The sequence below is a fragment of the Platichthys flesus genome, chromosome 18 (genome assembly GCF_949316205.1).
Source record: "Platichthys flesus chromosome 18, fPlaFle2.1, whole genome shotgun sequence".
NCBI lineage: Eukaryota > Metazoa > Chordata > Actinopteri > Pleuronectiformes > Pleuronectidae > Platichthys > Platichthys flesus.
In genome coordinates, this window is record NC_084962.1 from 19,482,653 (window position 1) to 19,620,605 (window position 137,953).

At 43.9% G+C, this 137,953-nt stretch overlaps 14 protein-coding genes across 23 annotated transcripts in view; 7 read left to right on the forward strand and 7 right to left on the reverse strand.

The window, feature by feature from the left end:
• The first annotated feature begins 6,667 nt into the window (after positions 1 to 6,667).
• On the forward strand, positions 6,668 to 14,130 carry vgll2a (vestigial-like family member 2a). 2 transcript variants are annotated; one of them, XM_062410783.1, is made up of 4 exons: positions 6,668 to 6,910; positions 8,398 to 8,644; positions 9,795 to 10,253; positions 11,261 to 14,130. In XM_062410783.1, the coding sequence occupies exons 1-4, from the start codon at positions 6,833 to 6,835 to the stop codon at positions 11,302 to 11,304; spliced, it is 828 nt and encodes a 275-aa protein (XP_062266767.1). In that variant the 5' UTR covers positions 6,668 to 6,832; the 3' UTR covers positions 11,305 to 14,130. The 2 variants fall into 2 exon arrangements, with proteins under 2 accessions (XP_062266767.1, XP_062266769.1); XM_062410785.1 differs by having other exon boundaries at positions 11,491 to 14,130.
• A 12,200-nt stretch (positions 14,131 to 26,330) lies between these two features.
• Positions 26,331 to 35,811, forward strand: plg (plasminogen). Of its 2 annotated transcripts, XM_062411424.1 has the most exons (19): positions 26,331 to 26,489; positions 27,389 to 27,524; positions 27,628 to 27,734; positions 28,023 to 28,137; positions 28,266 to 28,405; positions 28,623 to 28,743; positions 28,865 to 28,983; positions 29,239 to 29,401; positions 29,492 to 29,610; positions 30,010 to 30,169; positions 30,949 to 31,148; positions 31,242 to 31,390; positions 31,488 to 31,581; positions 31,821 to 31,935; positions 32,029 to 32,103; positions 32,241 to 32,381; positions 34,460 to 34,566; positions 34,758 to 34,903; positions 35,412 to 35,811. In XM_062411424.1, exons 1-19 carry the CDS (start codon positions 26,414 to 26,416, stop codon positions 35,571 to 35,573), a joined length of 2,445 nt encoding a protein of 814 aa, XP_062267408.1. In that variant the 5' UTR covers positions 26,331 to 26,413; the 3' UTR covers positions 35,574 to 35,811. The 2 variants fall into 2 exon arrangements, with proteins under 2 accessions (XP_062267408.1, XP_062267407.1); XM_062411423.1 differs by having other exon boundaries at positions 30,949 to 31,390.
• LOC133973512 (solute carrier family 22 member 2-like) lies at positions 35,809 to 40,511 on the reverse strand. Its single transcript, XM_062411426.1, has 12 exons — positions 40,038 to 40,511; positions 39,513 to 39,560; positions 39,332 to 39,435; positions 39,016 to 39,170; positions 38,619 to 38,787; positions 37,925 to 38,039; positions 37,748 to 37,848; positions 37,461 to 37,675; positions 36,957 to 37,065; positions 36,774 to 36,886; positions 36,509 to 36,608; positions 35,809 to 36,020 (listed from the first exon to the last, which is right to left on the reverse strand). The coding sequence occupies exons 1-12, from the start codon at positions 40,389 to 40,391 to the stop codon at positions 35,933 to 35,935; spliced, it is 1,671 nt and encodes a 556-aa protein (XP_062267410.1). The 5' UTR covers positions 40,392 to 40,511; the 3' UTR covers positions 35,809 to 35,932.
• A 1,574-nt stretch (positions 40,512 to 42,085) lies between these two features.
• LOC133973511 (solute carrier family 22 member 2-like) lies at positions 42,086 to 46,368 on the reverse strand. Its single transcript, XM_062411425.1, has 11 exons — positions 45,674 to 46,368; positions 45,445 to 45,548; positions 45,184 to 45,338; positions 44,926 to 45,094; positions 44,111 to 44,225; positions 43,746 to 43,846; positions 43,433 to 43,647; positions 43,253 to 43,361; positions 43,052 to 43,164; positions 42,621 to 42,720; positions 42,086 to 42,336 (listed from the first exon to the last, which is right to left on the reverse strand). The coding sequence occupies exons 1-11, from the start codon at positions 46,073 to 46,075 to the stop codon at positions 42,243 to 42,245; spliced, it is 1,677 nt and encodes a 558-aa protein (XP_062267409.1). The 5' UTR covers positions 46,076 to 46,368; the 3' UTR covers positions 42,086 to 42,242.
• Positions 46,369 to 47,732: 1,364 nt separating this feature from the next.
• Positions 47,733 to 74,233, reverse strand: igf2r (insulin-like growth factor 2 receptor). 2 transcript variants are annotated; one of them, XM_062410723.1, is made up of 51 exons: positions 74,002 to 74,233; positions 72,051 to 72,190; positions 67,568 to 67,686; positions 66,964 to 67,062; positions 66,348 to 66,480; positions 65,884 to 65,995; positions 65,673 to 65,781; positions 65,443 to 65,602; positions 64,220 to 64,409; positions 63,767 to 63,870; positions 63,411 to 63,575; positions 62,992 to 63,135; positions 62,594 to 62,749; positions 62,318 to 62,455; positions 62,032 to 62,179; positions 61,696 to 61,864; positions 61,479 to 61,594; positions 61,235 to 61,385; positions 60,944 to 61,120; positions 60,741 to 60,836; positions 60,510 to 60,611; positions 60,235 to 60,397; positions 59,953 to 60,129; positions 59,601 to 59,747; positions 59,333 to 59,511; positions 59,097 to 59,184; positions 58,708 to 58,917; positions 58,478 to 58,608; positions 58,173 to 58,276; positions 57,554 to 57,687; positions 57,092 to 57,288; positions 56,860 to 56,986; positions 56,546 to 56,677; positions 55,904 to 56,063; positions 55,646 to 55,754; positions 55,320 to 55,401; positions 55,104 to 55,237; positions 54,850 to 54,999; positions 54,621 to 54,776; positions 54,289 to 54,499; positions 53,641 to 53,793; positions 53,041 to 53,275; positions 52,789 to 52,925; positions 52,559 to 52,676; positions 51,975 to 52,121; positions 51,677 to 51,861; positions 51,393 to 51,579; positions 51,169 to 51,306; positions 51,023 to 51,092; positions 50,677 to 50,949; positions 47,733 to 50,587 (listed from the first exon to the last, which is right to left on the reverse strand). In XM_062410723.1, exons 1-51 carry the CDS (start codon positions 74,154 to 74,156, stop codon positions 50,429 to 50,431), a joined length of 7,476 nt encoding a protein of 2,491 aa, XP_062266707.1. In that variant the 5' UTR covers positions 74,157 to 74,233; the 3' UTR covers positions 47,733 to 50,428. The 2 variants fall into 2 exon arrangements, with proteins under 2 accessions (XP_062266707.1, XP_062266708.1); XM_062410724.1 differs by lacking the exon at positions 53,641 to 53,793.
• A 905-nt stretch (positions 74,234 to 75,138) lies between these two features.
• On the forward strand, positions 75,139 to 77,621 carry LOC133973780 (hatching enzyme 1.2-like). Its single transcript, XM_062411829.1, has 12 exons — positions 75,139 to 75,287; positions 75,359 to 75,403; positions 75,671 to 75,733; positions 75,817 to 75,867; positions 75,945 to 76,007; positions 76,102 to 76,148; positions 76,312 to 76,381; positions 76,485 to 76,599; positions 76,849 to 77,021; positions 77,133 to 77,214; positions 77,306 to 77,427; positions 77,539 to 77,621. The coding sequence occupies exons 1-12, from the start codon at positions 75,185 to 75,187 to the stop codon at positions 77,559 to 77,561; spliced, it is 957 nt and encodes a 318-aa protein (XP_062267813.1). The 5' UTR covers positions 75,139 to 75,184; the 3' UTR covers positions 77,562 to 77,621.
• A 754-nt stretch (positions 77,622 to 78,375) lies between these two features.
• ttll2 (tubulin tyrosine ligase-like family, member 2) lies at positions 78,376 to 80,837 on the forward strand. Its single transcript, XM_062412082.1, has 3 exons — positions 78,376 to 78,591; positions 79,047 to 80,248; positions 80,511 to 80,837. Exons 1-3 carry the CDS (start codon positions 78,376 to 78,378, stop codon positions 80,815 to 80,817), a joined length of 1,725 nt encoding a protein of 574 aa, XP_062268066.1. The 3' UTR covers positions 80,818 to 80,837.
• A 135-nt stretch (positions 80,838 to 80,972) lies between these two features.
• si:ch211-140l13.3 (centromere protein J) lies at positions 80,973 to 87,389 on the reverse strand. 4 transcript variants are annotated; one of them, XM_062412083.1, is made up of 7 exons: positions 87,140 to 87,389; positions 86,522 to 86,612; positions 84,260 to 84,427; positions 82,156 to 82,275; positions 81,975 to 82,074; positions 81,738 to 81,858; positions 80,978 to 81,540 (listed from the first exon to the last, which is right to left on the reverse strand). In XM_062412083.1, exons 1-7 carry the CDS (start codon positions 87,196 to 87,198, stop codon positions 81,363 to 81,365), a joined length of 837 nt encoding a protein of 278 aa, XP_062268067.1. In that variant the 5' UTR covers positions 87,199 to 87,389; the 3' UTR covers positions 80,978 to 81,362. The 4 variants fall into 4 exon arrangements, 3 of the variants coding, with proteins under 3 accessions (XP_062268069.1, XP_062268067.1, XP_062268068.1); XM_062412084.1 differs by having other exon boundaries at positions 81,990 to 82,074; positions 87,140 to 87,388; XR_009924628.1 differs by having other exon boundaries at positions 81,413 to 81,540; positions 81,642 to 81,858; positions 87,140 to 87,239.
• Positions 87,141 to 89,307, reverse strand: LOC133973997 (DNA ligase 1-like). 2 transcript variants are annotated; one of them, XR_009924629.1, is made up of 4 exons: positions 88,978 to 89,307; positions 88,283 to 88,750; positions 87,796 to 88,170; positions 87,141 to 87,224 (listed from the first exon to the last, which is right to left on the reverse strand). XR_009924629.1 is itself a non-coding variant. In XM_062412086.1 (3 exons), the coding sequence occupies exons 1-3, from the start codon at positions 89,029 to 89,031 to the stop codon at positions 87,877 to 87,879; spliced, it is 816 nt and encodes a 271-aa protein (XP_062268070.1). In that variant the 5' UTR covers positions 89,032 to 89,307; the 3' UTR covers positions 87,677 to 87,876. The 2 variants fall into 2 exon arrangements, 1 of the variants encoding a protein (XP_062268070.1); XM_062412086.1 differs by lacking the exon at positions 87,141 to 87,224 and having other exon boundaries at positions 87,677 to 88,170.
• Positions 89,308 to 93,016: 3,709 nt separating this feature from the next.
• Positions 93,017 to 96,878, forward strand: gpr31 (G protein-coupled receptor 31). The gene is made up of 2 exons (XM_062412091.1): positions 93,017 to 94,390; positions 95,574 to 96,878. Exons 1-2 carry the CDS (start codon positions 93,860 to 93,862, stop codon positions 96,033 to 96,035), a joined length of 993 nt encoding a protein of 330 aa, XP_062268075.1. The 5' UTR covers positions 93,017 to 93,859; the 3' UTR covers positions 96,036 to 96,878.
• A 3,948-nt stretch (positions 96,879 to 100,826) lies between these two features.
• LOC133973999 (resuscitation-promoting factor RpfA-like) lies at positions 100,827 to 109,255 on the reverse strand. The gene is made up of 4 exons (XM_062412088.1): positions 108,976 to 109,255; positions 108,406 to 108,496; positions 101,275 to 101,345; positions 100,827 to 101,083 (listed from the first exon to the last, which is right to left on the reverse strand). The coding sequence occupies exons 1-4, from the start codon at positions 109,231 to 109,233 to the stop codon at positions 100,955 to 100,957; spliced, it is 549 nt and encodes a 182-aa protein (XP_062268072.1). The 5' UTR covers positions 109,234 to 109,255; the 3' UTR covers positions 100,827 to 100,954.
• On the forward strand, positions 104,092 to 107,503 carry LOC133973998 (12-(S)-hydroxy-5,8,10,14-eicosatetraenoic acid receptor-like). Its single transcript, XM_062412087.1, has 3 exons — positions 104,092 to 104,326; positions 105,497 to 105,875; positions 106,411 to 107,503. The coding sequence occupies exons 1-3, from the start codon at positions 104,190 to 104,192 to the stop codon at positions 106,921 to 106,923; spliced, it is 1,029 nt and encodes a 342-aa protein (XP_062268071.1). The 5' UTR covers positions 104,092 to 104,189; the 3' UTR covers positions 106,924 to 107,503.
• A 3,005-nt stretch (positions 109,256 to 112,260) lies between the features above and the next one.
• LOC133973089 (uncharacterized) lies at positions 112,261 to 116,092 on the forward strand. 2 transcript variants are annotated; one of them, XM_062410733.1, is made up of 6 exons: positions 112,261 to 112,837; positions 113,409 to 113,744; positions 113,844 to 114,113; positions 114,190 to 114,234; positions 114,572 to 114,657; positions 115,140 to 116,092. In XM_062410733.1, exons 1-6 carry the CDS (start codon positions 112,654 to 112,656, stop codon positions 115,251 to 115,253), a joined length of 1,035 nt encoding a protein of 344 aa, XP_062266717.1. In that variant the 5' UTR covers positions 112,261 to 112,653; the 3' UTR covers positions 115,254 to 116,092. The 2 variants fall into 2 exon arrangements, with proteins under 2 accessions (XP_062266717.1, XP_062266718.1); XM_062410734.1 differs by having other exon boundaries at positions 114,193 to 114,234.
• A 6,516-nt stretch (positions 116,093 to 122,608) lies between these two features.
• The window catches only part of msraa (methionine sulfoxide reductase Aa), a 20,669-nt gene continuing 5,324 nt past the window's right edge, over positions 122,609 to 137,953 (reverse strand). For both annotated transcript variants that reach the window (XM_062411625.1, XM_062411626.1), the window contains exons 2-6: positions 132,957 to 133,025; positions 132,339 to 132,458; positions 130,527 to 130,631; positions 129,786 to 129,892; positions 122,609 to 123,602 (exon numbers count right to left, since the gene is read on the reverse strand). In XM_062411625.1, coding sequence (XP_062267609.1) covers positions 123,432 to 123,602; positions 129,786 to 129,892; positions 130,527 to 130,631; positions 132,339 to 132,458; positions 132,957 to 133,025 — 572 coding nt within the window. In that variant the 3' untranslated portion in view covers positions 122,609 to 123,431. The remainder of the gene's footprint in view (positions 123,603 to 129,785; positions 129,893 to 130,526; positions 130,632 to 132,338; positions 132,459 to 132,956; positions 133,026 to 137,953) is intronic.

Consider the following 137,953-nt stretch of genomic DNA (forward strand, 5'->3'; position numbering starts at 1 on the left):
TCAAGTTGAAGCAGAGTAACACAATCCTCTGCTAACTCTTCACAAATGCGTGTTTCTTATGTTGATATGGACGTATTCATTATTGAAAACATATTTCTCCCCATTAGTGGTTAAAGCCGGCATCCTATACCTGGATCGTCCCTTTATGTGACGCAGCCGTGTGCAATTATCTAAAGCTCCTGTCTTTTCATGTGCTCGTCCTCACAGCCTTGTGTCAGGGAGCTCTTTTTATTGCCTGTAATGGTTTCTATGAAGGCATTCACACACAAAAGCTGTTTTCCTCTATAAGTTTCTTCAAAGTTTTGTCGAGCGTTAGCGGCACCGAGCTGGAACGACATAAAGAGGAGAGAGAGAGAGAGAGAGAGCGACAGAGCGTGAGATGTGAATGTTAAAAGGACAAGGAGAAACAAAGAGCGGAGGAATTAGGCAGAGAAAGAAAGACGCTCTTCAGTCACAATCCTCTCAGGTATGTCTGTCGTTGTCTGTGATACTGCTGCTAATGGCTTCACAACACACCAGGTTTTCACAGAGACAGTTTAAAGAGGCGAGAGTTGAGCAGAGAGCAAGGACAGCCGCCGCCGAGGCAGCTCTCGCTTCTTCAAACCCGTCAGGAACTTCTTCACTTACGTCTTCCAGTGGTTTCAGGAATATTTTCATATTTTGTATTGAATCGTTTAGGCCCTGGGGTTATTGATGTGAACATCACATAAAACAAAACTATTTCATCCTAATTCACAGATTCAGTGACGACATGAAGTCGATTCAACAAAAGCTTTGTCTGCGTTTGTCCTCTCTAACAAACGTCTACAACATAAAGCTTTATTATTTTTATTTCCTTTGTCTAAATCAACAGTTTTGAAAGAGGTTTTTTTAAATATCTTTGTATTTGTATTGAGAAGAAACAAAAGTCAAATCACTTTTTAAATTGTAAATACTTGTGTGTACATGTACCTTAACATTTTACTTGTGCTGAGACATCATTTAGTTCACATTTCACCATTTTATATTAGAAGTAACTATAAGGAGAAAATACCATTAAATGTCAAATGAATACTATTTGCATAAGTTTAGTGAAAGCATGCACGTATTTAACGATATGGAGGCAATTAACCAATCAACTCCACAATGTCTTTGAGTCTGTATCTTTGGTGATCTTAAGAGTAAAAGTACTTTGCTTTGTTTCCGTAATACTTTCTAACAAAACTGAATTACTGGGCTTTTACTTTGAAAAAGGAAGGAACGTGGGTCTGAATATTGTGACGGTTGTTTCACAGACGTCTAGAACAAAATAAATAGAAACAAATTCAGTTTCTTTTTTATGAGAAACATGAACTATAAACCTGTCACTGCAAATAAACCAGGTAGGATGAACACAAAGTTTCTGAACTTCATTCTCTGCACACGACGTCCAACACAAAAATCAATAAAAAGTGCCAGTTTAGAACGGACACTGCACTAGTTTAACTAATCAATGTGGAGTTCACTGATTTACAATAAAAAAAAAATAGATTTTCTGTGTTTGGAATCAAATCCTTGTTACTAAACGGTTTAATTAAGCTGATTAATCCCAAACAAAAAGTTATTTATACATTATATTTATATGTAAAAGCCTGATTTGAAGTTTTGTGTATGAGAGGGATGTTAAAACACTCTGCACCAACTGCGTTTGTCTTAAATATATATTCCTGCTCGTGGATTTCTGTCCCCGCGACAAACAAAAGTCTGATCCCGTCAAAAAGCCGTCCCTGAACCCTCAAGGTTTCCTGCTGGAAGGTCACAGCAGAAGATACTAAACCACCGCAAAATGAATACAAAAATAAATGGATATTCAGACACGCTTTCAAAAACACTGCCCTTGCTTCACCTGGTGTAATAATGAATTTGAATGAATTCAAAATTAAACGCTTGTAAATTGTAAAAAGGTGAAAAAAAATGTTCCCTCTTGATTCTGTCCGATCTTTTGTCCGTTTTCCAAAATGAAAAATTCTCTTTGGCCGCTTTGTAAATGTTTTTACAAAGCGGCGAGGGGGTTGTTTCAAAATAAAGCAAATCAGACATTTTAATCAACGAAACATTTCATTTTACTTTTGATCAGTTAAATGTGAATCTGAATTGATTAAAGTGGCTTTTTTGGATCTTTGTGCTCCGACTTTTCTTTGAATTGAGTGAAATTACAATTTCTGACACAAAATAACAAAAGTGAAAACAGAAAACGAGAAGAGGCGGGGATTATAAAAACTTTGAGACTGTCATTTGTTCACATGAGCATTAAAGATATGATTTTATTATATATATTTTATATCATCCCTTTCTTTATTTTCTATATCTATCTGTTCCTCTATTTCCTTTTGTGCTTCACTCCTCTTTCTTATCCTCCTCCTTTTGTGTTCATTGATTTTGTTTTTCTTCGGTCCATTTTGTGCTCACGGTCTTTCTTATATTCTTTCTCTTCTTTATTTTGTGTTCTCGGTTTTGTTCTTCTTCGCTCACATTCCAGCTTCTTTTTGCTACTTTGCTCTTGTTAATGTGTTTTTTATTCTTCTATTCTTCAGACTCCTTCTCATGTTATTGTCATTATGTTCCTTCTTCGACTTGTTTATCGTCTTCTTCCCATCAAGTTCTCCCCACAATGTTTTCAGTGATTCTGTTTTCAAGGTGCAGCTCTGTTGTGGATCGCTCTCTGCAGGGGGGGGGGGGGGTGTCAGGGAGGGAGTCACATGACCATGCAAAACAAAGAAGGGACAAGCTCAGACAATCACACACACACACACACAAACACACACAGACACACAGACACCATAATCTGAGATGAGAAAACGCCAATATATCTCAACACAGAAAACTGTTATTTAAACTGTAATTTAAAACCTTGTATATTTCCTGCTTATTTAAACTGGAAGAGAAACACACAAGTTCATGCACACATACAGTTTACACACAGTGTGTATAATGCACACAGGCAACAGGTATGACACACACACACACACACACACACACACACACACACACGCCGTGCTGTCCTTGGTGGGGACACTGGTGGAGCAGTATTAAATGGAGGGTCACGGTCGGATCTTCCTCGGCGAGCGGCTGAACAAAACGAGCGCACTCCTCCAGCGTGAAGGTAAAGTAAGTGTTGAAGGATGAAAAGGCTGCACTCTGACAAACACACACACACCTGCTCAGCCCACACGTGTACAGTACATACAGTTTGTACAGTCCACACAATCCACACAATCCAAGATGGTCTTTATATTTACATGTGAGACGCTAAATAACATCCTAAGTCAAATATTAGTGGATTTAAAAATGTACAAATGAAGACACTTTATTCTCATAATATTGTGACTTTGGTTTGTAGTATTACTTCATTCTAGTAGTATTAAAACTTCACTCTCATAATATGACTTTGTTCTTGTTATATTTGATTTTTAAGACTTTATTCTTGTCATATTCCAAATCCATTCTCTTAATATAATGACATCTTTGTTGTTACAACTTCATGCAATATTATGACTTTCTTCTTAACCACCATTTTCTTCTCTCGATATTTTGACTTAATATGATTTTTTTTCTCTACATTACAATTTTAACTTAGTTATATAACGTCTTTATATTTTCATAAAATAACAAATGTATCTCTTTATATTACGACTCTCTCCTCAATTTCGTCTTTTCTTGTAATATTAAAAACATTATTCTGGTAATCGTCCTCATATGGTCAAACAAAACAAGATGTCCGAAAATATAACATCTGTGCTACAGGAGTTTATATTCTGCAGCTGAATAAAATAACTAAAGACAGTGAAGTATTTAAATTAAAGACACTAGGACTTCTTGTTGTGTATCGGAGGCTCACACGACTGCGGTTGGACAGAATAAACTCTTTGTCCTTCAGAAATCTGGGGTCAAGGTCAAACTCATGGTGGAACATTGGGAATGATGAAATATCTAAACGTTAACGTCCAGAACAAAAGTCAAATTCACTGCAGCTCCTTTCCTTCTTGTGGTGAGGAAAATGAAACTGTACTCTGTCTTTCTCTGGGTAGAAATAACACGAGGATCAGCCACAAGCATGTGTCTGTGTGTGTGTGTGTGTGTGAGTGTGTGAGTGTGTGTTTGCACATTTGTTTTAGCTTCCAATCCCAGGCCAGAGTCAGTTTTCAAGTCAAACTCGAGCTGTTAATTGTGTGCTAAAGAGCAGTTATGCATGCAAGTGTGTGTGTGTGTGTGTGTGTGTGTGTTTGTGTTTGTGTGTGTGTGTAAGGCGGGGCATGCTTGCAGTCATGTATGGTATGTGAACGGCCATGAGCGAGGTCAATGTAAGTGTGTGTGTAAGACGTGTTTCTAAATTTGAACCATAAAAGATCTAAAATTAGCAGTGAAATGATTTTGTGTTTTTTCTCCACGTTCCTCTGTCGCCGCCGGCCTCGGCTCCTCGACTCGGATGCTTCTTTCAGAAACTGGATCACGTGTCCGAGCTTTTCTTTCCAAACGGAAGCTTAAGATTTCCCTCAACGACTAAACTGAGGCAAATCTCAGGTAAAGTTAACGCATCAGAAACTGTTCTTGAGACAAACAAATATTAGACTTGCTTTAACATTCCATGTTCTCAATTATCGGGTCTTAAATTGTGATTAGTACACAACCTCCTCAGCAGAGGGCAACTTCTGGTGGCTCCGAAGTGACGACATCTGCAGTTCATGGTGATCGAGCTGGACTTGACTTGGACCCCCCCCCCCCCCCCCCTCTGAATCACTTCCCGCTCCCTTGTTTTTCTTCCCACTACAATTAAAATTTCGAACGAAATCACAGAAAACCTGATTCTATCTCCGGAGTCCATCAAACCGGTGAGTGAAGGCCGGGAGGCGGGGGGGGGGGGGGGGGGGGGGTTGCCAAACATTCCTGATTGCAAATTCCCGGTTGAACCTTGGAGGGTTGGCTGGTTCCCATTCAGCGACCTCAATGGGAGATATTCTGGGTTTTAATAGTGAACAGGTGTTCTGGTTTAGTTGTTGGTGGTGTTGTTGGGGGGGGGGGGGGGGGGGGGCCTAAGTGACGACACTCAATTTGTGTGAAGTGGAAAAACCATTGTGATAACATAACGGTTTTATTATGTACAAATTATAGAGTGTATATAAAGATCTCTACGAAAGTGAAGCCAAAGCATCTCGATCGCCCCCTGGTGGCTGGGGGCAGTGCAGGTCAAGAACCCTGCCTTCTCCATGTTAGCAGATGGGACATGGATCAAACTAAAGAGTCGATTGACATGTTGAAATACACACAAGATGATTGACAGCTGACACTGATATGTGATTGGTCGGGAAAATATGCAGTAATTATATTAATATTTACAATGATCCAATCCAATCAAAACATATTGATATAAAGTCAAGTAGAAAGAATCATGACTATTAAAAAAAAGACTCAAGTATTAAAACAGTTTAATCAATTTACTTTAATATCAGCTACAAATATTAAAGTGCACAGTAGCAGTTGTGTGTTTAATATAAAACATAACTACTAAAAGGTATCAGGTGTGTGTTCAGTGTGTGTTCAATGTGTGTGTACTTAGTGATGATCTCCATCAGAGCAGCTGAGTTCAGACCTGGAGAATGTAACGCCGCTAATTGAATGAGTAAACAAATCAAACGGACCAATGAGTGGAATGTGATGCTGTGAATTCCCACAATCCCTCGGTGGCCTCCCAAATTCTGGGAGGGGGTCAGAGGTCAAATAGTTTTCTCCCAGTTTGATGCCGTTACAAGAGGTCAGGGGTCAATTCGCCCAACAATCAGCGAGCTACAGTAGAGGAGCAGGTTGGTGAAGGTTTAAAATGATCAGCAGCTGAAACCTCTGATCCATTAAAGTGAATCACGATGACCTCTGACCCTGAGCTTGTGTCTAATGAAATGATCCCTCTAACAACCTATGTCTCATTTTAATTATATAAAACATATTTGCATGAGCTGTTTGTCAGTGAAAAGCATTAGAAGAAGAAAATATGACACTGCTTCTGAAGTTGGGATTCTCAAGCCCCAATAAATGTTGCAGTCGCACTTTTCCAAGTTTCAAAATAAAGTTAGAGTTCAAAGTAAAATAACTACAATGGCATTTATTGAACATGTGAATTCTGCCAAGGCCAAACAACCCTACACATGATTGTTTAGTTGTTGCAGTAGAAATATAAAAGATAAGAATAATTGTATTTGTCATAAAACACTAAATAAAGTGAAAGAATATGTGGATCGTTCTCTAAATCCATCTTTCCAGGAAAAAATTCTCAAGTTATGGAATCCATGAATAAACTGAAACTATCGGTGAATCGATAAAGACGCAATCTGGAAAATGAACGATATCTCAACTGGAATTAAAATATACTGTTAACGATTTATCTGACTGATTTAAAATGAAATGACTGAAAAGTATACGTGGATGACAGGTTGATTAAACTTGTGGGTCATCCAATTAAAAACAGGATACAGAAGAAATTTGGCTTCTGATGTTTGCAGATATTTGAATTTGTCCATTAAGGCAGAGGTTGAGCTCGGCCTGTGATTGGCTGGGGTGTGGCAGTAACAAGGGGAGTGAGGGGGGGGGGGAGGAGGAGGAGGAGGAGGCTGGAGGGGATCCCTCCGTTGCGCACGGCCTCAGTCCAGTGCGTAAAGAGCGCAGCGCGGCACAGCACAGACAGTCTCTCCAAGTCCGTGTGTGTGTGTCAGTGTGTGTCCGTGTGAGTGCGTGTGTCCTCCTCCGCCCGGATTAGCGCTTCCTCTCAGTCCGAGCTGACCCGCTCTCTCAATGAAGCTTGGTTCTTCTCCGTGATTTCTTCGCCATGAGCTGCTTGGATGTGATGTACCAAGTGTTTGGACCTCAGCCTTACTTCAGCTCCTACAGCCCCTATCACCACCAGGTAAGGATCCTCCACCGGGTTTTAAACCAGCCCGTGTACGGAGACTTTATATCGGGTTCAGTGAGAAGGAGACTTTAAGATTTAGGTTGTTAAATAATGGTAATTTAGATCTGATGCGTAATCTGCACGAGGAGGAGTACGCAGCGGTTTTTGAAGCTGTGGATCATTTATTTTAATTTGTTTAAACCCTTCAGGCTTTAAAGCAACTTTGCCATCTGTTTGTCCCGAAAAGTATAAAGTTGATCTGCACTTACAAACCTTAAACATTTTTAATTCATGGAGTGTGTGTGCGCAGCTAGCAGAGAAGAACCCCCCCCCCCCCTCCCCCCTACTTGTCACTGCGTAAAGATTTTATCACGAACACGAACAACTTTATTTTGGGCTTTGTATAAATACTGAACTAATTTCAGCTTCAGTGGACAAAGAAATGTTTGTTTCTCAAATCTATGAGTGGATTTCAGAAAAGCAAATAATAAATGTTTATTACTTATCAGGAAAACCATCATAGTTTATGTAAAATCTGATTAAATACATAATCTCTGAATTAATAATTAGTCCAACAACAATTATTAATCCTGCTAAAGTTTAATTTCCTTCTTTAATTATACAATGTTGAACTCAACCTGTATTTTTTAATTTTAATTTGATCGCATCTCAATCCCAGTATAAATATACTAATATAGCTGCCAAATATTAAGACCTTCTGATTTCCCAGTGTAATGTGTCAGTGTGTGAGCAGACCTTGTGTGTGTCTCTCTGTGTGTGTCAGTGGCTGCAGGTTTGTGTGTGTGAGGCCTTTTCCGACCTGTTAAAGAGCCTTTTCTCTCTGTTAAAGCCTCTCAGTCAACATGCAGGCATTTTTCACATAGTGCCACATCTCACTTTGTCACCTGAACAGCCGGAGGATCCGTCCACTCGCTGCACTGCAGCTCTACAACCAGCGGCCTCACTATCTATCAGTTCTACATCTGTGTGGCTTGTTTCATGCATTTGTTTTATAGACATAATATATTTATTTAAAGTCTTAACGTCTCAAAGTAATCACACGTAGAGTTTAAACACAACCTTGATTTTATCAGTAATTAAAACCAATTTAGTTGTGTGTTTTTCCCTCGTGTGTGCGACTGTTGTCAGGTTATTATTCTTGAAAATGGCTTCACTTGTTAGTTTACATGTGTGTGTGTGACACAGTGATAAATTAACAAGGAGGTTGAAGTATTAGATGTAGTAGTCTCTCATCAATATAACATAATATTATAAATACACACACCTTTGTGTTAATACATCACACTTGTGTAATTTTGCATTCAAAACACGTGTTGTGTCTTTAGCAGTAAATCCCAGTGAGTCCTGAGGTTCAAAGGTCAAACGCCAAATATAAATATGTGTTCAAACACCTGAAACTGATCATTTATAGATTGGATTTAGTTTCTGAAGTTGTGCGTCTGAACATTATAAATCTGTGTGTCCTCCCCCCCCATCCCCAGAAGCTGGCCTTGTATTCCAAAATGCAAGACCCCCAGGACAGCAGCAGCCGGCTCGGCCCCCTGGGGCCCCCGGCCATCAAGGAGGAGGACAAGGAGCTGCCGCCGGGGGCCGAGTACCTGAGCTCCCGCTGCGTCCTCTTCACGTACTTCCAGGGCGACATCAGCGCGGTGGTGGACGAGCACTTCAGCCGAGCACTCAGCCAGGCGACCGCGTACCCTGCCTCCAGCAGCCACAAGACCGTAAGAGGTGTGTGTGTGTGTGTGTGTGTGTGTGTGTGTGTGTGTGTGTGTGTGTGTGTGTTTTCTACGTACATGTGTGGAACTGCCGGAGAAACAAATCATGTGCTTCCACGCATTTATGTCTGGTGTTTGTGGCTTTAATAGTTTTTAGATTTAATAGATTTTCATACACAAACATAATTTCCCTAGATTCAGTAACTTTGTCTCTAAAAGAATCTCATGCAAAGATAAAGACTTTAAAAAAATTAGAATTTCTTAAACTGCAACGACTGACGATGGATTAATTTCCAGAATTCAGTCAAAACCAGGATTTGAGAATCTCAAGATCTGGTTGTTTAACGTCTTAATTCAAATTGATGAATAATGAAGGTCACATTACATTGGTGCAAACATTATTAATATCTATTTATCAGCTGGTATGATGCAGAACTGTGACTGTCTGATTTTAATTTATTGAGTGAGCACTAAAAGAGAAAAGAGCAGAAGTGTATTAAGTTTCATTCAGTTTTTCCAGGAACCTTGATTTTTTGTATTTTTGAGTCAAATGAAAAAAACGCAAACAAATTATAAATATAAATTATAATGAACATGTTGAGACTGTAATATTTCGAAAGTACAATTAATATATAAATATAATAAGAATCCCTCAGATTATCAGTTTAAAGTGTTTTAAACTCCACCCCCCTTGTGTAAACTAGGACTTTTTAACTATGGGACATTGTCAAGTGGTTCACAAGGTTTTTAGTTAATAATTTCTTACATGAGAGTTAATGTGGAGTTAAAAAGAAGCAAATTCTTGAGTCTATCAAGTGTCCCTGTGCACGTCATCCTCCTTCAGCTTCTAAAACACGTCCTCAGCATTGTTTTGAGTATTTTTCATATCTATTCAACCTCCAATTTACTTTTTCATTTTCTTTCATAAAGTGACTCAATCAAGTGTTTTTATAATCTGAATGTTTTCAGGTTCATTTGAATTAGTTTTGCACAAATAGAGAAAATAAGACATTTAGAATTTAGATGTTCCTGTCAAACCTTTAACTTCCTCTTTTAAACTTCATTGTGCTGCAATAAGTTACTTAAAGTAATAGTTACTATTTAGGGCGAGTAAACAAACTTACTCTGGAGATTGAAGGTGCGTTTGATTTGTGTTTCGTCAGATTCGTTCCCGATGAGCCAGCGAAGTTTCCCCCCGTCTTTCTGGAACAGCTCGTACCAGCCGTCCCTCTCCGCTCCCCACACAGAGCTCTCCTTCCCCGGGGACCCGTACGCCTCCGCCTCCCTGCACAGCCACCTCCACCAGCCCAGCCCCGAAGCCTGGCACCCGTCCCACCACCACCATCACCACCACCACCCGTACTCGCTAGGGGGCGCTATAAGCACCCAGGGCTCGGCGTACCCACGTCACGAGATGTACGGCGCGGCGTTCGACCCGCGGTACGGCTCGCTGCTGGTGCCGTCGGTGAGGCCGCACCACCGGCTGACGCCCGGCAGCTCGGTGTCCGGGCCCAACGCCTCGCCCTGCGACCTCGGGGGGAAGGGCGAGTCGGGGGCGGGCTCGACCTGGAGCGGCGCCTTCACCGGAGCCGGAGCAGAAATCGGACTCAACATGGACACAGGTATCGTCCATTTCTCTGGTCACCATTTTGTTTCTAAAGACTAAGATCACAGATTCTTTGATTCAAGACGGACACGCCCACAGATGTACAGAGTCAAGGACAATAAAAAAAAATAATAAATCACATTTAAAGATGTCATCATTCAAAGTGTTCACCTCGAATCAAACACCACAGAGTTTAGCCGATTCATTTTAAATTGTTTGAACTGAGAGCCAATCAGGAATAAACTCAAAAGTTAAAACACACATATTTAATACTTAGTCGTAGTACTGCAGTAGATTTACTCTTCATTGGGCCTCAGAGCTGATCCACAATTTAAATACTGAGAGCTGTCTTTAAAAAACCTGAGGGAAATATTAGAAACAACAAAAAACACATCAGTTCTCTAACATGGTGTTTTGCTCCATAAAGTTTTTACCGTCCACGTAGACAATCAGACTTCATCGATTCAGCTGCAGAGCTTTTATATGTAAATCCTGCAAACCAACAAACAGACGTAGTTTATAACCAAAACCAAAAAGGATCAACGCTAGTTTTGGTAAATGTTTGTTTCCGATGGATCTTCTCCATGTTGACGAACTGAAACTCTTATTTTGAAGTTGAATTCGCCGCCGATCGTCTAAAACTAATGAAAACATGTTGTAGTGTTTGACCGGAGTGAGAAACTTAAAGCATCAGATTAAGTTTAGTTTGTGTGTGAGAACTTCAGCTTCAGCGTTAAAGGGTCAGAATTGAATAAAAGATAAACGTCTCTGCCTCAGATCAACTCACCACAAGTGGTTTGAACCAACAACCTGCCTGTCAATCAATCAGCACCTTAACACCGGCTGTCAACTGGCTTCTCTCTGGTTTCATCTCCACCGCCTTGAGCGTTTCCTCCTGCTTTTGTCACCACGACGTTTGTGCTCCTCTCGCTAATCTTCCTATTCTTGCCTCCTCCTCCTCCTCTTCCTCTTCCTCCATCTCCTCCTCTTCTTCTCTTCCTCCTTCCTTTCCTTCTCCCTCAGGTCTACAGGGGCAGGATAAGAGCAAGGACTTGTATTGGTTTTAGAGACTGATGATTCCCTGCCTGCTCTTCACTCCCCCACCCCCCCCTGCACTCCCACCCTCCTCCCCTCCTTCAGCTGTAGCCCCCCCCCCTCCAGTCCTGCTCTCCTCCTCTGTTGCTCTGCTGATGACTGACGAGAGAAAGTGACGGCACGTTTCTATGCTGTAACGGCTTCTGGTCTCCTTGCAGCTCGGTGTCTCGGCGGACTGTGGCCCTGCTGAGCTGAGCGCCGACACCGTGGATACAAAACTAAACAAACTGAAGAGGAGCGAGTGCATCCGATCTTTATTTGACGGACGTGGACAAAGACGAGTTTCTTTGTGCTCCTGCAAACAGGCAGAGACAACATTCCTAGAAGTGGGAAAAAAAAGGTCTTGGGACAGACGGACAGAGACACATGTGTCGTCCAACTCCAAAGACGAGCGCTCGGAGGACTTGGCAGGACTTGCCTCACTGGGGCAACTGGGCCGCAGACACTGGGAGTGTGTTATGGCTGCAGGAAAAAAGGGCCACGTCGGGTTTGAGGAGGCCACGCAGACGCTGAAGGTTTTCACAGGGTTTCTGTTCGATGTCAACGCAGATACCGCCCCCCCCCCCCCCCCCGTCATTTTGTCAGAAGTCAAACAGGTTTTCAAATTACGTCCAGAAGGTTTTTACCTCGTATTTCAGCTGTCGATGCCACACCATGTTGAAAGTTGTGAAAAAGGTCCTTGTACGTACGGTTGCCTCTCGATGAAACGCACAAATGGAGCTGGTTGAGCTGAAGCTGCTTTAAAAGATTAAAAAAAACAATAGTGTGTCACTCGTTAGAGCTCAACCCTCCGGCCAGGCCCAACAGTCATCTCACAAAACCACGTTTTAACCCACAAGAGCAGGTTTTTATTAAGGTCCTCACCACTTTTTGACTAATCTTGCTGAAAACCAAAAAACCCAACAAGTACACGCACTAGCGCAGCACTTACAGCTTCACCGAGGGCCCGACACTTTCCTTATGGCCCGTTCAAATTCTCTACACGTCAATAAGAGGACTCACGATTGGTCGATTTGGACCCTTTTTGTATCCAGATGAAAAAGGACCATTTAAAGGGCGTCCATGTTGAGCTTCATGAGTTTCTGGTAAAATGGGTCGAACTGAGTGAACGGAGCCTTTAACCTGCCGCTGATAAGAGGATGGATTCACACATAACCACATCCAACACAACTTCCAACACAACTTCCACCACAACCACCACAACCACCACATCCAACACAACTCCCACCACAACCACCACATCTCAGGGTCCGGACTGTGTGACCCTCTTTGTTCTGGACACTTATGAGACATTTCATGGTGAAGGCAGATATTTAAAAAATGTGTCAACACAAAGAAACATAAAACTCACACCAACGAGAGAGAGAGAGAGAGAGAGAGAGAGAGAGAGAAAGAGAGAGAGAGAGGGGAGGGGTCCCTCTGTCTATTTGAAGCCACTTGACTCTTTCTCGCCTGCTCCCCTGCAGCTGTCAACGACAACTGCTCCTCAACACAAACACACATACACACACACACACACACACACACACACACACACACACACACACACACACACACACACACACACACACTGCAGTGTTCAAGCCAGGCCTATGAACTTAATAAAGGGAACATTTAGAGAGCGAGGTGGATCCTGCTCCACTGGGACAACTGGTGTGATATAAGTGAAGGGAGCAGAGGACACACACACACACGCACACACACACACACACACACACACACACACACACACACACACATACACGCACACCTGTCAAACAGTAATGTGTATGTATACGCAGGCATGTGTCTATTTCTATACTATACAAGGACCAGATTCGTTTTATTGTTTTTATTTTTAAGATTTGAATTAAGGTTCAGATTAATATTAATATTCAAGATGATAATGTTTCAGTCAGATTCGGCTCTTTAACATCCGCTGTCGCTCAAAAACACACAAGAGAAATTTCACTCACTCATATTTGTCCGTTAAATATTATTCTCATTAAGATCCATGAATTATTCTCTGAGAAATGAATGAAAATGTTGGAAAATGTCTGATCTCGAAATATTGAAAATAGATTCCTGGATCCACATCAAAGTTCCCCGACCCCTAACGCATCAAGCGTCCTGGGAATTGGTTGAGTAATTTTTCATAATATGAACATGTGTCAATACACAATAATTATACAATAATAATAATACGTTTGGGTTTAAACAGCAGGAAATCAATACAGCCAATGTCCTTATAAGTGTAGTAAAGCATTCATTCAAGTGTGTGTGTGTCTGTTTTGTGTAGGTTCTGTAAATCTGCCGTCCCAGCATTCAGCAGTGTTCTCTGTGGATATTTGAATACTGAAGTTTTGTTTCTGTCCCTCTGGCTCCGGTGTAAACTTCTTTCCTGTGTTTTGCTGTAAAAGCCTGAAGCTGTGGAGGAGACTCGGCGGCTCAGCCTCTTCACTCTGAGAGCAAAGATTCATAAAAAGAATCAAATGTGCATCTATGAAATGTCAGAAGTTCACAGCCCAGGTTCCCTGCTGAGTAAATAAAGCTCTGTTTGGATGTGGTGATGCCTCGCTCCCGTTTCACACTCAGGTTTGATCATTTGTTTATTTGACAGGAAACTCACAAACAAAACGTCTTTAAACAGCTTCTCCAGCTCGTAGCGTCTGATCTGGACTTTTGGGGACTGATGCTAATATTAGGGATAAATCAGATATTATTCCTAAATGTGGAAATGTAACTGAGGTTTGATATTTCACAGTTTGACAATAAACGTTGTTGTAAATAAGTTTAAATAAAAGAAAACACAAACACAAGCAAGTATCCAGAGCTTGACTTGAGACAGTGAACTTGTTTTTACATTCAAATTAATTCTTGCAGTGTCGATTAGTCTAAAGTAAAAGTTTTCATATCAGTGTTTGAAGATAATAGGTCAGATTAATGGGTCAGGCTCTAGTTACTGGTTACCAGTCGAGTGCAGTTACTGACATTATGGAGTAAAACACTTCAATATAATGACTGATAAATATATTTGCGATTCCCTAGATGTCTTATTCCATTTCTGTAAATGTTATCATAACTAACTACTAAAGGCAACTTCAGCTGTGTCTCTATATAAGTGTTTTATTTTTTATCTCTACAGTCAGGCTTTTAAAACCGAACCAAAAGCAACACTTTCATACATTTCTGTTGAATGCTTCACTCAAGTTATTGTTGATCATGTTATTAAACTATATAAGTTTCAAGGCCCCAAACAGAAGTTGATGTATGTGATTGATTCAGCATCAGCAGGATTAGAGACTAAAGCTGTTTTAACTTCCTGTTGTCTGTGGACGTCCTCTCACCGGACGAGCTCCCTCTCGTCAGGGGACTGGAACCCAACCTGAAACACTGGGAACCTGTTCTCATCGTCTCCCGCTGACACACAGACGGACGCTGTCCAACAAAGGACTTGTCGATTCCTGCCACATGTTCCGTTTCTCAGAGGCTGCGTGACACGTGTGAATTGGTCTCAGCTCAGACAGCTGTAGATTCAGATCAGCTTCTGACGGGGGTGCTGACGGACAAAGGGAGGGTGGAGAGGTGCTGCTGTCCGTCTCCCTCTTTCAGGCCGAGGAGGAGGACGGACATGAAATGCGTCTCTTCACAAAGACTCGAGAGTTAATTCAGTTGTGTGCGGCAGAATGGGAGAGTGTGGAGCGGCCGCTAATTGTCTGAAACACACAGGGACTCAGGTTAAGGACGAGAGCTGCTCTTTAATTGGAAAACGCAGAAGAGGAGGGGGAGGGGGGGGGGCATTGATTTATTCCATTCAATTAATAATAAAACTGTTCATACTGTTAAAGCTGTTAGAACCTTAATACTGTTCAGACTGTTGCTACTGGATCACACGGCTGAATCACAGGTCTTTTAACGTTTTTACTTTTACATCCTACGATCAACTGATTTACCTCTTTTACACCAAATGAACAGATGAATGTTCTTTTAAAATGCAGGTAAACACGCTAAAGAAAAGATGATTGACTCCTTTCTAGAGTTTGATTTTCCAGGCCATGTGCCGGACACCGAGTCGCTCTCCTCAGCCGGGTTTCATGTTTCCATCACTTCCGATCAGAGCCGATAATAAACCTGTGTTTAGAGGCATTTGACCCGGGAGTGAAAACTGATTGAGCTCAGTCCTGTTGCAGGAAGAAGCCAAATCATAGAGTGTGTTTTTTAACCCGTGGGGAAATGGTGTAAAGTCTTGAACAATGATGGAGATGTTTGTTTGTTTGTTTGTTTGTTTGTTTATCGGCAGGATTACACAAAAACAACTAAACAGATTTAATAGAAACTTTGTGGAAAGAGGCAAGAAAAGAAGTCAATACATTTGACATGGATCTGGACAAACAGGAGGATGTAAGAATCATTCATCTCTTTCTTTAACGTTGTGTGATTGGACTTTCATTTATCATATTCATCATTAATCTAATTTCCAGTTCAAAGCCTTTATCTGTCGATTACCTGACGACCTGATGGGTTCCAAATATTCACGAAACTCCCAAAGCAACATCTGTCTGTCTGTCTGTCTGTCTGTCTGTCTGTCTGTCTGTCTGTCTGTCTGTCTGTCTGTCTGTCTGTCTGTGATACGTTCGATATTGTTAAACTCTCACTTCAAGCTGCCGACACCTCCGAGGGAATCAGGATCTGATGGACGAGCTGTTTGACAACATGAGCTACATCATATTAGTTTGTAGGAATCTTGCTAATAAACATGACACCTGACTCCAGCTTCGGTGCAGTATTCAAATCCATCCATCACTAGGTGACATGTGAAACTGACGATAATCACTGACCCTGCAGCTCGGACGGTTCTAGCTCCTTTCAGCTCGTTGTTTTGGTTTTTACGCCACATTTACTACGTGAGTCAGTTTCTCCTCCTTCATGGGACGTGTTTTCAGAAGCTGTTGCCCCCCCCCCCCCCCCCCCAACTCGTCTCCTCTGCTCGACGTGTTCAGACGTGTCCGAGTCCCCCCCCCCCCCCCGAGGCCGAGAGTCAACTCAACAAACGTCAAATTACAACGATGACAAAACTTCTCCGGCCAGTTTGTTTGAAGGTTCAGAAATCCACCAATGAACATGAAACATGGTTATTTACAGAGAGAAGACATTATTAAATCAATTAAACCAATCTGTGAGAGAGGATATTTTATACATAAAGTTAATCTGGTGTCACTGTGAAATCTCGAGGACTGTAAAAAGTTTTACTCTTTAACTCCACTCAACTTTCTTTTGATTGTCGAAGGACGAATCTTGAGTTCTGAATCTTTATGAAAATGTTTGTAAATCCTGCAGAAGTAAAACTTTCAATCCACTTGTGGTTTTAACTCGTTCTACTCGATGCAGCTACTCAACCGCCTCACATTCATTTCATCTCAACGTTAATTATTCAGCATCTTTTCAAGGTGAAGGACGAGCAGGCTCCATCCCTCCTTCCCTCCATCCCTCCATCCCTCCGTCTATGATCTCTGCAGTCGGGGCAGATCACAGCTAAGTGAGGCTCTCGGGTTTCTCCTCCCTTGATGGCTGTTTACAGGAGAGACGGAGCGGAACAGCCCTTTAACAAAGCGGAGTGAATCCCAGCGCGGTGTTCTGCAGCATTCCCCACATTTCTACCACAGCTCCCGTGGAAAGAAGAAAGAGAGGAGGGAGCGATGGAGGTGGAGAGAGGAGGAAAAGGAGGAGAGGAGGAAAACGTGAGATGTTCGGTGAAAAGATGCAAACACTGAGATGTTCAGTCCACGTGTCACAACGTGGGCGCTCAGGTGGAACTTGACTCAGGTACTTCTACTTCGAGGTTAAGGTACTTGTAAAATGAGAGTTTTTTCCATTTTTACTCTTTAACCATTTCCACTATAATTTTATGATAAAGTTAGTTAAAGCATATAAGTTTTATTCATAGATAACAAAAGCAGGATTCTATAAAGAAATAAATATAAGATTATGGATGTTTTGAATAATATTTTATTGAATAGAGAAGGGGAAGGGAAAATGGAATCAGACGTTTTCAGAGTAATGACACATATTACAAACCTCAGTGTGACTGATGGAATTCAACCAAGCCACAAAAGCAATACTGGGATTTTCTTGAGTTTCATTGATTTTTCCATATGAAATAATTGGAGCCTTTTTATAAAAAACATCACCTGGAATCCAGAGAGAAATTTCAACAACGCCGCTCAGCTTAAATCCAACGATATTAGTTTGAGTCGTTCCGATGTTTGAATGCTCACATGCTGGAATCTCATTAAACTGAACCAAGCGTCAGTGACTTTCACTTTCTGCCTTTCAGTTTGTTTTAGTCTCAAAACGTCCGACAACACAAACGCTCCACGAACCCAGTGACCGGTTCCATTCGGGGGGGAAACGCGTTGAAAGAGCTGATCTACTTGTCAGAACCCACAGAGATCCAGATGTGCAGGTGCAGAGTCGGGTGGAAACACAGCTGTGGTTCTGTCGGGGGCCAGAAGCTGTCGGCCGGGGGTTCGAACCCTCTGACTGAGGGCTGTTTACCTCCTGACGTACGTGAGGACAAGTGGAAACTGGGACTTTGGCTTCATTTCAGTTTTATAATGTAAATAAAGGATTTACATTACATGTCTTTGTTATTATTATCAACTTTTGTATTTGTACAGACCATATTCACAAATCACAATTTGTCTCATAGTTCTTAACAAGTGGAGAAATCCTCAGACAAAACAAGGTGTGAAACTGATCTAAATGATTTTTGTGTGACTTATTTTACTGCATGTTGTGTTGTTTTTAAATCCTTTACCACTTGTAGGCTCATGTTAGATTCCTGCCGGACAGAAGCTGAGATAGAAAAGAAGAAATATTACAGGAACCAACCTGACCTGAGACGAGGATGAAGATCAGGGATGCAGACGAACGTGTGGAGATCTGGTTCTGTGGGGTCTTGATGGGACTTGATGGGTCTTGATGGGATTTGATGGGACTTGATGGGTCTTGATGGGATTTGATGGGACTTGATGGGTCTTGATGGGACTGAGGGGTTTTCCTGAATCTGAAGAGGAGTAGGAAAATACAATAACTGCTACTTGAAATGATCAAATCTAAGAAACCATCAATCCAAAGCAATTTCATCCAAAGCAATTTCATCTTTAGACGTTTAAACATTTAAAGACCTTCTGACTGTGAGAGAACCATCTGCTTTGTTTGGTCCTCAGACGTTCATCAGGTCAAACCCACAGGAATCAGAAAGTCTGCAGGAACTTTTCTCGATTCCTTCACTGAGCGTCAGACACTAGAGAAACACACAACGTCTCTGTGAGTTCCTCTGAACATGAAAGCAGCCGCCCTGCTCTCCTCCCGCTCAGCTGTCCGTGAGTTTCTCCGAGGCAGTGAAAGCTCGGCCTGAACCTCTGCCAGCGACACATGCACGAGTCTTATCTGGGCCGAGAGATGGATCCCATCAATTGCTGTGATTTTATTTTTAAGAAGACAGACGCCGGGTGCTGCCACGACCAGAATACACCAAGACAAACTGTGGAGTCCACTGCTGCTCCGAGGAATGTGTGTGTGTGTGTGTGTGTGTTAGTGTGTGTGTGTATATGTGAGGGTGAGTGTGTGTGTGAGGATCTACACAGTCTTCCACAATAGTCGGATTAAGTATCACCTCTTTTAAATGTCAACAGCGCCTGTCACACACACACACAGATACACACACACACACACACACACACTCACATATACTCACACACACACACCTCCGGACTACTGGGAGGTAACGCTAAACAAACACAGACTTACCTGGACAGGTAACCTGAGAGCAGATCCACCTTGAACCCCCTCTGCTCCATAACCCCTGCACCACCAGCCCACTTCCTGCCTGAGTCTCACGAGCATTAGTGAGCGCTGCCGGGCCTCAGGCTGTGTGTGTGAGTGTGTGTGTGTGTGTGTGTGTGTGTGCATGTGTGTGTGTGTGTGTGTGTGTGTGTCCTTAATGGATCTGGGGACCAAGCAGGTAGAGAATAGGAGGAGAGAGGCAACAGGAGGATGAAGAGTGATTGGTGAGGTGTGAAGACGAGCAAATCTGGTCGGACAGGTGATCTATGGCCACAGTGAAAAGAGGAGGAGAGAATAAAAGACGGGGTTTAAAGAAGGGATTTGAACTGATAGGAGGGCAGCCGTCGCCTAAAGGTTAAAGATCAGAGGATCTTAGGCTCAAATCCCACAAATCCCTCAAACAGCGGAGGAGGTTTGAGTCGGGAGTTGAAACGTTTAGTCTTTAAATAAACTGCAGCTGTGGATATGACAGACTTTAATTCAGAAATGATAAAAGACGTCTGATGAATCTGGATATTCGATTTAATATTTAAAAAAACAACTTGAGTTTCAAGCACAAGAAGAAAAGCAAAACTGCTGCAGATAAAAGAAAAATAGTAATTTGTAAAAGGATAAAAGTGGAATAAATGCTTCAGTTAGTCTGTCCCATCTCAAAGGATCGTGTAATATGTTATAGTATATTTTATCTTCGCTTATCGTATCATATCTTATTGGATCAGATCTTAGCTCATCTTGTATTTTGGTATCTTATCTTAACTCATCTAACGGTCATGCTTTGAGGAAACACCACTTCAAGCTCAGCCCAGTGTTTGTTACAGATCACAAGCTCAACTTCTCTGTGACAGGGAAACAGTGTCATGTACATTATTATTATTATTGTTATTATTATTATGAATACACACAGTGTTACATACGGGAGCTTTTGTGGTTTGTGGAAACTTTCTGTGGCTCCTCGTTACCGTGACAAAACAAACTGAGAGTCGAGGTAACCTGACTCCACCTGTCTGAAAACACTGCAACAGTCTGTGTGTGTCTGTGTGTGTGTTGTGTGTGTGTTGTCTCTGTGTGTTGCACAAGCATGTTTAAGGGTAGTGTAACCATGATCGTATCAGTGGTCAAAGAAGTAGAAATGTCGCGAACAACTTTTGTAAAAATAGTTTATAGTAGCAGTTGAAAGTTTTCTAAACTGTAAATACACATGTGAAGTATCAGTACTAGATACTCATGTGTTTAAGTACCAGTGCTGCAGGGTCACGTCATCCTCAACTCATATTCAAATAAATAAAAACCTGAAACTTCACAGCTGATGCTTTTATAGTTTGAGACATTACGACAGTTGTTTTCACCACGTGAGTCCGAGCGCTGAGCACCAACCGCTCGGCCTCCGTCCCGACCTGAGGCCTGAAGTGGCTGCAGGTTCTGTGTGTGTGTGTGTGTGTGTGTGTGTGTGTGTGTGGGAGAACAGGTGGACATAGTTTCTGTCAAACACACAGAGATTGATGGAGCGGGTTAGAGCGCCGGCCGAGGGGATTCTCTTACAGTAATGGCAGAGACGGAGACAGCTGGGCTCAGCACATTGGACTCTGTTGTGTGCATGTGTGTGTACGTATGTGCATATTTGTGCAGCTCATGTGTTTGTCCTCATCGTGTATTGTGTTGCCGCTGAAACAACAAGAAGATACGAGGCCACGAAGAGACGAGAGACAGCTCAAGTGTGAAAAGGTTATTTTGGGGATTTTATTTTATTTAAAAAGTGTTTTCTTTTTTAGAAAGTATTATCCATATTGATTTTTTTCTTCAATTTATATTTTTAATATATTTTATTACTGCATTACAGCCAGTTCCTAAGGAAAAAACAAAAACACATTCAATGAAATGTTTACAAATATTAAATCTACTCTGTAGATTAAGCCACGCACGTTGTTATATTTAATTTATTTCCAGTGGTGGGAAGTAGCGAAGTAGAAATACTTCGTTACTGTACTTAAGTAGATTTTTCACATATCTGTACTTTACTTGAGTATTGATTTTTCCTGATGACTTTTTACTTTTACTCACTACATTTGAACACAAATTTCGGTACATTCTACTTCGTATATATAAAGAAGTGCAAATAGGGTATTGTTAAAAATATATTCTTACTGCTTGTATAACAGAGCAGGTCAAGGATCTCCGGGAGAAGACAAACACATTTGAGGAGTAACCGAATATACTCGAGGCGTTTAAGCTGGGCCTTCGACAGGCCCGACCTTTGGGCTGACCTTTTTGTCGGTCTGTTTCTGTATCTGTCTTACCTGCCTGCCTACCTGATAGAACCTTGCAGTCCCTTTGTACTCAGGATCTTTGGTTGTATCTGAACTGACCAGCCTGTCAGCACTCTCGGTTTTGTGGCCAATTTAGGTTTTGAACATTTCCTTCGTAAACACCTGATTGTGTAAATAAAATTCCATACATGCACTTATCTCCCTACGTTTGTGTTCTTGCACACTAAGTCCTGCCTCGTTCCACTGAACATATCAGAATATGGATTGAATTTTCTAAAGGCTTGTCCGAGTAAATTCCGAAGCTGTGGAACCTACGTGTGAATCATTTAAGAACAGAAAGTCACAGGTAAAACATTTCCATTGTTTCTTCTCTGTACTAGTGCTGTTCAGGCTGTTAACAAAAGAGAAACTATCTTATTCCGTGTGCTAGAACTTGTTTCCCTTTGTTGAGTTATCATAAGGGGCATTGTGTATCATTCCTGCTACTGATGAAACCTCCATTGTTTAGTGATATTTACAGAATTACACTTTGTAAATATCTAAATGACATTTAGTGGTTATACTGTGGTCTATTAGTGTTCTTAGGTAGACACAAGAGGCACTTGAAGTTCAGATGCACTAGTCCATTACTATTTGAACCTCAGCATCTGGGGAATATACATATAATATACATTATATGTATATTGTTGTTATAATTTCAGTTTAAATAAATCCTGAAGAGAACAATTTGGGGTTGTTTTGTGTCTGTGTAGGCCTACTATAAAAAGCACTTTGCATTTTAAATTGTTGTACTTGTACTTTTACTTTTGATATTTGAGTACATTTCAACACCAGATACTTTTGATACTTAAGTCGATTTAATATGAGCTACTTTAAGACTTTTACTCAAGTCAGTCTCTGACGGTTGACTTATACTTTGACCGGAGTCACTTCCAGATAAGATATCTGTACTTTTACTCAAGTATGGCTTTCAAGTACTTTATACACCACTGTTTATTTCACTCTAATCACTTTTCTTATTATTTTTCCTTCTGCAGTAATGTGATGTCTTTGGCGAACTCTAGTGGCCGTTAGTGGAAATGTTTCACATGAACCGTCTTTTTAGAAAACAGTGAAGTCCAAATGAAAGGTAGATAACAGAAATTATATTTTCACAACTTAAGATATTGAATTTGATTTGGTATTGGGTGATTTCTGTTGTTTTTATTTTCTATTAATAGAAACACATTCTGGAGATGTGACTGAGGTGAGGGAGGAAGTCAGGTGACAGGAAGTCCACAGAGGGAGCAGGTGGAGGAGGAGTCACTGTTTTTGTTTTTAAAGTTTGACCTCAGAGTTAAAACTGTGATGTCAAAACTCCATTCTACTCAACAAAATACCTATTCTAACCCAAACCATGACACACAGACGTGGAGATGATGTCACTTCCTGTCATCACAGATTTATCCAGATGTTAAAGAAGCTTCTGACGGCCGAAACTCCAACAACCTCCAACGTGGACAAAGAAGTTTCTGCAACAAGCTCTCGTTCCCCAAATGTTTCCATTCTCAGTCAAGAGGTGCCACTCGCACACAAGCGTCGCACACAAGAGTCGCACACAATGCTGCTCACATGATTAGCCTTTCAATCCACTCGTCCCACTTCTTCTAACCGGTGGACAAAGCTGAGGAGCCGTGAACCAGATGTGGGTCGTGCGCAGGTTTTCCTTCTACTTCTCACGTCCAAGGTGCAACAGCTGTAAAAAAAAAACAGAGTACACAAAGCAGAACACACCGGTGTGTAGTTCGAGAGGAGGATGTTTAATCACACATCCTTCAGAAGCACAGAGCCGCACAATGCTCCAGTCAAGGCCAAGTCGCTTAAGCGTTTTTTTAATCAAAGGAAAAATTCACTCAATTTAAGCAACAATGGCTTTTTCTTCCTCTTATTATATTTTGCAGAGTTTATGACAGTCACCTCTACTGTGCCGTCGCTCTGTGTCCCTCTGCCGGGACCTTCTGTCCAATGGGCTGTGATTGAAGACACACAAAGAGACGAGGTTCTGAAGGAGCACGGACGGAGGTTTGTCTGATCCATAAAATACAAAAGTATGACCATGATACGTTTCTGGGGAGAGAAGAGGAAAGTTCCTGTTCTTATTATTATTTTAGAATCTTTTATTGGGTTTATTTCATGTGGCAGATTGAGCTCGTCAAACTGAAGCGTAGAGAAGGAGGAAGATAAATGACATATAAATCAAACAAATCATTTGGAGAAAAAGAAAAACTATTGTCAATTCACAGAAATTATGACTTTCACACGACGCATCAGTCGTTTATAACTTTTCAGCTAAAACAAAACGAGTTGTGAAGGCCGTAAATAATACAATTTATAAATGTTAAGGTTACAAATTAAACTCCATCCACCTTGTAATTGTGTCTATTAACTCATATCATCATATTTTCATTATAGAAATACATATTAAACATTTATAAAGATATTTACTCTCAATGTGAGAATTTGTTTTAACTTGATCACAACCTTAAGTTCAGTTATATTTTGTCAGCTCTGGCGATGAGACTCTTTAAATTTGAATTTCGTTTTATTTTTTGTTTTAATTGATTATTAGTAAAGTCTTATTGTGATTTCAGAAGATATTTATCAGCTTTAATCAGCAGATTTTTGCTTTAATTTCAAGGTTTTCCTAAATAGGTTTGATTCAGCTCAGCTATAGGCTATATACAATTTTTCAACCTGTATAAATAGATTTGTATGTTCTGCCAATAACACATTATTATACACATTATGTTTTGTAGCTGCCTCTTGCAGATGATCTGGACAGAAGACGCAGAGCAAGAGCTTCTTCAATCTTCTGCATTTTACTATCACAAGTTTTTGCATCTTTTAAAACATCAGTCACAGAAGATACGAGTAAATAAAAAGGAATAAATGATAACTAAACACAGAATAACACGTCCAGCTGTGATACTGAATATCGTGAGCGACAGGAATGATTCTTTTCAGCAAATAAAAAGGAGCCAACATGAAACCCTGAGTGATGCAGCTGCAGAGAGCAGCCATTCTTCCCGTTTGGGGGAGAAAGGGACATTTCTAAACTGAGGTCTGACGGTGGGATATTGATTGAGCAGCGAACCTTGGACGGCTCGGAGCCTACACCTCTCGCTCGCCTCCTCTCCCTCAAGTATTGTTGTGGTCCCACTTTATGGAGGAGGCCGACCTTCAACTCGCCAGAACACAGAGCAAAACCAAAACACTTAGTCTCCCGGTGAAACAATCGGACGGTTATTATAGCCGGAAATTCACCGGAGCCTCACTGACGGACAAAAAAAGACTAATTATTTCTCAAAACGTCCATCTGCTCTTATTTAGAAAAAGGACAAGGAGACGCAAAGTACAAAATATTACTTAAAAAAGGTTATTTAAGCTGAAGGGTCCGTTTCTGAAGGATTCTCCCTCCCGTTGAATCAGAGTTCAAAGACCCTCCTGAAGCAAACAGTGGATCTGCAGAGAGAGGCTCCGGGGCAGGGACGCACTCCAGCTCACACAAACACAGAAAACTAATTCTGTTGCTCCAGGTTCTCTGTGAAATACAGCTGCAACATATATAAGTAGTCACGTGGAGTCAGATGTATTTATATAGATATTAAATATATAGATATAGATATGTTAAAATCAGAGGGAGAGAAAGACACATAAGATTGATGAAGTCAAAAGCTTGGTCCCCGTTTGTTTATAGACGAGATTGAGGGGATTGAAGTGAGTTGTTGTGAGTATACACACACACACACACACACACACACACACACACACTGAAACACAAAACTATATACTACTGATAAAATACTGTTCAAGACACTATTAGAGCAAATCCTGAATTCAAACTGTTACACAAGTAAAAGTATAAAAGTCAGTAGATTAACTTTTCAAATTTTTGCTTAAATCCTTTTTCAGACAAAGTGTTGACATTTTGTTCATTAACAGATTTTATAAAAGGAGAGAAGAAGTGTATTTATTTTTAAACTAGACTAAATTAAATAATTATACAAATCAGAGTTTTCTTTATACCTATAACACATCTGGAACAACCTTTTAATTTACTCTCCAGATGTCTTTGGATGTTATTCGGGACATAAATCCTCATTTCTTATCTTCTTCATACACTTTTAAAAACAGAAAGATGATGTTATGATCCCCTTAGTTGTACAGAATGTAAGTATTTGTATCTTTTGAACACATTAAACCGAACGTTGGTTCTTCTGTCCTACGAGACGGAGCCGTCTGAACTCAGCTGTTCTGTAATCAGCTGTTTGCTGTGTGCTGCAGAGGACGTGTGTCCCTTTAGCTGAAGATTAACTTTAAGTATTGATCTCATCTCATCCAGATCAGGGGGTTTGAAAAAGCCAGAGGGCCGCCCGTCGCACAACGCTTGGAAAAAGGCAACATCTGGATTTCTGTGCTATCACGAATCTGAAATTTTAAAGACATAACACACAACTGAACATCTGTCCTGAAGTGATTATTAGTGTCTTTCCTGAGGCGACTAAATATCAGAACTTTGCCTTTTATCAAGTCAAACTTATTTAGTCTGTTCAATGTGTACACCCCCAGCCAAGTGAAAACCAGGTCTGAACTACATCATGACATTACAACAGATACGTGTTTTAATGTGCCGCTTTTTAACACAACACAGGGACATTTACACAAAATGGCGACCGACGTACAACAGGGGACATGGCGATAAGAAATCACAAATTCTTCTTAATCTACTGTAACTTCAAAAGAACGGTTTTCAAGGAATCATTGTGGATTTCCAGAACTTTCCAGAGCGGACGACACACTGTGATTTTGCAGGGTAACACTTTGTCAATTTTGACCTGTTGATCTGTCGCCGTCCTTGTTCCGGTCAATGATTGACTAACGGCTGAGTTGTCCTGGTTGTCGACCCAACGCACCCAAAGGAGCGCATCAATATAACCGGAGTGAGTCGACTATGAGCTGCTGGTTTCGGGGTCGCACCATGGACCTGTACACAGCAGCTCTCCTCCTGGGAGCCCTGACCTGCACCGGTAAGAAACAAACTATTACAACTATGAATCAGGGAAATATTGAAAAAGAATTGTGATGGAGAGTGATTTGCTTCACGGGGGGAAATCACCTCATCGGATCAAATGTTTAACTGTCAATCAACATTAAGAGAGAGATTTGTTTTGTTCTTAGAAACAGATCTAAGAAAAGCCAATTGAAGTGGAAACACAAACATAGTTTATCTGATATTAATGATTCCGTGGATAATATCTCAAATATCACATTTAATTACATGTGAGTCATTAGGACAATATGAAAGGTTCTGAATTGCTTTTCCTCCCTTTTTCCTGACTGAGAGGAAAAATAATATGATTTAATGTTTTGTTTGGATACATATAATTCAAATTGTCCTTCAGATGAATTTAGTTTGGTTTGAATCTAATGTTATGAAAAACAAATTTGAAGACTAAATACTAAAAGGAACAGGCTGAGCCAACGGTGGCTCTTCTAATTCACTTCTACAAAATTAAATAAAAACTACAAACATAGAAGACACAGCAATAACAGCTGGTCACGCAATTAACCCTTTGGTGTCCGAGTGTTGGGGTTAAAGTTTCCACCTGATAATCTAACTTGTTGTCTGATTATATCAACTAAGGTGTCCCCCAGGGTTCAATCTTAGGTCCTACAATTTTTGTTAATACTCTCAAACAACCACAAACCTCAAATCTGTCCCAAAGACTCAATTTAAATAACTATGAGGTTCTTTTTAACACTTTATTATTTAGTGATCTAATTAAAAAAAGTTCCCTTGTAGCTTTGTTCTCATCTTGTTTATCAACATTTTGCTTCACTCATTAAATTATGAAACCAGAGTTAGGGGCTGAGTCCGAATGTAGCTTATGTTTTATTGACATTGAAATGTTTATTCTGATTCTAGTGAGCGGTACAGACGTCAGAGGCTACGCCAAAACCGAAGGGGCGTGGATCCTCTCGCTGAACAAGCGTCAGTACACGTTGAGCTCTGCTGCTGAATGTGCCACCAAATGTGACAGTGAAACCACTTTCACCTGCAAGCAAGTTCACACACACACACACACACACACTGTGTATTAGACCTTCACCAGCTGAGCTGGACTCAAGCCTCAGCATCTCAACCCGACTCTGTGTCTCTCACAGGGCGTTCATGTACGTTGAGAAGGATCAGGAGTGTTGGACGGCCACGGAGAACTCCAAATCAGAGACGATCCTGCGTCGACCCAGTGCAGCTTTATATGAAAAACAAGGCAAGACTTGATGTTGTCTCCTCATCACACTGTGGTTAATGTTTAGACTGTTTTTGCGTGATCAGCGATGTTTGGACTGTGTCTGCAAACACAGTGGAGAGGAGGTTAAACAGCCCGAGTTGCATCACTGGACGGAACAGTCTGATGAGCTTGATTAGCCGATCAATATTTACAGCAGTGAGCAGAACAACAATCGTTCCACCTTATTAGCAGTTACATTTCAATCAGGGGTCAGATGTGATGTTGATTGTGTCTTGTGTTGTGCTCTTGTTTTCTCTTCTTGTGTAGAATACCTCCAGGAGTGTGTACATGGACTGGGAACAGATTACAGAGGAACAAAGTCCAGAACAAAGTCGGGAAAGACGTGTCAGAGATGGAAAGCGAAGTTCCCACACGTGCCGAAGTATGAATCCACATGTTTTGTATGAATCCACATGTTTTGTATGAATCCACATGTTTTATACGTATTCACATGTTCTATCATTTCACATCACGTCATCCTGTCGTTTGATATCTCTCCTCTGTTCTCAGCATGACACCAGAGACTCACCCCCTGGCAGACCTGGACTCTAACTTCTGCAGAAACCCTGATGGAGACAGCGGGGGGCCCTGGTGTTACACCACCGACTCCAGAACCCGGTGGGAGCACTGCAACGTAGCCAGCTGCACCGGTGAGATCCATCTGTCGGTGATATTGTTATTAATATTAACACTTGGACCCAGTAGCCTGCCAACTACCAACAGTCCCCTAATGGAACCACATCTAAAGTCACTGGATTGGTTCATATCGGACCTCCAGGTCTCTTTTGCCTCCATGGACATTCGAGCCGCCCGTGTAGTGTGACATGTGTTTGTGTTTGTGTGTGTGTGTGTGTGTGTGTCCTACAGAGGAGTGTATTCACTGCAGTGGTGAGGACTACAGAGGAAAAATCTCCACCACTCAAAGCGGCTTCGCTTGCCAACGCTGGGATTCCCAGAAACCTCACAACCACGGTTACATCCCCAGCGCGTACGACCACACAAACCGCACCTGAATTTACAAATCTACCATTAGCAGGATTTACTGGAGTCAATACACACACATGAGATTTGCTAAAGCGAACACACAGTCCTATGTATCCTTTCTCTAGTCTCCCAGAAAAGTATCTTGAAGAGAATTACTGCAGAAACCCTGATGGAGACCCCCGACCCTGGTGCTTCACCACCAGCTCAACCAAGAGATGGGACATCTGCTCCATTCCCCGCTGCGGTAAGTCTTCCTCTGTTTTTAAAAAAACGCTATTAAAAGTATAAAATCACGATAATACCGACAACAGGTATAAACATTCAGCACAGAATCAATTTACAGGAAAAACCAGAGTAAATTTATCCAGAGAATCATGATGTGGAAACTTGTGTTTACTATTACTAGTGTTTTACAATTAATCAAATAACAGATATGAAAATTGATGATGAAAGTAATGATTCTTATTCCTCACCAAGCCGTCTCGTCCTCTGTCCTCAGCCTCCGAGCCGCCCACCATCGTCCCGGAGCTGACCTGTGCCACCGGCGAGGGCCTGGCCTACCGAGGCACCGTGGCCGTGACCGAGTCCGGCAAAACCTGCCAGAGCTGGTCGGCTCAGACGCCGCAGAGACACAACCGCACCCCGGACAATTACCCCTGCAAGTACGAGCTCACATTAACAACACAACAACAACACCACAAATTAGTTCATGTTCTACCTGGTGACGGCGTGATTACGTGTTTATTTGCTAGAGGCCTCGATGGAAACTACTGTCGTAATCCTGACAATGAGAGGATGCCCTGGTGCTACACCACCGACGCCGAGACGCGCTGGGAGTACTGCAGGGTGCCGAGCTGTGGAGCCGGAACAGGTACCAGACGCCCGGGGTGTGATGGACTCACAGCTGCAGCAGCTTCAGAGGAAAACTGACTAACAAATCACAGTCGTTAGTTGGTATGATTATGTAGAAGGTCAAATGTAAAGCAGTGGTTCTCAGTCTAGGGGTGAAGATTATTTCTGGGGGTTCAAGGGATGATTTCAATAAATCAATTATTATTAAGAGAACAATCAAACATTAAATATTTTAGTTACTAGAGATTTAAAATAGAGCCTTTCAAAAAGATTATATCTAAGTACTGTTTTAGATAGTGGTGACAGTTTGTAGATAGATGCATTTTGGAAAAGATCAAGACAAAGGAGTTTGAAATAATGAGTTAAACTGTTCAAACTGAATTTACCTCAGTATAGACTGTATTCTCGTGTCCCTCAGACGAGGCCATGGCCCCCCCGGAGGAGGACGACTGTTACGTGGGCGATGGGACGAGTTACCGTGGAATCACGTCAGAGACCATCAGCGGAAAGAAATGTCAAAGCTGGAGCTCCATGACTCCTCACAGCCACAAGAAGACTCCACAGGAGTACCCCGCGGCGTGAGTCCGTCCATTACCTCCAGTGAAGCTCAGAGAACGTTGTCAAGTACCGTTCATATAAAGACTAAAGCAGAGATGACATGAGTTCAGGGGTTTGGCCACAAGCTGACTCACCTGTCTCTGCGTGTGGTTCATTTCAAACTGGTATCGAATTCAGAGGTTGAACTGTAAATGGCTCAGGTTTGATTTCCCAGCGGAATGTGTCCGAGAAGTCACATTGAATAAAAGCAAATGAATCTCACGCTGGAGGAGCCAAAGTGGCTGAGACCCACAGCGAGCTACATGTAACTGGCGTGTTGGGTTGTCACATACATGATGAATGATGTGTGAGGATTAGCCAACGAACACTGGACCAGTTCTGACCCAGAGCCAATCACAGCTGCTGCTGACTGGAGCGTATTCTGAACCCAAACAGTCTGCACATTGAACGGCTGTAGGACTGCATTCATGAAAACAAACCACTTCATAGTCTATTTTATTAAAACCTTAGCACAACAGCCGTATTGCTAGTTGGAATGAGAATTCCATTAGTGTTTTATATATATATAATATCGTAGATTGAGATCAATATGGTATATTTGGCCAGACTTTTCTCTTAAAATCTATATCTGTTGAAAATTGGCAGAATTTGCTCAAACAGCGTCGACTTCTCCGGCTACTTTCAAAGTCAAAGGCCAATCCTGCCCCCTGGTGGTAATTTCAGTTTGCCTCTATAGGACTTAAATACAAAGGCTGCTGGTACCTGCTGCTCTGATGTTCCAGAGTTTCTCTTTTCACAGGGACCTCAGGAGGAATCTGTGCAGGAACCCAGAAGGAGACCGAGCTCCTTGGTGTTACACCATGGACCCTAGTGTCCGTTGGGAGTATTGCAACTTGGAAAAATGTAGCGCCATCGTTCCAGGACCACCAGGACCACCCCCACCCAAACCCACCGTACCCCAGATCCCTTCCACCGTCACCCAGGCCCCAGCAGCGACAGGTCGGTCAACCCGTCTGTCAGAGTTTGAGATTGTTTGTAATTTTTTTGAATCCTTTATTCACCCCCTGGCTTCTCTTTGTGTATCTATGTCAGACTGTAAGATTGGAAATGGAGGAACATACCAAGGTCCAACCTCCATAACCATCCTGGGTGTGACTTGCCAGGCCTGGAGCGCTCAGAGTCCTCACCAGCACAGCAGCTTCACCCCAGTGTCCCACCCCACCAAGGGCCTGGAGGGAAATGTAAGTGAGCTGCACTCAGACCTGTCGACATCTCGATATTGAAATTAATGTTGACCGCTGGCGAAGTCGTGAATATCTCCTTGTTTGTCACCGGCAGAGCTGCAGAAATCCAGACAACGACGTGAACGGGCCGTGGTGCTACACCACCGACAGAAACAAGAAGTGGGACTACTGTCAGATCCCTGACTGTGGTACGTGAACATTATCAGAACCACAGTGGTAAGTTTAGAATGACGTGGAGGTCTGTGACCTATACTGCAGCTGAACACCAGGGGGCGATCCAGATGGTTTGCCTTCACTTTTGTTTAGCTAGTTAGTTGAAGCCCTGGCCTGGCTACCAGACATTTTGATTTCTGCCTCAACCCTCTGGTCAAACTTAACCAGATCCTTCCAACCTATGGTAAAGTTTAAATAATGATCTTCTTGGCAGTTGGACTGGAATGCGGTTCACCAGTCACCAAACCCAGGCGCTGTTTCGGACGTATTGTCGGCGGCTGCGTTTCCAAACCTCACTCGTGGCCGTGGCAGATCAGCCTCAGGACCAGGTGAGCACGCCAACACTAAATCATTATTCACAAAAACATGATGTAATTATACCGTCCAGCTTGTATCCTTAATGGTTTGTCTCTTTCCACCAGTGCGGGATTTCATTTCTGTGGAGGAACTCTGATTCACCGTCAGTGGGTCCTCACGGCTGCCCACTGCCTGGAGAGGTCAGGGACACTCAGACACATCTGAACACAAAATCCTACAGTTAAACAGCCACTGGTTAACTGGTGTGTGTGTGTGTGTGTGTGTGTGTGTGTGTGTGTGTGTGTGTGTGTGTGTTGGTAAATGTGATGAACCGTAGGTCCAAGCGGCCTCAAGCGTACCTGATTGTCATGGGAGTCCACACTGAGCGAGCCAATGAGCCGTCCAAACAGGAGCGCAGGCTGGTGAAACTGGTGATGGGACCGAACGGAGCCGACATCGCTCTGCTCAAACTGGAGAGGTGAACATGGGACGGATCCTTGAACCACCACAGATACACTGACACTACAACTATTACTCATTTACTGCTGCTGCATATACAGATACAGCACAGCTAATGCTTTAGTCACTTTTGGGGATTATATATGCAAATTTAGGCCTGAAAACACAGTCTGTAAATAAAGATGGAGGCACCTCCTGGATCAGAATCAGAATTTGTTTTGGTAAAGAAGGTGCATACATTGAACAAAGAACATAAAAACACAATAAGTACTTCACATTAGAAAGAAATAACTATACATAAAACTAACAAAACAAAATAAATGCAAAAACAAGACAGAACATTGCGCACCAAATCACCGAAGCAGCCTTACGCGGCGCCATCTTAGATCTTAACTAGAATATTCCTCCTGCCGAGAAATTTCGAAATGGGTGCCTAGAATTTGCCGGTTCCGGACTAAATCTTTTTTTTTGGGGGGGAAGAGAGACAGACTGTGTCAATTTGAGAGAGGGAGAGGGAGACACAGAGAGAGAAAACCAGAGTAGAGAGAGAGACCCAGAGAGAGAGAGAGAGAGAGAGAGAGAGATAGACTGGCTGGTATAAAAGAGAGATAGAGAGAGACAGACTGGCTGCTTTAAGAGAGAGAGACAGACCCATATATATATAGAGAGAGAGGGAGAGAGAGAGAGAGACTTGATCAGTAGGTGGCTCTATCAGTAACACTGCATACACACTCATAGGTCTCTTCAGGTCAGGAATCTGATGAAGTGTGTGTGATTTGGGACCAATTGCTAAAACTTCATTTTCACCTTGACCACTAGGTGGCACTATCCCTATCAATGAATACACCCTCATATATCTGTTCAGGTCTGGCATCTGATGACGTGTGTCAAATTTGGGGCAGATTGCGCACACTTCATTTTCAGACCGACCACTAGGTGGTGCTATCACTATTAGTGTGCATGCAGTAATGGTCTTGACTTCATAAGGTGTTGACTCTGATCATGTCACAGAATTTTGGGGTCGATTGCTAAAACTTAATTTTCAGAAACCGACCACTAGGTGGCGCTATCACTATCACTTCATTCACACTAAAACAGGAATGGGATGAAGAGCCAATCATATCGTAGCTCAAATCATTGAGGGTTGTATATTTAAAAAGTTCAATAGTCCCCTTCTGAAAGACAATGATAGACCTGCCCTCACCTGGACTTGATCTCTCCACCTCTGGGTCACTGCCCCTCCGCTAGTTTATAAATAGATCTCACTGTCTCCTTTCCCCCCTCTGGCCCCCCTCCTCAGCGTGTGTGACTTCACTAACGACGCACCTGTGACACTAATTCAAAATCTGTAACTCCTGTCCGTGAAATGAAAACACCGTGGAAATCACAAGGCTTGGACGAACAAGTACATATCTATATTATATTTTAGAGTCAAAAAATGAGGCTGTAAGAGCAGTTTAGAAACGTACTTCTCATTTCATGAATTCTCCTCCGAGAATCATCATTAGTTTTAATTGAAGAGACATTTTTTCACGCTCTAGCACCGACATCAATCAAATACTTGAGAGTTTTGAGAGTGACATGTCTGCGAAGGAGACAATCTCACCACCTCAAATATCTAAAAATCATGTCTGAGGACCTCCGTTTGGGGATTTGAGAGTGGGAATAGTAATATGTAGTGCATGGCGTTGCGCCATGCAATGCACTGCCTAGTGGTGCCTGCACCCATAATAAGGATGGAGCTATGCCACCAATCAAGAAGCACAGTATTAGTCCTCAGCTGTCAATCAGTCTTTGAGAAAAATGTATTTGACGTGTGTTCCAGCTCTTTAGTTTGGCTCATGACCCATCTGCTAACATGGAGGAGGCAGCACTTATAACCGATACAGCAGCCAGCCACCAGGGGGCGATTGAAATGGTTCCTTTGGGGAGCTGTTATTTAAATCACTGTGAATAAAACCTCTTGGTATTTTTGGTTCGTTCAAACTCAACAGTCCGTTTGAGGACGTCAGCTCGAGCTCCTGATGTGTGTGTAACAGATTAACCAGGATCTAAAATGCTCTCCACTCTTTATTGATGGTGATGTTGTGTTTTCAGTCCGGCTCTGATAAACGACAAAGTCCTGCCGGCGTGTCTCCCAGACAAAGATTACATCGTCCCCAGTGGAACCGAGTGCTACGTCACTGGTTGGGGTGAGACTCAAGGTACAGTACGTGTTTGTGCTGATGTCTTTGTGGGGACCTGGTTCATTGTTACACACTACGAGGTCTTTTGAAAAGTGAGGACGTTTTGGTTTTCACTTCTTAAAAACATTACATTAGAGCCTTTTCCAGGTAATTTATTGATTTTGTTTTGGACCCTGATGGTGGATAACAGCAGGAAGTGTGTGTTGCAGGCACTGGGGGTGATGGCATCCTGAAGGAAACTGGTTTCCCTGTGATCGAGAACAAGGTCTGTAACCGTCCGTCCTACCTGAACGGACGAGTCAAAGAACACGAGATGTGCGCCGGAAACATCGAGGGAGGGCACGACAGCTGCCAGGTACCAAACCAGAAACACTTAGAAAACTACACAAGCATCACATTGTGACGCTATAACACTTTATTCTACTGGTCTGTACTTTTTTAACCAGCATTTCCCCTTGAAATATAAATGAATAACTCATAATTCCTTCGAAAAAGGGAAAGAAGGAAGGGAAATATTACAGAATTACAGACCAGTAAATTAAAATGGTCAAATTAAAAGTAAAAGCATTAGAGAATTGTTTTCTCATGGTTGGGAGAGTTGAGTTTCTCTATAAATCTAAGGTCTCTCTCTTTTGTAAAGCGCTTTGAGATGATGTATGTTTTGAACCGTCCATGACCTCATCCAAACTGTGATTTCAGACAATTCAGATAAAAAAAACTAGATCTGTTATTTTAGGTATCAGTAGGTTTTTACCAAACACCAAAAGTCACTTGATTTGAAACTGTCCTTCCTGCTTGGACAGTGTTTCCTTCCTGTCTGAGTGAAGTTGAAACCATCGTCATGTGTGTGTTTGTCTCCGCAGGGCGACAGCGGTGGCCCCCTGGTGTGTACCGCTCAGAACAAGTACATCCTGCAGGGCGTCACTTCCTGGGGTCTGGGATGCGCCAACGCCATGAAACCCGGCGTCTACGCCCGAGTCTCCAAATTCAAGGACTGGATCGAGGCAACCATCAAAGCCGGTTAAATCAAAAACAAAACTTTCCACCCAAACAGCTTCAAACACGTCACAGACAGGGGTTGATTTTAGATTTTAGATTTTTGAAGATGTGCTGACGTGTCTGTTTGGTATTTTCTGATGTTAACAAAGTGTCACTGGAGCTGAAGTGAAATTAAACCGAAGCACAATAAGCAAAGTTCTGGTATTGAAAAGTAAATATGTGTTTTCTGTAAGAGCTGAAAAATAAAACTTGATACAAAGGAAATGTGGAAGTCATACTTTATAGAAATTGTATAAAAAACTATTTCCTTGATTTCATCAACATGTCAACATGTTGTTGCAAAAGCAAAATGAACATACACACACATACACAAAATCAAACACAATCACACACTTGTTGTTTCCTTGTTGCTCGTCAGGTCGACTTTTAAAAGTGTCTTTGTTTGTTGGTTCTCCAGCGGATTCTCCTTCCTCCTGGAAACAGAAAACAAATGTATTTTATTGGTCGTAGATAAAAACACTTTCTTCATTCATTCCTATAAACAGCATCAAGAGTTAACATTTGATGGAAGTCTTGTCTAAAGTGCTCTGAAAGATACATGGGAATAAAACAACACAGAAACAACCTCCATTAAAACCAGTTAAATCAGGACATTTATTACAATGGTTCATTTTATTGATTGAACCATTGTTCAATCAATGGTTCAATCAATAAAAAGTCTCTTTTACTTATAAATCATTAACAATCAAATTACAAATTAGATTTAATTTATTTTACTAAAAAATCTGTCTTCTTATTTTGATTTGATTTTATTTGGACATGGACATGACAATGTCATTGGACGAACCAGATGCATTGTTTACAGTGTATTAGCATAAATTAGCAACAATTTCAAAGCACTTATTCTTTAATTGAGTAATCATAAGAAGAAATAATTTAGTGTGATTCATTTCCTTCTCACCTGTGAGGAAACTCGATGTCCTCGATGGTCTCCGGCAGAGGAACTCCTCTGGTTTCTGGAAGCAGTAGAACCAAACCTCCAGCCATGAACGCCACGGCTCCTGAGAAACATCACAGAGATTTAAAACTGAATCAAACTTCCAGCTTCACTGCTCAGTTCGTTAAAATCTGAGCAGATCAAAATTATTTTAAATCACAGTGTGGTTCTGCGACCGATCGTTCATCTTTCTCCTGTGAAATTCAAATCTTCTAAAAGAACAAGCTACCGAAGATGATGAGTGGCAGCTCCAGCCAGATGACGGCCAGCCTGTAGAGCAGGAACGGAGCCACGATGCCTCCGATGTCACACAGCGAGGAACAGACCGACACTCCCAGGTTCCTGCACACAGATCAATAACCTTCAGCCTCATCATCAGCCTGAGGAGCAGAGACGATGGAGTCGACCTCACCTGACGAATGTCGGGTAGAGCTCGGTGTTCACAAACACGACCATCTCAAAGGCCATGGTGATACCGAGCCGCCCGACGCAGGCCACCGCCGTCTTCAACCAGAACATGTCTGACCCCACAGGGACACAAGAGCAGGTGCATTTCAAACATGAGAGAGAACCTGTGGAAGCTTCAGCCTTCATAAAAACTCAAAAGGTTTAGTTTGTCCAGTCTGGGCTACTGTAAGCGAAAACATGGCCGCCTCTGTAGAGAGGAGCCGCTCCTGATGTAAATATAAGGTATTTAATATAAAGTATATAAAAATATAAAGGGTCATTTGAAGGTAGAGAAAACAAACATTTGTACAATTTAGATGATTAAACATTCGGGAAAACATCTCTAGGATTATTTTATATTCAGTTTCTGCCGATACGACCTTTCACCTGAATCTCACACAATGAACCTTTAAGTTTCCTCCGTTGGAAGCAAGAAAAGGACAAAACAGAATCCAAGAGTTTTTCTCACGGTCGGGAATAAAAGCCGTGATAAAGCAAGAGGCTCCGGCCACGATGTTGGCGGCGGCGAAGGGGAGACGCCTGCCGACGCTTTCGATGGTGAAGAGGATGAGGAAGGCGGCGGGGAACTCCACCAGTCCAGAGATGAGGAAGTCAACGTAGACGTTTCCTCCGGCGATCCCCACCCGCATGATGAGGCCCTGGTACACCACAGCACTGGTGAACCTGCAGAGGGTCAATGAGACTCAGCATCTCCTGGGTCCAGGTGAAGAATCGTGATTTTACCGGACGCCTCACCAGTTGAACATGAGGATGAAGGTGTGTTTCCTCATGTTCGGGGTTCTGACCAGGTCCAGCAGCGAGGCGGAGGAGGAGTCGCCCTCATCACTAGACAGCGTCTGGAACAAGAAGCCGTGTGTGAAACAGTGAAGTAGAATCTGGACATTAATCTGAAGAGCTGCTCGATGGATCCACCTCGAAGGTCTTGGTGAGTTTCCTCTTGTTCTCCTTGGCCATGGCCTCGGTGATCTCCAGGGCTCTGGAGGACTTGTTCTGGGAGACGAGCCACCGCGGAGACTCTGGGATGAACCTGAACCACAGAGAGAACCTCTCTCACCAACACATCTGCTGCTGAACGAAACTTAACTAAACTCTTTCTTTACTTTTTATTAGTAATAACATTTAGGTGATTTTATAAAATCGCTTCCAGCAGAGGGGAGACAGGAGGTTATGTTTTCACCTCCTGACTGTGAGTTTGTAGGTTTGATTATTATACAGATTTAAATGAACAGTAAGTGAAGAATGAGACATGAAAGAAAGAAAAAATATAATATAAATTATAAATATCACTTTCTTTAATATTGCGATAAAGGCTTGACAATTTCTCTCAAAAATGAATTGATCTATTTAGGGAACTGATATTGTGTTCCCTAAAGTGTTTGAAATTTGATGGAATAATATATTTAATGAACAACTGGTGATGAAGATGATGCTCTTCATTAATAAGAAGATTTTTTTAATGGAATCGTCCTTAAAACACAGACAAGGGGCCGACCAATGACCGCAACCAAATTTATGAGATTGTAAACACTTAAAATATGAACAATAAGATCATCCAACTCCCTCTGAAACACACAAAACGACCACATGCAAACATAAAGCTTGTCACCAGTAGTAGGACACGAAGAAGATGTAAGGGGCGGAGAAGACGACCTGCAGCCAGCGCCAGTCGGTGATGACGTAGGCGAGCAGTGAGAGGAGGAGGTTGCCGATGCTGAAGAACATCTGGAACAGGATCCCCACCGTCCGCCGGTGCTCCACCCCCACGATCTCCGTCACTGACGGAGAAGACGAGTGTATCATCACTAAACTGAGTCAAAGTCTCATTTGGACGAGAGAGAAAACACCTTGGAAATGTTTGTTCCAGGACGGAGCACAAAGTTCATCCTGGGTTGTGAGAAGCAGAAACCTTAACCCCATGTCACTGATCAACCAACCCATCAATATGTTACTGTTGAGAAGATTTAACTCGTTTAACTTGAATATTTAATTGGAGAGAGTCTTACGCAGCACGTAGCACGTCATCCAGCCGCCTTTGACTGCAAAGCCGAAGATGGTCCTGAACACCAGGATGGAGATGTAGTTGGGCGCCACAGCCAGCAGGAGCCCGGAGATGGCGTTCAGGATGTTAGACACGAGGAAACTGATCCTTCTGCCAAACCTGCGGACGGAGAGACAACATGTAACGTTCCTGGAGAAAGTTCTTCAGATTGACACGTGGCTCTAGATTGAGAAACTATGCTCGGCCCCTGTTGATGAATCAGGGGAGGATACATCTGATCCGACATGGTAGCGGTGTCTGTGGGACGGTCGGGACCTCACCTGTCAGCAAAGTACCCAAAAGCGAAGCTGCCCACGAGGAAGCCCGCGTTGAGAGTGGCCTGGTACATGTCCACCAGCCAGGCGTTCTCACACACCAGGTCAAACTGGGACCAAGAGGGAAGAAGATTTATATGTGATCACGTCTGAGACAGTTTTGTAGTGAATTGAAACCCCCTCTCACCTCTGTGACGAAGGATTTCCTGCCTTCATACTGATACTCCCAGGAATCCTGAAAGACACGGATCCAACATCGTGATCAGAACAAATGGAAACATCTTGAAATTCTGTGCACACCACTTCCTAGAGAGAGGGCGACTGTATGTCACCTCGTGAAAGCTCTGTTGTCATCGAGGGCTTTAAAAACTTTAGGGTCACAGGAGGAGACGTTACGTGAAATACAATAACAACTTAACACCTGAAACAAACTAGTCAATATCATTATCCTAAATCTGCCTGATTTGTTTAATCAAATTTCACAAATCATTCCCTGGGAAATCATTACAACCTGTAAATACTTCAGAAAATGAAAAGACACTTCCTGATCTGGATCTGCACCAAGATCTGAATTCTCCCACCCTGAGCCAAACAAGTCTTTTCTCCAAGTCTTAATGCAGTGCAGATGTTTTTGTGTAATCTTGCTTAAAGACAAACACACATGTGTACACACAACTTCTTGGTGAGGCAGAAACAACCTGAGAGCTCTCACCTTGCACGTGGTCACAGGCACCCCCCCGAGGTCCAGCTCCTGAGAGTCGCAGGTGAGGGAGGTGCTGTTCCAGTCCAGCTCGTACTGCTCACAGCTGCTGGGCTGCACGCCTCCGGAGCTGTTGACCTGAGGCAGCGTCAGCCGGCGACTGTGCGCCAGGCTCCAGCCGCACTCCTGCCTCCTCTCCACCGCCGCAGAGTCCCGGCACCAGTGATCGGGGGTGAAGCCCTGGAAAACGATGCCCACGTAGACGCCTGAAAAAGGCAGCGACAGCAAACAGAGCAGAGCAAAGATTCTCTTCTGGCAGCGGCCGAACGTGCCGGCCTCCTCCAGCAGGTCATCGAAGGTCGTCATTGCTCTGGTCCAACTCTCGGACTCAATGCTTCGGGGGGAAGATTTGTTTTCAGCTCATGGCTCCCTCCTGCTGTGGAGACTTTGAAGGCGTTCACTCTGCGTGTCTCTGACGGGGATCGATCTTTGAGCCAAGCTGCGCTGGAGCCAAACAGAGAATGGCTGAATTATTATGTAATCAGTGAGTGAACCTGAACTGGGCTCAGGCCAAAACAAATTCTCCTTAGTATGCCTGAAGTGTGTGGCCGTGGTTACACAACTTCATTAATGCGTAATCACAAAGACGCTGTTGAATGTCAAACAGCTGCAGAATTGAACTCAGGTTAACTCTGCATCGGACGAGACACCGAACATGAAACCTGTGAAATCAGACTCACAAGCAGTTTCACAACCTCAGACAGTTCTACACACGATCCGGACAACAAAGTGTCCGATAACTGAAGCTGGACCAACACTCAGTGGAGTTTACCTCTCCACTCAAGCCCAGCTCTCCTCTTAAAGGGGAAATCAGCTATTTGTTATCCTTGGCCCTGAATAAATAAACAATAGTGTGTCAATAATTGCTTCACTGAACCTCTTGGAATCTGTCCAGTGGATTGTTTTCACCAGCTGCCACAACACGACAGAATGGAATCCTGTGGGGAAACTGCGACCGTCCATCACATGTCCACTAAAGATGCTTTTATTCCCACCAGAGAGAGAGAGAATTGTTTCTCTGGGTCTTTGGCGGCGACATCACACACGAGTCTCTCTCTCAGGTCTCGTGAAAGTTGGACCTTTGCAGGAACATGGAAACATGAGAATTAGGATTTGAAATAATAGTTTAAATTTGAATCTGTTTCCCTGCAGAGTATAATGGGGAGGGATGCTTCAAACTGAAGAGTCAATGAGGAAAGGACAGATGCAACAAGCACGGGGGGGGGGGTGGTGTGGGGGGGCGAGCGGGCAGCTCCACAGTTGAGAAGGAGACTATTTGTTGATGTGTGATGTTGTCAGAATATTAGCAAAGACCCTGGATGTTAATATCAGCTTTTTATTAGCGTAAAATTTGACAGTTCATGGACTGTCGCAGTTGCCCCATTAGATAACATTGTGACCACTGTTGTTGTGTCAGGGCTCCAGTGGAGGTGATCTACTGAGACGGTTCCTAAAGTTTTGAAAGATTAATTTACTCCCATTTATAAATACAGGGCCCGGGTTGAAAAAAAAAAAAAAACTTTAAGTTACATTAAACCACAGCATAAAGCCCCAATAGGCTTTTTATTGCATCTAGTTTAATGTTTGTTTGTGTGTGTGTGTGTGTGTGTGTGTGTGAAAAATGTGTGTTTGAAGGAAGCATTACTCTCCAGTTTAGCTCCAGAGTATTACGTTTTAAAGTAGGTAATTAAGTTGTGAAGTCAGAAAATGATCTCATGCATGTGTTTTTTGTGGGATCTATAAAGAGCTATAGAAAATACCAAAACATTAAATAGATAAAATAATAACTTGGCTTTTATTGTGAAGCCCTCACCTAAATCACAATGCATTTCTCATTAATCAATCGGTCACAGAAATTGTTTTTATTATCAAAACCAAGTTTAGTTGATTTGTAAGTAGAGCTCGTTACAGTGGTAACCAGGATGGAAAACCAATCAGCTCGGGTCACATGTTCATAAAAAGACGAATCTTTATGAAAACACAACAACTGACCGTTTAAATAAAAATGCACATTTTATTGATCAGACATCACACACAGACACACAGTCACAGACAAACATGATAAATAAATACTCTGGTCTCAGACAGAGGTCAGACTGAGGTCACATAGAGGTCAGACAGAGGTCACGCAGAGGTCAGTCAGAGGTCAGTCAGAGGTCAGACAGTCGCCGGCTCTTTGTTGGAGGACACATCGTCGCTGGGCAGCAGGTTGTCCAGCTGTTGGTTCTTCAGTGAAAGTTTCTCCTTCATTCTGAACAAAAACAAAACGATGACATCAACATCATGTTCGGACGAGACAGAGAGAACGTCTAGAACCTCACTGGTGGTAGAACATCTAGATCTGATCCAACTGCTCAGCTGTGAGATAATAACACAATAATCCTACTCAAGTGCTTCAGTTCAGATGTGAGAAGACAGGTGTACCTAATAAAGTGACCAGTTTACATACTAATCATACACATACGGGCAAATGACACTTCTATTGTGTAATACTTTGTGTTTTTTTATCGTGTGTGTTCAGACGTGGATTCTCACTTGTGGGGGAACTCGATGTCGTCGATGGTGTCGGGCAGTGGGACGCCTCTGGTCTCCGGCAGCAGCAGAACCAAACCTCCAGCCACGAACGCCAGAGACCCTGAACAACACAACACAACCAATATTACATATTTACCTTTATTAATGATTATGTTCTTCTCAAATCTATCATTGTTACATCTTGTGTTTAACTTTCAATTCACTATCCCCTCGAAAAAGTGGGTTTTTCAATATTAATAAAGAAGTTTTTAGAAGATTTGCATGAAACTGCATCAATCAACAGTTTCAAAACCTCCATATTCTTTGACTCTGAACTTATATGATCCTCACGCACATCGACTACAGGTCAAGAGAATAAAAGCATCGGTCGCTCGGTGGCCTGATGATTCCAGACGTCTACAGAACATCTTCACACTAACGTCAGCACCCACCGAAGATGATGAGTGGCAGCTCCAGCCAGATGACGGCCAGCCTGTAGAGCAGGAACGGAGCCACGATGCCTCCGATGTCACACAGCGTGGAACAGACCGACACGCCCAGGTTCCTGCAGGCAACACAACCACGGTTTCATATGTTTATATATATATAAAGACAATATGCACTTCACACATACAGTGCAGAACGGATCCCACCTGACGAACGTCGGGTAGAGCTCGGTGTTCACGAACACGACCATCTCAAAGGCCATGGTGATACCGAGCCGCCCGACGCAGGCCACCGCCGTCTTGAACCAGAACATACCTGTAAGAACATGACTGTTTAATATGATGGTCATGTCACTTCCTGTCTGTGGAACCCGTCCTCGTACTCACTGTCAGGGATCATGGCCGTGATGAAGCAGGCGGCGCCGGCCACGATGTTGGCGGCGGCGAAGGGAAGACGTCGGCCGATCCGCTCGATGGTGAAGAGGATGAGGAAGGCGGCGGGAAACTCCAACAGGCCCGAGATGAGGAAGTCGATGTAGACGTTTCCTCCCAGAATCCCCAGCCTCATGATCAGACCCTGGTAGACCACGGCACTGGTGAACCTGGGGGGGGAGCGGGGGGGGGGGGGGGGGGGGGGGGTTATCTCCTGTGATCGAGTTTGGAAACACAGATATAATAATCTGAATGAATTTAAACTCACCAGTTGAAGCTGAGGATGAAAGTGTGCTTCCTCATGTTGGGAGTTCTGATCAGGTCCATGAAGGAGGCGGAGCTGGAGGCGGCGTTGTCGTCCGTCAGAGTCTGAAGAAACATACATCTTTATTTATTATTTATTATTTATTCCTCCTGTTCGCTTTATTCAGTTTTTTACAATTTAACTGTATAAAGTGATTGATGTCTCTACTGCACCTTGAAGGATGTGATTATATATAAACAACAATCAAATATAACATGAGGGGAAATTAACATAAGAATCGACTTCATATAAACAAAATATTAAAATGCTGAAAGAAAAAGATAAAGTGGAGAGAAATGAAAGTTATGATAAAATAACGCAGCCGTTACCTCGATGTTCTTGGACAGAGTTCTCTTGTTTTCTTTGGCCATGTCCTCAGTGATCTTCACGGCTTCGGACCTCTTGTTCTGAGACAGAAGCCAGCGTGGAGACTCGGGGACGAACCTGAGAGACAAGAACATTCATGAAGAACTTCAAACAGACGGGTTTATTGGTTTATTTAAAACAGGCTGAGTAAATATACAGATTAAACTACATGTTGTTCATCTGTGTATATGAAACAAAACCACAAGAATGTTTCATAAACACACGTGGAGGACAGAGATGTGTGATTATCAGACCTTCACATGTCCCACTGTCTTTTTTAATAACTGACTAAACGTAGCTGTAACTTTTTCCTCTTTTCTCCTCCATGTTAATTTATGGGACATACAGGTGTGGCCTAGGGGGTAGAGCTGTCGTCCTCCAACAAGAAGGTTGGAGGTTCAATCCCCACTCTTCCCCATCTGCATGTCGAGGTGTCCTTGGGCAAGATTCTGAATCCCTAAATAGCCCCTAATAGATGTTGAATGCACTAATTGTAAGTCGCTTTGGATAGATTCTTGCTGTTTATTTGTTTATGTTTCACTTAAGTTTGGTTTTGATTGGTTATTCAAAAACATAACAACAGGGGCTGGACATCATGACTGACAGCTGAGACTGACTCAGGATTGGTTGGTTGATAACCAGCGTGACCTCGAATGATTTGTCAGATGCTGGCGACTGTATTTGGAATATGTGTTTGGCTTTTTGAAGAAGTAAAGAGCATTGAACGTTGGCTCCTGTTGAAAGGACAAAGGACAGGAGTCCGAGTGGTGAACCTCACCAGTAGTAGGACAGGAAGAAGATGTAGGGGACGGTGATGACGACCTGCAGCCAGCGCCAGTCGGTGATGAAGTAGGCGAGCAGTGGGAGGAGGAGGATGCCGACGCTGAAGAACATCTGGTACAGGACTCCCACCGTCCGTCTCTGCTCCACTCCCACGAGCTCCGTGACTGAGGACAAAGACGAGGGACACGTGTCACACATTGAATCGTGCATCAGGAGGAGAGACGGACAACAGAGATGTCCACGTTGCTCTTACTCAGCACGTATCCCACCACCCAGCCTCCTTTCACCCCGAACCCGTAGAGCGTTCTGAAAACCAGCAGAGACACGTAGTTCGGGGCCACGGCCACCAGGATCCCCGTGATCGCGTTGAACAGGTTGGACATGAGGAAGCTCAACTTCCGGCCAAACCTGGAGACAGAGACACAAAGAGACATCAGTGAGTTTAATGTGTCGCAGCAACGATCCAGAACATTTAGGTTTAACTGACTCACGAACCAACCAATCGCAGACCTACCTGTCAGCCAGGTAACCAATAGCAATGCTTCCAATCAGGAAGCCGATGTTGAGCGTGGCCTGGTACATGTCCACCAACCAGCTGTCTGCACACACCAGGTCAAACTGGGACACACACACACAAAGTTAGTTTTGTTTGAATCCTGGTTTTTCTTCAGGATCTCAACGTAACCTTTGTAAAATAAGATGAATGGAGTTAAAGGAAAAGTTCAGCAGGTCAGGAGACGCACCTCAGTGACGAAGGACTGTCGTCCCTCGTAGTCGTACTCCCACCCGTCTCTGCAAGCAGTTCTGGGAGTTCTGCCGAGGTCCAGCTCCTGAGAGTCGCAGGTGAGGGAGGTGCTGTTCCAGTCCAGCTCGTACTGCTCACAGCTGCTGGGCTGCACGCCTCCGGAGCCGTTGACCTGAGGCAGCGTCAGCTCGCGACTGTGAGCCAGGCTCCAGCCACAGGCCTGCCTCGTCTCCACCACCGCTGAGTCCCGGCACCAGTGATCGGGGGTGTAGCCCTGGAACACAATGCCCACGTACACACCGGCCCACGGCATGGACACCAGGCACAGCAGGGCGAAGATGCGCTTCTGACAGCGGCCGAATTTGCCAACTTCTTCCAGGATGTCGTCAAAAGTGGTCATGGCTGCAGATGTGTTGTCTTTCCCCTGAAAAGAAATCTGCTAAGATCCAAACTGAGCTCCTTCTTCTCTGAGGCGCCTGCAGCTTATCTGAGAGTGGACAGGAATCTGAGCCTCCTCATTGTTCTGGAGGTTTTAATCAGGATGAGCAGGAGCAAAGGTCCCAGGACAGACGTAGCTCCAGTGGAGTTGAGCATTACATCATGTTCGTCATCACTTCTTCGGAGTGCGTGTGTCATTTGAACCATTGACTAGCCGGGAGTTTATTAACGTAAACACAGAGACGGGAACACGTGGACCTGCCTGGGCTGCCCGTTAAGCTTCTGTGAATCAGTGAGACACAAAAAACAAGATGCACTTCTTTAAAGGGCTGCTCCACCTGAAGCTCGGGGAAGTTCTCAGTAAGTTGAAGGGACATTGGTTGGTTAATTTATAAAAACAAGTTATTAGTATAAGACAAGTCGAGGTCTGAAGTCCTTTGAGACGAGTCCAAGTCAAGAGTGAAATGAGTGGGATCAAAGTCCGGGGGGGGACTTTGAAACCGGTTCTAATCAAGTCTCACGTTATCAGAGCCAAGTGTACATCAAGTCTTCTGTTATTGACGTTCTCTTAGAACAGGGGTTCTCAAACTTTTGCAAGCTGGGCCCCCCCAAAGCTGGTTAGGGGTAGTTGGGGCCCCCCCGCCCCTCTTTTATGAATCAGAAACTTGTCCATAGTTGTGTTTGTTTGCTGATACAGTGTTTGTGATGTTAATAAAATTCTTATTACAACGTTGTGGTCTTGTGAGTGTGTTTGTATGTGTGGCTGCGAGCGACTTGCACACGAATAATGAATAAGACTGTGCTAGGCAATGGTTCCTAACAAAACGCACAGTACACAATGTAGACAGGGACAGCACAGATAGTGTTCAAGTGCTGGTGTTTTATTTGTTGCAACACGGTGGAGGATGAAGATGTAAAGGTCGGTGTGAAGGAGAAAAGGGCTAGCTGCAGTTAGAAGAAGTTAGCTAGCTGAAAGGCTAGCTCTTAGGGCTACGAGCCACTGCAAGTGCAGGAAGGTTTTACTAAGGAAATTAAAAAGACTGTTGATCTGTTGACACAAGAACAATCGCACAAACTCTGCAGGATGTCGTATCAGTGAGGGGGGGGGGGGGGGGGGGGCTGACCAGGCCTGCAGTTACTTTTATACTTGAAAACGAACAAGCAACTCGCGTTCAAATGATAACACTCATCTTTTGATTGGTGGATCAGGAACAAAACAGTATCTGATTGGTTTGTGTCAGTCCAGCTCCTTGCATTTCACCACTGAGGGAGCTTCACTAACCACTGACAGGTCGTCAGTCGTTTTCTTTTTGTCTGTGACACTGTGCCCCCCCTGGAGAGTGTCCGCCCCCCCCCACTTTGAGAACCACTGTCCTGGAGGAGTCCAAGTCGAGTCTGGAGGTTTGTGATGTTCCAATAATTAGAATTCTAGGTGAGTTCTCAAGTTGTTGAAGTCTGACGTCGTTCAAGACTTAAGAAGTCCTCAGAGTCGAGTCCAGGTCAATTTAAATAAACTCCAGTCTGAAGTCGTTAGATGAACAAAGTCTCATTTGATTTCAGTTCAAGTCTATTCACTTCATTTTCACATATTTTACACAGTAAATCAACCACAACAGGAATAAACAGCAGATCTCTTATTTATTCAAATAATGCAATATTTTTTTACATCTACACTTTTTAAATAGGAAAACGGGCAAAGAGCTGAAAAACAAAACAAAAAACATACGAGACAACAGAACTTACAGCGAAACAAAACAGAACAAGAATCTCCCGTCGTCCAGAATCATCACAGAAAAGATCTCGTGGGCTTTTTTTTAGTTTGTTGTTAGTTTTCCAAAACAAAACAAAAGGTCTCTGCTGGAGTGACGATCAGAGAACAAGCACAACAACGTCTGTTCACATCTTCACGAGAGGAGAAGACTTCACTTATCAGAGGATGAGGAGTGCTACCACGTCTCCTCAGGAGAGATGAGTCACAAAGTGGAAAACACCGGCACCACATCGTGAAGTTGAATAAATACAAATGTTTAAAACAATAACGTCTGAGAGCAACAGGCTCAATTTCATTTTCAACTGTTTGCTCGACAATCATATTTAGGTTCTGGTTGTTTTTGGCTTTTGGAAATCGTACCCGTGGAACACTTAATAACTTCAGATCAGAGGAAAAATCATTCGACTGATCCGGACGATTATTAACAGAAAACATGACGAGTGAGATTTTAGAACGAGATATGAAAAAACAAAGATTTATTTCATAACGTGATCGTGAATCATCGGTGACTTCCTGCAGCAGAGGGACTGAAACATGAAGATTTTAGATTTGTGTTTTTTTAAATTTCACTCTTATGGCACAACCCAAACTCATCCTTATAAAATACTGATGTTAATAATGCTAAAGCCTTTTTTTTTATTATTCTGTCAGAGTTTTTGGACATTTTACAAAAATGGGTTTAACAAATTTGCGTATAAAGCTTTAGAAATACCCTGAATGGTGATTGATTAGATGTTTTAGAGATGACATCACATGTCTGTTAATAACTTGAGCTTCTGTGGATTGAAAACTGAGATTTGACCTCATGCCCTTCGTACCATCGCACATTTCATCCTCATCTACACAACCTATTTCACAGAGTTTGTGTGAATTCAAATTGTAAGTCTGTGATTCCACCTGATGAAAACCACAAGTGGGACGGCTCCAGAGATTCTGTGCTTACACCAAACACTGGAAATAAAGATGGAGGATATGACGGCTCCACAAAGTGAAGCCCCAGCGTCCTGATGTCCCCCTGGTGGCCTATTCCCAGTCCATGGTTTATACTGTGCAGGTTCACTCCTCCTCTTCACTATAAGGACACACTGCAGTTAGTGTGGGATTTAGGAATCAATGAAATAACTAAACCTGAATAGCTGAGCCCTGGATCCTTTGAGGAAACATAAGTTCTGATATAATTAAGCAGAAATGTGTTAAATGTATATGTCTGGATATATTTATGTTCTTCATTTTGTGTTATCATTTCATGCATTTGGCAAAACAAAGGGCAGATTTCAGCACATAACTTGGTTAAACCGAGTTCAAACCTCACGTTTGACACGTCCACCATCACAGACCTGGATATGGAAACTGAGCCGTTCGTGTACGAGCGCGCAAGCGGACTGTGGCTGAAGGAATATGGCTTTAGCAGGAGTTCAGAAAACCAACACAAGCTAAACTAACATCTCACGTTTCACTTTCAACCCTTCCACCGTCCGTCCATTCACACTTAAGGCCGTCGCTAGTTCCACACAGAACAGAGACACCGACAGAAAATCAGCTCCGACACTTAAATAATCATAACAACAAACGTTTGAGACTTTCACCGGTGAGGAGAAAACAAAATCCACATTATTATTCAACATTATCGTCTTATGTACAACGTCTCACAAATCAATCTGTCGCTGGAGATGATTCACTGATGAGGATGCAAAAGTAAATTCATCATTGAGGAAGGCATCACGCTTTCTTTTCACGGGGGAAAGAAAGAGAAAAAGATATCTGCTCTTATAGCAACTGTAAACAGCGAGAAAGACTCATTCCCTTTAGAGACGAGGACACGAGGAGACAAGGACACGAGGAGACAAGGACACAAGGACACGGCTCCTCGGCCTCCGTCCTGAAGCCTGAATCCTGCTGTTTGCTTCGATCGCCGTTTGACTTTAGTTTCCCTGTTTCACCGCAGATTCCCACGACAGATTATTTTACGGCCACGAGAGAAGAAACATCGGAGATTTAGAGAATAAAGTTGAAATATAAGCTTCACATTCAGAATTTCCTCTCAACTACAACGTTATCCTCAATATCTCGTCTTATTCTTCTCCTCATAAGGCCCCAAATTCCCCAAAGGTCATTAAAAACCCAAACTGTGAATCACCCCCTCAAAGTTGTAAATGTATTGTCGCCAACACTAATATAGAAGTATATTTAATATAATTTAATCTTCACTTGAATCTTTTCCCTGACGTGTCTCTCTGCAGAGTCAATACATTTTAAAAAGGTGTTGTTTGTGCCCTGGGTTGATCTGATGACTTGGCTGCAGTGAAGGAAGTGAAAAGACACTTTAAATAATCAGCTCTCAATAAATAAGGAACCGTGAGCGAATGGGTGGACGGGCTGTGGACTGAGGAGTAGAGGAAAGGTGCAGTCCAAAACAAAAACAACTGATTTCAAGATGTTGTGGGTTTTTCACTGTTGTGTTGCTGTGATGGAGACATTCACTGAGAGAGAAGAGTTCAGACAGGACGGAGGGGGAGGGACAGAGCGGGGGGGGGGGGAGTGACATCACACCCTGAGGAGGTCCTCGTCGCTGTCGTCCTCGTCCCGCTTCACGTTGGACGCCGTGCTGTGGTCGTGGCTGCGGCCCGAGGGGCGTGGCTTGTTGCTCTTCCTCTTCCGGTCCGACTCGTCCAGGAGTCCCACCAGGTCCTCGTCACTCTCCTCCTGCAGACAGGAAGGAGACAGTTGTTAATCCGGCGCCTCCGCTCCTCACCGTGAGAATCTGGATTGACAGCTGCAGTGACCGAACTCACCTGAAGGAAGATGCTGCGGTGAGCCGCAGAGTTCTTGGCCTTCATCACCTGCACCCCCGGGACGCTGAGCACCTCGTCCTCGCTGTCGTCCTCCTGCTCGTCCAGCGTGAAGGAGCGGAGGGCGTCCGTGTTCACCGGCTTGGTCCTGATGTGACCGTTACCCTGGTGACTCCTGCCCCGGTGGGACGACGAGGACGAGGACGTGGGGGGGGCGTCCAGCTCCTCCATCAGCCACTCCATCTCCTCCTCGCCCCCCTCGTCCTCGATGTTGACCTGAGGACGTGAGGGGAGTTAGCACGAGCTCTGAATCCCCCCGCGGTCCAGGAGGAAGCTCGTGTTTTCTTACCTTTGAATATTTGTACGCGACCTGGTTTCCTCTCCTGCAGCAGCCGGACACCTTCTGGATCACCAGCTCCCTGCGAGAAGGAAACAAGGAGGTCAGGCGTCTGTGGGAGCGAGGGACACTCAGTCACATGATGCTCCTGTCGTCACCTTCTCTCTCTCTTGTGCAGCAGGAGCCCGAGCAGACAGACGGACACGCCCACCAGCAGGAGGCTCAGCAGCGGCCCCAGGGCCTGGCTCCGCCTGGACACGGCTCTGGACGGCAGCGCGGCCACAGCCGTGTCCAGGCTGCGGAAACGTTTCAGTTAGTTAACGAGGTCTGGAGTAAAATCCAACTTGTAGAAGGTGTGTGATGAGTAGAGAAGTGGACTCACGTCAGACCACACACTGACTCCGTGTGCCACACAAACAGATACTGGCATTCGGCCGTCTCCAGCACGAACTCCGGGATCCCCACGCCTGCCGCCGGCTTACAGTAGAACATGATGGTGGAGGACACCATCTTGGTTTTCTCGTGGCCACACGCCGACTCCGAGGGAACCATCACGTCCAGGTTTCCTCCTGATGGCACCAGATGGAAATGTTAATTATTTGTTACGTTCCTGCAGCTGTGGAGAAATGGATCCACGAGGGGAAACCAGACAAAGCTCAGAATTACCTTGGATGTAGTACTTGGCTTTGCTGGAGGAGCCGATCCTGCGACTGTAGGCTGTGTTGAGCTTCAACTGGCAGATGTTGGCGCCCAGGCAGCTGCCCAGTGAGTTGTTGGTGATGCCGGACAGCTGGATGTGGTAGATGTATCGGTCGCCGTTGGGACGGATGTCTCCAGACGCCTGGTGCTGGCTAAGAGGAAGACGAGGGTGACGAGAATTACATGGTGTACGTTCACCAATCCCACAGTAGAATATTCCCCCTGCCCAGTATGAAACCAACAATGACCCAGTATGAGCACATACCTGAAGTAGAGGGATCCCAGGCTGAGACTGGCCCCGGTGTCAGGAACCTGTATCGTCCCGTTCACCACCTCCACCTCATGCTGCGTCACCGCACACGCCGAGCGAGTCTCCCAGCCAAACACAAACTCACAGGACGCCTCGTCCACACTGGACACACACACAGACACACACAGACACACACAGACACACACAGACACACACAGAGGGACGGGAGATTTAACATGTAAGACTCACTATATTTTAAAATGAGATATATTGAACTTCTCATTCACTCTTAGGTTGTTTGAATTTGAAAAACTCACTTCTATGAATAACGACAACTGAGGAATGAGGAAAGTTTTTGCTTAAATTAAACTTTAACCTAAGAACGTGAACTTTAGAGTCAAACAGCGTTAACTGTGAGTTAGAAGAGCAGAAGCAAAGAGTCAATGAATGTTGTAATGTTGCGTCATCACATAAACTGTAGTCATTAAGAAACCAAAAATCAAATACTGGAGGTAAATGAAACGTCCAGTTTGAGCGTGTGGAGAAGTGATCATCTAACTGGCTTCACTGGTGTGTGTCTGTGTGTGTGTGTGTGTTACCTGATGAGTGCTGGGTGTCCCACAGTGGAGCCACAGCTCAGCTGGATCACAGTCTTCGCCTGCACGCCGTTATTACAGACACGGTCTCCTGCTGAGTAACTGACGGAGATCTTTCCATCTGCAGAGAGAGGAACCATGTGTCAGACGTGATCACGACCTTTGACCCGCTCTAGTGGAAACATCACATACGAGTGCAGCTCCATTGAAGAGCATCTGAATCTACAACCCACCAGAGTAGCTCATCTTCTGGGTGTAAACTCGACCCAGGGTCTGAGTCAGTCCTGCTGCCGTGAGTCGACACACGGTCGCTCCATCTGGACAAGCTGGTAATCCATCGTGGATCCCCTGGCACAGGTTGATGTTATACCTGAGGACAGTCGTATTTAAAACAGTCAGGATTCAGGAAATAGAAACAAGGTTCTCTGGGTACACCAGGTTCTTCCGACAGTCCCAAGAAATATGGAAAACATATCTGGACTCACGAATCTCCCTTGTGGCTGAACTTCCACGGCTTGGTGAGGGAGGACAGGGCTCGCAGGTCAAAGGTCTGATGCTGGCTGACCAGCTTGCACTCCATCTTCCTCGGGGGACACACCGCGTTGGTCTTCCACTGGAAGGTGACGGAGCAACCGGCCGTCTCTGAGACCAGCTGGGGAGAGCCGTGGCCCGCCGACTGGTCACAGGTGAACAAGATGGACGACTGACGCTTAGCCGAGGCTGGAAGAAAGAGAGAGAGGAGGGAAACATAAGAAATCACTTTAAAACTATAAGGAAGAAATTCAAAACTTACACTCTTACTTAGAACAAGTTAATTATCAAAAGATGGAAGATACGAGTGAGGGAACCTTGAAGGCAACAGAAGGATGAACTGAAGATGGAATATTTGCCGTCTAAAGCTCCAAAGTGTTGGTTTTGCCCCTAAACACTAATTCATATTTCATATTTAGCTTTCATCACATCAAATTAGAGTCATTTCATTCTCCCTGCCTGCTCCACACTCCAGCTTCAGTCCTACATGTGTTAAAAGTGAAGTTTTGGAACCTCATGCGAGTGAATGCCTGGTTCTGTCTCCTCTCTGTCACCTGCAGTGCAGAAGCCCCACTTCCTGTCCGTGTCATAGTTGGCGGTGGAGGCGCACCACTTCCTGCCGTCTGTCCTCCCGTCATTGGTGCACTCTGTGTACGACTTCTTCATGTGGATGAAGGGGAACACACACACCTCACCCTCACTGGTCACTACAACACACAGACACTCGTTTATTCGTTTGGTTGCTTCACACAAATCAAGATCTTATGAGGTGAGGGCGCCTCATTGAAATATTAGATATATTTATATTAATTTACAAATATCAGTGCAAAGAATCAATACATCAGCCATGACACTATGATTCATTACAGGAAGTATTCAAACAGGAAGTGGGCTCCGCTCTCTGCACATGTGACATCGATCATCCAGGTTCATTTGTGTTAATCTGCTTTAAACGCTCCTGTTGATTATCAGGAACAAGAACAAAGCTCAAATTTAAAAGTATTTTTATTGACCTGCACAATTAATCTAAATCTAATCTGAAGTGTTACCTTTTAAATCAGCTTGAGTCTTATGAATCTGTTAATGCTGTTAAAAGCATTATTTTACTTTATCTAAGTTTTTAACAAACTCTTTACGCTTGTGAGACGTTGGAGATGATTAGAAGCCTCTTGAGGTGATTGCAGTGAGTTGAACAGACTCACATGGCGGGCAGGCATCTCCTCCTCCGTACTGCATCAGCACCGCCTGCTCCTCGTGCTTGTAGTCCATGGTCATGGCCTTGCTGATTCCGAACGACGAGGCCAGCGTGTCCGAGCCGGAGCCGGTCACGCGGCAGACCGCGCTGCTCTTACAGGCCGGCTCCGCCACCGAGCCACAGACGCTGACGTGGTAGATGCTGGAAGGTCCTGGCACCTAGAACACAAGGACTTAGCTTCACTGGTTTGCTCAACAGGTGGTGGGAGAGACAGGCCACTGGGGGAAATGACCTGACAAGAACTCAAAGTCACTGGAACGTCATTTTGGTGGAGCTCACCTGGACTTCAGCAGAAAGGCCCGAAAGGTCAAAGGTGAACTGGAGCTGGGAGTCGGTGAGCTGGCAGCCGCTGGTGTGGGTGGCGTCTGGACAGACCACAGGCGTCGCCCACGTAAACAGATAGACGCACTCTAGCTTGAGCATCCGTGGAGAGCCCTGGACACAGAACAAAGGTCAGTGACCTCCTCCAGAATCAGAAGAACATGTTAGCTGCTCTCATAAGACTGACCAGGTCCAGGCCTCTCTGGCAGGTGAAGATGATGGTTGAAGAGTAGTTCTGTGACGGGTCCTCTGCACACCTGGTGGAGCTGTAGTAGGTGATGTTCACGTCCCCTGTGACGCTGTCGATCTCAGGGCCTTTGGTCATTCGCCCGATATCCTTGAAGAGACAGAGAAAGATGAGACACCGAGAGATGAGCTGGAAACAGAACCACGTCTTCTGACATTTTCTGTTTTATGACAACATCTGATAGTGGGCCTCACCATCGGTGGTCCGTCATCCGGATCCACACAGACGGCAGACCCAGGAGGACAGGTGACGCCGGGGATTGGGTTCAGAGGCACGCAGACATTGATGTAAAAGTCTGAAGCTCCATTCTTTTGACTCTCCGCCTCATCTGAGAGGAAGAAACAGAAACAGAGCGTCAGTAAATCCTCCGTTGGTCTAATGAGGTAAAGGTTAAACCTGTGCTCACTGACCTGTGGCTGTGTAATATCCATTGACGTGGATCAGAGGAGTCAGATCTATCAGAGCGGAGCCGTTCTGCACCGAACACGTCACCTGAGAGAAAGAAAAGAATCAGACCGAGGATCAGGACACGATGAACACTAACAGCTGTTGTGCCTCTGAAATCCAAAAGTAAACAAGCTTTGAAGAATCACAGGAGTCAGAGACAATCCCACACGTCTACTTCACTTCTTTTTTTTACCCTATTTCCAACTTGAATGTTTGGAATTAATCTTAAATCCACAACTAAGGGAGTGTTAATAACATCTGTATGACAAACACACACACACACACTTACAGGCTGTTCACAGATCAGCGGCGTGTGGAAGGAGAAGATGTGTGTGCAGGTCTCGGCATCGGAGTCGATGAGGACCGGCTCTTCTGAGGCTGAGCCCATGTTCGGTGGTCTACGGAGACACAATACTCATTATTTAGTTCAGTGTCAACATGAGAGATAAATCACAGCAGCTTTGGAACAATGTAAAAATCAGAATTAATGCAAACAGTGATGACAGAGTGAAAAGAGAAAGCCCAGCTGAGGACGAGGAGGACGAACCTGCAGATGAAGTGGATGATGCTGCTGTGTTTGAGTTCGGGGTTTGCCGGGCACGGACTTCCTCCTTCATACGTCAGCTCCACGACGTGATCCCTGTACGACAGCTTCCTGCTCACCTGACCGCCGCTCACCGCTGTGCTGGTGTCCTTGATGCACACGGCTGCAAACACAACACACACACAGATAACTACACAATGTCGAGGTGTACAAGTCCTTGTTTCTATAGAAGCCATAACATTTTGCAGTGGAACCAGATCAGAGGGCGGATGAATGAATTCATGGATCTTGATGCTTGATGGAAACATTTACACGACTGATATCTATGAATGTGTGTGTAGTTATGGTACATGAACAACTCATTAATATCTGGCATGTGCATCCCATAATATTTCTAGATGTGCATTAATTCATGAACATTCCCATCGTTGGTTATTCAGCCCTATTGTGCAGCCTGGGCTTTCGGCTGCTGCTCAGTGAACCGTGCATCATCTACTGCACCTCCTGGTAGAAGAGGAGTCAATCATTTGAGGAGCACCGAGTTTGAAGAACAGACGTGACGCACAGACCTCAGTGACATAACTCATCCAAGTGTGTGAGTGAGACCAAACAGTAACCAGGAGAGAAACCGATGGAGGTACAAACCGGTTTCGGGGCTGCAGCCGGCGTTGGCCATGTTTCCACAGATATTCATGCGGATTATCTTTTTTTGATCCTTGGGATCGTAGACCGTGTAGCCGCCGTCCTTCGTCAGGGCGCTCAGGTCAAACAGATGACCTGAGGGGAGACAGGTTCAAATTTGAGGGTCAAAAAAAAAAAAAAAAGAACTCCCTGCACATTTTAACTCATTTTTTTTACAGTTTCCAGTGTCAAAAAACTGTAAATGATCAAGATATACTATTAAACAGGTGTAGGTGTTTATAATGTGTAAGAAGGGGATCATCTGTTGAGTGTCTGACCTGTCGCTGGGTTGGTGACCTTGCAGTCGTCGTGTTCACTGCTGTTGAGAGGGCAGGCAGCAGCTGTCAGCCACAGGAAGGTGTAAACACAGTCCTCAAGGGCAGAGATCATCGTGGGCCGGGAGTCCTGGGGGGTAGAAACACACATTTAGATTAACACATTCTATTTGTGCCATAAAAACAGGCTCCAACCCCATTAAGACAGCGGAGACGTGCACAGAGTTTCCCTCACCACTCGGTCTTTGTCGCACTTGAAGCGGACGATGCTCGTCCTGTTGCGCTGTCCGTCGGGACAGATCTGTCCACTGCTGTACTTCAGCTTCAGGACGTTTCCGTCCAACGTGGGACCGGACTCCACCTGCCCCAGACTCACATACTCCTCTCCCACCTTCATGCAGGACGCTGCACTGGAGGGACACTTCCAGGAACCTGGTGCGAGGTGAGCGGAGGGTGAAAGTGGATGAAAGTGGATTGATTTTCTAGAGTTTAACTTGTTGCTATTGAACCACAGCAAAGCTAATGAAGCAATGCCACTTCCGAGAACTTTTCACAATAAAAGCATTGTGCCGGTGTAAAGCTTTTAATGTGGAGATGTGGTAAAATGTCATGTCATCATGGCAGCTACAGCAGACCAAACGTTAACCATATTAAAATCTGATTAGATGCTACTGTTTACTGAATGAAGAGCACAGACCTCCCTGCTGTGTCAGCGTCCTGCAGACGTTGATGTAGAAGCGATTCCTCGTGTCCACAGACGAGGACTCGACCTCCCAGTTCCCAGAGTCCAAGGCCAGAGGTGAAAGGTCGTAGGAGTGGCCCTGACCGTCGCTGAGCACAGAGCAGACAACAGACTTTAAAATCTCCGTCACACACACACGCTCAAGGTTTAAACACATTTCAGAACCTGAGGGATGAGCGTCAGCCTTTACAGCAATTCAATAGTTTTACAGAATTGTTGCCACAATAAGGAAAACTTTGTTCCAATAATAGTTAAACTGGGTTATGTTACTTTAAATATTGTAGATAATAAATGCTATTTGCAATTTACTAGTTTAAACTGTCTGACATGAAGCTATGTGAGTGTAAAGTGAACAGGTACATATAAGAAATAAATACTCCTAGAAAAAGGGAGGGAGGAGGAGGAGTAAGGAGGTGGAGGAGTAAGGAGGAGTAAGGAGGTGGAGGAGTAAGGAGGTGGAGGAGTAAGGAGGAGTAAGGAGGAGTAAGGAGGAGTAAGGAGGTGGAGGAGTAAGGAGGTGGAGGAGTAAGGAGGTGGAGGAGTAAGGAGGAGTAAGGAGGTGGAGGATTGTTACTTGTAGGAGCAGCTGGTGGTTTTGAATGGGACGCAGGCCAGAGCGGTGGGCCAGCTGAACAGGTAGGTGCATTCTGGAGTCTCCTTGATGAACTGTGGCACTCCCTGGACACGTGAAACACACACAGACACACAAACACACAATAAGGCGACTTTTTGATTAACAAGCAGGGAGGCATTTCTGTATTTTAAAGAAAGACACTCTTATATCAGTATCTCATGCATCAGCAGATGTTTACCTCCTCTCAGGGGGTTGTGTGTTTTGTCTGTTATGCATTTGTCTGTTTGAGTTTGTGTCAAACTCACCGGATGTCTGTTGGGGTGGCAGGAGAAGTAAATCTCTGTGGATCTTTGGTAAATCTTATGACAGGTGTCTCCGTTGGTGTAGTTCAGGATCAGCTGGTCTCCCACATAGCTCAGAATCTGGTTTGCCATTCCTGCACGAACACACACACACACACGTGAAAACACACAAAAGAGATGAACACAAGGACGACGACTCCAACACTCGATGAAGGATCAGAACATTCCCGTACCTGCAATCATGTGTTTGTCTCCGTCCGCCTGACAGGAGGACACTGTCTCGCTGCCGGTGTCTTTCTTGGTGCAGACGCCTCTCTGGAGCCCGTCACAGACAGACAGGTGGTAGATGTACTGTCCGCTCCCGACCGGGTAATCACGTCCCTTCAGAGAGCTCAGGTCAAACTCGTAGCCGCTCTTTGGGTCACGAACCCGACACAAATCACCTGGACGGACAAAAACCAGAGATCTATTATCTCTATTCGTCTTTCTCTCATAAATTCAGTATCTCCTCTGACTTGGTGGATGTAACCGATCCTGCAGGTTTGTTTTTCTCCATAAAAGATCGAACAGCAGAAGTTTTAATGTTGAAACTTGTCTCACGACTTGGAACCCGTGTTTTCACCTTGAGACTTCCTGATGGGACAGGCCTCAGTCGTCCTCCAGATGAAGACGTATTCACAACCATCTTTACGGTCGAACATGGGGGAGCCCTGGAAATTCACACACACAAAAAGATTAATTCAACCGCCACGTTTCCAGTGATTTATTTTCTTTTAATACATATTTTATATCCTTTGATTGTCATATTTCAAAGGTTTTAAAAAGCTTCATAAATCCACTTTGTCTTGAGTCGCTCACCGGGTTGTCGTCACACTGCAGGATGATGCGTGTGGAGTATCGGGAGGCGGCTCCACACAGGTCTCCGTTCAGATAGAGGACGCTGATGGAGCCGTCCTCTGCCACCTGTGGAGTCGACAGCACGTATCCCAGGTTGTAACTTTTACCATCGATCACACCGCAGGCTCCCAACGGGCCGACTGGAGAGAGAAGACGAGACTGTTTGCACAAAAGAAATCACAAAGGATCAAACAGACGATCGGTGCAGCAGCAGCGGACGTGGACTGACTTGGGCACTTGTTCACGGGAGGAAGAGGTTTGCACACGTTGATGTAAAAGCTGCGTGATTTGACCGAGTCTGTGTCGATGGCGACCCAGGGGCTGTCGTCTCCGTCCCGGGTCAGGTGACTCAGGTCGTACTTATTACCCTGAGTATCTGGGGGGGGGGGGCAGAGAGGTAGAATTACACAGTGTACAAGTGTATGAGGGCCGGGGATTGTATAGTTACACACGGTCTCATTCTGTAACTTGTTTCACATTTAAAATACTATCAAGAGGTAGTTTCCATTACAAACATCAATGAAACTGTGTGTGTGTGTGTGTGTGTCTGTGTGTGTGTGTGTCTGTTTGTGTGTCCATACCACTGAACTGGCAGTCCACTGGAGCAGGGACACAGGCCAGAGCGGTGGAGAACTCGAAGAGGACGTCGTGGACCACGTGGGAGGCCAGCGAGCTCAAACCCTCTCGCACCAGCTTCAATGAGCCCGGGTGAGAGTTCTGATCACACACGAAATTAATGGTGAACGTGTCTCGAGTCGCTGAAGGGAAAAAAGAAGAAGAATCAGAGAGTGATTCATGTTAATATCTCAAAAACGGAAGACGACCCCTCTCCAAGTCTGAGACTGATCTCCAGTGCTCGTTACCTGTGGGATCGTCCAGCGGCCCCTTGTACGTGAGTTGGAGCAGCCCATCGGTGGAGTACTGGAGGGACTTCTCCACCCCCACTGGGCTGGAGGGATGCCCCTCCTCCAGCACACAGCCGGCCATGCCAGCTCCGCACTGTGATACTTCTGCACAGATGTTCACCTGCAGGGTGGAGAAAGGCAGAGAGTTTACTATTGTTGTCTTAAAAACAACTAAAACATTAAAACAGCAGTGAGAGTTTATTTCCTGTTGGCAGAGTGTTTGTGAGTTTTACCAGGAAGTCCTTCCCGTTTGCAGTCGTCTTGTATCCCGTCTTTGAAGCCAGAAGCTGCAGGTTGAACTCAAAGCCGGTGTTGGGGTCTGTCACAGCGCAGCTCTGAGACACAGGGATGAAAACACAGAAAAGACATTTAAGCATTTGTTAAATTATTCCAATAATGTTAAAATGTGGAGATTAACCGTCAGAGGAGAGACTGGAGACATGTTGACATGTGGGTGAACTCACATTGTTCTTGGTGGTTCGGATGGCGCAGGCTGCCGGGGTCTCCCACATGAAGTTGGCTGTACAGTTCTGGAGCATGAGGAACCGTGGGCCGGTCGACTGCACAGCGAGGGACACACACACACACACACACACACACACACACAGTTACACACCGCTCACAAACAGGCTGTGTTCCACTTCACGGTCTGACCTCCATCACTTACCCCAGCCCCCCGGGAGCAGACCAGGTGGATGCGGGTGGTGTATGTGAGCTTCTGGCCGTCAGACATGCACACAGATCCGTCTGTGAACTCCAGCAGCAGCCGGTCCCGCCCCTCGATGATCGGGCCTCCCTTGGAAATCCCCATGTTACTGATGGACACAACCTCCTTCGTGGAGCCCTGAGGCCAGAGGAGGGGAAGATGATATTACATTTCATATCAGAGACCGCCCAGAGAGTATTATTTATCAGTTTGTCTAACTTGGAGCTGAATCTGAATAAAGCGGTTACAGACCTGCTTGGACACGAACTTCATCTGGCAGGCGGACGCGTGGCGGTCGCAGCCGGGCACCGCGTTGATCGGCCGGCAAATGTTGATGTAGTATTTCTTCTGGTTGGACAAATCCATGGGCTGCCAGTTGTCACTGGTGCTGGAGCGAGACAGGCTGGAAGCAAGAGGAGAAGTTGTTGGTGGGGGGTTTTTTGGTATTAACAAATGTGTGTTATTTGTAGTTTGTGTTTGTTGGCAAATGCTTTACCTGGATAAGTCGTACTGCTCAAAGGTGTTGGGATCTGTCACCAAACACTCGTGGGGCCTTTCGGGACATGCGTAGGATGTGTACCAGCGGAAGTTATACGTGTACTTGTCTTCGGCCTGGATTCACAAAATCAAGAAAGGATTCAAATTCATTTAAAAAAAAAATCAAGAACGAGCACACACATGGTTTACGAAATGAAAGGAAAAGAGGAAGTGACCTGGAACTCGGGGTTTCCAGCTCCTGCTTCTGGATCACAGAGGAAGGAGATGACAGTGGATCGGAGTGTGTGTTCCTTGTTGTTGTACTGGGAGCCGTTGGTGTACGACAACTGGATCAGGCCGTCGTAATACGACAGATGAGCGTTTGCATCCCCGAGATTCCACGAACTGCAGAGCAGGAAAAAAACATATTGAGGCTTAAGTCATAATATCCATGAGAAGAAGAGAAAAGAAGTAAATGAGCTGATTTACTTGATACTTTCATCGCTGTAGGAAGTTCATTGTTAAAGATCCGAGTTTGGAAGCTCATCTTCAACTTATAGATTATCTCTCACCTCTTTTCAACCTGGCACGCTCCGGCCTTCACCGGACAGTCGGCGGCTTTGACGGGGCCACACACGTTGATGTAGTAGTCGTAGTTTCCACTGGTCAGGTTGTAGAAGCTGCCATTTTTAGAGAGAGGCGACAAGTCGAAAGAGAATCCTGCGGAGAAGCACACGGTAAAGAGGAGTTCTCAGGAGGAGCATTCAAAACAAAGTGAATTTCCTCTTTCCCTCCAGTGATTTTCCTCTTCAGGTGTGTAAGTGTGTGTGTGTGTGTGTGTGTGTGTGTGTGTCTTACCAGCCTGAGGATCCTCCACCTTGCAGTTGTCTCCCTGAGTTTTCGAGAGCACACAGGCGGCGGCGGTGTACCACTCCAGCTCGTACACGCACCCGTCGTTGGAAACGCTGCGAAGGACGGGAGCGCTCTCGAGATCTCCTGCAGGAGGAGGAGGAAGAGGAGGAGGAGGAGGAGGAGGAAAGAGCAACAGACTGAATCAACACCACAAACGCAAATAAATCACAGGGAAAGACACAAAGCAGGACAGACGGACACTTCTCTCTGCGTGGGACCGACCTGGTTTGCACTTGAGGGTCAGGATAGTTTGGATCCGGGTCTTTTTATTGACGCAGAAATTCCCATCAGTATAAACCAGTTGGATGTCGTTCCCTATTTTTGTCTTCTGGGGCGACGAGAGGAAGCTTCCCAGGCTGATGGGCCCATGCTCCTTATCTGAAGGAGACAGACACACAATCATCAGGTTACATATAAACTAACAAGCTTAACAATAATTCTCATTTGTTTTTTAGCCACTCTGAAAGTTAGAATTTGCTTTGAATCTGAAAATCAAGGTAGAAAGAGGAACAATTATTCAAATTCAGAATGACTGTTATAGGTCGTCCTGGAGTCCAAGTGAACGACTCTGCCTGAGGTGCTCCTCAGACACTGTGGGATGAAGAGTCACCGTCTCTTACCCACGACACAGATGGAGGAGTTCACCGGGCAGCCGACGGCTCCTCCTGTCTGGACGACTTTGTGACAGACGTTCAGGTAGAAACGTGAGTCCGGCTGTGGAGAGTTAGCGTCCACCGCCTCCCAGTTCCCACTGTCCTCTGTCTCTGGAACCACAAGAGACGGCAGGGAGGAAGGTTCAGTCAGTGGGAGTGAGGTGGAAAACAATCATTTGGTTCTTGGAGACACAAACAGACTTTTCTCGAACACATTACAACAAATACATCATCAAATGTCAAGATATCAGAGGTAGGACTTAAATATTGGCAAAAAGACAATTATACTGCGAATCTTCAGTATATCAGAATTAAACAAAAATCAATTTGAAGAATAATAATATCTAAACTCTATCTCCTCCTGTCAGAAAGCCTGTGACGCTCACCAGGGTATCGTGTGAGAGGTGAGAGGTCGTAGTGTTTGTGTCCATCTCTGACCCGACACAGCAGATCCTCCTTTTCCTTCACACAGGCGAAGGACGTCTCCCAGTCAAAGTAGTAGGTGCAGTCCGTCTCTCCGGCAAACACGGGATTCCCTCGGCCGCCGTTGGCTGCGGAAAAACAAGGAAACCAGAACGAGGAAGAATAAGTTGCATCACCGGTGAAATGAACCATCTGGATTTTACAGATGGAGGAAAACTCTTGGAAACTTGTAGTTCTTGATTTCACCACCAGGTGACGTCAGTGGGCAGAGTTTTCAAACCCTTCCACAGAATATAAAAGACGACATAAAGAGTCTCACAGGCGTTGTTGCTGCACTCAAAGTTGATGATGGTCATTCTCTGTAATCCAGAGGAGCATCTGTCTCCGTCCGGGTAGATCAGAGTCAGATCTCCGTCTGAATAACTGCAGAGGAGAAAAGAGAAGAAAAGATTAGAACCTCAACTCTGAACAACTGATAGAAAATCTGAAACTGATACGAACTTTATTATTTTTATTTTATTAAAATGACAAAAAGCAGAAGTTTCACATAAAGTGTAAAAGTCATGTGCAGGAATCATTCTTTATTATATTGTGTGTCGAAGTTTGGGATTTTTCATGAGGTCAGTGGAATAATTCTAAGACAGAAAACATAGAATTTAGCCTTTAACTAATCAGTCAAAAAGACAAATCTGTGCACACACACAGACACACACAGACACACACAGACACACACAGACACACACAGACACACACAGACACACACACACAGTACCGTAACGTCTGGTTCTTGTTCCTTCCAGCCACTTTGCTCATGAGCGGGCTCTTCTTCACCTGGCAGGACGATATGGACGGCCCCTCGCCACACTCCTTGTTGAGGATCTGTCCACACACGCTCAGGTAGTACACGTAGTTTTCGGACCCGTCACTGGCATCAGAATGTGCGTAGTACTGCGGGTCAGAGGCTGCAACACACAAAACAGCAGGATAGGAGGATGATCATCATCTTACTACAATTCTCAATATCGGATTGAGTATGATTTTAATATGTAGTTTAATATGAATATTGATTTGATTAATCTGATTTAGTGCAGAGCCATACGTCTAATTCTTGGATTATTTTCTCATCCTGAAAAGAGCAACACTCCAGAGGAAACACAGAATAACACAACATTGTGGTATAAAACTTAATTAACCTAAAGGAATAGTTTGGTATTTAGTTTTGTCGTCTTTATATATTAATGTCCTGGAACCGATTTCTCACTCTGTACAAAACACTTGTGTATTAATGGAATTTAAAAAGATAAGATGAAAGTTTGGAATCGATCTTCAATACAATGAGGATCGATTTCTTTAAAGACCTCAGAGATTCACATCAACACCAGAATATATTATATTATATCATACTGCATTACACTGCATATTGCAATCTGACACATCTTATTTAGATATGTTTATGTTTAAATAAATGTTACTTTGCATACATATTAGAAAAAGGGAGTAAATAAGAAGTAAATAGTGAGTAAATATATATATTGTTTCTTTTTATTGCTTTTCTTATGTGTGTTGTATTTATTGTGTTTTTATGTTTGTATGTTTCTATGTTCATTGTATGCACCAATAACCAGAGCAAATTCCTTGTAGGTGTAAACCTACTTGGCAATAAATACTTTCTGATTCTGATTCTGAGGAGACGTCCAGTTGAGCAATAACCTGAGTCGCCATCATCTCCTATCTTTGCTCATGAACCGGGGCTAAAAGTGGAAAAGGGTGTTTTTCTATTTCTAGCTTCAGTGAGCTGTCACAAATCAGGAAGGTCAGAACAATACTCATGAAGTTACTTCCTCTAACTGGGTTAACTGGTAAGCAACAGCCAATCCTTCTTGGAGGTTAAATATGTGATTGTGGATATTATGAAAAAAGTGTTTGTTTGCTTGCGATAGAAACAAGAAACCGCTCATTCTTCAGGAACGAGAGGAAGACAAGAGATTGACTCACAGCTCAGAGTGAGAGGAGTCAGGTCTATAGAGATGTCGTGCTGGTCACTGGTCAGTTTGCAGGTCGAGCTCTCCAGATAGTCTCTGTGACAGGCGTACTCCGTCACCCACTCCACCTCGTACCGGCAGTGAGACTCCGCCGTCATCTTAGGAGGACTGCCCTGTGGAGACAGAGATCAGTTAATAACCCCAACAAGAGGATGGAGGAACACGTGAATGGGCGGCGCTTACTGAGTGTCTGCTTGACGGACAGATGAGCGTGATGCTGACGGCAGGACTGTGACCCTTGCAGATGTCAGGAGGAGTCGAACCAGCGCTCACTTCGTACTGCAACCTCAGACTTGAGGAGACGAGGGGAAAGAAAAAGATGAATCTTCTGTTTGAAAAGGTTCTTTAACAGATCTTTAAGACACAGAGGTTAGCTCGTTCACTCGGAGGTCACCTGTCGCTGTCCACCAGTTCCAGTGGTTTGCTGGGAGAGCCCATGCTGAAGGAGCCCTGACTGGTGACCAGACAAGCTGCCGAGCCATCGGGACAGGGTTTATCTGCTTGGTCTGAAAGAGGAGGAGAGAAGAGATGATGGAAGGAAAGCTCCTGCAGCCGGTGCTTGATGGTAGTGACTCACAGGAATGATGATTAGACATTGAATCATATTTAATCACATATTTACATTGATGATTTGATTTTTCTTAAGATATCAAAACAGGCTTTTAGGGGCAATTTAAAAAGAACTAGCCCCAGGTTTGTCAGAGTGGTGGAAGGAACAATATGGGATCAAACGCAGGTTCATGTGCAGCACAACCGGAACACAGTTCTCCCCATCGTCCATTCACTAGCTCCTTCACTCATCCCTCCACCCGTCACTCATCCCTCCACCCGTCACTCATCCCTCCACCCGTCACTCACTGAGACTGCGGCAGATGTTGATGTAGAAGTCGATGCTGTCGTCTCCGTCGTCCACCAGATAACCATCGTTCACTTTGATCAGCGGGTTCAGGTCGTGCTTCTTCCCATCGGAGTCAAACACGTAGCAGGGCACCTACACAATAACACACACACAGACACACACAGGAGCTAAGTCCCTTTTTCTCCTTTGCATATTTACTTTTGCTATTTAGCTAAACAAAGAGATTTTATAAGCAGTTGATGAATGGCTGGATAACTCAATTACTAAAATAATCGACTGCTGCAGCCCTAGGTCACATTTCATCTGCCTCAGGATTGTACATGTAGATTTAATTGATTTCACACAATGAATCACACATCACTTGATTTCACATGTTCCAATTATTCTGTGTTGAACTCAGATTAACTCGATCTTCTACACTGTTGAACGCGTGTCTCATACTCGATGCATCCTCACAGGAGCGTTTCCACTTTAACACCTCCCTGACTCATCCTCTCTCAGACACACACACACACACACAACACCTTCACAGATCCGGCCACAGTTTCGTTCTTTCTACACATGAAACCCTCTCGTCAATGAGTCGACCTCCGAATCACATGTTCCACCACATACCTCCTTGTGCGGCTTGAATTTGCCGTTCTTGCAGGCGCTGAACGTCCTCCACTCAAAGTAATGGACGCACTGGGACACAGCAACAAACTCCGGGGTCCCCTGCACAGAGGCATTGAAATTACATAATTATTATACAAATCTGTTATATAAATTATTCATTTTTTAGGTAACTACAAAAACGTTAATTTATTTAACAGCTTTTCCCCTGTGGCCCATTTCTGCTGAGGCTTATTGCAGCTGATCTGCCATTGACCCTCAAACCTTCTGATAAACGTTAAACATGAGTTTTTTTTTAACGTTTCATTCCGTTTCATTTCTCTCTGTGCGAACTGAAGATCTCTCTTCTGCAGAAACAGAAACTCAAGAGGAAGTGACACGTCCCCGTCAGCCCACCTCTCAGTCCTCTTCAGAAACCACAGTCCCACTAACGTTAGACTCACTGGAGCAGAGGGGGATATTTCCATTCTCAGCTTCTCTTCCCCTCATTGCAGCGAATAAACACCAAACAGTCGGCTCAGAGATATTAGGAGGGGTTCAATGTTAGTTTCAGTTCAGCTAAGGGGCGACGTGTTTGGTTTCATGTGATGATTCTGATCCGTCTCACCATGGTCTTCCCGCACTGGAAGCTGATGCTCGTCTGAATGTTGTTTTTGTTTCCTGGACATTTCGTTGTGCTGTTGAAATCCAACACGGCGCCAGAGAGCCTCTGCAGCGACAGCTCACCTGGACATCGACACAGAGAAACACAGTCAACCACAGAACATTCAAAAACGTTTCGAAGTCTTTTCTCTTCAAATTACATGAAGAAATTCATATATTTTATTTATTTTGTGGCTGTGGACCGAAACACACAGATTAAAATAACGACGTTTCACGGTTATTTCAGTTTGAGAGTAGCCTCCCTCTCTTAGACTGGATACCCCTGTGAGCTACTGACCAATAATAATATCTGTCTTCTGACCTGAAAACTCAAGATCAACCTCTGTGCTTTAATATCCTGATTCTCCCAGTACACCCTGTCCATTCATCATGGGAGCGCTGTGGGAACTGTCCAGCGTGAAGCCCCGGACTTGATTTGCCACTAAATAAACTCAGTGGGTCACAGAGGTCCGACTAAACTCTATGAGAGAAGCTGATGTGTAGATGTGAAACTGGGATTCTCTCACATGCTGCATCAACAATGAGAAAAGTGTAAATAAGAATGAATAATCTGTTTCCTTCTTCCAGGAAGTTTATCACAAGACAAGAAAATTGAACCATAACAACTATTGGAATATTGTTTTGACTCTTCATGCGGTTTAAATTGACATTGCTGATTGGAGAGTGATTTCTTTTGTCGTAAACATTTCCTGCTTGTGTGGCCGAACAAGAGGACTGGTTGAACATTTGCCTTTGTTTTCCACCTTGGTTCAACGATCTGGAAATATCATGGCCGGAAAATCTAGTTCAGTTTGAATGACTACTAGGCAGAATTCAAATATACTGGGACACAGTGGGTCCATACTGGGTTTTCTTTGTGTCGTCCATATTGTTAAGACTGTTTGAGGAGAAATAAGTGGAAGTTTAAAGGTTTGAGTATTGATGGTTTGCTGCTTTCTTCCTAAAGATCTTAGCGGCTGTCGGTTTATACTTATTATACTAATTGAAAATGCACTTTAAGCCCTTTTATAATTAACTGTCTCAAAGTGTCCGTGTCTAACAAATTAACTTATTACTGTCCTTAACGTTTACATTTCTCTGTTCAATTCAAAATCTTCCTCAGAAATACTTGACGTCTCATTTCTTTGGTAAATCTTGTATTTAGTTTTTCCTCTGAAGGCGGTTGAAGAGAAAGTTGTGTGAGCGTCTGAACGTGTGAGTGTTCTCTACTCCCTCTCTCAAAATGACACCATGAAGGAATGTGACTGGGCAACACTGTGACCTACTAACACCGACAACACAACAAGCTGTTGGCAGAGCTCTGCACCACCTCGCCAGTTTCTCATATTCACACAGAGCTTCTATCTGAACAGGAAATCATGACAGTGGATTGATCACTCCTGAATCAATCTGAAAACTGATCCTTATCTCTTTTGAAACTAAAGACTAAAGGAGAATTATAAAACTACTACCAGCAGAATATTTAAAAATCTTGCATTAATTTATTTGTTTAGACGACATAAAATATAGTAAACAAATCACATCATCTCTTTTTAAGTAGATATGTTAAACTATGTCAGTGGCCTGTGCAAATTTAAAGTCTTCACCATCTTGTTCAGGTCTGAAGTTCAGAAGTTTCTCTGACTCCTGGTGGAAACATCTGGATCTTTATCAGCTTGATGTTCACCTCTCTTCACCAGCTGGTGTCTATCTGTGTCTGTCCACTGTTTCAAGACCAGCAGGTGTTTGAAGATATAAAAACTATATTATATATTCTGATGATCCCTTTCTATTTTTATGATATTTATCAGGTCAACAGGTTGGAACGTTTGATCAATGATTAACCTACAAGACAATCAGTAAACAAATAGATCCATTTGGTTTTACTGGGAGTTTGACCTGAAAACTGTCTTGAACAGTTTGTATAAAACAAATGGTTTAATAGTAAACTACATGTAAATTCACAAGATCCAGATTTTTATTTGGATCTGCACCAAATTGCACAGAAAATTTCAGTCTTCTAAATATGCCTGATTTTCTTCTTCAAGATAAATCAATTAATCCCTGAAGACATGGGTTAGGGTTGAATACATAACGTCCTCGGTGGGGGTAATAAACAAATCTAAAAACAGACAACTGTCCTCACATTACGTCAGAGGACAGATTTTGATTTGAGGAACCACGTGAGAGACGTGAATGTCAAAGTGAGAGGCTGGACCACGGAGCAGGAACAAAGCTTTAACTTCAGCCAACAGAAGGAGAGCGGAGTGGGAGATCTGTGAGTCTACTGGTGTCGTTGAGCTTGTATGCTTCGCGGTGCGTTCCTGAGTCATGTGATAAGTCACGAAGTGTGATTAAAGTCCATCTGACCACACTGCTTCAACACACGTTCTATTTCTGATCTTCCTCTTGAGAGAAAAAAGACTCAAACTTGATGAGGAAATCCAAAAAGTACAAACCCAGGACACAAACTGTACCGTCCACAGGAGCCCGCAACACAAAACCCAGTTCACAGCCTTTAGTGAGAGGCACAGCGTTTTGTCACGCTCAGAAATCAGAGTCAGATGACGCTCGTCTTCTGACAGAGAGCGACCAAACACCCATTTGTCACGGGGGAAGGTCACGGCTTCGGTCTGCAGGACAAGAAGTTGTTGTTGTGGGAGTTGGAAATAACTCCGTCTGGCAGCACGTCTTCTTTAGAGCCAAGAAAGTGACGGGACTGAAACTGAGAAACTGCCCCAGTCGTCCCAGTTAGCCCAGGTTTCAAATTTATAGAATATCTTCAGGTACAAATAAAAGACAATCCGGGAATGTCCCCGACTTTAAATCAGTTTGAATCAGTTTACAGGAGCAAGGAGCTTCCATTCAGAGAGGCAGGGCTGCTGCTGCTTTAGATTAAGCTTAAATCGATTTACGTCAGGTTATTAAACTGCGATCAGGACCGTCTTTGTTCACTGGAAGTCAAGTGTGACTGAGCAATAAATGATACACAATGTTAACACACTCAAAAAGAGACAACCACTTATTAACTGGAAGCTGGTGTTTGGCTCAGAAAGAAGAACAAAGACAAACTTGAAAAAGATAACTCTCCAAAAACTGTCCTAGATTCTTCTTGATGTGGAATTGTTTAATAACTAATTCATCAAACTGAATATTCCTGCCATTAAAAATATGCGCTGTGTGTTATCCTGTCTGCTTTACTGATACAGATCACGTCTGACCTCAGCACTCAGGATTTATGAGCTGCTTGATATTAACAATCCCAATAATAATGTCTCTTCTCTTCCTAAGATGAGTCATAGATGAGCTGAGAGATCATCCATCTTACAAACTTACAAAACAAATAATCAATATATGCATTAGCTGCAGGCGTATATCCATCCACACATGGTCTCAGAAATGATTAAAAATCAAATATCCATGCATCATGTGAATGTGCAGAAGCATATCTTTAAATAATGAACATTGAAGGGGGGGGGGGTCATGTTTTCTTTGATATCATATGTCTTATATCATCTTTCATCACATGTCTCAGCTGGGGTCAAAGGTGACTCCTGCAGCGCTGCATTTTAAAGCTGAAATCTGTATCTTTACACAAGAGGCAGTGAGTTAAGTCCAAAGTACAGAAAATACGTTTTAAACTTTTATAAGCAAACTTTACTCCGGCTACGGAGGGTAAGAGTCACCGTGACAAAAAGCAGGTGACAGGGCTTTGAACTCGCCTCTTTGTTGAGACTGGAGTTGAGCAGAACTGAGCTTTTAATGACGCGTGTGACTCATCATCCACGTGGTTTAGTCAGATTCTGAACATCCAGAAGCTGCGTCTCTAATCAACAGACATGCAGTGTAAACAAGGATCCATCTGATCCCACCAGCCAGACATGAAGCAGAGATCCCAGATAGGAACGCTGCCATCCTGCTCTGATGACATCATCTGGAGCATTGAGATCCTGTCGCTACAAACTCGACCAGTGCAGACTCCGCAGCTAAATAAAGATGAACAAACACATTCTGCTTCCTCCCGTTGCACAAAAATGACTCTCTAGAATTGCACAACGTGAGAAGTTGAGACAAAAAAATGGAGCAATGAAGTGGTTATGTCTCAAGAATTCCAGTTTCAGCCACATCTAGTGAAGTTCTATCAAAACAATCTTGCTGTGGATCTTGTGAGATGAAGCGTCAGCTGACACACTTGAAACCACAGAGGCTTCACTTCACCAGCTACTTATAAAACCACAGCTCTCTGATCACAGACATTCAGAAAACAAACTCCTACAGCACCTGAGGAGAAACTGTGAAACATCTTCCAAAAAACTTTTTCCGACCGCAGTTCTTTCTCTAGCGTTTGACTCACAGAGACGATGGCACAACACCTGGCTGATAGAAAAACGTGATGCAACTGAAACAACATGAACCACGATCACCGTTTTCCTCTTGGCTGCACTCACCCACAGACTGTTTGGTGCCGGAGACGAGGTCCAGGGCGCAGACGGCGGCGCCGGGGCCGCAGCCGGTCGAGGGGGAGGACTCGCACAGCTTCAACGTGTAGCTCACTTTGTTAACGCCGTCGTTAGCTTCCCATTTATAACTGTGACACAAGGAAAAAAGAGAAAACAGAGGATGAGAGATGAGCTCAAACACAGGATTGTTGCTCCACTGAGTCACAGAGCTGTCAACAAGAGTAACAATAAGTGAGAGATATTTATTTTATCATCTTATACAAGAAAAGCAGGTGAAACACAGATTTAAAAAATGTTTGAACTATTCAAGTGTTTGCAACCTGTCGCCTCAAGTTCTGACTTAATGGGAGACAAACTTTTTCACTTGCAACAACTACAGTTCCTCTTTTTTTTAAGTTGAGGAAATAAAAGAAAGTGCATGAAGATTTGAGTTTCATATTTATTGTCTGTTGCAGGGGAAGTGTTTACCACAGAACTGTAAATAAATAACCTGCATATGTACAATTGTACAATTGCATGTGTTGTGAGCTGTTTCTGTTTATCAGCAGCCTCCTTACATGAGCATTGAAATCACACGTCCCAGCTCCTGGTTTCTGCCATGACGCTGCTTCAATATTTGAACAGCAGCAGCGAGAACAGAGCTCGGTTAAGAAGGATAACGACTGAATTCAACCGACTCGTTCAGGTTGAAATGAAACGTTAACACAAAGCGGTCGTGGGAGAGGTACGCAGATCCTTTACCAAATTAAAAGTCCTTAGAACACAGAGTAAAAGTCCTTAGAACACAGAGTAACAGTCATAGAACACAAAGTAAAACTACTGTTATTGCAGTGCCCCACCCACTGCAGGACACCATCACAGCACTGGTGTAGCTCCTTCAGCCACAGAGCGACAACCAGCTCAGCTCCCAGTAGAACTAAACACACCCATTATGGACTTTAACTCTGGTTTGACTCTTAACTGTGCAATATTCATTCTGTTCGTGCACAACACTGAACAAACTCTCACACTGTACATATCGTTTCCTTGTCTTTATGTGTATATAATCATTTTTATTCCATTAATATGTTTCTATATGTTTTATATTTTTCTCACTTGTAAGCATTATTACTCACTGATTCTTATTTCAGACTCTTACTGCTGTGACAATGAATAATAAAGGTTGATCTTATCTTATCTTAAGTGCTTACATAGGTAGCTCCAGCTTTTAATAAACAAAGGCAGCTAGGAACTTAACTAAGAGGTAAAAATACAATAATTACCTTTGAGAAGTAAACACATCATTGTATAAAAACTCTAAGTATAAGTGAATATACACAAATAAATATATATATGCTTTACCAGGGTCCCTTTGAAAAGCGTGTAATTTAACCCTGCTAACAGTTGTTAGCATTAGCTTCTGCATGACAGCTAACATGTCACGTTAGCCGCGGGGAGCGAGGCTACACATTAGCTTGATAAAATTATAAAAACACACAAATAACCTTTGACTAATTCAATCAGAAGATAATTTAATTAAAATGGTTTCCATTCAAATCTGGTCCCGTTGATTAGTGGGTGTCGAGCAGCGACTGATTGAGAGATAAGATCGGTGTTTATCGGTGTGTTAGCCCGCTAACACGTCCCCTTCACCCCGCTGATGCTTCACCTCTTTTACCGGTACTAAACTACCGTGCGAGTGTGTGTTGTGCCCGGAACAAGACGCCGAATGGTTGTGTAGGAGCCACGTTTAACATGAAACCGTGTTGTGTTGTGTAGGGTTGTGTGGTACCGGGTGTCTGACCAATGGAAGATTAAAAACACACTAAATTAAACGAGGTTCCATACAGACACACACAGCTCGAGGTTGACTACCTGAGGAGACACAGCTGTTCTGTGTGTGTTGTGTTGTGTCGCTGCAGGTTTTGTGTCTCAGGTGTTGTGTTGTTTTTGTTGTTACCTGCACAGATCCTGGTACCACAGGCTGCTGCTGGAGCCGGAGCTGCCCGCCTCCTGGGCTCCGGACCGGGACAGCAGGCAGCCCGCACAGGCCAGCAGCCACAGGGCCGGGCCGAGAGGGAGCCGCCGGCTGGAGGAACACCGAGGAGGAAACATGCTGTCTGCGGGGGGGGAGCGTGCGAGCCGAGCCTCAGCGGGACGACATGATACAGCAGAATGCGTGAGTTCGATTCCTAGTCAGTAGGAAGTGAGCGCATCACATGACAGGACATCACATGACGGTGACAGGCGCTGCGTTCACGCGCCCTGGGAGAACTCCACTCTCCCACGTTCTGGTGATTCATCTCATTCATCGACCAAAGACAATAAATACTAACACTGAATCTCAAACCTTGAATGAAAAGGAGCAGATTGAAGAACAGTGTTGTATACTATGCACGAGACATTCAATTATACATCTGCTCTATGAGTTTCTGACGAGTTCTGAGCTTCTCACACCAGATGTTGATGAATGTCTCCAATCTGTTTTGGCCCAGATGTGATCCAGATGTTGGAGGTCCAGTGGGTAAGATTCAGGTGAAAGGGATCTATTTGCAGATATTGAACATACAATAATCCTAGTGATGTTTTCACTAGTGTGTTTTATCTTAATTGTACGAAGGTGTGGTTTCTTTACCCTAGTATTGGTACTTTATATTTAAATACTTTACATCAGGAGCAGGTCTCTGACACATACTTCTACAAAGTTTTGAGGTAGTTCATCTGTTTTTTGCATAATCATGCAAACTAAAAGACAAACGAATGCAGATGAAAACACAATAACATAACATCATTTATGATTTATCAAATGTGTTCAATCGCATGTATAGAAGACTGAAAATTACGAGTGTGAGCAATTTGTTGTTGATCATTTTAATAATCAATATATTTAAACATATGACTTTTATTTGCCATGGACGAGTGCACATACCTGGAATTTTACCCTTGTGTAGTTGTGCTCCGTGTACTTACACAAACAGACACACAATTAACAGCAGACTACCAGAAGAAGAACTATGAATGTCTTTTAATTTCAGTTTCCATGGCACAACCTGAGAAGCCTACTGTAGCGCCCTCTACAGGCCGGCCTGAGAGGTCATAATCAGAGTGAAGTGATCCCAGCTGCTGAGACGTGACCAGGTTTCATGTCAGGAAACATCTCAGCTCCTCTGCTCCTCAGGTTCTCTGCTCCTGAAACGATGCTGTGTTGCTCCATGTGGCTCCTGCTCGTCCTCTGCGTGTCCACAGGTACACGACCAGACGTTAAAGCAGAGATTCATCTGAGGGATGATGATAATTAACTCTTTCTCTTCATGTAGCTGCTGGGGTCCCGGTGAATCCACCTCAGGCTGCTGCTGCTACAGGTGAGGGCTCTTTGGATATTGACTGAGACAGACAGAGAAGTTCAGAAGGAAGTAATAATAAAAACAAAGTATAATAAAAACCAGTAAATTAATGAATTCCAAGAAGTCACCGTCTCGAACATGATAAACCTTCCGTTCCCTTTGTTTTCAGCCTGGATTCTATTGGATTTATTCTATTTACTGTTTTATATTTAATCCCTCTGTTCACTGTGCGATGACCAAGACATTGAATTGTTTGAGAGAATTCTTCTTCCCTTCTTTGCTCAGGTAATGTGACGGTCAGTCCGACGCTCGATGTGCAGCAGCCAAATACTTCAGAGCCTTTACAAGGTACATGTTCAGTATTTACATGATCATTCATTTTCTTCTTTAAAAGATATTACCTGATTGTTTTTACTGGATTTCTCTTTCAGTCAGCGCTCTTCCTTTAAATAATACCCACAATGCAACTCATCCAACACCAGGTTGGTCCTCATTGGGGTTTTAAAGATTTATTGAGATTTTTCTCAGTTTGTAATTTCAGTAACAATTAAATCTCCAGGTGTTGGGAACGTTTCCATCGAGCTTGGGTCGCCGCAGAGAGACAACTCGGAAACTTTAGAGGGTAAAATTTAAATTATTACTGATAAATATACAGAAAAAACATTATAGTTTGAATATAGACTGTGTGTTTTCACCTGATATTTGAACCCTCATAGAGCTTCAAGAAGACCTGATTGTCCAAGAAGGAGACATTCTGATGCCGGTAAGATGAACAGAGAAGTTTCTATTCACACGGCTGCAGGAGAGCTGCAGCTTCAACTGGGAATTTTAAAATAAGAAGAAATAAGAAATGATATCTGCAACAAATGGCAAAATTACATGAGGTGTTTGAGTATGGAAGTGTTCAGACTGTGGTTTTGTCACAGGAGGTCAGGAACGCTGTGTCTAGCCTGTGGCCGGACGCCATCATCCCTTACGTCATCAGTCAGGACCTGGGTGAGTTGTTGTGGTTCAAGCTCACGTCTCATCATGTAAAGACCACTGTGTGTGAGTCTGTGTTTGTGTGAGTGTAGTGAAGAAACTGTTTGTGTGTTTTCAGCTGATCGAGAGTCAGAGATGGACGCTGCCTTCACAATGATCTCAAGCGTCACATGTATTCGCTTCAGAAAACACACCAATGAATTTAACTACCTGAACATCAAGACAGGAAAAGGGTGAGAAGAAATGCAAATTAACGACACAAATGATGTATATTTCATAATTAACTCAATATCAGTAAAAAGAAAATATAAAATATATATTTCAATTGAGATCTAGGTAAGAAGACTTGTAGGACTTTAACCCTTGAAGAGTCGAATAAGCAGCGAGGCCTCGAACCTTAAACCAGTGGAATGTGGTGTCTGGTATTTTTATAAACCCTTATCGAGGTGAGGGAGAAACTGTCTCCTCTTTGTCTCCTCCAGCTGTGCGTCCTTCGTGGGCTGTATCGGAGGAGCCCAGTCTCTGTACTTTGGTCAGTCCTGCAGAGTGGGGAACCTTTGCCACGAGCTGGTCCACGCACTGGGATTACATCATGAGCACACCCGCTACGACCGGGACCAGTACGTCAGTGTGCAGTGGCAGAGAATCCAACCAGGTAAAGGCCTCAGAGTGCACACGGCTCAGATTCATGTTTGTATGTTGTGTGATACTTTGGTTTGTGTGACTTCAGAAGATCGAGGCATGATTCATAGTTCTGATTTTCAAGGGAGACAAAATAACTTCAAGTTGAAACATGGGGACACTCAGAATCTGCCGTACGACGTGGACTCCATCATGCACTATGGATGGTGAGTCCTCTCTCCATAAACTTATGATTCATATCACACTCTGTTCATTTAGTCCTGGGACTCCACTTCACTCATTCTTCTGTCATCGCAGGTATTACTTCAGTCAGGACGGGGGTCCCACTTTGCTGCCCAAGAAGGGGGGGGAGCAGATGGGTCAGAGGACACATCTCAGCCAGCTGGACATCCAGAGAATCAACAAACTCTACCACTGTGGTAACACACACCTCATTGTTTGTGTTACCCTGCTAACAAACCAATGGACGGGGGGGGGGGGGGGGGGAACTACAGCATTTCAATGACACTAAAACACTTTTCTTCTTTCAGACGAGCGGATGAAACCACACTGAGCGGGTTCGCTGCTGGTTTGGGCCTCGAGATTTAATAAAATCATATTTATGAACAAAGAAGATCCTGTTGTGTGTGTTTGTTGTGTTGTTTTTCATCTGGAAGGTCTCATCCAGAGGAGACGTGCACCGAGTGTCTGCTCCCAAAGTCACTGATCGTTTTAACTCCAGTAACATGATGTGCACGTCTGTGAGGAACTCAGCAGGGATTTAATCAAATCCTAGAAATCTGACCTGACGATGAACTCCTGAGGGTGACGGAGCTGCTGATCTCACTCAGACCATCTACAGTGTGTGTGTGTGTGTGTCTGTGTACGGTGTGAGTGTCTGGTTAGGTCTGTGGGAGGAGCCTGTAAACAAACACTTGAAGCAAAGTGATCTTAGAGGAAAGACTCTTATTCTCTGTCACCGTCATTGGACACAGAAAATCAGACCATGACCTGATGTGCACTCAGCATCTACAAGGTAAGACATTTATATCTAATGTGTGTAACTGTTCTTCACATTTATCTGCACTTTAAATGTTTCAGTATTTCTCCCATAATTTATTTTTAAGTCTCAAAAGAGAAAAGCCTCAAATACAAATTCTACTTATTCTGAAACCAGCATTTCAATAGATTTTAACAATGTATAATTTTCTTTCTTGACCATTTTGATGTTAAATACAACTTGACTCTTATTTTGTTGATGTTCAGAACAGAGGATGTCTTTTATTGTTTTTTATTTCTGGACTGGTTTATAAAGTAAAGACGATTCAAAGTCCTGCAGCTGAACCATGTGTTTGTTTCTCTGCTCTATCTGTAGTGGACGATGGTTCATGGCTCTCGTGTTCCGACTGCACGACAAAGCTCCGGAGCTGCTGAGAGACGTTCTCCTCGAGCGAGGGTGGGAAGAATATGATGGAGGCGAGCGGGAGGAGGAAGACTGGAACCTCTACTGGAGGGGCTCGGCCTTCCACAGCTCCCAGTACCACAACCTGCTGCCGTGGCAGCGCCTCAACCACCATCCCAAAACTGTTGGCATCACACGCAAAGTGAGCAAACACATGAACTCTTAATGAAAAATAATGTTATCAATCTTTTTACATTAACTTTAAAGGTGATTAAGACTGAGGCCAAATCCTCTTGTTCGCCCCCTGGTGGCTGGCTGATGTAAAGGCCATTAACCCAGTTTCCTCCTGTTCACTTGTTTATTCGGTAAAACTTGAAGCTGGACCTGAGCTGGAGAATCAGTGAATTGGTTTCCTGACGTCACTTACCTTGTTGAGTCCCCTCAAATTTATCGTTGGTCCAAATCGCACCAAATTCGAGTCTGCTCTTCTTTGGGTTCTTTAACGAAAGTGTGAAGCTGTGAAACTTCTGAGATTTGTAGAACTATTAGATCAGATTTATACCTGACATTATAAGGAAATCTTGGATTAGGACAAATACATGTTTAACGGAATGTTCCAAATGATCTCAGTCTGACTGGCTCGTCTCTCTTTGGTAGGACTGCTTGGCACGGAACCTGAGGAGAATGAGAGCCTCGTGTGGTTCGTCGCTCTACGACTTCAGTCCCTCCAGCTTCATCCTCCCCAGCGACTACGACCGCTTCCTGGCTGAATACGACAAACTGCACCTGACCGGAGGACCGTCGCTCTACTGGATCTGTAAACCCGTGGATCTCTCCAGAGGCCGAGGCATCTTCATCTTCCAGGATATCAAAGACCTGGTGTACGACTGCTCCGTCATCGTGCAGCGCTACGTCAGCGACCCCCTGCTGATCTCCGGCTACAAGTTCGACTTGAGGATCTACGTGTGCGTGAAGAGCTTCCATCCACTGACTGTCTACATCCACCAGGAGGGGCTGGTTCGCTTCGCCACGGAGAAGTTCAGCCTGGCGTCGCTGGGGAACCTGTTCGCTCACCTCACCAACTCCAGCATCAACAAGCTCGGCCCTTTCTACAGAGCCGAGAAGGAGAGCGTGGGCCGGGGGTGCAAGTGGACCATGAGCAAGTTCAGGCACTTCCTCCGCAGCCAGGACGTGGACGAGCTTCCTCTGTGGCAGAGGATCAGCAACATCGTGACGCTGACCCTCCTCAGCATCGCTCCCTCCGTCCCCTCCTGTCCCAACTGCCTGGAGCTCTTCGGCTTCGACATCTTGGTGGACGTCGGGTTGAAGCCCTGGCTGCTGGAGGTCAACTGCAGCCCGGCGCTGACCCTGGACTGCCCCGCGGATGTCTCAGTGAAGACAGGACTGATTAGTGATCTGATTGACCTGATGAACTACACGTCCACCGACGGCCTAAGAGACGGAGCGTTTCAGAAACGGAAGCACAAGCGGCCATGTTTCCACCGGCCCTCGTATGATCCCAGGTCCTCTCAACCTCAGACACTCCCTCTGCTAAAACCTGTCCCACAGTCTAAAGGGACGAACCCAGGACGACGGGCTCTTGTGGCGGACCAGTCGAGACGCCTGCCCCCAGTTAACCACAACAAAGCGTGTGCAGCCGGGATCGGAATAATCCACTCCACAGCCAGAAAAACCCACAGCGACAAGACGCTGCACCTGATCCTGGGCTCACGTTCAAGGACAAACAGACACACGCGTCCAGGAGAGATGGACGTTTCCCAGAAGACGCCCGAGGTCCGACAGAGGGGGCCGGGATTCAAACCATCTGCCGTGGCCTGGAAGCTCCCCAACATTTACAGGTGAAGTACTTTGTCTGGTCCATGGACTGTAGATAAAGACAGGTCCCTAAATGTGAGGCCAAACCTCTAGACCTCCCCCTGGTGGCTGGTTGCAGTATAGGTCACGAACACCGCCTCCTCCATGTTAGTGGAGGGAGGTGGTAGTTTTAGGTTGTTATCACACTGATGTTTGTTCATGTGTCTGAGTCAAAGCTGAGCGGCAGCAGCTTCAAGTCGAAACATCCCACCCGTCTCAGAGTGTAATGTTGTGATTGTTTCGCAGTGGGAGTCGCGTCCCAGTAACGGCTCCTCTGGAGGAAACCACTGCCTCGACTGGACGAGATGTTCCTCCAGTCAGAGTCGGAGACTTCATCCGGACGTTCCCCTTTAACGCCGCCACTCTGAAAGCCTCCCGACACAAACTGAACGTGAAGGTTGTCGTACAGGAGCTTCACAAGCTGACGGGTCGGCTGACTTCAGGTCAGTCTGACGAGGCAGAGGGGACGAAGGCGGGTGAGGAAGACTTTGATTCTCTGCTCTGGGGCCCGAAGGATCCTCCGTCTCTCAGACGATGTTCCAAACCAACTTAAAGAGGCCGGAGCTAAAAGGTGTTTCAGAAGCTGAAGAGAGGAAAGTGATGTGTTCACTGAACATTAGAGCTTTTAACCCTTTTACAGTAATAACACAAATTAAAAGTCGACAACCTGAATATGAGCAGAAAATAAAACCTGATTTTATTTTCTATTGTCTTATCGTGGAAGCAAACATTCTGATTTGAGCCTTAATACTTTTTTCCTAATTTATTTAAAAAAAATATTAACTTTAATTTCTGGATTTTATTTAGCATGTGATTTCTTTCTTTTTTTATCCTTATCAGTTTCAAAGAAAGTGGTTTAACATTATTTAAAGTGTTTACAACAGCACAAAGAAAATAATTCATAAATTGATTGAATCATAATCTTGTGAGTTGTGTTTAGTACAGTTAGTAGAAACTTTCAACATTTATATTTGTGGAGTTTAAAGACATTAAATTCATTTCAGTGACAGACTCAGTTTTAGCTCAGGGAGACTTATCCTTGCTAGATTAATAACTTCATCACTTATTCAGATGAAAGTGCTGACGCGTAACAAACAGTTATTCAGATTGAGTGACTCTGATCTTTTCTCGCACTCGTCCTGATGTGTACTGGGTTTGCTGGCGTCCGTCTGGGTAGATGGTCCTCACCGTCCCGTCAGGATACTCCCTCCTCTGGAACTGAGGAGTGTGGACGTCTCTTTCACCGCTGGGGAAATCAATCATCTTCTCCCCGGACCTGGAAGATAATCACAAAACTTTATATAGCACATTTCAAAACACCGTCCTTCTCAGTTTTCTGGGTCGGGAGACGTCTTGTTGAATGATCTTTGAGGACACCTGTTGGCCGTCTCGATGGACGCTCCTCCTCCGGCTGCACTGACTCTCTGACCCTGCAGACACTCTGAAGCTCGTCCTGACGGGAATCAGACTTACGGTGAAACGAGAACGATGGTGCCGTCGCTGAAGATCGTCCTCTCGCTGCCGTCGGGCTCCAGAGACTTGATGGTCTCGTCTGGAAACACGATCTCTCTCCTCCCTCCAGGGTGTCGCTTCTCTGTTCACACAAGGACACACAACCAAAGGGTCAGACGTCCACATTGTTTTAAAGCTTTAAATATAAGGAATATAAAAGATATATAATGTAAAGTCCCCTGATAGATGTAGCTTCACCTTCCGGTCTCTTACCGATCTGCTGGTTGGGGAAGTGAAGGATCTCCAGACCACTCGGGTGGGTGGTGTGTGTAATCTGTGCACTGGCATAATAATACACCTGTAACACACACATGTTCGATCAGGTGAAGCGTGAACACAAAGCATCCAAACACACTCAGGAGTCAAACGGAGACCTCACCACTTTCCCGTCTTCTAAAACGTGTCTCATGTCTCCGTTGATGAAAGAGATGGTTTTTGTCTTCTGGGCAGAGACGGTCCTCGTCAGCAGGAGGCGTCTGTCCCACAGGCGAAGCTCCGTCTGAGCAGAGAGACAAACGTCCACAAGGGGGTTTAAAGATCTGTGAACACACACTTTCATCTCCTGCAGGTAGAATGATGGATTATCTATCATCACTGGTTTGTACTGCAGTGCTACGAAGTGTGATTTCATCTGGGGATTAAGAAAATATACATATTTATCTGTTTATCTGTTTATAATCTATGAACAATGAAATATTAGTTTTATCATCTCTGTTAGATCTTGGATTTTTATTTCAGACTATTGACATACACTGTAAAAAATCACAGTAAAAAACCTTTAGATACTCAATATTATTTTATTCACAGATTTATAACTTTTTTACTTAGAATTTGATGTCATTTAGCATTTAAGAGCATTAACCTATGGATTAACCCTGCAAAATATATTATATTTAATCAAATTTTACATTTAGTAAAAGTAATTTTATGTATTTCACTCCTAATTTGGGAAAACATGTAAATTACACAGTGAATTTAAAGTAAATAACTCCTGAGCTGTTTGAGCTGTGAAGGTGAAATCAGGCTCGGGCAGCGTATCGACTTTCACTGCCTGAACGTGTAATGAGGTCACGTCTGTTCTCTGACACCGGCTCTTGTTCCTGCTCATGAATTATTGCCGGGAAGCTTAAAGGCCACTTAACAGAGTTTCTACACACGTTTGAGAGAGAAAGAGAAAGGGATGGCCAGTAGAGGGCAGCACAGCTTCTTTCAGTCACTCATTTTGTTTCAAAAAGTTTGAAACGGACTTCTTATTTATTAATGAATCTTTTCTGTATTGATGACTGACTTGCTTCATAAAGACATTTGTAGATGTTTCAACTTGATGTCGAACTAGTTTTAATCTTTATTCTTTTACATCCAAGATATGAAATGATTCACTGGCAGTTGTGCTATGAATATTCACTGTATATTTAATATTTGTATTCTTAGTGTTTCAGGTCCTTTAATATGACGACTGACTCTATAATTGACTCTTTGATGAGTTGAGACCTCGGTTCTATACTGAAACACCTCGGGTGCAGTGGAGCCTGTTGCCTTATAAGGTCTTTGGTTCAGGGTTTAGATCTTGCTCCTGATGAAACGTCTGCAACACGCACACCTCAACAGGTGGAATCCGTCCAGCTGAAATGAGCCATCACAGGACGTCACATGAAAACTTCAAAGAGAAACGTGAGCGCTGCGAAGGAGGTGAAAATGAAGATGTTGTCGCTCGAGGCCCAAAGTGTGAGTGTGTTTCACGAGCAGGCGTTATCTCTGCAGCCTGTCCAGGAAATTCCTCTGCTCACAGAGATAAAGAACCGATGTGTCGAGCAGCTCGTCCGTCCTCTCAGCGTGAGACACAGGCCTCGTCCACACTGCGGCTGACGTGTCCATCCACACAACCTTCATCTTATCAAATACCTTCACATGAAAACAGAACCTTATTCAGACCGAGCAGTGAGAACCAGAGAGAAGCTGGAACAGAGCAGCCGGTACAGAGCAGCCGGTACAGAGCAGCCACTGTTGCTACTGTTTTGCATTGATTTGTTTAGGCCGCAGCTTTTCTGGTTCAGGCAGCAGAGGATCATGGTTGATGTAAAGATCAGTTTTTCTTATGATTCATCTGTTTCGTCCAAAATATCAAAGTGTGTTTGATTGTGTGTGAAGAACAAATGCTCAGGAACAAGTGATTAAAACAACAGTCACACAACAAATCCTCTAAGTGAACGTAACAGGCCGCAGGCTCTGGTGTCGAGGGTGTAACTCATGCAAATGGAACCATGCAGCGGCACATATGGTTTAAACCAAAATGTAACCGAGCAGGTTTTGTGGCATTAAGAGTTTTGATCCTTCAGGACGTTAAACACACAACAAGCTGGAGACACTGGAGTCTGCTCGTATGTTCGATGGAGTGAAACGAACCAGGATCAGGTTCATAACTATAAAGGATTGAAATGGAGGATGAGTTGACAGGCGGATAATGTTCAGTGTCGATATCGAACCTGTGTTAGTTCCTCCTGGTGCGCAGTGCATCGCCCGGCCAGCAGACAGCGCTGTAGAGCGAGTGTCAGTCTCTTCCTCAGCTCGGAGTTTTCCCTGATCAGCTCCTGGAGGTGGCGTCGAACTACAGACCAATCACCCCCCCTCTGCTCACACTGAGGGGCCTCCATCTGACACACACACACACACAAACAAACACACACACACAGTCAGGACACGACACTGGGAACACTGTGTGTGATTCATGTGGGACTTTAACTGATGATTTACAGAATTGCCCCATAAAGTGTTTTTCCACGCTTCACCCCCGATGACCAATAAGCTTCCAGATCATTTGACTCAAAATGAAAGTGGCAGAATTAGGCGTGTCTTCCCGAAACTGACCAAGTGAGTTACTGAATGATGTGATTAAACAATAACCTCCATTAGTCCGTATGCTTCGTAAAACTGATAAACAACTGGACGGATAACAAAGCTAAGAACAAAACCATTTCTCCTTTTGCTGGGAACCCACAGCGTTACTTCATCGTCCAGTACAGAAACCGGTATTTAACCGGGTCCATCACCTGTTCCACCAGGTTTTGTGACAGGCCCCGTTCGAGCAGCTGTGACAGGTAGATGAACACATCGGGGGGGGGGGGGGGGGGGGGGGGGGAACAAGCTGAAACTTGTCCGGGAAGAAGAAAAACAGAACTAATGACACGACGTGGACGTGACTCATAGACGTCCGTGAGAATATCTGTCAAATCTGCCTTCATCAGAGAATTACAGGGAATGACACTCAGAAGTGAGAACGCATCATCTCTTGAGCAATAAAACAAAATCAGTAACCATCACAATATAACTAAGGTTCAACACTATTTAAATAGTAAAAAGTATTTTGTTTTTTTTCAGGTTTTTGTAATTTTCTGCTCCTGAAGAAGAAATCAAAAGCACAACCTTCAATCGAGAGCCAATGTCTCTCTTTAGAATTATCAATATATAAAACATTTCAGTCAATATCGTGATAATTATCAATATCGACTGACATGAAAATGTTTGTAGTGATATAATTTGTGGTAATTTCAACCCAACACGGCCCCTAGTCTAAATAAACACTGACAAAGATTATGTTTATATATTAGATTATTCAAATGACATTTTATATCCTCAGATTGTGTACTTATATGTTGTGTATTTATACATTGAGTTGTACGTCTACTTATATGTTTACAACAGGAATAAGGGAGAAACAGCATTTCAGTCCCATCTGTGTCCAGTAGTGACAGGAAAGTTTATATATTTTTAGTTTCACAGTCACTTCAGACTCTTACTCCTTTTATTATCTCAATGTGTTTTTGCAGTGCTTCCATTAAAAAGCTCGTTCTCGACTAAACGCCAGTGGCAGTTAAACAGTGGGCGGTTTTAATGGCTTCAGGGAAAACGGGAGGAAACCCAGCAGCTCCACGAGGGGTCGGTTCACCTGGAGAGGTCTGTGAGGAGCAATGGAGACGTGTTGTGAATCAGAAACCATGAGGTCATGAGAAATCACTGTTTGTTGTTGAACAACGCTGCTGAAAGGCTGCGGCGGCCAAATCCAACCAAAACCCCCTGAACTCCCGATGGGTTCCACCTGGGAGGCAGTGAGCCGGGTCTGGATCACACGTCTGAGGATTTATGGTGAAGACACAATGAAGAGGCTCCGTTGGGACCACGACAGAAGAGGCCGAAGCCGAGTGACGGCTTGGTTATGATGCGTATACGTACGAAAAGTGATCGAATCAAAAGGTCATGATATTTCTAACAATGAATAAGGCAACTAGTTAGTTAGTGAGTTAGTTGGTTTATCTTCTTCCTCCCTGGAGGAGCATCAACGATCTGCCTGTCTCTCAGCCGGTCCCGGGCCACGTGTCGGGCGTCTCCACGTCTTAGAGCCAACTCCTCCAGCTCTCTTGCTCTCTTGTTGTTCTTGGGGCCGACCCTGTTTGCTTTCTCCAGGTGCCGTCCATCTTTCTGCTGCATTCCACAGCTCTCTGACCTCCTGTTCAGAAAAAAGTGCAGGGGAACGCCACTCAAGAATTCCAACTGGTGCATGACTGGTGATGAGTGCCCATCTTTGACCTGCTTGCCACAAATCATTACTTCAACTCTTTTATTTCTTCTTAAATTCTTTTTTTGTATTGTGTAATGTTGCTTTCACAATTTGTCACGAGGCCTTTTGTGTTTTACTGAGGCTCGTGTCCGATTGGAGCTCGTGTGTGAAGAACCTCCCACCGGACACTGACCTGGACGTCCCTCAGCAGGTTGTTGGGTCCGTGTCCATCCCTCCCGGCCTCTCCTCTGGTTCCTCCTGTGCAGCCTCTCTCCACTTGTTCTCTGCAGACAGACAGGGTTACTACTGCAGAACCATTAGGAATAATAAAGACTGAACAAACAAGCGGAACAGGAGTGAGAACTAAATCCCTCCTGAAAGCCGCAGGGACGTCCTCTTCTCATGTCTCCTTTGTTCGTTTAGCAGAAGTTACACAACAGCTTCTCAAACGGATTAATGTGAAACTTTCTCTTATGAGTCAGAATTCTGGTACAGATCCAGGATTTTGTCACTTTCTTCAACATTGTGAGATTGTGAGAGGACTTTTTTCCTCGATTACTCAAGAGGATAATTAAACGTTTGTGATGAGAAAAACTTGTTTAGTGGAATAATCTCCCTGAGTGTGTGACCTTGTGAGTTTAAATGTGGTTTCATGAGGTGTTTTGTAGGCAAAAAGACGTGTGAGGTGGAGAAACAAGATAATCACCCAGAGAGATAAAACCTACCCACCTACTTCCTGCAGAATGCAGAGCTGCTCAGATTCAGCTGATCCCTGATCAATTCACAAGATTCACTAAAAGATTGTTCTTACCTATGAAAGTCCCACAATGTTTGTGCCGCCTTTGTGTTATCTGCATCATCGAGTTCCATCTCTGGTTTCTGCGTCTTCTGAACCGCTTGAAATTAAAAAAAAGAAGTGACAGAGATCTTAAAGGAGATCCACATGAAGGGAAACAACAGCACAGCCTCCATGTTGGAAAGGTGACGTGACTTTGAATAACAGTAAAGAGTCTGGTTGTGTTTCACTGCACATCCTTTCTCTTGTTTCTATTAATTTTATCAGGCTCTTTTATTTATTCTTATTTGTATTATCTATTTATTTTTGTAGTTTTTATTATTATTATTATTGATATTGCATTTCCCCAACTGGGCATATAGATAAAGGATTTAATAAAATAGAAATAATTGATGTTTTATCCCCTAGATAACTAGATTTATATCTAAAAGGAGGTGATATAACATATTTTGTTGTTTAAATAAATAAAATAAAATGAAATTAAAAAACAAACTTTTATGCTTTGATATAAAGTCAATAAAGTATTTTGATCCATAATCATAATAGGACACTTGTTATACAAAATCTATACTAAAGGAAACACTTTAGAAACTAATTACAATAATGAGTTGCATTATACAATGATCAAACTAATAAAAGTAAAAAGATACACAAAAAACAAAGCTATGTACATGGTAAGGGAGTGGGGCATTCATGATGAAGGGATGGTTGAGGGAGAGGAAGGATGAGAGAGTTTAGGACTAGCTCCGGTTTTAAAAGAGAAAACAGGGGGACCACTTGCTCCTCTTCACACTTCCCCCCTCCTCCTTCTCTTCCTTCTCTCTCTCCAACTGCTCTTTCTTTTCTCTCTTCTTCAGTTCTTTGCTCTCCTTCTTCTCTCTCTCCAACTGCTCTTTCTTTTCCTGCTTAATCGTTTCTTTCTTCTCTTTCTTTTCTCTCTTCTTCAGTTCTTTGCTCTCCTTCCTCTCTCTCTCCAGGTGTTCTTTCTTCTCCTTTTTCTCAGTTTTGACCTTCACATTGTCCCAGTCGGTCTTAGAGGTGAGATTCTGAAAAGACAGAGACACAACATGAGTGTCATCATTTACCGCTTCAAAGTCTAAACATGAAAAAAACTTAAATCCATATAATTAAGATCTAAAATGATCTGATGTAACGTACCTGAAGCTCAATGTTCTTCAGCATCAGGGCCTGTACTTCCTTCGCCTCCTCTAAAAACCACTTCTCTGTCTTCCTGAGCTTGTTTAACAGATCCTCTCTCTTCTGGAAGCTGGCCTCCTCTTCCAGGACACTGCACCTCAGCTTCTCCTCGTAGTTCTCCTGCAGAGCTGCACATTTCTCCTTCCATTCATTATCTACTTTCTGGTTCTCCAAGTGCTGGAGATGAAGCTCAGTGGTCAGGGAGAGGTTTTCTTCCACTTTCTGTTTCATCGTTATCTTCATAACTGCAAGCTCCTTCTCCAACTCTTCCTCTCTGACCCTGTGCTCCTTCAGAGCAGCGTTCTCGGCCTTGAGCTCCTGGTTCTTCCTCCTCGCGTCCAGGAGTGCTAGGTGGAGAGCCTGCAGGATTCTGGTGACACCGTTCACCTTGAGTTGGGCAGTATCATCCCACTGCATCTGTCCATGTGACTGAAAGACACAAATATACACATAACATGTAAAACACAGTCCCATCCGAACGTCAGATATATTCAAAGAGACAGAGCTGATTGAATTTGAGTCATTTACACGAGTCTGATTTTAGAGTCTGTTAAGCTATTGTAAGGTAAAAGAAATAAAAGACAGTTATGTTTTGAAGAGGTTTAAAACTAAAAACAGTTTAACCTGAAGTTTCTCTTGATTAAAACCAAACTTACTTCATCTCCTGAGCAGATGATGGTCTCCATGTCGGATGAACTCAGACGATCCATCGGAACAAAGTCGTTTTGAAGTAGTTTTGTCGTGACGCGCTGTTCTACAGACGGTTCTCTATCTCGGTTCAAGGACGCTGAGAAGATTCCCGTGGAGCTGTCGTCTACGAATAATCGCTGAGTCTGATTCTGCTGAGATTGTGTTTCCCCTTTATATTCAAGTCAATTGGCTTTGATCTGGAATTTAGAGGTGTAATCCAAGTATCAAAGTAACAAAAAATCAAAGAATCAAAGTATCCAAGTATCCAAGTATCCAAGTATCCAAGTATCAAAGTATCCAAGTATCAAAGGACTGTTGTTTGAATTATGGGACCTGGACTGAAACATCAAAGAACAAACTGTTTGAAGTGCATTGATCTGACTTCAAATAAAAACAAATTAATTCAAAAAAAATCACTGAGCATAGCTCCTATTATGAAATCACCTCAAGAGTTTTACACAATATTTAACTATAGAATAATATTTCTCTATATAAATTCAACAAACGAACACACAAACACGACCCCCCCCCCCCCTTCCCCGTCTTCTAACTGTACTTTTAATCAAAAATAAAATGAAATAAAAGAAAAACAGAATATAGTCGAGGGCTTCATGTGTGAATTATACATTTAGTATGTATTTAGTTATTTCCTGAGTAATAATAAAAAAGAGTTGAATAGATGTTGGGGATATTTCTGAATACATTAAACTTTATACGATATAAAAGACAGGTCAATAATAATCATAATAATAACAATCAAAATTCTAATTTGTTCCCTTTCTAGGCCACGCCCATTGAAAATTCCTCCAGAATACATAAATGTTCACCACTTTCAAATTTTCTGCAAACTTTGGTGAGAATTCACTCACTGGTCAAACCTTCCTCTGAGCAGTTTAACTGGGAATCCTGAGGGCCGCGGCGGGGGGGGGGAGAGGGTAGAGCTTGGGAAACTGGTGACACTGGTTGTCGTCACCCTCGCTGCCGCTGCCACTGCTGCCTCTCGTCGAGGAATGTGTGGGAAACGTGCTGCGTGTCCGAGGTGCTGAGGCCGGACGCTCTGCTGCGACCTGTGTTTGACCTTTGACCCGGTGTGAGGCTGCGTTTCCTCCTGGTCTCCACTCGCCGCACCGGCAGAGATGAAAGTGTGTTTTGGTTTCATGGCGGCCTGTGGATTGAGTTACCACGTCGGAGCTTGGGACTCTCTGGATGTGGTCGTTCACTGTCTCAAAACTAACAATAACTTCCTGATGTCTCCCGGCCCGGGGGGGGGTGCTGGTCGCTCTCACAGGGGGGGAGGTGTGGTGTCGCTGCGCTACATGTGATTCCTCCGCGGTGTCGGGATGTTTGTGCGTCCAGACGCGTGGGTCGTTCTGCTGGAGGAACGTTTCCCACCGATCCTCTGAGGTGACACCACCGGGGCTCACAGGCCTTTCTCCTCGAGGTGCGGCCAGTTCAATCTGACCTTTAACCTCCTCTTCACCCGAGAACTCTGCTGCAGTTTCACCCATGTCGTCCGTTTCCTGATGCTTCGGCCTTCTCTCGGAGCTCACAGACGCTGCCAGCTCGGAGACTGATTGGATTCCTCTGGACTCTTTCTCCTCTAAATGGCTCGTCCCAGCGGGTTTGTATGTTTTCTGTTGTGACTGAAATGGCAAATTCCCATTCCCTTCATTTGTCATGTGGTTTTCCCGAACCTCTTTTACTTGGACTGGGATTTGAACCTTGGAAACGTCCTGGGTTTGGGCCGGAGTCTTTCTCTGTGGTGTCTGAGGAGTAAATAAACCAAAGTGAAGGTCCTGTAAAGTCCCAAACTCCTGGCTGCACTCAGGAAAGCTCCCGAGCTGTGTGCTTCCATCTTTAAAGACCTTTGATGAGGCGGGGGTGAACTTCCTGCTGCTCTGCTGCTGCTGCTGGTGGAGAGACGCCGTCCTCTGGAGCTCCTGCTGGTCACTGACCTTCAAACTATTTCTGTTCATCCTGGAAATGATCTCCCGTTTCCTGCAGAAGTGACGTCTGTCTGTCGAACTCACCGAGGAACCATTGTTCTGGGAAAACAACAACAATCCATATGTTCATATTAAACCTTTCTCAGAGAGGCAGTTAAACCTGAATGGTGGAAACCAGGGAACAGATTTATAAACATCAGGGGTTTTTGGCCTCTGTACCCACGTGAATGACAGCGTATACTAAAACTAAAATATGAAATATATATTCTACCTCCAGCTGTTTGGACTCATGAGCTTCGTGCTCTCAAACAAACCCTCCAAGATCCTCGAAGCTTCTCCTCGAGGCAGATCGAATCCAACTTGGCGCCAGAACAGAACTGAAGAGGGAAGAATAAAAGACCGTGTTGTAGAATTCACTGGTCAGATAAACATCTGACCAGTGAATGGGCTGAGAGTACCTGTCCTCGGGGGGGATGTTCCTCCCTGTAGAACCAGCGACTGGGACCTGGTCTCCATCGGTCCGGTCGCTCCCTGTGACACAAGGTAACTCTGAATAATAAGCTCATCCTTATAAACAAGAGGCTCATTATAACTCTAAAGACTGATTGGTAGATAATGTAGTAATGAATCAGTTTATATAACAACACATTAAATTCACTAGATCCTGAATTTTATTTGGATGTGCACCAAATTACACAAACATCAGTCCCCTACACATGTTTATATCAACAAGATTCATAAATTTATTCACAATAATATATATTTACATATATTTATTATAATAGTAAATATAACAATTTTATTCTCTAGTGCTTTACACAGCACAAAGAAGAAGAGAACACATTTTAAGGTTTCCCTATTAAAAAAATATAAGGATATAAATGACATCAGCCAGACACTACTTCTCTATCAAATTATTTATTGGAAATCCACAAATTTGTGAATCGTTAATATCAGAAAAACCTTATTACCTGGTGATATAATCCCGAGAGAATCTGCAGGTGAAGAGAAACATGTGACCTCTCGAGTGTCAAACCTCTCGGGCCCCTGTGAGGTTTGTCTGCCTGTGATTTATAGTCGGAGCTACAACTTCTAGCGTGAGTGTCAGTGGAGTCACGGCTCGGCTCGGTATTCAGGGGACAGTGGTTCGATTGTTTGTCTCACTGACAGGCTGCAAATCTCCCAGCAGCAAAAAGCAAACCAGGATCTCCTCTTCCTTCAGGTTTGTTCATTTGAATTAAACTGTTTCCAATCACTGCTGCTGCTGTGCTTTTACATAAGCTCACCTGCTCTACTATGAAATATGTTTTAATAAAGCTCGTTACTCAGTTCGACAGCACATTCTTCTATTCTATACATTTTATATTCTTGATATTCTTTAAAAACAACAGCATTTGAAAATCGTAGGGAAACATTTGAGATAATGTAAGAAAACTGAATATATAACAATGATCCGGTTGGTTTAAGACATTTTAATGATTGTTACATATTAAAGATTAAATCCACCGCAGGTAACTGAGTAACCGGCGGAACAATTGAACCATCGTCTGAGCAGAGGATTGCGACGAGGGGTCAAGGGTCAATTGTAAAGAGGGGGGGGGGGGGGGGGGGACAAACACAGAATACTGATATGGTCCATTTTAAGACAAGATGAATTAAATCACTCGGGACAAAGCTTTATAATAAAACACGTATAATCCTGTCTCCGAATAAAACCATTCAACAACCGCAAGAGAAAAGAAATGTTCAGGAAACAAATCCAACAAACACATTTATTACACAAGTTCCTGTGTGGATTTTTCAAATGAAACTTGCTCCAGAGGTCACGTCCTCTCAGAGTCTCAGAGTCTCAGGAACTTCTTCTTGGAAACCGGCTGAATGTTGGACGAGCTGTCTGGACTTGTCTCTGAAGTGGAGAAGGAGTTTGAAGCATGCAGAGTTGAGCGTGAGGCCTTGGCTTTACCCCCCCCCCCCCCCCCCCCTCGTCCTCCTTCCCTACAGAAATCCTCCTCCCTCAGGACTCCGGCATTCCATGCAACTCATTTCAGCTTTCCCTTACATAGTAGAGGGCATGGAGGCTGACGCTGCGTCTGACTGCACGTGCCCGCACGTAAATCTGTCACCGATTCCCAGGGATCCACATCTGTGAGTTTATATCTGAACGTCCCTCTGCTGCAGTTTGAGCATCTGCGGAGACGTTCAGTTCTAAACCCAGGAGCTTCAGAGAGGAACTGAAGCTTCTGGGATTCACTGAGGCCTCAGAATAGAAAAACAGTTCATTCTCACAGTTCGTGAGAGGAAATAAAAAGTGTTTTCATCTTGGATAGAAGTCGTATCAGCTTCACTGACTCACTCACTCGAGGTGTTTCACAACTTCTGATTTCATCATTCTAAGAAGAAATTCTGCAAGTCAGTCTTCATTTGTTATCTGATGAGTGAGCCGGTCCGAGCTTCCTCACGGAAAATTTGCATTTCAAATGTTGCAGGCTTGTCTCTGCCCTTTTCAGCCCCATTGGCCCCAGAGTGGGAGAGCAGCTGGTGACTCACCTCCTCAGGCCGTGAGGAGGAGCCACAGGGAGGAGGCTGAGCAGCACTCACTCTGCGGCTCTGAGACAGAATCAGTTCCAGACTCGGTGCCGACTCTCACACAACAATACGTAAAACCCAGAGCGACTCGGAGATCCATAACACACAAGAGAAGACTGGAAGGAGGAGTGTTGAGACGCTGCCCCGGGACTGAAAGCAGGGAGAGACAGGAGGCTGAAGAAACTTGTTTGGCAGGATTCCTTTTCTTTTTTGCCTGTGAGTTGTTGGAAGGTGATATTTCCTCGTCACTGTAGAAAAGAATACTTTGCACCCTGCGAGGTTTCTTCTTGCTCAACAGTTGCATTCAGCCGTTCAAATGGCAAACGTCACCACCCTGCAGGACATTGAGGATTGTGAAGCCACAAACAAGAATCTGTATAAGTTCTATGCAGCTGTCATGATTATAATTTTCATCCTGGCTCTGCCTCTGAACGCGTCCGTCCTCCACCTCTTCATTTTCAAGCTGAAGTTCTGGAAATCCAACAGCAACAACATCTTCCTCTTCAACCTGGTGCTGGCTGACATCCTGCTGCTCTTCTGTTTGCCCATAAAGGCGTACAACTTCATCCACGGGGAGCGGAGGAGCAATAACGACGTGGTGTGCAAGGCCATGCTCTTCATGTTGTTCTTGAACCGAGGGGCCAGCATCGCCTTCCTCACCGTGACCTCCATAGATCGATACTTCAACGTTGTGCACCCCGGCAGGAAGAACCTGCTGCGCGCCCTGAAGAAGTCTCCTCAGATCTCGATCATCATCTGGCTGCTGCTGCTGCCGCTCACCATCCCCACCATGCTCGAGACCTTCGAGTGCTGCAACAGCCACAAGGGAGATGACACTCTGATCAAGGTAACGGCATGAGATCCTTCATTCAGTAGATTTCCATCTTCTCTTCTATATTTATTACTTGAATCAAATCCACAAGGCAAAGATGTCTACCTACTAATTCCAGAAATCTCGGTTTGTCTGTTTATGTCTTGTTTATCTCGAGAATCATTTCTCTAACTGGCTTCACACTCGGCCTGTGAACTGTTAGAGGCCAAATGAAGTGCTGCTTTGAATCTGGTGTAATTTGGACACATGACACGTTCAATATGACAAAAGAATAAATAAACAGGCGACTCTGTAGCAGCAGTGTTCTTTAAACGTTTAAAGTTCTCATTGTCAATTTTGAATTTAGCATCCAATTTTTAACAAATTGGTTTTATACGGAGAAAAGTGAAAAGGATAAAAACTCAATACTGCTGCAGCTGCAACGAGAGGTATAAGATAATTAAGCTCCGGGTAAGAAAAATGACTTTACCAAGCAACAGCGCCCCCTTGAGCCACACGTGTATTATTATACTCCATGTCCGATAGAGGTACGTGACTTTCTCGAGAACCGTTCATCTTATTGGCTTCAAACCTGTCGTGTGTGTTTTGCTCGACTCTGGATTCTCCATCATTCACGGACCATTAAACAAACAAAACTGTTTGTTTCATAAAAACTTCGACGCCACAGAACAGAGTGAGCACGGTGCTGCGTCGCTGGTGAAACCCTGAACTGTTCCCTTGAGAAACTCAAAGGTCACATAAAACACACACAGGGTTAATGTGAGCAAACAGTTGCTCAGCCTGAACAGACACGATACAGTGTTGGAAATAATAATAATAATAATAATAATAATAATAATAAAGAGGCTGGATTTATACGATGAAGAAGATGAGAAGCCACAGATAAAAAATGTGGTGTCCATGGAATTCTCCATGTAGGAGTGTGTGTGTGTGGGGGGGGGGGGTTATCTCATCCACTTATAATGGAGCCTGCTTCCAGGGCTATTTTTACGCCGACACAGCAGAGCTTTAGTTTGAGTGAGTCAAATTACACAAATTACACAACACAGGTCTGACTACATGTCCGTTTGGACATTAAGTCTTTTTAGTTTCTGATCCTTTGTCCCATTTGTTGAGCAACACTTACTCAACCAGTCATAAACAAGCCTCTGCTGTGGATGTCCATGTCAATAAAGTGGTTCTTCTCTTTGTGCTGTAGAGCGTGGTGGACAGTCTGAGGGAGGTGGTGTTCTTCACTCAGATCCTCATCCCCTTCGTCATCCTGGTCTACTGCACGGCGCGCATCGTCAACCGGCTCCGGAAGAAGACCGTGGGCGATACGACCAAGCTGAAGAGAGCCGTCTTCCTGGTGTCCTCCGTCATGGTGGTCTTCTCCGTCTGCTTCCTCCCCTGCACCATCGCCAGGATGCTGCTGCTCATCGTCCGGGTCCGAGACAAGAGTGACAAGCTGCAGGACGGAGCTGCCGTGGCCTTCGACGGCCTCATGGTCCTCTCCTACATGGACTGTCTCCTGGACCCGCTGGTCTACTGCTTCTGCAGCACCAAGTTCAAAAGTCTTTATCTCTCCAATTATTTCCCCTTCCTGGTGAGAGGAGACCCGCCGCCGATAGAAAGCTCGACAGCAACCACGCCGAAGCCGCAACGCAACAACGTGATTTGAAGTCGAGTGACAGCTGCTGCATGTTGTGTGTTTTCTCTCCAACATGAAACTGTCTACGTGCCCAAAATATGACTTCATGACAATAGGTCAGTGACAGGATCGGTTGCTCCTTCCAATGCTTGTTTGTTGAGTTTTACGCTGCCGTTTGATTTGTTTAGTAATGTCACAACGCAATGAACTGTGGGTAACACCCCTTAGTGCGGGACTGGACAGTTTCACAGTGGGTCGGTCCTGACGGTGACTCACCAGGAGCACGCCTCAGATTCCGGGAGTTCTTCAGGAGTGGAAACGCTTCGTCCATCTTTATTTATCTATGTTTTGTCTAGATCATATTAATGTTGGTGGTTTTTCTTAAGGGAGACATAAGGGTCCTTTATTAAGAGCGATACCTCCCAGCTAAACTATGCACATCTGTTTCTCCTGTTTGGCTTGGACAATGAAATGAGCGGCCGAGTTTCAGCCATAAGAGATTCCTTCCAAGCGCAGGAATCTTATCTGTCAAACCAGTCTGAGCTCCCACTGTGAAACAAGCCCCAGTGGTTTGGATTGGATCGCTGAATAAAACCAAACCACCACGAAAAAGAGGACGAGAGAAGAAGGGTCTCTATTATATTCACAAGCATGAATTCCTGGATTTGTCAAATCAGATGCATATGTGACCAGAGTTTATCAAAAAGGCCCCACACAGGAAGCTGCTCATTAACAGGGATTAAATGAATTGTACAACTGTTTATACTGTGTAAATATATAGAGACAGATGGCTGGATTTATACTGTAAATATTTTTTCATTTTTTTAAGCAAGTTTTAATAAACCATCCCTCTTTATGTTGGGAAGCTCTTCACTAAGCTGTGGTGATTTAAAGACATAACTTTATAATTCACCTGAATGCATCATGCGTGATTAATAATTAATCATTTTAACTCCAGACAAAACAAATACACACAGACCTAAGTCCAACCGACAAAATCCACGCACACAGTTCGGTTAAACTGGGATTTGAACCGAGGACCTCTTGTTGTGAGGTGACAGGGCTAGCCGCCGCCCTCTGATGACTACAGAGCCAAACTTCTGCTTCTGAAGGGTCCTTGAGCAACGCACCGACACAAACTGTCCCTGACAACTTACACAACAAATGTGTGAGTGATGCATGATGCATTGTGCGAATGAACGTGTGAATGGCTAAACTGTAGGAAAGCACCTCGACGGGTCATCAAGTGGTAAATAGATACACAACGTTTACGATGTTGATTATGAATCATCGCAACTCGCGACTGAACAAAGACGGCGTGAGTCAGCGGAGGGGTCATTCTCACCTGGATGAGGTCATTAGTAGTGACACATTACAACGAGTGACCAGGTGTGTTGTTGTCTGGCAATTGTGTGTTTAATATCAGGTGATTGTTACTAATCAGTGTGTCACCATTAACAACACAAGGAGACGTTTGTGTTGTGTTATATAACGCAAATCAAATAATGAATTAATGACGAGAAGAGGGGAACCCCCCCAGCACACACACACACACACACACACACACACACACACACACACACACACTTCAGAGTTTGGGTAAAGAGCGTTGGCTTCTCTCTTCTGGAGGAGAGAAATCCAGAAAACCAAAAGAAGGGAGCGAAACATCGACAGCTGAACTACGACAACGTTGAAAAAAATCAATTTCAGACATTTGCAGAATATTTTGTTATAAGTGAACTTACAACCTAAAAGAATAAAACGCCTTTATTCTTGTAATATTACAACTCAATCCTCATAATATTTCAACTTTATTCTGAAAAACTGAGATTCAGTTTGCCTTTGAATGACCCTTCTACTCTGTCGAAGCTCTTTTCAAAGTTTTAAAGTTTTAAAGCTCTCTACTAACCACCTGATTAAAGCGTGAGGCCGACGCCCACTTCTGTCCACAGAACACAAACAAAGACTGAACTGTGAACGGCGTGAAGCTCAGCGAACATCTGCACCACGAACAATGTGTCAGTGTCAGAAACACAATGCAAACATTACGTGAAGACCAACACGGGTGTAAACTGACCTGAGATATGTCAACGTGTCTCTGTTTACTTTGTTTAATGTGTACAAAGCACTCTACACAACTGTACCAGCACCGTGCTTGAGTCTTGTTTTATTTAACCTATGTACCAAACACTACAATTTCAAGTAGGACATGGGACATTTTTCAAAGTCCTCTCTGCCCACAAGGTTGTTGTGTGTTTGCTGTTGGTTTGTTTGTCTGTTTTCAAGCACGATGACACAAAAACTATGAATTACTACGCAACAAACTCATTGAACTTTAGCCTGGATCCAGGATTTAATTTTCTGGATCCAGGCATTGCAAGACCAGACATGTTTTTTGACTTCGTCCCCAGTTTCTCAAAGGACACAAAAAACAGAATCACACACATTTAGTGGACTGAAATATACGAGTGTGTAACATTTGCTCCAGCTCGATTGAATCTATGGAGACTGTGTATGTGCAGGTGTGTGTTCTACTGAGTGACATAACTTCTGTCTGTCTGCATGATTACTCAAAAAACTACAGCACCGATTCCCATTAAATTTTATTGCGGGCCGGGGCATGACCTCAGGAAGAAACCATTCGATCCGCGGGGGTACGTGTTCTCCGAGCGTCCTTAACGGTGCATGAGCCCAGAAGGAAAAACATCAAGCACCACACGGAGGGAGAGCTGCAGCTCATCTAAATTAATTCAAGTAATTTGGCCTGTAGGTGTTTTCGGGGTCAGGTACACGTGCGAGTCTCGACAAGTCGTCCCGACCGGAATGCAGCAGTGTTGCCGCTTTATTAACCTGATCCTGGATAAGCAGAAGCAAACACTGTAAATGTTCTCATGTGTTATGATTCCTAAATGCGTGAGATCAAATAAAAACTGAAGAATTCTGTGTGGAAGAAGGATTTGTGAGAGCAAACATCTTCTAAACTCCATTAATCAGTGTCATCTAAGAAATGTACTCGAGGTATTACTATGACCTGGACCCTTTTATGTAATTATTTTGCTCTACGTCCAAATATTTGCTTTATGAAACAATATGGGCCCAAACGGGTGAAGTCATCAATATGAGCTGATGACGTGTGTAGACAGGAATGTGTGAAGGATTCTCTGTTTCTCAGGTGAGTTTGTTTGTGAACACTGAAATATGTGATTCTATTAATACACTACTGCCGATTGATCCTTGGTCTGCGTTCAGGTGAGAGAACCGTGTGGAGGAAATCTGAGTGAATCATCAGACTGTGATTAGTTCATGTGGAGGCTGGCGTCCAGGAATCTCATGTGTCAACACGCTCGTCCACCGCGCCGCAGCCTCGCTTCTCACACGGAGAAGAGGAGGGTGTGGTCTTTCTTGTGTTGCTTCAACGCGCAACTTGAATAAAAAAAGTGTTGATCCGAGCGATGGATGCTTGACATTCCTGCACTTTGAAGCTACAAAAGAAACATGGGAGGTAACTTAGTTAAACCACACAACACAACACAACACAACACAACACAACACAACACAAGTTCTTCAAGCGCCTGCAATAAATTTAATCCAACAATTCGCTCGTATCTCCGTCAAGGCCCAACAGCCGCCTTAAATTCACACCACTAAGAGAACTCATTTAAAAACATAGATTCACATCTGCACAAACTCATCACACACACACTCACACACACACTCACACACACACACATGCACACTCATTACCAAACCACAGGCTCATTGCCCACACACACATGTGTTCGTTACCCACACAGGAAACACGTCTTAACAAAGTGTTTGTGACATCGGGCCTTGAATGGGGGGGGGGGGGGGGGGTTACTTGAGCACTTTGAGCTGCATGACATGTATGAAGTTTATTAATATTATTTATCGTCACGCACACGCAGACCCACACACGCACGCACACGCACGCACACACACACACACACACACACACACACACACACACACACACACACACACACACACACACACACACACACACACACACACACACACACACACACACAGGTGGAACAGAGGAGTAACAGGAGGAACAGGAGGAGCAGAGGAGGAACAGAGGAGGAACAGAGGAGGAACAGGAGGAACAGAGGAGGAACAGAGGAGGAACAGAGGAGGAACAGGATGAGCAGAGGAGGAACAGGAGGAACAGAGGAGGAGCAGAGGAGGAGCAGAGGAGGAACAGAGGAGGAACAGGAGGAACAGGAGGAACAGAGGAGGAACAGAGGAGGAACAGGAGGAACAGGAGGAACAGAGGAGGAACAGGAGGAACAGGAGGAACAGAGGAAGAACAGAGGATGAACAGATGAGGAACAGAGGAGGAGCAGAGGAGGAGCAGAGGAGGAGCAGAGGAGGAACAGAGGAGGAACAGGAGGAACAGGAGGAACAGAGGAGGAACAGAGGAGGAACAGGAGGAACAGGAGGAACAGGGGGAACAGAGGAGGAACAGGAGGAGCAGAGGAGGAACAGAGGAGGAGCAGAGGAGGAGCAGAGGAGGAGCAGAGGAGGAACAGGAGGAACAGGAGGAACAGGAGGAACAGAGGAGGAACAGGATGAGCAGTGGAGGAACAGAGGAGGAACAGAGGAGGAACAGGATGAGCAGAGGAGGAACAGAGGAGGAACAGGAGGAACAGAGGATGAACAGATGAGGAGCAGAGGAGGAACAGAGGAGGAACAGGAGGAACAGGAGGAACAGAGGAGGAACAGAGGAGGAACAGAGGAGGAACAGGAGGAACAGGAGGAACAGGGGGAACAGAGGAGGAACAGGAGGAGCAGAGGAGGAACAGGAGGAGCAGAGGAGGAACAGGAGGAGCAGAGGAGGAACCGACTCTTTGTAAATCCACTCAACTCTCGCTGGTGTTTTAGAAACAGGGCTGGACCTGTGACCACAGAATCTTGGTCAGATAAGCTCAGTTGTTGTGACTGTGGCGGAGACACGGTTGAGCGAGTGGCTGGTTCTTACTGAGACATGCTGGGGCAGGAGGAGCATGGGGCCTCCTTCCATCTGATGGAGCAGATGAAGCTGGGAAAGCTGGGAGCTGAGGGGACGAGAGAACACAGAGGATCGTTGTCAGGGTTCAAGAAGAAAGAGTGAAGAGGTCTTCTGTCACATTTCCTCATTCAAATCCTCAACCCGTAAGAAAAAGACATGTTATTGAGGTTTGATATTCTCACAGTTTAATTATATTAATTTAATAAAGACCAGTCAGAGCATTGGGAGCGACCCCACCTCCTCGGAGTCCGTCCGTGTCAGCACAAGCGGCGAGCCAATCAGGAGCGAGCAGACAGGAAGTGTCCGTCCTTCACGAGACACAGAGAGAGAAGATTAGATCTCTGAGGGAGATGAGTTGAGTTTCTGAGAACTGTGTGTGAAGCATGAGAGAGAACCAGTGGTTACCTTCACTCTCCATTCAAACTCAAAGGGTGTTTAGTTTGTCCAGTTTACAAGAAACAGTACCCCCCCTCGAGTGTGTGAATCATTACTGGTACTCAGGAACCAGTGAGATGTCCGTGTGGTTAGAACAAAAAAAGATTCTGAAGTCAGAGAAAGATTTCAAACTCTGATCTCATTTCACCTAATAGGAATTTGTCTCTGCCAGCGGTTGCTCAAACTGTGCCAACTGCAAATTCCTTTGAACTTCTGAAGGATCATCGTGACGGCTTGATAAAGGTTATTTTAAGAGATGACATGAGATCTTATTTAGCAATCGTATTTTTTATTTCCATGTTGATATGACTCAGTTCCCTATCTGCATCAAGGGGAGTTACTTTGAGAGCTTTGAAACCTCTTTGGGAAAATAACAAGTGATATTTATATGAAAGATGAAAATATAATGAGAAACATGTTCGGGGGAGAATTGAAATCATGAAGCTCAAAGGTTGTGAAGCTGAATCAGAATCAGAATCAGAATCAGAAGTATTTTATTGCCAAGTAGGTTTACACCTGGAAGGAATTTGCTCTGGTTATTGGTGCATACAATGAACATAGAAACATAAAAACGCAATAAATACAACATACATAGGAAAAGCAATAAAAAAATAGAAAACCAGTATATATTTACTCACTGTTTACTTCTTCTTTTCTCACTTTTTTCCAATATTTATACAAAGTAGCATTTATTTTGACATAAACATTTCTGAATAAAAATATATGAAAGATAAAGTGAAAAAAGTGAAGAATAAAAAAAGTGAAATGCAAAATTCAAAACAGTAAACAGTGTACGATTGCAATATTCAAATCAAGTCTTGTAAGATTATGTCGTTTTTGACAAAAAATATCTTTACGTTTTACATAAAGAATCGTACAACTTTTGACAAACGGCTGAGAGGACAAGCAACACCTGAAACTGAAGAGCAAGGGGGCACACAATCAATCAATCAACCAATCAATCAACCAATCAATCAACCAATCAATCAACCAATCAACCAATCAACCAATCAATCAATCAACCAATCAACCAATCAATCAATACATCAACCAATCAATCAACCAACCAATCAACCAATCAATAAATCAATCAATCAAAAGTGAGGAAAGACAACTTTAAACTGGGAAAAGGAAAACCTGGAAACTTGGGAGGAAGTTTCTCTCGAGTGTAACAGGTGTTCAACAGAGCACATCAACAGAGTTACAGTTTTCACAGCTGTGATACGAGTGGAGAGTTTATTTCTTTCAGTCTTTCCTCCTCACTGGAGGACCGGATGTTTCAGGACGAGTGTGTACAAATACTCGATCATAGCTTCTGTGGAAGAGAGGGGATGTTGCAATGACTGTGGTGGATTGAAACATGGTTGACAAACCACACGTGTTTTCAGACATGCGATCTGTAGCAGAAGTCTGTCACTTCTGCTATACTTCACACTTCTTATGTCACTTACATCAAGTCTCTTGTTATGAGTATGTGGTTGTGTTATGAGTATTTGGTTGTGTTGCGAGTATTTGGTCGTGTTATCAGTATTCGGTCGTGTTGTGAGTATCTGATGTTGTTGTAAATATTGAGTGGAAAAACACAATTTAAACTAAACTCTTGAATCAATAGTCACATATACAAACTTTCAAAGACACAACCTGCAGTTTATTCCTTCCAAACTTGTTGTGAGTATTTGGTTGTGTTTTGAGTACTTGGTCATGTTATTAGTATCTGGTTGTGTTATGAATATTTGGTCCTGTTGTGAGTATTGGGTCGTGTTTTTAGTATTTGGTCATGTTATGAGTATTTGGTCGTGTTGTGAGTATTTGGTTGTGCTGTGAGTATTTGGTCGTGTTGTGAGTATTTGGACTTGTTGTGAGTATTTGCTGTTGTTGTAAATATTGAGTAGAAAAATCACAATTTAAACTATACTCTTGAAACAATAGTCACAAATAAAAACTTGCTAGAACACAACCTGCAGTTTATTCCTTCCAAACTCTTTTTAGATATTTTTGATCTATATAACAGAATGAGTATTGTGTAGTTTCCCGTTGGTCTTAGAACCAAACAGATGGTTATTAAAGGGGATGTTCTGCAGAAGACATGCCTGCACAACACTCGACTTGTGCAGGCATGATTGTTTTTCTATTCACGGCCACCTGAGGAATTTTAACAAACATTGGCTCCAATATCCGAGGGACGTCACCCTCTACTGCTACGATGTTATCTCCCCTTAATTCTGAATAATTGATGTCACTAAACCTGTTGCTGGAGGCCTTTAGCAGGAAAGATGATGCATCATCTCTCATACGTCTGTATCCAGTCAGGTCTTCTCTCTCTAAACCACACCTCTAGCTCACTATATATTCTTCCTCTCTGCAGAACCAGCCTCTCACTCACAGAGCCGACAGACGCACTGACACAAGGTGTTGATGTGCTCAGCACTTCTCTGTGTTTACAGTGCACGCCTCCTCCTCCTCCTCCTCCTCCTCGGGGACTCTGGCTCGGGGCTGTCCAGGCTTGACGGAGCTCCAGAACCACGGATCAGAGTCGGGAGGGGAACCGGAGCCTGAGCAGAGGAGACGCCTGAAGCATGAAGGATAAAACTCTGTGACTCTTCTTCTTTTTCTTCTTCTTCTTCTTCTTCTTCTTCTTCTTCACTTTGCTGCGGGGCCTCATCAAACAGGACGACTGATCGATTTCCTCCGCTGTAATTTTGTCCATCAGCAAAAACATGTCTACAAACAATTTTATTGACGACTGCTATGTGAAGCATAATGTCACGTATTACACTCTCTCCTGGCTGATGACTGGAGAGTTCACACTGGGTCTGCCGCTCAACCTATCGGTCCTCTTCATCTTCATCTTCAGGTATGAGGAAACACGACCTCACCATCTCGTCTTCGCAAACACAGAAGAATATGAACGAAAGCTTTTCAAGCAGGAGGCGTAAAAACTGAAGTTTGCACAGATTTCCTGACGTTGTGTTTGAATGATTCAAACGTGAATATCAGGAGAAAGTTAATGAGGAATCATCTGGCAAAATAATTTTGTCCTAGTTCTTCTGGTGCTTTCTAAAAACCTAGAGAGTGATTGATTACTATGCAGACCTATGCAGTAATAAACTCGTGCTCTCAGCAGAAGCCGATGGCGACAGTGTTAACATCCTGTTTGAATACATGTCTGTTATTACGTAAGTTGACAAAGTGTGTTTATCGTTAGTTTGTCATAATTCTTCCCTGAAAGATTTGATATGAATAACGTGAAACTCAATAACGAAGTTATCTTTAAAACTAAAGCGAGTAATTTATGTTGCAAAGGATTCGTGCACCGGAAACTATTAAAACTATTCAGGATGCAAATGAAACATTTTTTTTGACTTCTCTTAACACTTAACTTGTGCATCAGAGAGACGTCTCCTGTTGAGCTCATCTTCGATCAGATGAAACAAGCTGAGCCGCTCTGTGGTTGGAGATCGACTGATAAACACCTCGACAGGTTTCTGAACAGAGTCACTGTTTTCTTTGGCACCAGTAGATTTCCACCCCTGATGCAAAAGAACCATAAATTATTCTCTGGGGAAAAAATCCTATCCTAGAAAACTTCCTGGATCCGCGCCCTGATCCAGATTTGCATCAAAAGTTCTTCCTTGACCAAAACTTTCCACCGAGTTTTGTGGAAATCCGTTTCAGAGGGTGACAACTACAAGAAAATACAAATACACCTCGATGTATAGAACTTGAAATCAGAAAACAGACATAAATATGCTGTTTATCCTTCACATTTAAAGGTTTTCTATATCTGCAACAGAAACGCAGACACCAATGTCAGCAGAGAGCCGACAGGAGAGGAGCCCCAGCTTATTTAACTATTATAAATCTTTCACAAAACACAAAGTCTCAGTGTGTCTGTGTTGTTGTGTAAATTCCTCACAGCGTCCATGTCACGTTCAGATTCTGAAGAGGTTTAAAATAAAATGTAGGTTCTTCTGCTCTTTAATGTTTAATCTTTTAATTTGCATGAATAACTTTCCCTTTTCAGATTCAAGTTCTGGAAGAACAAAAGCATCCTGCTCTTCAACATCGTGGTGGCCGACTTCCTGCTGGTGATCTGTCTCCCAGTCAGGATCCACAACTACCAGCATGGCGTGCGGCACAGCGAGGAGAACGTGGTGTGCAAGGTCATGCTCTTCATGCTCTTTCTCAACCGAGGAGCCAGCATCACCTTCCTCATCACGCTGACCATCGACCGCTACTTCAACGTGGTCCACCTGGGGCGGAGGAACATTGTCAGAAGGCTGAAGAAATCTCCTGCGTTGTCCATCATCATCTGGGTCCTGCTGCTGCCGCTCACCGTGCCCACCATGCTCCAGAAGGAAGGCTGCTGCAACAGCCTCGGACGAGTTGCGACACCAGAAGAGGTTTTTGTTTGACTTTGCACGAGCTGTAAAAGTTCTCCCGGCACGTCAGCAACAATATGATCAGGGAACTAACTCGTAAATAAGAACTGCAGCTTCTGCCAGGCTCAGACTTCCTATGAGATAAGCTAGATATCTAATCTGATTTCCTCTCTCAGCTGCTGCAGTCACAATCTGAGGCCTGTGCACATTCTAGTTCCCATAATTAGTCGATTGATCTATTTGTGAATCTGTTGATTTACAGAATATTTATCTGTCACTTAAAACAGTTATAGTTAATCAATAATTCAAATAATGATAGTTTAAAGCTGATAGAAGTTGAGATATTTCATTGTTCAGGTGATGAATCCTAATTGTGAGCATCATAAGTATAATCACAACTACATGTTGCTATATTCCACCACGGCACCACATTGATTCTGAACAGATATTTTACTTTTGACCGTATTTTTAAGCATTACTTAATCCACCAATCATAAACAAGCCTCTCGTTGTGGATGTGCATTTCAATAAAGTTGTTCTCTTCTCTTTCTTGCAGAAAGTGGTGGACACTTTGAGAGAGGTGGTGTTCTTCTCTCAGATCCTCGTCCCCTTCGTCATCCTGGTCTACTGCACGGTGCGCATCGTCCACCGGCTCAGGAAGAAGACGGTGGGGGAGAAGGCCAAGCTGAGGAGAGCCGTGTGGCTGGTCATGTCTGTGGCCGTGGTCTTCTCCATCTGCTTCCTGCCCTGCGCTGTGGGCCGAGCGGTGCTGATGTGGGTTCGGTTGATGAAGTACGAGGAGGCCGAGGTGTCCGTGGTGCAGGTGTACGACAGCCTCATGGTTCTGTCCTACACCGACTGCCTGCTGGACCCGCTGGTCTACTGCTTGAGTAACACGGGGTTTAAGAACGCCTACGTCTCCACCTTCTGCCCCACGTTCCTCCAGAAGAGGCTGAAGAAGTACGACGTCAGCTCCACGACAGGAACCAACACAGCTACAACCTCTGCAGCCAGAAAAATCTCACTGCCGTTAACAAACAAGGGAAATGCTCTGGTGCCCAAAGTGTGAATCTAGATCTCAAGGCCTCAGTCGAACAGATAATAACCACTGCCTCTGTTCTCAGCTGCCGTGGCCCATCAGACTCTTTCTTTCTGTCAATGATGAACATTAAAGGTCATCAAAGGTCGTTTCACCAGCAAGAACAACACCACAGGAACATTTGATGGAAGGGTGTGAATGGAAATGGAAAAAAGAGGATGAGGGGATGAGGGAGGGATGGAGGGATGTTTGTGATCTGTGAGCAGGGGCGTTTCAAGGGACTTTGGGGGCTCCAAGCAAGAGTGCCCCCCCTCCACCATCCCAGGTGCATCACAAACTCAGAGCTGCAGCTTTGGGTATCGCTTCAAAGTAAAAGTTGGATTGTGTCGCTAAAAATATATTTTTATATCTGTATTTACTTATAATATATTCTTGTGAGTCTGCGTTCAGGAGCCGAGAGAAAGAGACGTTTCCTTTGTGATTATATTTTATCTGACTCCAGCAGCATTCACAAAGTGCTCAGAAGATAAAACTTGTGTGTTTGCTCTCACAGTGTAGAGAACTCCTCCATCATCTCAAACCACTTCCCCCGTCTCTTCCCACTGTCGTGTTCTTTATACACATTGTGAACGTCTCCACTTTTCTCTGACACGACTCAACTCCGTGTTTTTAAATGTCAGCGGCCGGAGGAGACGGGTCAGTTTGCTCCTCGCATTTGTTTCTGCCTCTTTAATAATCGTCTGGAACCCGTGTCCTGCAGGAGCCTGGAAGGATTTTGAAACTCTCCTCACTCACAGAGTTTACAGGTCGTTGGTGAAGTTGATTATCACGACCGGATCATTTGTGTATCACAGTACAGCTGACTGGAGATGTTTGTGTACGGCAGCAGTAAACACACAGAATACAGGTGATGCAGCTGCACAACAACAAATCAGCAGGAGACCACCGTGATGTTGACCTGCTGCTGATCACAGGAAGCCGCCACAGACTCTGAGCCCAGGTTGTGTAGCCGGGCGCTCGCAGCTCAAACACAGGCGGCACATTCCCACACGTCGTTATCAGATGCATTCGACCCTTTGAACATTTTTAAGGCGTGACCCTTTTCGCTCTGGGCGGGTTTAAAGGGTTTTGGAACAGCCGAGCTGCTGGAGTCTGTGAGTTGAGCAGGAACAGTTTTTTTAGATTCTAGTGTTATCTTGAATATCACGGCAACAACAACAACAACAACAGAGACAGGAAGTGTGCAAACAAATATGAAAAGTGTTGAGTAGTAAGTTAGAAAAGTTCGATTTTCTTTGGTTTCACGTGTCGATCTGAAGCAAAACTTTAGGCTCTGGACTTGGTCTGAGGTTTTCATCGTGTTTGGCTCCATGAAAAAATATTTGTATTTTCTGTGATTGTTGTTTTATCATTGTATATATATATATATATTATTCATTTTTGCGTCCGTCACCAACACTGAATCTCCTGCTGTGTTCTCACACGGGCCCACCTGTTCTGTGAGACACTGACCTGTCAGTAGAGTCAGCAGGCGGCTGTGCTCCTGTAGAACCTGGTGGATCTGCTCGATGTGCAGCAGCAGCTCACAGGGACGAGCTCCAGTCTGCACACACACAAACACGTTTCAATCTCTGCGACAGGCAGGGGGCGCAATGCTGAGGCTCTGCTGCCATCTAGCGGAGAGAGGAAGAACTGAGGCTAAAGTTGACATCAGGTCACATTGATATTGTATAACGTGAATTTTTGCTTCTCAATAAAGTTCCCTGCTCTCAAAGCAACACAAGCTCAGTGTTTTTTTTTAACAGCACATCCAAAACCTTTCAAATCTCATGGGGTCTCCAAGGTGGACGTCTTCCTCAGTGTCTTCTCTATTGTCTTCACCAGGTGTCTGGACTTCAGGGTGAGGAGTGAAACAGGAAATGTTTTAACTGGATTAAAATCTACTTTACTGAGGCCAATGTTGTGTAGAGATCGCTCCAACTTATATCACTATTACAACAGGAGCTATGGAGAGAAGCCAGCGCTCTCTACTGTGTTTCACAGTATGAAAGATCTACGTCATCATTTCCCTTGAAAACCTACTTGTTCCATGTTTTTATTGAGCGTCTGAGAGGCGTCCATGTCGGCAGCAGTCGGTTGGGACGGTCCAGGGGGAATGGGGTCATCAGGGCTCAGCAGGGGGGCCACCACTGGCTCACCCCGAGGGGAAGGCAGGTCCGGTGTGTGGCCCTGGAGCTCCATGACACCGACTCCAGAGGCCGGTGCTGAGACTGAGGCTGGAGGGGGACGGGACGGACCTGGATCTGTGTGTGGACTCGTTCTGTCCATCTCAGCAGACATGTCTAGAAGATGAGCACTCCTGGTTGTCCTGAGATGTATCTTGTATCTTGTATCTTGTGTTAACAAACACACAAAAAACACGATACAATGGAAATTAACTAAATTTCTCTGAGAAGAGAACCCGGTTCTTATTAGCCTGTTCTGTAAATACTTTTTCTGACAAAAAGGTGTCACCAGCGAGACGGCATACAAGTTAAACAAATTTAAAATGTCCTGAATTTTCCACGGGATTAATATCCATCTATCTATTTATCTAACGTACAGAAATTTAATCAAACAACAAAGGCTTTAGCATTCATTTATTATCAATTTTAAACTTTGCGTGAAAGTAGCTATCTTCAGATGGACAAACTACAATAATGAAGAAAGACAGATGATGAAGACTAAAAGTTTGAAACAAAGTTAGAGCTGAAACTCTGAATTAATGAAACTTGAACTAAACCCAGATAAATAAAACACGCAGGAGACATTTTGAACCTGAACTTACCATAGATTAGTTAAAATAAGTTTATTTAAAGGTATTTCCTGAATGAATCGTTAATTCTTTGTTACCTGTCGTCAGGTTCAGTTGAGGGAAGTTTACTGTTGCTACAGTTACGCGTCATTTCCGGCTCTACGGTTTATTTCATGTCGGTTAATCGAGCAAAAGCAGAAAAAAACAGTGAAGCTCAAACATGTGACTTGATATTAAAGCGAATTCTGACGCAGGAATAAAAACGTGAAGGAAAACGTTTTACTGCGGATTTAGCTCAGCTGCACGGAGACAGGCGACTTCCGGTAAGTCCCTTCAAAATAAGGGTTCAGTCAGTTTGTTCTCATTTTTCTGGGAAAATTTTTAAAGATAGTTATAAAATTAAGAACTAATATTGAATTTAATTGAAAACCTAAAGAAGTAACTTATATACAGTCTATAGTGGGTTTATAAGGTACTAACAGCTCTTTAAGGTAAAAAGGCGCCATATTATTAAAGGCCTTGAAGGTGAGGAGGAGAATTTTAAATTCTATTCTAGATTTAACTGGAAGCCAGTGTAGCGATGCTAATACTGGAGAAATGTAGAAACCTCAGAGAGAGCCACATGTGAGGGATCCCCCTCCCAGGATGGACAGGAGCGTGATACATACCAGGACCAGTGTGCAGTGAATCCCTTGGCTTCGTTCACATTGTGTCTTCACCACTGACAACGGAGCAACACGACACTCATCCCCACCGGCAGCCACGCCCCCTCATGTGGGGCCCGACGAGAGGAAGGAGCGGAAGTGTGAGGAGGAGGGAAGAAGGACCTGCACCAGAAGATGGGTCTCACAAGGTGTCTGCACTTGAGTGAGACTACCCCAGATCTCAGAGACGTGATGTTCTCCGTGATCTGGAATGCAACAAGGGAATTATGCAGTGGAGATTACAGATTAAAACATCGAGGGTGCAGATGATGTTTGAGAGTCAATGTTCCTTCTTGTGGTGTCCAACATAGCATGAGTAGCATGGAGGATGGAGTGCTGCAGGCGTAGCTGTGCCACATCTTAGGGAGTGTGGGGAACAGCATTCAGGTGTTAGGCCTCAGCTCTGGCAGGGATGGTGAAGCTTTGAGGAGATCTGCTAGAACTTGATTCCTTTGGGAAAGGGAACGTTGTCAGGAGACAGGAGCCTCGAACCCATGGCTGGAGACGGAACCACAGCTCCCAATCCTGTTGGAGTGACGAGACTGAATTGTTTCATTCATAACGTTCAGTGCAGACTTCATTCAGCAGAGGAAACAGGATGGAAGCCCCAGTGGATCCAGTGCTTCCTCTGCCTCCGAGGGACAACACCCCGAGGTGAGGGAGACGTTGGTGGAGCAGACGCCTGACGTCCGATTCACACGTAGTGAATCTCGAAGGACCGAGCCTACATGTCGTAAAGGAAGTGAACTTCTTCATGGAGGACTCACTCGGACTGAGAGAGACAAACGACCCACGGAGGAACAACGGTCACTGGGTCAACAGCTGAGACGCTGGAGCAACTGGTGGCCATACTGCAGCAGCAGTGAGAGCAAGAGGGGTTGATGGGAAATGTCTCTCTGGTTAGATAGACCACCTGATGAGGTGGCTGTGTATTATAGATGATTGTGGAGATTGAGGTCACATGACGTATGTCACATGATTTTCTTTCACAAATGTTTTTTTCATTACTTTTGCATAAGTGTATTTTACCAACCTCTACAATGTCAAGAACTCTATATCCTTCAACTCAGCTAAATATCTATATGGTAATATTGGTTATAGTTATTCATTTAATTGTTAATTAGAGTTACAAATTCATAGTTGGTACTTTAATGAGAGAATCAATAAATTTGATCTTTTCCGTTTTTCTGAAGGATTGTGCCCTGTGATAACTTAACAAGTTATTATTTAATATTAATAATTTTAATAGTCAATATTTTATTTTGATAACCAAATTTATTGAATGCCGAAACTATTGCATGGTATCATGTTTAATTCATTATTGCACAACAGATTTCACTGTAAGGGAACTAGTTGATCAACGTGAGAAACAGGAACCTCACGTTCATGTCACTGTTTCTCATGAATTCATGAGATAAAAGGTTTATTTTCTTTTGTAGAGTTTATTATTTACTCTATAACCAGACCCAAGGTCAGATTCTTGTTGAGTTTAATGCTGATTTTGTTGTGTCTTTGTTTGTGTGTTAACAACAGATTTCATAATAAAGACTGGAGACATTTCTTTCTTCATCTCTTTCTCAGTAGATGAGTAGGAAGTGGGAGGCAGCTTCTGGTTTCTACTGAAGAAGCCGTGATGCTCGTCACACTGAATGATGTGTTGATTTATTTTCAGACACAGTGAAGTTAAAGATGTGATCATATATGACAACGACTCTGAGACATGACGGACGGTTACTTCTTCATTTACTTTATTGGTCCACAGGCAAACTGAGTTCAATCCACAGCTGGAAACCACAGAATCACATTTGATTCACGTGAACATTTTGAAGCCCAAGTCAATAATGTTATTAAATCTTATTACTGAAAAATCCTCCATGCACATGTGACCTGAACAAATGGTTAAATAGCTCTTGGCTCCATGTGTTTGAATATGAACCTGAATAAGTTTCATTCATTCAGTAACTTCAAGATAAGTTTGTAATTTGTTATTGTTTTTTTAACACAGGAATAAAACAATAAACATGAGACAGAAATTCAAGCTGGACCACCTGTAGAATATCAGAGTCCAGATGTGAAGCTGCTCCAGAGGTGACGTGTGTCGTCCTTTGTTTGGACTGAATCTCCTGATGTTTGCATCTCTCATGTGAACGAGTGACAAGTGTCTGAATCTAAAAGTCGCTGCTGCTCATTAGTTCATCGTCAGATATTCACACAGTCTCTGGTCGACGGGGGAAAGTCGGTGCTGATGGATATTTTCTCTACATGCAACTAGCACATGACGACAGAGGAGACATGTCACTGAGGGGAAGTGATCCACAGGAAGTAAACACCACATTGCACTTTTTACTAAGAACCGAGAAGCAGAGGAGAGAAAGAAGAAGAATGGATGAAACCAAACGGATTCAAATGTCTTTACATCTGCTACTGGTGCTGATTCCATTTACAGGTGAGAATAAATACACTTACACAACTTTACCAGTGTGAACAATAAGAATAACACCAGATTGTTTGTGTTTGCTTTTAAAAGTGAAGAGTTTCACTGATGTGTTGTGGCACAAGTCTGGCTCATTCAGGGGACTGATACTTATGAGTACTCTGATATTGTACTTGTGTATATTTGTGTACTGGATCATTCCTCATATTTTGATCTGCCCATTAACTCACAGTTTAACTGGTTAGATTTGGAGGTTAAAGGTCAAGGTTTCAGGTTTTTGGCCTCTCACTCATCTCAAGTCTGAATTTCTTCAGATTCTGACCAGTTGTCTCCTCGAATGAAAACTTAACAGATTAGATTTCAGTGATCAAGTGTCAGAGTGACCTCATGAGTCTGGAGACAAAAGTACGTAGACTGGAACTGGACTGGTTGGCTGAGGCATTCAAATGCAGGGAGAAAACTGGAGTTGATGTTTTTCAGGTTCATCTTGTCAGTCATGCTCCATTTGGTCTTAATTTACAAAGTTGTGTCTTTTTCTTGGTTTAGTTTAATTGTTGCTGTCTCTCTCTCATTTCCTCCACAGTGCTCGCTGTCCAATATTCCTACATCATCATCAGAGCTGGAGCTGAAGTCACTTTGTCTTGTGACAAGATGAGAGATGATCATGTGAACTGTGGAGCTACTACCTGGCTCTTCGTTGATTCAGAGGGGACTAGAACAGTAGAGCTGTTTGTAAACAGGCAGCTCCACACATCTGTGATTTCCAAATCTAAAGCAGACAGACTACGTCTTGCTGCAAACTGTTCTCTGGTTATTAGGGAGGTCACAGCTGAAGATGCTGGTCTATACGACTGCAGACAGTCTAACCTGACAACACAAACACCTGAAGATCATAATGTTTATCTCTCTGTTGTCAACGGTGAGTAAAAGAGTCTCTTAATAAAAACATTATGATAATTCTGATGGACATAGTTTCACTCATGTTATCTTTCTCTCACAATATCTCCATCATCACCAGTGACTGAGCAGAAGAGAAGTGATGAGGTGACGTTGAGCTGCTCTGTGTCCACATGTAGAAGCTGTGTCCTCACAGTGAAGTGGCTGTTTATGAATAAAGATGTGACTGAAAACAACAAAGACCTGAAGACATCACAGTCTAACTGCTCGGCCAATGTGAGCTTCTCAAAATCCCATTTTGATCACGAGATGAAGAACTATAGATCATTAACATGTGAAGTGAAGCATTTTGACAAAGAGGAAAAGTTTTCCTTCATCCCTCCGTCATCAGGTGAGAAAACACAGAACACGATGAACTGCTCCTGATCCAATAAATTCCATTTGTTAATACATTTCTTTTTCTTAAGAAGGAAAGAACGAACCAGCTCCAGGAAACAATGAGATGACAACAGGTACTGAATATTCACTGCACCTCTCATTCATCTCTGTGCTGCTGCGTGTTGATGGAGTTCATGTTAACAACATGTGTAAATACAGGAAGTTGGACTGAACAGGAAACTGAAGCTCTCGTCAGAATCAGAATCAGAATCAGAAAGTATTTATTACCAAGTACGTTCACACCTACCTGGAATTTTCTTTGGTATATAGGTGCATACAATGAACATAAAACATAAAAACACAAAAAGTACTTCACATAAGAAAAGAACAATAATAATAACTATATATAAAACAAAACAAAAATATATACAAGATATAAAAAGTTAAATAAAAAGTAAATTCTGTTCACAGACTGGTGGTGGTACATTCGTCTGGTTGTGGGTTTTGCCTCGATCATGGTATTGGTTGTGATTCTCATCAGATGGAGAAGAAACAAGGTGAGAACATTCACAAATGAAACTAACATGTCACTTATAGAGTTTATACCTCCTCCAAGTTTTTATTTATCTTGTAATAACACCATGAAATAATGATGTCATCATAAGTTCTAAAGTTTTAATATGAAAGTTAAAGTTCTGGATGTTTCTTTGTGTTTTGATACATGTTGTTATGCTGTGATGGTTTTGTTAGCACTGCATTAGGTTATTTTACTTTTCAATAATCATTCGAATTGTGTTGTCTCTCTGTCATTAATGTAATTGTGCCAACATCCTGACCTGTGGTGTAATACATCCTGTTGTGTATTTTTTTGTAATCACTATTTATCATACTTCCTCGTCAACATTTGTATTTGTTGTGTTCTGTGAAGCACATTGAACTATACTAACCTGATGAAAGGTGCTATACAGATGATTGACTGATTGATTGATTGACTGATTGATTGATTTATTGATTGATTGATTGATTGTATATCCTACAGATCCAGGGTGGTGATGTTGCAGTGGCCTTCAGCACTGTGGAAGCTCCCTCCTCTTCTACTGGACCCTCAGCTGATCCCAGCAGCCTCTATGCCAACGTCACATTCATACAATAGTAGAGTTTCATTTGACATCGATATTTTTACATCAAGAATCATTTGTTACAACTTTCTGCTGTGAAAACAAAGTCACTCGTAATAATGTGATTCTCATTAGATAGAAAAGAAACAAAGGTGGGAACATTCCCAGATGAAACTTTGATTTAGTTTAAACCACTGCCAAGGCCCGACAGTCTGTGAAGATTTATATAAAACTCACTTTTATCATGTGACTGGATTTAACCAGTTTTCAGCCATTTTATTGATTCTTGAAGTTTGTCGTTTGGAATATTTTATTCTGTATCTTCATGTTCTTCTGATCCAGCTGTTATTCTTATACATTTCAATGGTGACGTGTTATTTGATAGAACATTGTTCTTTCTTGATTCTTCCTGTTCTGGGTTTGAACCCTCATGGTTGATGCTCTTATTGTAATTCACTTTGGATAAAAGCATCAGCTAAATGAAATGTAAGGAAATGTAATGTATGATGATATGATATGAATGATTGTTTATGAACCAATGTGTTGTAAAAAGCGTTTTGCCCAGAGTGCCAGAAGGGGGAGCTGTAGGTTAAGTTACTGCTGCAATGTTTAAGTAATAATAATAATCATAAGATGGTTTATCTTCATATAGATATCGTACGTTTAGCTTGATGAGCCGGCTGTTATAGACATGTTAGTGTTTCATGCTGTGATGTAGATACTGCAGGTTGATTCTTCCAGGTTTGAGTTGAGAGACTTTTTAAATGATGTTGATTTACATGCAACAAGATGGACCTTCCCCCCCTCAGTCAATATCAGTATTCATAACAATATTCAGTGCTTTTATTAAACGGGATGTCCTGCAGGTTCCACATCTCTGAGCCTGTGTGTGTTTTATTGAGACAGATGTTTGCAGCGTCAACCTCGCTGCAAACTGTAGAGACTGTAGAGATGGTAGCAGATTTCAGGAGGAGCCCAGCTCACCCCCCCCCCCCCCCCCCCCCCCCTCACCATGTGCAACTCCCCTGTTAAAACAGTGGAGTCTTTCAGATTCCTGGGGACGATCATTGCACAGGACCTGAGACGGGTGGAGAACATCACCTCCATCATCAAGAGGCCCAGCAGAGGATGTTCTTCCTGCGGCAACAGAGGAAATTCAACATGCCGCGGAAAGTGATGGTTGACTTCTACACAGCCATCATGGAGTCCATCCTCACCTCATCCATCACCGTCTGGTTCGCTGCCTCCACTGCCAAGGACAAGGGCAGACTGCAGCGGATCATCCGGTCAGCTGAGAAGGTCATCGGCTGTGACCTGCCGGCTCTCCAAGACCTGTTCCACTCCAGGACCAGTAAGAGAGCAGGCAAGATCATTGCTGATTATTCCCATCCCGCTCGCCACCTGTTCCAGAGACTCCCGTCCGGAAAAAGGTTCCAGGCCATCAGGACTAAAACCTCGCGTCACCCGAACAGTTTTTTCCCGATGGCAGTGGGGCTCACAAACAAGCCCCCTGCATCACACTGACTCCGCTGACCCCCCCTCGCACGTAATTTATAACTCTATATTATTGGCATTATCACCAATCTCTGCACCTTAGAACCGCACGTAACGTAAACATTTTTTGTTGTTTTTATATTGTTGTTTTTATATTGTTGTTTGTACAGTGCACCAACAATTTCCTGTATGTGCAAATATACATGGCAATAAAAATATTCTGATTGAAGTTACAATCTGAAAGAAAAAGGTGAAATGAAGCAGAAAATAGGAAGAAATGAGGAAAGCAACTCCCCTATAATCCTCAGAGAGACAAACTGATACCAGAGGAAGAATTAGACCTTTTTTTTTTTTACTCCTGCTGAAAAACTAAGAAACTGTCAGAGGCACAAACCAACTCTTTGGTGGAAGTCAGACATGTTAGTGGTTGTTCAGTTAATGAGCACTAGATGGCAGCAGTGGACAGAGCAGTATAACGTGAAGGTGTAATATTAACCCCCAATAATAATGAATAATTAACCTCTAAACAGCATCTCGAGATAAATAACAGACACAAGCAGTCATTGTGTTTACTTTGACAATTTAAATGTCTGTTACAAACACTTTTATGGACGGAAATAAACCTGCTTTTGATTTCATTGTCCCACAGACTCAGTCCTCTCACCCTGTCTTCACTGCTGCTCCGTGGAGGAATCACCGGGACGAGTCTCTTCATGGCTGCTCATAAACTTCACACAGAGGAGTGCAAACCGCCCAGAGACACAAATGTCAACTCCTATTGGTCACTGTGGCCCCATGACCTGTGAGGTCAAGACAGGAGCCACACAACCAGCAAGCAGTTCAGCATCAGCTGCTGTCGCCATTCTGATTTCATCCATCTTGCTTGTAGACGCAGGGATCCCCTCTACTACAATATCAACGTAGCATGCCACCTCACTGTGTGTGTCTGTCTCTGCACACGTGCCGGCCAGTGGACTGCGTGACAGGGTGTCCGCGATGACCAGAGTTTTCCCTGGCGCATATTCTGCCACTGGATTGAATCTCATGAGCCTCATGACAAGACGCTGGCATCGTATAGGTACATTGTCCAGACTGCGGCTGTTAATGAGAGGTACTAGCGGTTTGTGATCAGTGATTAGCTTGAACTGCTCCAGTCCATTGAGATATCTGTCGAACTTCTCGCATGCCCACACACCAGCCAGGCCTTCCTTCTCTATCTGGGCGTAGCGGGTTTCTGCTTCAGTGAGGCGTCTGGAGCAATATGCCACCGGTTTCCACTGCTCCCCGTGGAGCTGAAGGAGTACGGCCCCCAATCCATAGCTACTTGCGTCCGCTGACACAGCCGTGGGCTTGTTCAAGTCATAGAAAGCAAGTACTGGTGCAGTTGTCAACAGCTCGTTGATGTGTTCAAAAGCTGTTTGTTGCACGTGGCTCCATGTCCATGTAATCTTGTCCTTCAAGAGCTCACACAGCGGCTGTCCCACGGTAGAGAGCCGGGGATTTATCTTCCGAGATAATTCACCATTCCCAGTATCCTTCTCAACTCTTGCTCGTCTGCTGGTGGTGACAGCTGCCGAATAGCTTTCACCTTGTCGGGGTCAGGCCGGATCCCGGACCGGTCAATGAGATGCCCGAGGAACCGCAGCTGACTCTGCCTGATGGAGCACTTCTCACGATTGAGCTTCAGACCAGCTGTCTCAATGCGCTGCATAACCTTCTCCAGGCGACCGTCATGCTCCTCCTTAGAGGCCCCATACACCAGAATGTCGTCCATGAAGACCTCAACACCCTCCAGCCCCTGCAGGGTCTCCATCATTTTCCTCTGGAAGATTTCCGGTGCGCTTGTAATTCCGAACGGTAACCGCTTGAAGTTGAATCTGCCAAATGGCGTAATGAAGGTAGTAAGCTTACAGCTGTCTGGGTGCAAAGGTATCTGGAAGAACCCACTGGCGGCATCGAGTGAAGAGAAGACAGTGGCCCCACTCAGCTTTGCTGTAATCTCATCAGTAGTAGGCAGGATATATTGTTCTCTTTTTACTGCCTCATTCAGCCTCTTGAGATCAACACAGATGCGGGCTTTACCTGTGCTCTTCTTCAAGAGGGGCACCATGGGTGCACACCAGTCTGTGGGCTGTGTCACCCTCTCGATGATGCCATTTCTCTCCATCCTCTGGAGCTCCTCCTTTACCTTTTGCAGCATAGGGAGAGGCACGCGTCGTGCTGTGTATACAGCATATGGCTGAGCGTTGTCTTTCAGCAGTATTCTCACCGGTTCAGTCTTTAAAGTCCCATGTTCGCCATATGCCTGTGGATGTCCTCTGTCGCACACCGTTTCATTCACTCTCTTCACCAGGTTCATTTTCACAGACAACGGCCTGCTGAGTAGGTTGTTTACAGTGCGTCCGCAGATGACATATGCTCTGAGTGGGTGAGTCTTTCCTTTGAAGGTCACAGTGCTCTGGAACTGTCCTATGCACTGCAGCTCACCACCTGGGCTGTCCAGTGGTAAATCCGCAGGCTCCAGTGGTCTTTTGGGGATGAGTGAGTGGTAGGTTTCCTCGCAGATGACGTTAACATCGGCCCCTGTGTCGATTTTGAAGTCAACTGGTTTAGAACCCACCCGTAACTCCACAGCCCATTGCTTTGGCGACCCGCCTGCTTTACTCACAACCCCAAGAAAGTATGACTGCTGCTGCTCCGTTTGCTCTGGAACCTCACTCACTGCCTGCCTGCTCCTCCACACTCTACTCCAATGTCCAACTTTGTTGCACGTATTGCATGAAGATTTTCTGGCCGGGCAATTTTCATCTTTACTGTGCCACGCTTTCCCACACAGTCCACATTGTCCTTTATTTCCCCCTTTTGGCTTACCCTAGTGGTTGGGGTATTTGCTGTGCTCGTGCATGACTTCCTGTATCACCCCCGTTTGCTCTCCTTGCATGCTGACCTGCGAAGCAACCTCCTCCGACTGCCTGACTGTCTCGATAGTCAGCGCTAGTGTTAGGTCCTTCGTCCGCTGCAACTTCTGTGAGAACTCTTTATCGAGTATTCCAACTACGATCCGGTCGCGGATATTCTCATCTCTGTTCCCGCCGAATTCGCAATGCCCGCCAGTTCGTACAAGGCCCTGATAAAAGTTTCAGCTTTCTCTCCCGGTCTTTGCACGCGCAGATGGAAACATGCGCGTTCGTGTATTACGTTCCTCCTCGGCACAAAGTAATCATCGAACAGTCCAAGCACCCTCATATAATCATCTCTGTGTCCATCGTCTGTGAATGTAAACGAACGGAAGATGTTCTCCGCCTCGCTTCCCAAAGCGTATATCCGGCTGCTCACTTGTACGGCGCCCTCTTCTTTATCCAGCTTGGTAGCGATTCTGAATCTCACAATACGCTGCTTCCACTCCGGCCATTCTCCTGGTTTATCGAAGGAAAAGTTTGTTGGGGGAGCCAAACAATGACGTGTTATAAACCGCAGCAGTTTATAACACGTCATTGAGCTAATATCTACATTTTACAGTCTGGGCTGTTTTACATTATTATTTACACCTGATATGTGTGGATGATTTTTAATGATTTAGATTCCCTCATCCTCTGGTGGTGACATTTACGCAGCGAGCCACAGACTGTACATGATTATTTGGGTTCATCTTAGAACTCTGCATTTGTTTTTATTTTATGAAATTGTGATGCTGTTGTTAAGAAAGCTTTATATATAACTTATTAGATTATCTTGTTATTGCGTGGCCACAAATTAGTAATTTATCCACGAGGTAAAACATTTTTTAATATTCATATTTATATAATTTATATATTATTTTTTTTCGATACGAGAGGTACTGGATCTGGCAGCAAGAAGTAGGCAAGAGAAAGCATGTTCAGAAGAAACGTTCATGTTCTTCAATATTCTATTCTTGTTCAAAAGAACCCATTGAAGTTAAATAACTGTTTAAGGACATTTGAGAAGTTTGGATTTTTTTAGCAAAGTTTTTTTTGTGGAATACCTGATGCGGCCCAGCCTCACCCAGATACTGCCTCCAGTGGCCCCCAGGTAATTTGAGTTTGAGACCCCTGGTCTATATCTTTTACACATGAATACTTTGTGTTGGTCTGTGTTACCTGTAATAGCCACACGGTGGCAGGATAACCCAGCGGTCTAATTTATGGGTCTGAGTGTGGTGTGAGATGAGCCTAGATTAAAGAAGTGATGTGTTGAATGGTTGAATGATGTGATCAATATCCAGAATGAGATCCAGATCACAGGGGAAACCTCCCAATAAACTGTGATATATCCCAGTAGAGTTCAAACCTCCACCAAGGTCTTACTGGTCTTTTAAATTAAATCAAGCTGCATCCAATCACACACACTCAGTCAAATCTGTTCCCTAAACACACCAATCATCAAGATCCGTGAATGTTTCAATGAGAGATTAGTGAAACGTTAAAGAGAAAATAAGATCCTCAATATGATTCAGATCTGGATCAAAACTAAATCAGTTCTTTCCTGACTCGTATCACATCATTGTTGTAAGTGTGGTGTTAATTTGTCGTGTGGTTTTTGTGTATTCTTGTTCACAAACAAAAAACAAATAGACGAATGAGAGTCCCTGGCAGAGGGAACAACTGCTTCCTGTTCAACTGAACCATTAAGCAGATGTCCCATTTGATCTCAGTGGATCAAGTTCAGAATTGGCCTGTAGATGTGAGCTGATTGTATTTAAATGATTGAAAACGTGTGAATTCAATGATTCTCCCGTAGTTTTAACGCATCAACCATCTGAATTTGAGCAGATTTAAAGGTGAGACAATGATAAGTCTTCTGTCTTGGTGGGGAATTAACTTTTATTCCTTTAAAAAGAATTGAAGCATTTGCAAAAAGCCATCGTCAGAGCTCCATTTCCAACAAAACCAAGCAGTCAGATTTGGCTATCAAACCCACGGCCGAGCCATGATCCTGCAAGCAGGAGGTGTTCCAACGCAGCTCCGATCCAAGGTGGCGCTCTGCCACATCCAGAAAGACTCACCTCCTCCTCCTCCTCCTCCTCTTCCTCCCCGTTCTCTTCCTCTCTTCTGCGATGGTGATGCCAGGCTTCAGAGGCCCTGGCACCAGCCTCCTCCTGCTGGTGTGTGTGTGTGTGTTTACAGGCTGTACCATCAAAACAGACACATATACTGTACAAACACACTCGTGCGCAGATTAGCGGCGATGACAGACGAGTCACGAACTGGAACATCGCTGCAGGCGGAGACCAGAGGAAGGAGGTCGTCCAAAATCCTGCGACGCAGCAACACAAAGGAGAAACACCAAGGTGGGGCTTCTTTTCATCTCCTGTTCAAACCGGCCTGAAGAGTCAGTACAAGGAGAACAGGAGAAATATAATGCAACATTTAAAATAGAGGATATAGAAATGTTTGTGGACAAAAGAGTGTAAAGAGCCTGAGGGTTTTTGATGGTCAACACAATGGATTCCAATATTGGGGAGTTAAATGAATTCTGGTAACCATATATCGGCCTGTACAAATTAATTTTAGAAAAATAAATTAACCTTTTCTGCATCGATTGTTCTGTAAAATATTCACTTGGACTCCCAAGATGAACTGATTTGAAGGTCAAAGGTCAAGGTCATTGTGACCTCACAGCTCTTTCCACATTGTCAACGTGTTATTTTAACTTGTGAGGATCAAATTTAGCCCAAAGGTTCAATAACCCTCACAGACGAACTGATCCAAGGTCACGGTGACTTAATGAGTCTGGAGAATGAAAACATTTCAGTTTTATTCCTCAGTAAAAAACTCCTGAGAATCATTTACTCTGAGTTTTCTTTCCAAAATGCAAAGGTCAAGTTTTCACAGGTTCAAATATCACGAGTCAGGAATCAGAAAAGACAGTGAACTGCTTTGAGAGGATTGTAATGCTTTAATGATGTAAACTATGAAACTAAATCAGTTTAAAAGAATAATATCATAAAACAAGCTGACAGAAACAAATCATCGTCTTCTTCTGGAGCTCAAACCAGAGGAGAGATGACATTGGGAAAGATGGACGATATACGACGGCTCAAAACAGTGTCGCCCTCTAGTGGCTGGCTGCAGTGTGGGTTATAAACCCTGCCTCCTCCATGTTAGCAGATGGGACATGGAGTCAAATACATGTTTTGTGTCATTCCAGGTGGAAGGTTTGGTTATTTGATGATATAAAAACGGGTCATGATTGACACACGTCGTCCATTTTTTGATTTACATTCTAAGGGTTTGCATTCCTTTTACAATTCACTCAAATATACTGTCAGGTACTGGAATGGTTGACCTGTCAGTTCAATCAGAAACTATCCTAAACTGCTGTGGAGACTAACGCAAGGCATATAAGGTTATGGATATAAGATTATGGATATAAGGTTATGGATATTGGGACATTGCTCTGTATAAAGAAGCCTCCATACTGGGAGGGTGTGTCCCATGTGTGGGAACTCGCTCGCTAACGTCTCCTCTTTTTTACTTTCCCCTGAAGACGTCAGAAAGCAGGTTCAGTGAAGTCATCACGTTTCCAAACAACACCGCACATCTGTTCTTTCACTTCATCGGCTGCTGCAGATAAGAGGCAGGTGCTACGTGGTGCCTCAACGCATCAGAGAAGCTTCATGCCGTTATTTTTAATGAAACCCTAACCCTTGCATTTGTGAGCATTTTAAAGCCTTTAAAGAAATCCCTGCCACCGTCAACCTAGGTCTTCTTCTTGATTCCTATTGGGCAGGAGACTCCGGTCCCGCCCAGGCCACAGTATCCGCCGGGGTTCTTGTTCAGGTACTGCTGGTGGTAATCCTCAGCGTAGTAGAACGGCTTCGCCTCGGCTATCTCTGTTGTGATTGGACCGAAGCCGCCCTCCGTCAGAACCTGGAGCAGAATCACATGTCGCCGTTAATCGTTTGGATTTCAAATGAAAACAAAACACAGGGATCCAGAATGTGACTTCCAGTTGGACGACTCTTTTCAGGGCTTCACACTGAAAAGAGTCGTCTCACTGCAACATGAGACGGAATTAATTTGGTTATGCGAAAGCACGTGTGTAGCTCCAAGCATAGTGGCACAAATACACACTATACACACGTACACAGAAGAATCAGTTGGTGATGACACTTTCACCTCCTCGTGATTCAAACTACTCAACCAGGTGGCGTGTGGGTAAAAGACAAAGAGAAATGCACATGAAAAAAGAAACACACAAACACAAACACACAAACACAATGACAGTCTCATTGATGGTGGAAGAGTGTGTCTGTGATTTTGTGCACGTGTGCATGTTTACAGCAGAGTTGTATATTTAATCGTGTGGTGGAGCTGAATTGGGTTTGACATCTACATGTTTTCCCTTTTAGGAGCCGACCTGCTGTTCTGCACGGGACAAGAAAAAGACCGTTTCTCCACCGAGCCCGACTCTGAACGCTGGATATTACCCATGATCCTCTGCTTCCTGAACCAGAAGAGCTGCTGCTGTAGCAAATCCACCAAACTCTGCTCAGAACTCTTCATGTTTTATCAGTTTCCTGCTGAATATTGTTTTTTAATAACTCCAGAGTCTTTTAAACTGATCTCAGTTCAGCTTCACTCTTCAACATCAGACTCACTTCGTCAAGCTGCTGGTTTGATTATGACAGACAGTACGTGAAAAGTAACAGGAAACACGTTAATACTGTTTCTGTTCTGCACGTATAGATTAGTGCATTTATCATAAAGTGAATGTTCAGACAGGTTCAGTGTTAAATGGTAGAACTCCTCTCAGGCAGTTTGATTTGGAATGAACTCCTCCGGGGAAATAATAATAAAAAAAAAAAAAAGTTCTCTGTGTATTTTTAGTTCCAAAAACAATCAGGCCTAAAGCTGTGATGGGTAATTTCACACATTGGTGCCTCTAATAGTTAGTGAGAGCTAATTGTTCGAAAACCCTTTTAACTCCATTGACGTCAGCGCACGGAAGTTGTTAAAGAACATGTCAGCAAACAAACCCACAGGGTCGGCCATGCTTCCACAGCAGAACACACCAGAGAGACTGAAGCTGTAACGTCGGCGTGTTCGCCTTCTAATGGACAGAGAGTGTCTGCTGCCCCCCCCCCCCCCCCCCGCTTGATCCATCAGCTCCTGTGAACACTTCCCACCGTGACTGTACTGACGCCACAATTTAATTTGAGTAAGTAGTGTGAAGGTAGAGCGCAGCGGCGAGTCAGGACGGGGTTCTGTGCTTCTGTCTGAGCTGCAGTTTGAGACTCAGGCCAGAGTTATGATATTCAGAAGGATAATTTATATAGAGACCAAGAAAAGAGACTTTTAACAGAAGTAAGAGGTAAAATAACTTGTAATGGAACCGAGTCAAGTCAAATTACAGTAGAACGAGAAACAGACCAAGTGAGACTCTTCAGAATTAAAACGTGATCATATTAAATAATATTTAAAAAAACAACCTTGAGAGGTGACACAGATATTTCACCTCCCCCCCACTGTCTGTGTGTTAACTTTCATAGGATTTGAATGCAGAATTTTTGAGAAAATGAAAGACAAAGTTGGGAACTTTTTCATAATTGCATCACTTCAGAAAATTGAATTATGTTTGAATGTATTCCAGAGACAATTGAGACTTGAAAAATAGAAAAATTAGGGATTTCTCATGACCATGGTGTGAATAATTAGTTACTTAAATTCAAGCATCAAAATAACACACTGTGATTGTTTCCACAGATTAATTTCAGGTCACGATAGACAGTTCATCACCTCAGAGTCTCACTCCGACAATATCAGGACATTCTGATGTAGCATTTCAAAGTAAAAGCCCTTGGAAATATCATATTTTCACTGATTTGGTTGTGGCAACAGAGAAGCAGATTGTTATGGCGCTTGTCCAGAGAGGACGTCATTGAGAAGAGGTCAGAGTCCAGTGAGTCACTGCCTCTCCTACTTGTTTAGATATCTACAGAGACACTGTGGATAAACTCCTCTTGTCTCTGAGTCAGAGAAGAACAACATCAGAAAACCATCCAAAGAAAGTTTCATCCACTAAAGTCTGCATGTTAGAATAATGGGAACATTCACGTAGATATAATCAAATCCCATTACTGTGATAGGCTGATTCTCATTGTTGAGTTAAAGAGATTTTAAAAGGCGCCCGGCGGCGACTACGGAGGAGAAGTTGAGAAAGACTCAACTTTGTGCAAATGTCCTCTGATGCAAAGCGAGCCAGCCAATCCCGCTGGTTTGATTCCCACAAAAACTGATGCGGGGCGGGTGCTCCGCTCTACACAGTGAAGATACCGGATCGTACTGTTGTGTTAAACACGTGTCGAAAGTTTTTCTGTCTCTGGAATCATCTGCCCGGTCTACTGAACACAGCTCGACCCCCAAACGACAGATTCCTGAGAGAAGACGAGGTCAAACCGATAACAAAGGGTGAAAGGTCATTGGTCAACAGGAGGAGGTGGAAATGTGTCGTCCATCAACTGAAGCATTTCGCTCTTCTCACATCTTCTGGAAGACTTTTCAGATAAAATCAAATTGACTGATCCCACATCAGGGATCATTTTTACTTCTCACTTTTAACTTTAGGAGAAATTGCAGAACAATCTGTTCCTCACCTTTGGATTTATATGTTTTAAAACATTTTAAAAAGATGTTTTTCTGCACGTCGAAGCATTAAAGTGTCTTTGTCGCCCATTAGCTCCACAACTCCGGACGTAGCATGGAGCTAATTGTGATTTATTTGCCAAATAATGAGTTTGGTGCACAAAAAACATAAAGATGAAGGTCATAAACATAAAGGAAGCTTCAGGAGTCATTTGACAAAACTGACATGTCCTGGGTGGTCCTGATTGAAAACCACAGTAGCTGCTGTGAATCCAAGTAAACTGCGACAACAGTCTTTCCAGAGCCTCCTATTATTCTAAAGGTTGAAGCATTAACACATTAAAGTGGAGAGTCCCTCTCAGATAATGAATATAAGTGGCCACAGGCTCTTTAAGTGGAAACTAGAAGCACTGACTTCAATCCATTGCTACCTGTGATACCCAGAATCACTGCATTCTCCATTATTCTGGTCTAATGGCCTCCCTTCTGCTGTGTTAGCAGCCGGCTATAAATGCATAATTCACATCCCTTCATTTGCATGTCAGAGAAGTAGATTGCTCATTTGGAATGCAAATACCTTGACTGGTCTGGTGAAGCAGGGAACACGTGAACAGCGGCGATAAGCACCCGCAAGACACGGGGAGAGAGAAACGGTGGAACAGAGGAACAAGAGGAACAGAGGAACAGAGGAACAGAGGGAAGGTGAAGCCTGAGAGGGATTTTCATAGACAAAGAGGAAAGAGAAGGAGAAGAGAAGCAGCTGTTTGGTGCCGGGGAGCAGAAACATGTTCACCAGAGGAAAATGTAGCAGGAGAGAGAAAGAGATGCCAGGACAATGAGTACACACTGCTTTAGCACCCATGCTGCACCCACTGAGCGAGCACACACTATTACATAAAGCACACACACACACACAGACACACACACTTCTTCCATCTGCCGTTTTAGATGCAGTGCACACCCTAATGATGGGTAGGAGGCAGGAGAAGAAAAGGGAGGCTCCTTTCATGCTGCAGACAACCGCCAGCCGCCTGCAAGGTAATTATCTGCAGTGCTGTTGTACCTCTCACACTCACACACACAGACACACACACAGACACACACAAAATTCCCCAATCACTCTCTGCGTGAACAATACAATCAAGCCAGGTGGCGAAGTCAATACCCTGACACGAAATTAACCACACTGCTCCCTCTCTCTCTCTCTCTCTCTCTCTCTCTTTTCCATCTTCCTGCCTCCCTCCATCACCTTAACTTCCTCTCCTCCTCCTCCTCCATCTCTATTTCACTTTGTCCTCTACATGTTCTACTCTCAGGCTTGTTAAACGTGGCTGGAAAGGAGACGGGGAGAGAGACTCCGAGGATCAGAGCGGATATTAATGAGGATTCAGGAAGTGTCTGCTAGGTGCTTCCTCTGAGCTGGGATGCATTTTACATTTTCACTTTGTTCGGGAGGAGGAAGAAGGAGCGGCCACTGCGGAGGCAAGGAGTCGACCTGTGATGAGCGTGAACTCACTTTACACAGAGTCAGGGTGGGAGAGAGAGCGAAGGGAAGGGATCTCTAGACTGTGATTAAAGATGGACGACGCAACAGCCCCCCCCCCCCCTAAGTATACATCATAAACCCTGGCTTCTCCATGTTAGCAGAGGGGACATGGACCAAACTCAAACGTCAGAGTACAGATCATCCTGACATATTTCTATTCTTTTTGGTTTTGTGTCTGTAAGAGACGCTCCCACGCGCTCGCTGTGAATCCTCCAGAGAATCTACATCCGCAGCGATTGGTCGAGCGGGAATCCAAATGAGCCGGATGGCAGCGTTCGAGTCCGGGGATAATTTGGCTTAGCTTCTGGCTGGTGGGAGGGAGGATAGCGAGCTGACAGTTCACATATCCAATATGGTGTAAAAAATAAGATCAGAGAAATGCAGGTTCTCTGTAGAATTTTGAAAGAGCAAAATGGCGGCGGCAGTTTCTTAGATAATGGCTTCACTTCCTGTAACGGCAGGAAGTGACATCGACACTGCGTTGGTCTTTATTCAGTCTGTGAAACGTCCTCGTGGCTTCTGGCTAAAAGACGCTCGTATTTGTAGGAAACACGATACAGACGACCTGAGACCAACACAAAGTTAAGAACATTAAAAAGATGCCAAAACATAATGTGAACAAACCCGTGTGTGTCTGTGTGTGTGTGTGTTAGTTTTGCAACTAAAGCGACTTTCGTTGAGGACAGATTTAAGGCCCAGATGGTTTGGCATGGAGTGCGTTTGCTATAGGCCAACACACGCACACGCACACATGCACACGCACACACAGATGGGAGAGGGGGGGAGGCAATCTGGTGAGGAGAAAAAGAGCGGAAACAAAACACAGAGCGGTTCTGATGGAGCGACGAGGAGAAGAAGAATCTATCCGTGGACTCGTCACAGTTTAAAGACAGAGAGAAACTGTTGTGAGCATCTGTCAATCAAACGACCATCATGGATAAGAGCTTCTGGCCGTAACCAATCAAAACACAAACACACATACACACACGGACACACAAATACAGACACAAAGCTGTGAGCATCCCAAACGATGCAGCGGTTTGAAACAAATAAACAAAGCTGAAATTGTCCTTTAATTAACAGGAGTAATAAGAGTGAAGATATTTAAATGTTCACAACACATGAAACTAAAGTTTAAGAATATGTATTAATTTCCTTTCACTTCAAATAAGTCCTTTGTTTCCTGGTGACCGAGCTTTGAACTTTGAACGTCGCACGAGTCAACTTTTCTGTTTCAGTCCCCCACTCCCTGTGTTTTCCACCTGTCAGCAGACTCAGTGTCCCGGTGTCTCCGTGTTCCGACATGTTCCCTCCTCCTCTCTGTTGGACACGTGTCTCCGCTATAAATGTCCCTCTTACAAACACCCAGGGACTTTGTAACGATCCAATGGCCCGAGCACGTCTGCACTTTTGTCTTTAAGGGTTCACGTCCGTTTAAAAGAGCCCGGAGCTCAGAACCAGGACTTTTGCTCGGAGAGACGTGAACGAGGGGGAAGAAGAAGAAGAGCAGAGAACAAAAAGACCAGACTCCACCGGAATAGAACGAGAGAAGAAAAGAGAGGAAGAGAGAAGCCTCTTCCTCGTCAGTTTCCATGGCAACAAGCCCTGTTGGTGGCGTGGTGGTGCAGAAGTCTCAGCAGGAGAGAGAGAGAGTGTGTGTGTGTGTGTGTGTGTGTGTGTGTGTTCACTTAAAAAACAGCATATGGGTATATATGGCGAGTGTTACATGCACATGCAGACAAATCCATTTCATGTCCGTCTCCATCTGCTGCCATCAGAAGTGTCTCTGATGCAGGGGGGGTGGGGGGGGGGGGGGAAGACCGATTAAATAGAAATGGATGAGGAGAGGACAGGAGAGCAGATGATGATGATGATGATGGAGTGATTAACAGAGGAAGGATGCATCCTGCAGTCTCATCTACCTGCTGGTATTGATCTCTGGAGGCCAAGGCTTCCTGCAGCTGCAGCTCTGTGTAGGTGTAGATGCCGGAGCGGTACGTGGTCCCAGTATCGTTCCCCTGACGCATCCCTGAACACACACACACAGACACACACACACACACACAGACACACACACACAAGTTTGAGGATTTGAACATGAGGTGCTTTCATCCTGGTAGAGAGAACTTCACATCATCTGGAAACCAGAAGTGTTTCCAAAAATATGACTTGTCTGTCCCGAATGCAGTTTTAGTTTTTTCCCTGTGATCCCATCATTTCATCTCGTTATCATTTCATCACGTTATCATTTCATCTCGTTATCATTTCATCTCGTTATCATTTCATCATTTCTCTCTCAGCTGCTCGGCCTGTTTGATTGGCTCCTCACTTTTAGCCAATTTCTAATTTCCTCCTCCGACGTATCAGCAGACGGCTGATCTGGGTAAATCAGAAGTTTCTCTACAAGATAATTGACCAACAGTGTCTGAAAAACTTAGAGGGGAAAGGCAAAGTTCTTTGTTTGGAACATTTCAATAGGAAAACAATAAGACAACACAGAACGACATCAGAGTACGAGGGCCACTGAGAGAGGACAACTACAAATCAAGAGTGACGGCATGATTCTTGAAATCTCAGTGTTTCTTCTCGTCTGTTTAACCAAAGTACTCTTTCAAAACACTTGTTAGAAAGAAGCTTGTGTTAGAGCCCAGACGCTCTCGTACCTTGAGTCGGGTTGTGGCTCTCCCAGAAGACCTTCAGCAGGCTGGAGAAGCTGATCCGCTCGGGATGGAAGACGACCCTCACCACCTCGTTGTGCCCGGTTCTACCTGCACGATGCAAACACACACAGGTTTAACTCCACTGAGTGAATCATGTCACAAACATTTCAACTGGAGGTCTTTGATTGATCACACATAACAAACCCTTCAGCTTCTATCTCCTCTTCAGTAGTTTAGTTCTGTCTCAACTTCCTGTTAATGGTCTGAAGGTCTTTCCTCAAATAACCCGACGGGACCCCTCAGTCGTCATTGGGAGTATTTTGGTGTATTTATGGAATTCAGTCAAAACGGAATCAACTGAGAATCAAGAATCAGGCCCCTCCCTCAGAAAGGGCCACGTGATTCACGGTGCTAATTGTCCCGTTAGGAAACGCTGAGTCGTGCAGACAGACAGCAGCTGGTGGCGGTAATGAGTTTGACCCGTTAGGCTGAACCTCGTCTTCTCCCGTCTCCTCCTCCACTCCTATCTCCGTCACTCGCTCTCCTTCTTATTACTTTTTTAATATCAGGACTTATGGATTCCTTCGGTGGATATTTGGCGAACAGAGACAAAGCGGCGGTCGATATTAAACGAATGCCTCACCGGGCCGATCTCACAGGAATAAATTCATCTTGGACAGGATGAGAAATAAAGTGGTGGTTGGAACCGAAATATAAGAATAAAGCTGCAGAGATCCTCCGTCCACTTAATGAACATTTAACTGCAGAGGTCTTATTATTATTCCCTCTGTTGGAAAGTAAAGGACTTTTGAATGAGTCTGGACTTTGTTTGGAGATTGAACTTGTTGTTTCCTGTTTCACTTAGAAATGACTCGGTCTCATTATTGATTTAGTTATTAGTTCTCATTCCTCAGTCTTATGCCTGATCCCGGTTCAGTTCTTAATCTCATCAGTTTCTGTTTTCCTCCCAACAATATTCCATGATTTAGTTTGAATCTGTAATATATTGTTCTGCATCGCATTTATATTCGATAACTATGATTAGCGCAGCTTTAAAATACGTATAGAAATATAAAATAAAGACTGAATTTACCATTATTGAAGAGTTTCTTCCTTTTCCTTGATGACAGAGCTCATCTCGAATCATTTAAATGGTTTTAAATAATAAACATGTCTTGTGTGTGTGGACGTTAAACGTGTGTGTGTGTGTGTGTGTAAATATTTAACCAACAATGAATATTCACATCATCATCAACATCTTCTGTTTGTTTCTCCTGAAGACGTGAAGGTGTGAGAAGCACCTGGTTTCAGCCAAGCTTCCATCTTCTCTGCCAAGTCACCGTGTGAAACAAACAACACACGTCCATCTTTCCACCGGCAGAGACACGCTCTGTTCCTCTCACCGAGACTTTTCTATCAATGAATCAAGTGAACCTCCCCCCCCCCCCCCCCGGTTTGACAGACACTTGTTCTGTGAGTGTTTGGAAGAGTAAAACTAAGTTAGAGAGAGAGAGAGAGACAGGCGGGGGTGCAGGTCTAATGATGGATTCATTACTGGCTGGAGGAGTCACTGGGAGGTCTGGACACGCATCACACTCACATACACACAAACACACACACACACACACACAGTCTACTCAGTGGTCAGGCATCAATAGCATCCTAATCCATGCCCCACTATAATAGGGCCTGGGGGAGAATGATTCCCTGCTCTGTTTATTTGTATCTTGTTTTCCACAATCTATTGACTCTCAGTAGAAAACAGTGACCAGCACACAGTGTGTGTGTGTGGGGGGGGGGGGGGGGGACCTGTACCTGTGCAGACCTCCGTGTAGGTGGGGTTGGGTGTGTATCCTGCAGAGTAGCCCACTTGGGTGGAATAAACTCCCTTTTGACTCCAGAACTTCCTCTCGGCTCCCCAGAAGCAGCCCATGCCTTCAAGAGCAGAAAGGAGAAGTCATCACAACGACACAAGAAACTATTTAACAGACAAGAAATTAACTTCAGCAATAAGTGTGGGCTGGAGAGCCTCTCCCTGGAAATACCAACTAGCTGCAGCTAAGTTATCTCGGTTGTCTAGATAGCCACAACGACTCTAGTAGCAGCACACACACACACACACTATCACAACAGAAATGTTGTGTGAAGTTTTGGTGAGTCCTCAGTCGCCCCGAGCGGCTGGTGCTGAGACAGCCGGGCCTGAGGCGACTGTGTTGGCCGAGCGTGGTGGTCCCGAGGGTTCGACCCACACAGGGCCGGTATCTGGAGCGGATCAAACGGTGTGAGCGAGTCCGTAGAGCGGCAGCATCATGACGTAGAGCGAACTCTACGTAGACACTGGCCCCTCCCAGGTCAAAGACAGATTCATACACCAGGTGGCCTTATGAGCCATGTTCAACCCATAGATGTTAATTTATTTTAAAGGACACTTACCGAACATGACCATCTCCGTCCCCTCTGGGAAAGGTGGAACAGTCTTGTTGCCGCTCACGTCATGTTTGGCTGCAGGACAAAGTAAGACAGAGACAGAGGTTATGAACATGAAGGCAGGATTAAGAATCTATGACGCTCATCGTTTGAGGGTCAGTCTGTGAAAAGTGATATATTACACGAGAGCAACGCCGTCTTCTGATCTATTCAATCTATTTCTACATGTCACTGTATATGAAATGCACCTGTTTTTATGTTGTTGTATAAATTAAACACAAGCTCGGTTTTTCCTCAAGAATAGAAAAGTGTTATCGCTCCTGACTCTGTAATGAAGGTACAGGAAGTTCCACAGAGGTTTGAATTCTCCCACACACCAAATGACTGATTTGGTGAAACCACATTAATAAGCCGCCGTCTGGGAGGAAACAGTGTGTTTCAAACCAACATTTCATTTTTAATGAGCCTGCACCAGCAAAACAAGAAAACACAAACTACAGCACTGAATTCACATGTGGGACACACACCCGCACGCACACACACACACACACACACACGTTGACCCACTTAAACAGTGGTGAGCAGCTCTGCATAATTTCATAGCAGCTGAATTCACTCCAATCAGCACAGAGCCAGAGGTGCATGAGGACCATTTGAGGCCACCCAGCCACCTGGCTGTGCTAACACGCATCAGCGTTATAACATGCTGGAGGCTGTGTGTGTGTGTGTCCCTGTGTGTGTGTGTGAGTGTGTGCGTGTGTGTGTGTGTGCAGATGGCTTGCTGTACGATGCTGTGGGGGAGGGACATGGATTAAAATAAATGAAATGGGGTAGAGGAGGACGAGAATGAACCCAACATCTGGATCCTCCCTCCGTACATCCTCCCGCTTATTCACACACACACACAAAGAGACACACACACAGACACACACGCACAATCTTTATGCATGGCAGCGTATTTGTCACGAGGGGCAACATGCCTATAGACAAAAGCAGCCAGATGGGAAGTGGCAGCCAGTCAGCAGCGCTTCAAACACACAAACTCGAAAACATAAATCTGTAATCATCAATTTGAATTTAACATTTTGTACAAAGCATGATTTCAACTCGGGAAACACAAGCACACATAAAAAAAAACACACACAACACACATTCTATGATTCTCTGAGTCGTTCTTGTTATTCTGATTACAGTGTTTCATCCTGCAGAGTGAGTGTGAGACTGACACACACACACACACACACACACACACACAGACACGCACAGGTTCCGAGGGAGGAAGGTTTGCGGAGCTGCAGCTTCAGTGATTGGATGTCGGCTCCTCATCTTCAGTCCCTCAACAGCCCCCCCTTCACTTAGCCTCCGCTGTACAGTGTTACTATTGTTAGCTCTGTCAGATTGAACACACACTATCAGCGTGTCAATGTGTTCAGACACACACACAGAGCCTGAGGGGGGGGGGGGGGGGGGGGGCATTAAAAACCATTTATTTTAAAGAGAGATGAAGTGATGTGTCATCAGAATCCATCAGAATTTAGAAGAAGAAACTCATTTTGCCTTTTCTTTCTAACATCTGGTATAATTTTCATGTTTTTGACCAAACACGTATTCTTTTCATTTAAATGTCCATATTGCTCCAAATATTAACATTTTAAATGTGAAAAAACACATACTGTAATACTATAATACTGTTTTCAGTCACATTCTATAAAATCAAAGCACGATAAACCTTCTGCAGAGCAACGAGCACATCTCCATGATTTCAACATGAACATTTTAGATCCTCCATCTTATTACTGCTGCAGAAACTCCTCCATCCCCCTCCTCTCACACTATTGCTCAGTGTGTGTGTGTGTGTGTATGTGTGTGCGTGTGTGTGTTCCTAATGGCTGCCTTCAGGGACAAGCTAAGGCATGTTCATTACTGGCTACACACACGTAGATACACACAACACACAAACATATATACACATATATATATTTATACACACACACACACACACACACAGATAAACAATTTAAATGTTAATGTCAGTGGGGTAAGACAATAAGTCCAGACAGAATACTAATGAATGTAACAGCCTTCTCTTTCTGTGTGTTTGTGTGTGTGTGTGTGTGTGTGTGTGTGCATGTGTGTGTGTCTGCATGGAGAACTTAAAAACAGGTAGGTAGGATTAGAAGATGCAAATCAGCTCTGTCATCTATTTCCCTCTCCACCTAGAAACGTATGTAAGATCTGAAATGTTTCTTTAGATTCAAACTGTAGATATCACTGTGGAACCCACACACACACAAACAGACACACACTAACACACAGTGCTTCTTTGCAGCATCTCTGTCGATAAGCGAGGAAGTTGCACACGGCTTACCACAGCAGAACTGGATGATAATGAAATAAAAAAAAGGTATAAACTGTGACATACGAGGCTGAAACTGTGGGAAATCATTTGTAAAACACATGAAATAGAGAGAGAAAAGGAAAACCTCAACAACCTTATCTTTAAACACACACACACACACACAAACACACACACATTGCATATACGCAAGCATTTCCCTGAAAAGTAATTATTTCACGCTTCTTTGAAATGACGGTTCTCATATTCGCGTTTAACTCAGAGGGAACGATAACAACACTTCTTGTTGATTCATTTAATTCTTGTGTGTGAGGCCGAATGCGTGTGTGTGTGTGTGTGTGTGTGTTTATGGTTCTTTCACAGAATTCTTTAACCTTACATTACAGCAGATATGATCCCACCTGATACAGAAGATCTACTTTTCTCTTCATGAGCAGAATCAGCTGTAGAGGCCAGTTGGTGACTGTTTGTACCGGCAACACATTTTCTTCAAAATGGCAGTAAAGAGGTTAGAAAGCACTTCAGGACACTCACACAGCAAGCCACTTCATTCTGGGTACACTGTGTGTGTGTCTGTTTGTGTAAGTGTGTGTGTTTGTGTGTGATTGCGTGTGTACGTGTGTGACTAACCAGCCTGCCTCCCAGAATCTTCTCCAGCTCCCTAAATCCTGTCACAATAATAAGCCTGATCACAGAACAGGCCTTTATTCATGGTGACATCTGTGGCACACACACACACACACACACACACACACATTAGTGCTGCTCTATTTCAGCTCAGGCCTACATGTGTGTGTAAAGGCAGGCAGAACTGCTCCAGAATCAGCCAATCGGCTCTCAGCGCTCTCTGCTTTATCTTCACATCCTTTCATCACATCCTCCATCACTTTTTAATTTTCTGTAGCAAGACACAGAAACCAGAGCGAGGTGATAAAACACACAATCCAGACTAAATAAGGGTCAGCAGTGAAGTTGTGTTAAAAAAAAAAAACTGGCATCGAGCTGCATCACTACCAGGATTATTGATTCTGAGAATTTGCATCTCAGAGATTTATTAAGGTTTGTAAAGAAAGAGCTGAGCTTCACGACATTTCTCTCTATCCGAGATAAACCAGCATCGTCATTCTGAGCACACACACACTAACACACACACACACGGACAAACACCTCACTGTGAACAAAGTGCTGAGTCAGGATGCTGCGTCACAGCCTGTTTCTATTTGTACATTTTCCTAAATGATTGATCCTAACGTTGAGACGGGAGAGCTGATTAGAATTTGAAGGTCAAAGGCAAAGTGGCTCTAATCTCACAAAGCAAAACATCTAAACAATTTCTTGAGGTAATTTGTTCAAATTCAGCACTTATGTGATGAACGTCTCAGATTCAGGGGATTGTCACGTTGGACAAAACTATTTTTCACCTTGAATCAACATTATCTTTTCATTTCCTCAGACAATCCTTTGAAATGTGGAACAAACATCCACTCATGGTTTTATGGATTTATGATAGACTCAACAACACATGGATGATATCTGCAGCCAGCTGTCACTTGGACTCAAAGATAAATTGATTAGATCCCAGGGGTCAAAGGTCACAGTGACTGACACTGCACCGGTTGGCACAAAGAAAAAGTTGATGACTGGACATCTTGTGTTGGCCAATCGGTTCAATCTGCTCAACACTGAGGTCAAGTTATGTTGAAGCCACAAAAACATGTAATATTGTGCATCAATCAGCAGAAAACAGATGAGCTTGAGTTGTGTGTGGAAGTCAGAGGGCGGCAGGCCAGGGCCTCGCACCCCAGACAGGAGAGAGGAGCCGGGGCTGAACGTGCAGGGCTCCCCCCTCTCACCCCCTGGAGCTCCAGACCTGACAGTGATAAATGAACACTGCAGCTAATGTCTGGCTAGGGAAGATTGGAGAGTCTACACACACACACACACACAGAAAAGATTGCCTCAACTGCACTGCAATTAAATCTCCAAAGTAACCTCCCCCCCACCCCACCCCTACCCTCTCCTCCTCCTCCTCCTCTGTCTCCCTCTCTGATTGCCTGGTTTCTTCATCTTCCTCCAACCCCGTCCTTATCATCTTCCCTTTACATCTCTCTCCTCCACCCGTATCTCGCCCCCAATTTACTCCTCTCTCTTTCTATCTGAGCCTTTAAATCAGCTGCTCTGATTGCCATCGTCATTTTTATTGCTGCCCATCATTACAACCAATCGGAGAGCTCCTTGTTGTTCTGCTGCCGACAGCCTCGAATCACACAGGTCGTCTCCAGGAAGCTGCAGAATCCAAAATATGCAGCTAATGGTAAAAAAACAACATCCTGGAATGACGAAAGCACGAAGCTAACGCACATAGCATCGCCGACGGCCTCAGTGAATCCAATCGAACCACACCACATCTCAAACACCCGTAGATATCCGTCCCCTGAAGGAGCTTGATTGGTGAATCCAACAAATGAAACAAGAAAACAGAACGTCTTCTCTCACGACCTTGACTTTTCATTGCTGTGAGTTCATTCTTCATTCTTCTACCTGCTGAAGATGAATGTTCATTTCTGACACGCATTTTAATGTGTATATCATTTTTTAAGCTAAAGGACAGAGTCACTGTGAAATCCTGATTCTGCGTTTCTTTCTG

Coding starts and splice junctions, on each gene's coding strand:
- vgll2a (XM_062410783.1), top strand. CDS start 6,833: ATGAGCTGCTTGGATGTGATGTACCAAGTGTTTGGACCTCAGCCTTAC. Junction 6,911..8,397: donor ACAGCCCCTATCACCACCAG/GTAAGGATCCTC, acceptor CCCCATCCCCAG/AAGCTGGCCTTGTATTCCAA. Junction 8,645..9,794: donor CAGCCACAAGACCGTAAGAG/GTGTGTGTGTGT, acceptor GTGTTTCGTCAG/ATTCGTTCCCGATGAGCCAG.
- LOC133973999 (XM_062412088.1), bottom strand. CDS start 109,233: ATGTCTGCTGAGATGGACAGAACGAGTCCACACACAGATCCAGGTCCG. Junction 108,497..108,975: donor TCAATAAAAACATGGAACAA/GTAGGTTTTCAA, acceptor GTGTGTGTGCAG/ACTGGAGCTCGTCCCTGTGA. Junction 101,084..101,274: donor CACGGACGGACTCCGAGGAG/GTGGGGTCGCTC, acceptor TCGTCCCCTCAG/CTCCCAGCTTTCCCAGCTTC.
- LOC133973780 (XM_062411829.1), top strand. CDS start 75,185: ATGTCAGGAAACATCTCAGCTCCTCTGCTCCTCAGGTTCTCTGCTCCT. Junction 75,734..75,816: donor TACTTCAGAGCCTTTACAAG/GTACATGTTCAG, acceptor TTTCTCTTTCAG/TCAGCGCTCTTCCTTTAAAT. Junction 77,022..77,132: donor GTGGCAGAGAATCCAACCAG/GTAAAGGCCTCA, acceptor CTGATTTTCAAG/GGAGACAAAATAACTTCAAG.
- gpr31 (XM_062412091.1), top strand. CDS start 93,860: ATGGCAAACGTCACCACCCTGCAGGACATTGAGGATTGTGAAGCCACA. Junction 94,391..95,573: donor GAGATGACACTCTGATCAAG/GTAACGGCATGA, acceptor TTTGTGCTGTAG/AGCGTGGTGGACAGTCTGAG.
- LOC133973997 (XM_062412086.1), bottom strand. CDS start 89,031: ATGGATCGTCTGAGTTCATCCGACATGGAGACCATCATCTGCTCAGGA. Junction 88,751..88,977: donor TCATCTGCTCAGGAGATGAA/GTAAGTTTGGTT, acceptor TGTGTCTTTCAG/TCACATGGACAGATGCAGTG. Junction 88,171..88,282: donor TGAAGAACATTGAGCTTCAG/GTACGTTACATC, acceptor CTGTCTTTTCAG/AATCTCACCTCTAAGACCGA.
- LOC133973511 (XM_062411425.1), bottom strand. CDS start 46,075: ATGACCACTTTTGACGACATCCTGGAAGAAGTTGGCAAATTCGGCCGC. Junction 45,549..45,673: donor GACAGTCCTTCGTCACTGAG/GTGCGTCTCCTG, acceptor TGTGTGTCCCAG/TTTGACCTGGTGTGTGCAGA. Junction 43,362..43,432: donor CACGGCCATGATCCCTGACA/GTGAGTACGAGG, acceptor ATGTTCTTACAG/GTATGTTCTGGTTCAAGACG.
- plg (XM_062411423.1), top strand. CDS start 26,414: ATGAGCTGCTGGTTTCGGGGTCGCACCATGGACCTGTACACAGCAGCT. Junction 27,735..28,022: donor AGCTTTATATGAAAAACAAG/GCAAGACTTGAT, acceptor CTTCTTGTGTAG/AATACCTCCAGGAGTGTGTA. Junction 34,904..35,411: donor GAGGGCACGACAGCTGCCAG/GTACCAAACCAG, acceptor TTGTCTCCGCAG/GGCGACAGCGGTGGCCCCCT.
- LOC133973998 (XM_062412087.1), top strand. CDS start 104,190: ATGTCTACAAACAATTTTATTGACGACTGCTATGTGAAGCATAATGTC. Junction 104,327..105,496: donor CTCTTCATCTTCATCTTCAG/GTATGAGGAAAC, acceptor TTCCCTTTTCAG/ATTCAAGTTCTGGAAGAACA. Junction 105,876..106,410: donor GAGTTGCGACACCAGAAGAG/GTTTTTGTTTGA, acceptor TCTTTCTTGCAG/AAAGTGGTGGACACTTTGAG.
- ttll2 (XM_062412082.1), top strand. CDS start 78,376: ATGGCTCTCGTGTTCCGACTGCACGACAAAGCTCCGGAGCTGCTGAGA. Junction 78,592..79,046: donor CTGTTGGCATCACACGCAAA/GTGAGCAAACAC, acceptor TCTCTTTGGTAG/GACTGCTTGGCACGGAACCT. Junction 80,249..80,510: donor AAGCTCCCCAACATTTACAG/GTGAAGTACTTT, acceptor ATTGTTTCGCAG/TGGGAGTCGCGTCCCAGTAA.
- LOC133973512 (XM_062411426.1), bottom strand. CDS start 40,391: ATGACGACCTTCGATGACCTGCTGGAGGAGGCCGGCACGTTCGGCCGC. Junction 37,849..37,924: donor AACTCACCAAGACCTTCGAG/GTGGATCCATCG, acceptor TTCTTGTTCCAG/ACGCTGTCTAGTGATGAGGG. Junction 37,066..37,460: donor CACGGCTTTTATTCCCGACC/GTGAGAAAAACT, acceptor CTGTGGGGTCAG/ACATGTTCTGGTTGAAGACG.
- igf2r (XM_062410723.1), bottom strand. CDS start 74,156: ATGTTTCCTCCTCGGTGTTCCTCCAGCCGGCGGCTCCCTCTCGGCCCG. Junction 67,063..67,567: donor TCCAGTGCGGGAAGACCATG/GTGAGACGGATC, acceptor GCCTCTGTGCAG/GGGACCCCGGAGTTTGTTGC. Junction 61,386..61,478: donor GAGCAGTACGACTTATCCAG/GTAAAGCATTTG, acceptor TCTTGCTTCCAG/CCTGTCTCGCTCCAGCACCA.
- LOC133973089 (XM_062410733.1), top strand. CDS start 112,654: ATGCAACTAGCACATGACGACAGAGGAGACATGTCACTGAGGGGAAGT. Junction 112,838..113,408: donor GGTGCTGATTCCATTTACAG/GTGAGAATAAAT, acceptor TTTCCTCCACAG/TGCTCGCTGTCCAATATTCC. Junction 114,114..114,189: donor CTTCATCCCTCCGTCATCAG/GTGAGAAAACAC, acceptor CTTTTTCTTAAG/AAGGAAAGAACGAACCAGCT.
- si:ch211-140l13.3 (XM_062412083.1), bottom strand. CDS start 87,198: ATGGAACTCGATGATGCAGATAACACAAAGGCGGCACAAACATTGTGG. Junction 86,613..87,139: donor ACATTGTGGGACTTTCATAG/GTAAGAACAATC, acceptor GTCTGTCTGCAG/AGAACAAGTGGAGAGAGGCT. Junction 81,541..81,737: donor ACCATCGTTCTCGTTTCACC/GTAAGTCTGATT, acceptor ATTATCTTCCAG/GTCCGGGGAGAAGATGATTG.